We start from the raw sequence: 116,274 nt of genomic DNA on the forward strand, positions 1-116,274 counted from the left end.
GTGTGTGAGAGAGAAGTTGAAGCGCCATTCTTCACAGCAATTGTAGTTCCCAATTTCACATTTTAGTCCTACCTAAAAAATAGGAAAAGACGGAAGAGAAGAAGATACCGGGCAACCTTTTCTCTCGGTTTACACCCTAATAAATCTCGACCGTTTGTTATATCCTGCGGCTGGGCTCTTCTAGTGCGTCGCGACGCAGGAGAAACGGCCTCATTATGAAAATGCAGGACGGATAATGGCATTTTTGATTGGTGAGAGGCCAACTACGTAGTGCAGGGCGGACCATCCATACTCTCTCTGTCTCTGCATTTAGCATCGATTTGCACCGCCAAAAGAAAACTAAGTTATGGGGACGAAAAAGTGACGCTTTTGAGGTTTTCAGGCATTTTAGTTACTTCACCCTCACAAATCAAATCTCTCTTCCTATAAGATTACAACCCATTTCAATTCGCAACGTAGAGAGAGAGGATCATATATGGCGCTACGGTTTTCAGTTCCGTCGCTCAGGAACCGACCCCAACCGCACGCTTTACCAATCTACCCCCCATCTTCCAACAAATTCCAACTCTTCTTCTCCGGCTCCAGCTTCCTCCCTCAATGGCAAAGAGCCATGGATTCCTCCCATCAACGGAACACAACTGCCTCTTGTCTGAAACAACAACAAAAACCTGAAATCGACACAGACTGGGGAAAGGTTTCTGCTGTTCTCTTCGACATGGACGGAGTCCTCTGCAACAGTGAAGAACTCTCGCGACAGGCCGCAGTCGACCTCTTTGCGGAGATGGGTGTCTCTGTCACGGCCCACGATTTCTTGCCTTTCATGGGAATGGGTATGCCCGATTTCACCCTATTTTCACTTCTGCTTTCTGGCTTCATTGATTCTTGATAAAAGCACTACTTCGTCTATGATCTTTCTGTTAAATTGCAATGCTCTTACCATTCTTGTTTACTCATCGTGCTGCTCTTGAATTTATCCTTGTTGTCAGTTTTCATCGTTTTATCTGTAGAATTTTGTCATCTACCAACTGCTCAAAAACAATCTCTTTCCTATTCGCACCCTGTCAAACGCTATACGGAATATTATCTTATTATTATTATTCCTGAAAGACTTTATGTGGACAACCATTGATCTTTGATTGATAGTCTAGATTGAAGAGTGGGATTGACTGTGATATTACTGGATTTTCCCGCCGACTAAGGCCCTGTTCATTTCATATTGTGGCAACCGATTGTCACCCCCAACCCGATTGTTGGATCCAAAATTAATGGTCCAATATTGGCGCAGCTGGAAGCCGAAGAACGAGTCGGGGGTTGATTGCTGTCGACCTCCGATCGGATAAACCTTTGAATCCATGAAGGGCGTTCTACAAATCCACCAACAACAAGTAAAAATTGCGATTCAAGAAGCAAAAGAAATCCTATTTCATAAAAACCAAGTGTAAAAAACCTCCTTGTTTATTCACGTTACTCTTTTTTGTAGAGAGAACTCCTGCTACTCTTAGACATTAAAGGAAAAAGTAGCAAGCTAAAGAAAAAGGCAACAAGCCCTGTTTAGCTAAAACAAGCTAATAGTAAGAAATAAAAAAAAGAAACGAACTCCTACTATAAGAAAGAAACTAATAAAGTAAATAAAGGAACTCTACTGAGCAAAATCTAATTAGGAAACACAAAAAGCAACTAAACCCAAAACGTATGGTCTCTTGGGGAAATTTCCAATTCAGTATGCCAAGCACCGATTTCAAAAGGAATACGACAACGTTCAATTACCTTCGTTTTGTTACCCTTTGAAATCCAACCAAGCTTGTAGGGAGTAGGGTGCTTCTCTGTACTTAACTTGAATTTCATCACCATGTCCTTTGATGCGTAATTCTCCATGCTACCTCCATCAACGATGACGTTGCAAACTCTTTCTTTGACCACGCACTTGCACCTGAAGAGATTGTTGCATTGCATGAACTCCTCTACCTTTGATGTGCACATAACACGATGCATCATCAATGATCGCCCATGATCACAAGTAGAAGGAATGGGATCTTCTGTATTTTGTTTCTCTTCATGTTCTTCTTAATCTTCTTCATATTCGTCACTAATGACTAGATTTGTAGTATGCCGACCGCGTTTGGGACACCCGTTGGATTTGTGACCCAATTGGTTGCACTTGTAGCATACGATCCGCTGCTCGAACTGCGACTCGTAGGATCACGCCCTGGAACTGGAGCTGTTGTCGAAGTAGATGGAATATCCCCACCTCCTCTTCCTCGTGTCGGGAATGCTTGGACTTGTTTGTTTTCCTCAACATGAGAATTGAGAACCTCCTTCTCTTGTGCCGTCGGAATCGCCGTTTGTGGTGTCTCTACCACATCTTGGCTTACGTAAGAAGTCCTTTGGGCCGGATGGTTGAGCATGGTCTCCACTCGCTCGGCCATCTTCATGGCTTCAGATAGTGTCCAAACTGGATGAAGAGCTACTTGGTCATAGATTTCCCGATGAAGACCGTCAATGTAGCGTGCTACGCGTTGTGTCTCTGTCTCTGCAATATCATTTCTAGACGATAGTCTGTAGATCTCCTCCGTGTATTCCCGCACTAATATACTTCATTGTCGGCAATTTTGGTACTGCTGGAAGACATATGATCATAAGGAATGGCTAGAAACCTCTCGCGAAGGACTTGACGCATCCGTGGCCATGTCCGTATTGGTCGCCTCCCCATCTTTGTACAGGAAAGTTGAAGTTGTTCCCACAATGCCGAAGCTCCTCCTTTGAACTTGATGGCCATGAGTTTTGTTTTCTTATCTTCGGGAACCTCTATGTAGTTGAAAAATCTCTCGACCGCCGCAAGCCAATCAAGAAAATCCTCGATGTGGAGTTGGCCATTAAAATCGGGGAAATCCACCTGAATACGATAATCGTGATCATGAGCTGCGGCTTGCGGAATGTGACCACGGGCATACCTGGATGGATGATGTTTTCAAATTCCTCCTCGCTAGAGTAATCATCATCGGGAAAATATGTAACTCTAGGGCCGGAGCGCGGAACTGACATAGAGCTTGAGCGTCCCGTCATCGATCATCGTCGTCGATATGGGCTTGCTTGCGCTCAATAAGATTCAACCGTGCCAATTGCTCCGCTATTTTATTAACGGTAGCCTGAAGAGTGTTGAACATCTCTACCGTCATGGTTTCTTGATTTTCCCGTTCTCCGTGGGAAGCCATGTAATGTACCAGGGCTCTGATACCACATGGCGTAGTCAGAAGTGTGAAGAATGAGTCGGGGGTTGATTGTCATCGACCTCCGATCGGATAAACCTTCGAATCCACGAAGAACAAGTAAAAATTGCTATTCAGGAAGCAAAATAAATTCTATTTCATAAACCAAGTGTAAAAAACCTCCTTGTACATTTACATTAATTTAATTTTATTAATTTTATTATTTTTTAGTCTTGCTTAAGTTGGTTTGGACATATCCAACATAGGCCTTTGGATGCCCCAGTGAGAAGAATTGACTCGTGCCAAGTTGATAGAGTAAAAAGAGGTAGGGGTAGACCGAAAACCACTTGGGTAGAAACAGTGAGGTAAGACTTGAGGGCTAGGAACATAACAGAGAACATGACCTTGGATAGGATAGAATGGAAGAAAATGATCCATGTAGATGAACCCAACTAGTGTCAGGATTAGACTTAGTTAATTTGAGCCGGGTAGATCCTTTCACCTTCTTCATGAAAATTTTCTTAAGGATTCATCAGCCGACCCCAACTAGTTTGGGACAAAGGCTTAGTTGAGAACTCCTACTACGCTTAGACATTAAAGGAAAAATGCAACAAGCTAAAAAAAAGGCAACAAGCATTGTTGGGCTAATACAAGCTAATAGTAAGAAATACAAAAAAGAAACTAACTCCTACTACAAGAAGGAAACAAATAAAGTAAATAAAGGAACTCTACTTAGCAAACTCTAACTAGGAAACACAAAAAACAACTAAACCCAAAATGTATGGACCCTTAGGGAAATTTCCAATTCAGTATGCCTTGCAGCCCGCGCGTCAAATAATCACATGTGTGTGGGGGGGGGCAGTTGGTTGTCATGATAGCATTAGTGGTTAGTAAAGGATATAAGGGTAATCAGTGTATCTTAGCATCCTAATGTGACATGGATGTTTTAGTGCAGCCCTAAGTTAATTGTTTTGGTAGAACCCTAAGGGGCTGTTTGGATACCTGTTTGAAAGCCATGGCAGTCCTCCCGCACTCTTAGGGGCTGTTTGGATATGTGGATTTTAGAATCCAGGTTTTAGTTTGAAAGCGGTGTAAAATTCTGGATTTTACAATCCATTATCCTGGATTTTAAGTAAGAAATCCAGGCTTTAGAAATCTCTCCCCCGTCCTGAGATGTCTAAAACCTGGAAACACAGGATGATCTCCTACTCTTTCACTCGACGGAAAGAAGGGCGAGAAATCTGAAAACGACGGACGATATCCTTCTTCTCTCGTCTCCCGTCCAGGATTCTGAGGCAATCCAGGATTCCAAAATTTGCGTATCCAAACGGCCCCTTAGTCTCGCTTCTCTTTAGAATCCTGGATTTTAAGTAAGAAATCCAGGTTTAAAATATCTCTCCTCCATCCTGAAATTTCTAAAACCTGGAAACACGGGACGATCTCCTACTGTCTTGCTCGACGGAAAGAAGGGCAAGAAATCAGAAAACGACGGATGGTCTCCTTCTTCTCTCGTCTCCAATCTAGGATTTTAGGCAATCCAATATTCTAAAATCCGCGTATCCAAACGTCCCCTAATAGTTATTTTTCTACAAATAAGAGGAGTTTGTCTCCACTGCCATCTAACTGATCATCAGGAGATCTATCCCATTTGAGATATGATCATCCAAGGAGGTATTAGAAGACCCAGCCCAGATTGATCATCTGCCATGTCCGATCAATGTAAGCTTCTGATATCTTTTTGCATTCTAGATTAATTGCACAGTTAAGATTAAAGTAATTCCAATAGACCTCCAAGATTGACACAAATAGATTATTGTATGTGATATAACATTTTAATTCTATGAAATAATAGATTTAGTAGGTGATTGAATGCCCTGATCCTATTTCTACAATTGGTATCGGAGCCCAACAAGCAAATTTAGGATTGAATAGCAAGATGATTAAGAGCAAAAAAATATGTATTACTTTGTTGTTGCCAATGCTGCACTAGAAACTGCGGATTGTGTTGGTCATGAAATCACATCTAGGGGCCACGTTCGTCATCTGTGTGTGGTGGTTGGCTGACCCAACGCTATCCAAGGACAATTGTTCTGGGTGGCCGCCAACCCAAGAGTCGTAAGGGATGAGGAGAAGGGATCATAAAATCCCGGCGTTGGCCCAATAAAGCAAAAACCTAATAAAAAAGGTCTTGATGACCGGAACAAGAAAACAATTGTGGCTTTTGGAGACAGAATACTACACTTTTTGAGTTTGGATGTCTTTTCTTCTCATAATCTTCCATGAATTATTTTATACATAGAAACCAGTTTGGTAATGGACCCAAGTTCTTATTGTCTGTAAGGGTACAATCATGATGGTTCTAAAAGAACCAGAACTTTGCTAAATATGCAATATTGAAATTTTTTTCCTTAACATTTATTTTGCCGCCAACTTTGGCCCGCTATTAGCTGGTTTTCCGCTGCCAACTTTGGCCGACGCTAATTAGTTTTCTGTCCCTTGTTTTTGGTCGACTTGATGCCGCCTTGGCAATTGATGAGGGTGCATCTCGCCAGAACACGAATATCAAAGGCCAAGACTATAAGATCCCTGATCGGACTGCCTGAAACCGTCGGATCAGCAATCCAACAATCCAGATCGTCGATCAATTCAATGCTATTAAAAGACCAGGAGATCGCAACGCCGACCAGATCAATGGCCCCTGTTGATCACAATGCTTAAGATTCTTTGATTTATTAGAGTTTACTTTTTATTTGTTGGAAATTTTCTAATTTCCTATTGGTTTATTAAAAGTCCTAGTTTTAGTAGTATAATTTTTGCTCTGTGTTTTAGTTTGAGTAGAATGAGGAAGTCTGAGTTTGACTAGGATTGGTAATCAAAACTTTATAAATAGACTTATTGTAAACAAATTTCAAAAAGCTTTTAATTAAACAAGCCATCTGCTGCTTGTTGTTGCCCTTTCACGCAAGTCACCTGCTGCTTGCCGTTACCGTCGAAGCCCCCTTGAGTTTGCCCGAGTTACAAAGAAGTCGCAGATCACCATTGTTGGACCTCTGGAGGTAAGTCTCCTCCCTCTATGTTTGTTCTCATTCAAATAGCCGTCAACAGATCGTCAATCACCCTTCACAAACACCCAAAGATTCAACCGATTCTCAGCCTCCTCCTTCCTCCACCCTAAAGTCACCCTCTTTTTCCCTCTCTTTAATATAGCCGATCAACACCCTTAAACTCTCACTATCATTGAGTCAAAGCCCTTCCCAAGCACACCTTACCCTTCTCCTAAAACCTACATGCAGCCCCAGGCCATAGACACGCAAATCAGTCCCCAAAAGCTTCCTATGATCTGGTGCAATTTCTGTTCCACCTTATTTTTTACCATCCAAAATGTTTTCCTTCTTTTAGTGGATCAATACTTTCATTCTTTCACAGCATAATCTGGTGGTTCGTTTCAATTATGTGGTTCTTTTTATGCAAGCAATGATAGAATGATGAATCCCATCTAAAACGTAGCTCTTGCTTCTCCTTAGGTAAACACTTTCCTACTTTTGACATTGATGTTATCTTTTGGAATTTTCTGTGAAATTAACAGGCTTATGATGGACGAGACTTCTTGCTATTCTTATTTTAAGTTTTTGCACGTAGCTAATGTGAGGGCATTCTCTTTTCTGCTATTATTGTGCTAGGTGAGGCAAACTTTTTAGGTGGTGTAGCGTCTGTGAAAGGAGTTAAGGAATTTGATCCTGAGGTGGCAAAGAAACACTTTTTTGAAATATATCTTAATAAGGTATTGATATATATACACTATAAATCTCTGTACGATAGACACGCCGACGGTAAAATTAATGGGTATTTCATTACTGTTTGGTTTTTGTTTTCGAATTGTTGTTAAACTGCAGAAATAATTCTCTCCTTCTTGCAGTATGCGAAACCAAACTCTGGCATTGGATTCCCAGGCGCCTTTGAACTCATTATGAAGGTTTTATTTATTTATTTTTGGTTTTTAATTTAATTGATTGCTGCAGAAATAAGTGATTTGACGGTGTTTTTGTACACCAGTGTAAAGGAAATGGTCTTAAAGTTGCCGTTGCATCCAGTGCCGATCGCATCAAGGTTGATGCAAATTTAGATGCTGCTGGTTTACCGTTGTCAATGTATGCTAAGGTCCTTCTTACTTTTCTTCCAATCACATGGTTATGCTTCTCCTCATCTTCAGATGATCTTAGATAGTTTTCAGTCTCCGGTTTCCTTTATTTTGTTATCCAAATGTCGCTGCATTGATGCATTCAAACTGTCCATTTCTTCTTTTAGTTTGTGTGCTCATCATACCTTTGCACGGACTCTTATGCAAAAAGTATGCATGGCAGAATTCCCTCAAAAATTAACCGCAGCTATTGCCCATATGCATAATGTCCTTCCTAAAAGGAAATTGCATGGCTCAGGAAAAGATTGAAGTTATGAACATCTCTTGGTTGACAACTTATCCACATTACATATTTTCTTGTAGATAATAGTTTCTTCATTGATTGGTTGCTTGCTTGAACAATGTTTTAAAATCCCAAAAGGTATTAGAAGACTAAGGGGAGAACTTTTAGGCTGGAAATTAATGATTAAAACATCCACTGATGTTAAAAGTAATGTCTTATCTATAAACTATGTCAATACCAACTCTTCTTTATTGTGAATATCAGTAAGTCAGTAATTGGTTCCTAATTTCATTATGGTTTTGGCTAGCTAATGAATTTATGATTGATTTATTCATCAAGCTGTTGTCATCTGCCTTGTTGGTTGTGAAGTCAAGCTCTTATGTCACAATGTTGGATTGTCAGGGCCCTTGCTTGGTGGTTTAATAAATCTGCAGGTTTCCCAGTGCTTTTTTAGGTATGTTGACTAGTGAAAATGGTTGTTTCCTTGTGGAATCTATGAAGTTGTAGACCCAAACAATAGAGAATTGACAATTTTAAATATACATGTATGTATCTCTTAAGTTCTAGTTGGCTCAAGATTAGATCTGAAAGTTGGAACGCTCAAGTTTACATGAACTGAAATAGTAAAAATCTACAACCATATCTGATAGTGTTTACATGTCTAGTTGAGAGGGTTCCTACCCATATCCCATGATGATCTTGCTTTCCGTGCCAGCCTTTGTTGAGAAATACTTTTTGGTAATAGAATGAAACGAGGTCTAGCTAGTTAGTCTAGGGATTCAAATTGATACATTTTCCTGTATGTCACTTCTACATTCTAGTAGTATTAAGGGAGGGGGGTGGGGGTGGGCGTGGGGGTGGAGCTATTTTTGCTATTGGGTATGGATATATTGTATGTGGCCACCTATTTACATCTTTCCATACTTGGAAATGATTTGAGCGGCCTTGCATGTAGAAGGGTAATCCCTGTGTAGGAGGCTTATATCTGGCTTAACGATGTCAGATATGCTATGCATCTAGCCTTTTATAGTGACATGGTCCATGGCAAGGACACTTTCATATTTTACGTTTTGTTCTTTTCAGTGTATTGGTGTCAACTGTCGTTGGCTTTATACTGCAGAGGTAATGTTGTAATGCAATGCTTTAAAGACACTTGATTTCTTCTTGATGGCATTGATCCAAAATTGAAAAATGCAAAATATACTAGTTTCTACCTGCCAAAAGAAAAAAGAAGAAAATGTGTATCTTTTTTTCTCTCACCTAATTCGCAACGTTTATAAAATTCTATTTCTTTTTGTTTTGAATGGTTATAAAAGTTCTTGTATAAGCATTCCCATGAGAGTTATGGTTGCGATCAACGTTTCAAAATGCGGATGCGGGTCAAAATGCGGCCAAGAAAAATCCTTGCCGACTCGACGTGGACGCTGCCAAGAACGCGGCTGACGCGGCTGAGTACTTAGTTGACGCGGTCATAACTTGGGACAGTTAAATGAGTTTTTATTAACACTGCAGAACAAAACGCGGAACGCGGCCAAGGCAAATGGGAGTTGACTCGGGGGAGTCCACGATGATGTGGGGGAGGGTTTTTTTTTTTTTTTTTTGAATGGTAATGCGGGGGAGTTTTAAAACTATGGTTGTGATGAATCTGGATATATCGCTTCCCCAAAAAGTGACACTGTCCCTAGAAAGTATTTGCTTGACATCCAGGGATCTTGGTGGTGAAGCTTGAATTGGTGAAGGGTTATAGAAAGTTAGATGATGGTGTTTTATGCGTGCCTTAGAAAGGATGAGTCTTGTGGGGTAATGTGTTTTAAAACTCAACATTCAAACTCCAAAAATTGCCTGAGTTGCTCAGCTTGGTTGAGAACCGGGTGCCGGCTTAAAATAACTTGATGGGTTTCAAATTTTGTGAAATATTTGGCACAATTGGCTATTAACTTGGTCAATTTTGACAGGGTTGTATGGAGCCCGGCTTTTAGAAGAAACTTCTTCGAACGGGAACTTCCTTCTGTGGCTAGGCTTCTTGAGTTACTTGAGGGGTGTTACATCAAGTGGTCTAGGGTGGATAAAAGAGTATGGATCTGGGATTTTACTGGCGTTCTTACTGTCAAATCGTTCTACATTCAGCTTGTGCCTTGCCTTCAAGCCTCTCCTAGAGTTTGCATTCTTGGCTGGGTGGCATCCTGAGGTCGCATTTAGATGATAGACTTCCTTCAGACTCGTGGGGTATGAATAATTGATCATTGTGCACTGTGCATACCTGTGGGGGAGATGGTTGATCATATTTTCATTCATTGCAAAGTTGCCAGAGAGGTGTGGAGTAGTATCCTCCAAAGGTTTGGATTGTCTTGGGTCTTTCCCTCCAAGCTTTTGGATTTACTGGATGGTTGGGCGACGGTGCCATGGAAGAAAAAAGGTAAAATTCTCTGGAACGTTTCCCTCCTTGCAACTAAGGTTTTAAATTTCAGGATTCATCGAAACCGAAATTTTAGCCGAAAGCCCGAAATTTCGGTAGATCAAATCGAAACGAAGGATTTTTCTCCCGAAATTTTGGACGAAATTACCGAAATTTCGGTTGAAATTCCGTAAAGGAATAAAATAACGATATATTATTGAAATTTCGACCAAAATCTGGTACTTTTCGGAAATTTCGGTTTCAGAACATCTCGGTTTCGGTGTTGACCGAAATTTCGGATTTCGGTCGAAATTTAAAACCTTGCTTGCAACCCTATTGGTCCTTTGGAAGGAGAGAAATTCTAGAGTTTTTGATGGTGTGGCCAAGTCTCCCACCAAAGTAATTGCTCTAACTATTGCTTGAGTGAAGTACCTTCCCTCCTTTCTGTTTGTATCAGCCTTCGATCTATGGGAGGGATAGAAGGAGATCTGCTTTAGTTGTGAGCGCCGCTCCCCTATAGTGCATGCTCGGATCCCCCACCTTATGGGATGTTAAAGCTTAACTTTGATGGCTCTAGCATGGGTAACCCTGGCCCGGCCGGAATTGTTGGTGTCCTAAGAGATTCTAGGGGTGAGGTCCTATGGGCTTTTTCTATGCCTATTGCCAGTGAGGCGGAGGTTCGTGCTGCACACCATGGTTTAAAATGTTTGGATAGGGTTCTTTTGGACATGGTGATGGTGGAGGGAGACTCCCTCGATGTTATTCGGTGACTTAGAGGCTCTCCCATTCCCCTGTGGAGATTTGTTCATTTTTTTGATGACATCCTAGATAAAGTGGAAGGGTCGTCAATCTTATTCGACCCCGTTAGAAGATCCGCCAACAAGGAGGCCGATAGACTAGCTAGGGATGGGATTGGGAGATTGGGGTTGGAGGTGTTTGATTTCCTCCCTCCTTGAGATGATATTCTGTCCTCTTGTATTGTTTCTTATGTTTTCCTTTTGTTTTTTCTTTGTACTTTGGGTTGACTATCTTAGTCTTCCCTTTGTTTTTGAATGAAATCTGCCACAATTCCAAAAAAACAAGGAACTGTTCATGAAATTCTTTAATCAGAACTAAACTGGTTAAGTACAAGCTGATTAAGTTACTGAGTTTGCAACAATTCTTAGTGATTTTTCTCCATCTTTCAGCCCACAAAGACCCAACTTCTTCAACTTAGAAAGTCTGTCCAGTTGCTCCTTGTTACTACGCTTCTTTGTTTACTGAGTTTGCAACAATTCTTAGTGATTTTTCTTCACCTTTCAACCCACAGATACCCAACCTCTTCAACTTGGAAAGATTGTTCAAATGCTCCTTGTTACTACACTTCTTTGCTTTTGTGTTTTCACCTCGAGGGAGAAAATAAAAAATATACGAATCCTTTTATCTATGCTTTAAACTTTTGGGGAATATAACTTAGAAGCATTGATTTTTTTTTTTTTAAATGTATTTAAAACAAGCTGCCAAATGCCTTTTTTTACCAAGCTGCCAAGTGCCTTAATCAAATATCATAGTTGCAACAGGATAAAATCACTCATTTTACCGAAGGAATCTAAATGGATAGTCACCTGGCCGTTGCAGAAACATGAATTATTGACCTGTTTATGTGTTTGCAATATTCCTTCCCTCGTGTTATCATTTGTGGCATTAGTCTTTAATTTATACTCCTCTCAAAAAAGTTAGCATGCCAAGCCTACAATGTCTTTTCTGTCCACACAGTTCCTGAGTTTCACCTGAAAACGTATGGAACCACGCAGTAGGAGTAGGATCCATTGATAAATTAATTACAATGATTGATGTATTTACTTGCTATGAGAAATTGAGGGATTCCACTTCTAGTATAAATCCAAGCAATTTTATTTTTATTTTTTAAATCCAAGCAATTCATAATTAGGAATCCACAACCACAACAGATGGAGTTATAAAGATAGTACTGCTATATTTCTTTCCTTGACATGCCCAATGAGAATTTTGGTTCTTTATCACCTCTATTTTTTTTTTCTGTCAATATTTCTTGAGTCTGATGATGCTGTGGTTTCCTTCTATGTGTCAGATTTGATGCGATTGTGTCAGCAGATGCATTTGAGAATTTGAAACCTGCTCCAGATATTTTTTTAGCTGCATCGAAGATCTTGAATGTACCGCCTCGTGAGGTATAATAGCTAACAGACTATGTAATAAGTTTTTCGTAAAGCGTTGTTCCTCCGCGTGAGGAATGTTCTTCTCTTCGCGTCTCTCTTCTCTCTGAACTGTACTTTGATTAAAAATCCTTTGTTGAATTTCAATCAGTGTGTTGTGATTGAAGATGCTCTTGCTGGAGTTCAAGCTGCCAAAGCTGCACAGATGAGGTACGTGTATTACTGTTATATTATTTACATATCATACTGTTACACATTAATGTCCCTGAATATAATACACATTCAATGTTTTAAATCAAGATCAGAGTGCATGAATGCCTTGATACATGATTCCAATTTTCTTTCCTTCTCCAGATAATCGTGTATGTTGGTGTACACACATGCTTGATTTCTGGTTGTACCTATAGTACGCTGTATTCATGTAGACTTGAGAGTTTGGAAACTAAAATGTTTCCTGTGTGGAACAAAAATACAATGGTTGGGATATCATGGATAGGTCGGACAACTGTATCTAATTAACACCAGGATGCAGGCATGCAGCCTGTAATGTAGTAGAATGTGCCTCAAACTGCTGAAATGGATGTACTCTTGTTTTTATACTTCATTGCTGCTTTGGATACCTGTCTTGGAAATGATGTTTTGTTGGCATTTGATCATTTTAGGACAGGTGTCAAAATCACTGATGGAGCATGATTTTTCTCTATAATTGATCTGTCCCAATCGCACTTCTTTAACAAAAGATTGTTTTCAAGGATCATCAAATGAAAAAGTCAAGCAATTAGGAAATCAGACTGCATGCAAACTGTCCAAACATCTCGAATGCCAAAGCAGAAATGGAGAAAAAAATCATGTGCAACTAAACAATACCAGGCTGCTGAGATGATGTATTACGATAAGCCTCACAAGTACATTTTTTTCTTTTTTCTGTTGCTTATATAATGTATAAAATGGATCGTGGGGTACACAATCCCCTTCTCCCCAACTCTCTGTTCTTTCTTTTCTCTATTCTTGTCTTCCCTTTTCTACCTCCTCTCATTCATTCTCATTATCTTCTACATAGTATCAGAGCAGCAGTCCAATGACCAATGGTCCCTTGCAATTTTTTTTTCCGACCATACAGCTGATGTATACAGCTATACGGTCAGATGTCTCAACCCTTACAGGGTGTATACGAAGTGGAAGAGGATAATTTAAGGGATTTACTCGGTTTTTTCCTAGTGTTTTTGATAACCTTGATCAGGTATGATCAGATCTTTTTTTTATTCTGAAAAATTCCTGGAAAAATTGGATTGGTGAAATCTGGAATTCGTATGGCAAAAAATCTGTCTGTAGTTTAGTTGAATGGAATGATATACTTCCATTCAATTTTCTGGAGAGCCTAGAAGTGATTGCCTTGGAGTCCGGGAAGATTCAAGCATGTAAAGGGGTTTCTCCTTATTTTTACCAACCCTAACCTTTTTTTTCCCTTGATCTATTCCAATTCCAGACTTGTGGGATGGGCTTGAAATACTTTTTGGGTTTGAAAATACGATTGCTACTACCATTCAAAAAAAATAAAATAAAATACAATTGCTACTCATGTTGGACTATTTTATGTGTCACTACTACATTCATTCATCATCTATGCTTAGTTTTTTGAAGAGTATTCTCCTAAGTGGACCCTCTCTGGGGTTCTGATGAGGGTTATTGAGGTCGTACGGATGTTTGTAACCAGTCATTGCATGGATACATTTGCAGTTAAAAGTAACAGTGGTGGATCAGTTATGGGTGCCCATCGTTATAATCAAAGTCTACAGATCACTATTGTAAAGTTGGATGGGATCAATTATTTAGAGTTGGCTCTATCCATTAAGTTGTATATTGCTGGTCACAGTAAGATGGGATAGATCACTGACATAGTTACACAACCAAACAGTTCAGACGTGTTGTATGATAAGTGGGAGTCAGAGAACTCCATTGTTATGGCCAGGTTATTACTGCATTCTAGTCAACCTTACATCAATAGGGGCTCCTTGTTCTCAGAACAAATTTGAGATTATGTTTCTCAAATGTATTCACAGTAAAAAAACATTGCTTGCCTTTATCAACTTTAACAAACGAGATCCCATTGCCATTCAAAAAAAAATAAGTCTACCATTTGACTCAGGGGGAGAAGACGCTTGTTGAATATTTTTCTGCCCTACGAAGCATGTGGGAGGAATTATACCATTATCAGCCATTTGAGGAGAAAATGCTAATGATACTGCACAGTTCTAGAGGCATGTTGAACAACAACGTATATTTCAATGTTTGGCAAGACTGATATCTGAGTGAGCTCAGAGATGATGTTCCTCTGGTGTACGAATATCCAAAGTGAAGTGAGTTGTAGAAGTGCTGCTGAAGAGTATCATGCTAGTCACGATAGGGCTGCTATGGCTATTAATAAACCACAGGTGGTCAGCTTGGAGTGAAGAAACAATTCATGGGAAACAAGATGGCGGATGACAAAGACAAGCTCAAGTGTGATTATTGCGGGGGAACCAGATTACCAGACACTCATAATACATGTTGGGATTTGGTGGGTCGGAAAAAGAAGTTTAATCGAGGTAAAATTCTTGCTGCACAATGTTAGTGATATGTTCTCCAACACCACCACTGACTCTCATATTGGTCATCGATCTCAGGAAGTAGAGGTAAAATTCTTGCTGCACAATGTTAGTGATATGTTCTCCAACACCACCACTGACTCTCATATTAGTCACCGATCTCAGGAAGTAGTGTCCGTACCATTGGAGGATATTTAGAAAATTTGACGCTTTATGTCTCAGTTAGAGGGTCCTCCTATCACCTTTACTTCCACCTTTGCTAATTCAAGTACTTACACATCAGCTCACAACGTCATCTCCACTGAACCTCATCCTTCCAATCCTTCCAGGAGCTTCAGATGGTATGATCGGTATGTCTTCTTTGTTCTAATCATATTCCATTTGTCCTGGTCGAGATAATGACTGAGAGTCCTCCTATCACCTTTACTTCCACCTTTGCTAATTCAAGTACTTACACATCAGCTCACAATGTCAACTCCACTGAACCTCAGCCTTCCAATGGTATGATCGGTACGTCTTCTTTGTTCTTGTTGGAATATGTAACCTGCCTAAGGGCATCTAGGACTTTGTACATTCCTTTATGTTTTAGTATAAAGATATGAGTCAGGGGGAGATTACCCTAATTCATTTAATTCTCTCTCTAAACTCTCGGTTAACATGGTATCAGAGCCTTAGGGTTTTCTGATCCCTAGGGTTCTCTTGCAGCCTCCACCTTCTCCGCCATCCTCACATAGCCGAACCCCCCTTCCCTCTCGTCGCGAAACCCTAACCCCAACTCCGGGCAAACTTTCATCAGAGGCACACCAATACGCTGTCTTTTTCCTGTCGAGAAGGAGTCGTCTCCATCGACCCGACGGTATCAGCCCTCCCTCGCCTATCTTCTCCTTCCCCGCACATACCCCCCTGGTTCTCCCTTTGCCCCGCACCTCCTGGCAGGAAAATTTTTTCCAGGAACGAGGAACTGCACCCCCCCAAAAATTTCCTGGAAAATATTTTCCGCCCGCCCAGACTGGGAAATTTTTTTTCCAGGAACGAGGATTTGCACCCCCCCAAAATTTTCTAGAAAATAGTTTCCACGCCCCTGAATTTTTTTTTTCCAGTCCCCAATTCTTAGGTTTGCAGGTAAGCCCCCCACCCCAAGTTTTTCCACCCACATCATTTTTCGTCCTCTTCCTCTCATCCCTCGGTAAAGCCTAAAACTCTTTTCTCCCTCTTACTATGTGTTAGATCTTCATCTCCTATCCTACTTTGATTCTTGTTTGTCTTTGCGACTCCTCTGTGTGCCCCATGTCTTCCCTCTTGTCAAGCTTCGTCGATGACCATCATTCTTGGAGCCGCATCTAGCTTTCTTGGCGTGTCCTAGTTTGCCCACCTATTCAGTTATCTACTGTTATTCGTCTTGATTTGGCTTGTCTGTTTCTTTCTTGCTTGTTATGGAGGAGGTGCTTGACAATCCTTCCACAGGCGTGGCTCCTGGTGTTCGTCCCACACCCTCTTTGGCGTCTTCTTCGTCATCATCTCTCTCTGTGGATGGATCATTCCCACAGATCACTACTGTTAAGTTGGATGGGGCAAACTACGTTACTTGGAAAGCAGCCGTCGAGAAGTATCTTATTGCCCGTGGGAAAGCCCACGTCATTCGTCGTGATCCTCCTCCTACGACGGATCCCACCTTTGATCGATGGGAACAGGAGGATGCTCTTGTTTGTACCCTTCTGTGGCAGAGTATGGCCCCTCACGTCTCTGGGCCATTGATGCTTCTGCCTACTGCGAAACGGATCTGGGATTAGGTTACTCTTCTTTACTCTGGCGTGGTAAACATTAGTCGGATCTGCTCTACCTATTCTGAGTGGGTGCGTTTCCGCCGTGGTGATCTCCCTCTTGCCACCCATTACAGCCACTTCGTTGGCCTATGTTAGCAGCTTGATGTTTACATGCCGCTTACCACGGATCTCACAGAGGCTGCCCGTCGGAGGAATCAGATCCGTGTTGTGCAGTACCTTGAGAGTTTGGGTCCAGAGTACATGCATCTTCGTCAGCAGATTATTGGTTCTGGCGATATTCCTTCCCTTACTGCGGTTTACTCCTGCGTCCAGCAGTGCTCTCCTGGTGATCCAGTGATATCTGTTCCTATTGATGGTTCTGCTCTCGCGACTTATGATGGCAGTACTTGTCCGCCTCGTGGTGGGGCCTTCTCTGGTCGTGGCCGTGCCGGCTGTGGTGGTGGTTGTTCTGGTGCTGGCCGTGGCCGTTCTTTTTGCACTCACTGTCAGCGCGAGGGACATTATATTGACCATTGCTATACCCTGCATCCTGAGCTTCGTCAGGTACGCTCGGCTCACATGGGTGCTACTACTGCTTCTGCTTCAGATTCCGCTCCCTCTGCTTCTGTTCCTGCACCAGCGGATATCGCCTATACATTATCCCGTGCCGATTATGAGGAGTTCCAGCGTCTGAGGCTCAGCTCTCGTCCTCCCTCTGCAGGTTTCGCCCAGCTAGGTAGTTCACCCACTACCCTTCTATCTAGCTCAGGGTCATGGATCATTGACTCTGGCGCATCTAACCACATGACTGGTAACTTTTCTCAGCTTCATTCTTTTCGCTCTTTCTCGTCTCCTTCTCAGTCTATCACCCTTGCTGATGGGTCCACTACACCTATCACTGGTGTTAGTCATATCTCCCCTCATCCTGCTCTTACCTTATCTTCTGTTTTATGTGTACCAAAATCACCATTTAGTTTACTTTCAGTTAGCCAAATTACTAAATCTCTTCACTGTTCTGTCTCATTTTCCCCCTCTTACTGCTTGTTTCAAGATCTCTCGACTGGGAAGACGATTGGAACGGGTCGTGAGGTAGATGGACTCTATCATCTTGACTACCGGCTTCCTACTGTCTTACATAGCTCTGTGGATACATTTCAGTGGCATTGTCGCCTGGGGCATCCTTCACTTCAGCGGCTGCAGCAGACTTCTCTGGTTCCCAGACCTTTTTCTAGTTTTCAGTGCGAGTTCTGTGAACTCGGAAAACACCGTCGTGTGTCGTTCCGTCCCGGGTCATTAGTCGAGTGTCTAGTTCATTTGAATTAGTCCATTCTGATGTATGGGAACCCTCTAGGGTCGCGTCTAGTACTGACTTTCGGTATTTTATTGTGTTTATTGATAACTTCTCACGCATGACCTGGTTATATTTACTGAAGAGTAGATCTGACGTGTTCTTTGCTTTTTGCACATTTCATTTTGAAATTAAGAATCAATATAATTGCAATATTAAATGTCTTCGTACTGACAATGCTAGAGAATACTTTTCTGATACTAATGGCTTTCAATCCTATCTCTCCCAACATGGGATTCTACATCAGTCTTCATGTGCGTACACCTCTCAACAGAATGGTGTTGCTGAGAGGAAACTTCGTCATTTGCTTGAAGTAGGTCGTTCTTTTTCAGATGAGTGTTCTTAAGGCATACTGGAGTGATGCCCTTCTCACGGCGTGTTTCTTAGCAAATCGCCTTCCTTCCTCCGTCTTAGAGGGTGCTTATTCTTTCGAGATTTTATCTCCTGGTAAGGAACAGTTTCCTCTGACACCTCGTGTATTTGGATGCGTTTGTTTTGTTCATCACCTTGGACCTGGCCCGTGACAAACTCGATCCCCGGTGTGAGCGTTGTGTCTTTCTGGAGTATTTTCTTACCCAGAAAGGGTATCGTTGCTATAGCCCTCGTCTGCGTCGCTGGTTTGTCTCAGCCGATGTTATGTTCTTTGAGGCTAAAGCATTTTTCCAACATGGCGTGGTATCTTTCATCCCTTCTCTCGAGTCCGAGGTCTCGCTTCCCTTACCATATCTATCTGCTTCTCTTCCGTCATCTCCTGTTTTCGTGCAGCCAGCTTCTGCAGATTCTACTTCCTCTGCCACGTTGGAGAAGCCAGCTCCACCTAAAATTACACAGCAGTATCAACGGCGCCAAGTTACAGATAAGTCTCGTCTACCTCCTCTCGCACAATCATCTTCTAAGCCGATTATCCCTCTCTCCCGCTCTCAGGAATCTTCTCTTCCGTCTTCTTCTGTTGTTTCTGATTCTCCTATTGCATCTCGTACGAGATTCCGTTCCACTGCACATCCTATTTCGAATTTTGTTTCTTATGATAAGCTCACCAGTACCTTCCAGAGCTTTGTTTCCTCCTTGTCTTCTATGTCTTTACCACAGTCAGTGGCTGAGGCTCTTGAACATCCTGGCTGGCGTGATGCTATGCACCTCGAAATGAGTGCTCTTCATAGTAATGATACATGGGATTTGGTTTCCCTACCCCTGGTGCCCGTCCTGTTAGTTGTCGGTGGGTTTTCTCCATCAAATACCTCCCTGATGGTACTGTCGAGCGCTTAAAAGCACGGTTAGTCGCGAAATGATACACTCAGACTTTTGGTGTTGACTACATAGAGACCTTCAGTCCAGTTGCGAAAATTCCCTCTGTACGTGTGCTCCTGTCTCTTGCTGTTAATCATAGCTGGGCCCTTCATCAGCTGGATGTGAAGAATGCCTTCCTCCATGGCGACCTGACTGAGGAGGTGTATATGGAGCAACCACCAGGGTTTGGTGCTCAGGGGGAGACTTCCTCCTACATGTGTCGCCTACGCAAGTCACTCTATGGCCTCAAACAATCTCTGCGTGCGTGGTTTGGGAGATTCAGTGAGGCAGTCATGCGCTTTGGCCTGAAACAATGCGCAGTAGATCACTCAGTCTTCAGTTATCACTCTTCAGCTGGGTGTATTTTGTTGATAGTTTATGTGGATGACATAATCATCACAGGGAGCAATTCACACGGTATACAGCGTTTGAAAACCTTCTTGCAAAAGGAATTCTCTACTAAGGATTTGGGTCATCTCAGGTATTTCTTGGGGATAGGGGTTGCTCGTTCTTCTAGAGGCTTGTTCCTATCACAGAGAAAGTATGTCTTGGACTTGCTAAATGAAACAGGCAATCTTGGAGTTAAACCAGCTTCTGCACCCATGGATCCTAATGTGAAACTCGTTCCAGAAGAAGGAGAGTTGTTGGAGGATCCTGGCAGGTATCTCAGGCTTGTCGGTAAACTTATATATTTCACGATTACTCGGCCAGATATTTCATATGCTGTTGGAGTTGTCAGTCAGTATATGAGCTCTCCACATACTTCTCACTGGGCTGCGGTGATACAGATTCTCAAGTATTTGAAAGGGGCTCCAGGGAAGGGATTGATGTTCAAAAGACATGGCCATATGAAAGTTGAAGGCTTCTCTGATGCAGATTGGGCTGGATCCCCAGCAGATAGACGGTCCACTACTGGGTATTGTACATTTGTAGGTGGCAATCTTGTTTCATGGAAGAGTAAGAAGCAGGATGCTATAGCTAAGTCCAGTGCAGAGGCTAAATACAGGGCAATGGCACAGACAAGCACGAAACTTATTTGGCTACGTTCACTTCTCTCTGAAATTGGCTTCATTTCATCTTCTCCTTCGCAGCTTTATTGTGATAACAAAGCTGCAATATACATTGCCAACAATCCAGTCTTCCATGAGCGCACCAAACATATTGAAGTGGATTGTCATTTTATCCGTCAAAGAATCCAGAAAAGAGAGATTTGTACTGTGTTTACTCGATCAGGGGACCAATTAGCTGATATGTTTACAAAGTCCTTAAATAAGTCAAAATTGAATGATATATGTAACAAGCTAGGAATGTATGATATCTACATTCTAGCTTGAGGGGGAGTGTTGGAATATGTAACCTGCCTAAGGGCATTTAGGACTTTGTACATTCCTTTATGTTTTAGTATAAAGATATGAGTCAGGGGGAGATTACCCTAACTCATTTAATTCTCTCTCTAAACTCTCGGTTAACAGTTCTAATCATATTCCATTTGTCCTGGTCGAGATAATGTTAAACTTGATGATTCTCCTGTTGGATAATATGTATTAGGGTAGATTAGACATTACTTGGAGTATTGTAGTCATTGTACATTGTTGCCCTAGTTTGGGCCTATATATTCATCATATCCATGAGGAGCTCCCTAGTGGAGACTCTCTATATCTCTACTCTTCTTCTTCTTCCTCTCTTCTAACCCTTATTCCATTCCTAACATGGTATCAGAGCAAAGATCCAAGGAAGAAAAGAAGAAGAGTACACATCTCTCTCGCCATTTCCATCCACGCCATTTACGGCATATATTTCTTTTTTTTTTCCTCTGCATTTGCTCATTTAGCCCCCATCCATTCGCATTTGCGCAAAGGTCTCTCTCTCTCTCTCTCTCTCGGCAAACCCATTTTGGGTTGCCGAAAATCCCAAACAATAAAAGAAAGAAAGAAAGAAAGAAAAACAACTTTTTCCCTCTTGTAAACCCATTTTTTGGTTCTCCTCCAACCCAAATCTTTCATTTCTTTCTCTTTTGAATTCACTTGGGAAGAAATCTTCTTCCCAAATCCCGTTTGGCCTTCCACCCACAACCCTAAATCTTTCCTTTATCCTTCTCTTTTGTAGATCTACTTCCCAAAATTATTTTTCATTTCCAAATCTCCACTTCAAATCTCTTTATTTTATCTTTTATATATATTTTTGGTCTTTATGGCCTTTGGGTTTGTATAATTCTTTCCATTGCCTTCCATGGCCTTTGTGTTCTTATTCAAGGCGCCCACCAAGTGTTCGATGAAATGTCCTAAAGAGATTTGGTTCCTTGGACGCCTTCTTATTTCCATTGTCTAGTGTTGTCTTCTATGTCTTTTGTGTTGATGTCAATGGTGCACATAAAGTGTTTGATAAAATGTCTAAGAGAGGTGTAGTGCCTTGTTTGTCTTCTTTTCGTTTCAAATTGAAGGTATTCGACCTTCAACTTGAGGGGGAGTGTTGTCATTGTCTTTTCCTTCGTATTGTCTTGGGGTTGTCCGTTTCGTGGTGTGTCTTCTTTATGTTCTCTTCTTGAGGGAGTGTTGTTATGTTATTATTTTTCTTGTTGTCCTCTTAGTTGTCATCTTGGGGGAGTGTTGGTGTTGTTCTTTGTATTTTCTTTTTGAGGGAGTGTTGTCTTCATGTCTTATTTTCTTATTGTCTTCTCTTGTTGATGTCTTGTAGTCTCCAAGCTTATGTAGTTTCGCTCGAGGGGGAGTGTTGTTGTGCTCCCTAGTCAGTCTTTGTCTTCTCGATTTTATGCCTTATCCCCTCTTTTTTCGGGCGATGGCTTCCATATACATCGTTGGTTAGCTCTCTTACAGGCGACAATCTTTTTCTGTCGACCTCTCTTTTCCAGGCGATGGTGTCCTCATCAATGGTCGTCTCTTTTTTAGGTGACAATGTTCATGTTGTCGACCTTGTCTCCAAACGATGGTTTCCCCATCGTTGGTTTGTTATCTTCTCCCTCATTTTCCGGGCGATGGCTTCCATATCCATTGTTGGTCGGCTCTCTTACAGGCGACTGTCTTTTTCGGTTGGCCTCTCTTTTCCGGGCGATGGTGTCCCCATCGTTTGTCGGCTCCTTTTCAAGCGACGATGTTCATCTTGTTTCTAGACGATGGTGTCCCCCATGTTTGGTTGGTTTATCTTCTCCCTCCTTCCCTTCCCATCTTCAGGCGACGATGTTCATGCCGTCGACCTTGTCACTAGACGATGGTTTCCCCATCGTTGATTGGTTATCATCATTCTCTTCTTCTTATCTTTAGGTGTCGGTTTTCCCGTCGACCCTATCTCCGATGGTTTCCCCATCAGTGGTTATCTTCTATTGGCGTGGTGCTGCGTAGCTAGTGTTCTTGCTCTTGGTGCTTCGCCATTTCCCATGTGTGCGCCCTTGGTGTGCCTATTTTGCTCGCTGGACCGTTGCTGGCTCCTGCCATGGCGCCTCCATTGCTCATTGATATGTGGATCTGTTCTCCGTGCTCTCATTCAGAGTGGAGGCCTTGTTTGATCGCTCTCGCCGTAGTGCTACTTCAAGGGAGGTGCTCTTTTTATGGCCATTGATCTTGATGCTGTTTACTGTGTCCGCTGTTGTCCTTTTTAGTATTATGCTTTCATTATGTATTCACCACACTAGCTTGAGGAGTGTTATACCAAGCTGGATCTGTGTATGGGCTCATTGTACTTTTTTGATGTATGGTCCTTTTTGTTGTATTTTTTAGTTGTTGTAGTTCTATGTAGCAAGCTAGAGTTCATAGTATATACACTCCAGCTTGAGGGGGAGTGTTGAATAATATGTATTAGGGTAGATTAGAGTGACATTACTTGTAGTAGTTAGGAGTATTGTAGTCATTGTACATTGTTGCCCTAGTTTGGGCCTATATATACATCATGTTCATGAGGAGCTCCTTAGTAGAGACTCTCTATATCTCTACTCGTCTTCTTCCTCTCTTCTAACCCTAATTCCATTCCTAACACCTCCATTGCTCGTAAATGAACTTTTTATGTTGCCTTTCTTCTTTCTCTTTCCAATGTCTTTCATGTTCCTGTTCTTGCTACTAATTTAGCTTCTGTTAGTATAAAGAATTTGAATTGTAGCCTTGCCATTTTTCCAAATAGATGTGTGTCTCAAGATTTGGTGATGAGGCAGATGATTGGCAGTGGTCGTGACTTGTGAAGAGGATGGCATGTACCTCTTGGATACAACTTTGAATCATTTGAACACCCTCACATCTAGTTGTAATCATAGTGATGTTAAAAAATCTCGGATAATGCAATGGAACATCTGGTTGGGTCATGCTTCTTTACAATACTTAAATCATTTGTTTCCATCTTTATTTAAGTTTCATTCCATTTCTGAATTGAATTGTGACGTCTGGCACTTGGAAAAATATTGTCATTCTTTTTTCCTTCTAGTGATCATGATAAAATTTCTAGTCCTTTTACCCTTGTGCACTCTTATGTGGGAAGTCCTAGTCCTAATGGAACTTGGGAACTAAAACCTCTGCCTAACTTTGTCTCATATTAATACTTGTCTCTCTCTTATATTTCCTTTACAGCTGCCTTGTCCTCTATCTTAATTCCATCAAGTGCTGCAGAAGTTGTAAGTCATCCAAATTGGTGGGGGGCTATGAAAGAAGAGATGAAGGTGTTGTAGAAAAATGGAACTTGGTAACTAAAACCTCTGCCTAAGGGAAAGAAACCAGTGAGATTTAAGTGGGTGTTTGTAATGTAGCACAAGGCTGATAGAACAATGGTAGGGTACAGGCCAGATTGGTTGCTAATCGACACACAGACATATACTATTGGTTATCAAGATACATTTTCCCTGGTTGCTAAACTGAGCTCCATCAGAGTGATCATCTCTCTTGGAGTAGAAGTCGTGAGAACTACATTTGATATATATAAAAAATGCATTTCTTCCTAGAGACCCGCAATAAGAAGTTTCAAAAAATGCATTTCTTCATAGAGACTTGCAATAAGATGTTTACATGGTGATGCCACCAGGGATTAAATTCTCATGTGTATACTGTCAAGTCTGTAGATTGAAAAGGGCTCTCTATGGTCTAAAACAATCTCTTAGAGCCTGGTTTCAACTGTTTAGTTATGTTATGATGAAAGTGAGGAATGTTCAAAATCAGACTGATCACACACTGTTTTTGAATGGCTAATGAAACTATATTACGAAAAAAGGCCCACGACCAAGATGGTCAAGGCTACAAGGAGAAGGAAAATAACAATAAAAGAATTACAATAAAGATGACACTACAGCTACTATTCTTGTTGTGTACATTGATGATATAGTCACTTTGTTGAAATACTTTTTTGGGATTTGAAGTGGCAACATCAAAAGGTGTCTTCATTTCACAACGGAAATACATCTTGGATCTTCTCAAGAAAGCACGAAAGTTGGTTGTATAACAGCTGATACACCTTTGAACAAAATCACCGATTTGATGTTAAGGATGGGGAACACCTTATCGATGTGGAAAGATATCAGAGTTTGGTTAGCAAGTTAATATAGTTATCTCTTACAGGACCTGATATAGCATATGCTTTGAGCATTGCGAGGCAGTTTATGCTTGCTCTAATAACAATTCATTTGGAGGCACCACTCAGAATACTCAGGAGTCTCATGGTGTGTCTCAGAAGAGGATTACTATTCAAAGTACATGGTCACATGAGAGTGGAATCTTGGACTGATGCAGATTGTGCATGCTTAGTATCTGATAGGTGGTCTACTTAAAGCTACTGTCCTTTGATGGGAGGAAATTTAGTAAATTGGCGAAGCAAGAAACAATCCGTTGTGGCAAGGTCTAGTTTAAAAGCAAAGTTTCAATCCATAGCTCATGGTGTATGTGAGCTACCGTGGTTAAGACAATTGTTACAGTTGTGGTGTCTAGTTCACGTTCCTATGAACTCGTGTTGTGACAACGAAGCCACTATTCATGATAGGGCCAAACATATTGAAGTGGAAAGACACTTCATAAGTGAGAAGCTGGCCTCTAGAGTGATTTGTACTCCTTACGCTACACACATCAATAACTGACAGATATCTCAACTAAGTTGAGTAGAGTGGTACCTACTTACCAACTTCATGGCAGTGTTGAGATGATACATAATCGTAATAAGCTCATTAGGCATACAGGCATTTTTGTCTATTTGTCTCATATATATAACACATAATAGTGATCATGGGACACACAAGAATCCCCTTTTCCCAGCTCTTTCTTCTTTTCTCTCGTCTCTTCTTTCTTCTTCTCTTTGTTTCTTCTCTTCCCTTCTCTACCCCCTCTCTATTCGTTCTTATTATTTTCTACTCAGGAAGCTAGGAAAAGGATACATTAAAGTTTATTCATGAGTTCCATGTCAACATGATTCCATCCTAGTGATTCTGACGTGCCTATCTGGCATCTTAAAAAAAAAATTAAGCATCTTTGGTGCATCATGTCATTCTGTGATAGTTACTCTATTGGTTATGCGTTCAGGATGATGTATATTTGCTTATTTTTTTAAATGATTGTATTTGCTTAAATGGTTTCCATAATGTGCTGCTTGCAGATGTATTGCAGTAACAACTACATTATCAGTGACGACTCTTCAACAGGCTGGTCCATCACTTATCAGAAAGGAAATAGGAAATGTTTCACTTCCCGACATTCTTTCTGGCGGTAGTTCTGGTCCCCATGGTATGTAGTTCTGAGAAATCACTGCAAAAATCCTTTTGCGTCCATTAAGAGAGTGATATCGGCTGTGAAACTACAGTTTCTGCAAATTTTTACGGAACTGTCAGTAAGACTTGTTTTGTGATTAACTTGTAATGGAATTCATAATTTTTTTTTATCACGAAGTATTTCTTTCAGTCAAGATGAACTATTATACATCATTTCTAATGATTGAATCATTCCCATTTTTCTAGCTTAAGAGGGTTGCACCATGCCCATAATGACACTTTAGTTTTCTGCTGACTTTTCTTTGTTTGTAAAAAAGACAAGGGCATTTATTTTTCTTACAATGAGGTCAAATGAAGAGAAACTGTTGCAGATGAGAAGATGCAGGGGACCCACACCATTTCTTCTTTGACACAAAGCCCTTTGGAGCTTCTCAATGAAAAAACAAATGGTGTATCAAATCAAGACATGCACTCCAATGAAAGGTTCCAGCTTGCTGGAGGGTAAGATGGGTTCTACTAGAAAAACTTTGAAAGTATTGTGTATATGCTATGCTGCTATTGTAAATACTTCCTCTTATTACTATCCATAGCCCATGAATGGGAGACTTTTGTACGATTATCCTTCTTCTTAGTTTTGTCTGGATCATATATCTTGGCTGAAGGATAACTCATGCCACTTATTATTATTATCATTTCTCCACGGTCATGCTTTATTGTCTGGACTCTGGAGAGCTCTTTTCTTTAAATGGGGAACTTTAAATAAGTATGAACAGTTTAAACAGAAAGTAGAAGCTTGGAATCAAAGAATTAGATTGTTATTAAGCAAACAGTAATCCTTATATTTTACAGATAAACCTTTATTTTTCTCTTGTACATGAATATATTTGACATATAAATCTTTATTTTTAACCACACGAATCATTGTGGATCAATACCACTTCCTCCCGCATTCATGCAGCTTCTCTACTCTTCTCCTCCATTCAGTCATTAATTCATCATGGAATATAGATTTAACAAGAAGTCTGTAATTAAATTTTGTACCCTGTTAAAAACAATTCTGTAGAGAAGAAAAGCTGACGACAAGTATGCCTATCAAGTGTTTTGAACATGCTGTATGAGTTCTTATCAACTTACACAAGGGAGTACATCAATTTCCACCCACTTGGGTTGTTGCAAATATTCTCAATGACCAGACATTTGTTCTGGATGCGAGGAGAGGTAATAAAACATGAATTAAAATCATGGTTAATGCTGGGACGTATTACCCAGTGTGACTCGTTTTTTTTCAGTTTGAAGATACGGAAACAGAGTCCCTATCAGTCAGTACAATGCATTACTGAATTTGAGGTGCCCATTATGTACTGGAAATCCGATAATTTGAACCGTGTTGCAAACTAATTTGATTTCAAGCCATCTTCATCCATCTTTGACAACCTATACTCAAATTTATATCTTCACCTCTAGAAAAGAAAACATTGGTTTTGTTTTGATAGGTTGAATTGTTGTGCCTCCTAAAGTTTTAGTTGCTTTTGCCAGATTTTTTATCACCAAAAAGAAAACTTCCTAGTACTCATCCTAGAGTGCCATTCAAACTCAACAAGTATGGCTTTCTTGTTGGCTTATCCAATTGATAGCGGCACACTGGCACCACCAACTACATGGTTGGCCATGCTGAAATTGGACCTTCCTGAAATAGTTGGTAAGTTTAGTAGGATATTTGTTTTATACAAGGTTTTAAATGTCAGTTTCTGTATTCATGTTGATCATCATGAAAATGTATATATGTCGATTTCAATGAAAATCCTGTCAAACTATAGAAGTATATGGAAATACATATAAATGATAGGAATTTCAGATGACACTTAAGGAAATGCTAGAATATGCAAAAACATACTTAAAAACCATTGTGTAAGCATGACAACCATCCATGATGATTTAACAGGATCAAACGCCTAATAATATGGATCAAATCTTACGGATTTTGATATGGATCCCATGATTGAATCTTAATTTTATAAATCTTGCGATTTTTTTATTGAATCTTATGATTCGATCTTAAATCGTACGATTCATACGATTTATGTGATTTATCCTTCGAAAGTTTTGTATAAAAGAAAATAGGTCAGTCTTTCGAAAGACCTCACTCCCTCCTACATTAGAAGAAGCCTTCGAGAACTCACTCATTAGAAGGAACAAAACAAAGGAGGAATTGAACCAGTAAAGAACAATGTTTGTGCTTGAGGGCATTACGTATATCAAGGACGATGACGATTATAACGAGGACAACACCAATGAGTCCAGTTGTTTATGATTGATTTTTGTCATTTGATGTTTAAGAGTTTGAGAATTGATATGATCTTGTGTTCTTTATTATTTTTAAGAATATTATCCAATATGCATCATTTTGGATGAGAAATAAATAATTAATATGTGTCATGTTTGTGAGCAAACATTCACCATTAAAAAGAGTTTATTAGTGTTGAATAATGTATTAGGGGTAGTTTAGTCATTACCAATAGATTAGGGGTACTCTAGTCATTATACATCACTTGCCCTATTTGGGCATACATCATTTCATGAGGAGCTCCCTAGTGGAGACTCTTCATCCTTCACTCCTCTTTTTCTTCCTCTCCTCTTACCCTAATCTCATTTCTAATATGGTATCAGAGCCAATGGGCTGATCCTCAAGAAGAAAAGAAGAAGAGTCTATCTCCCTACATGTCATTCATGCCTTCACGGCATTTTTTTTTGTTCTCTCTATCTCACATCTCTCTATCTTTTTTGCGTATTGTGCGAACCAAATCCCTTGTTTTTCTTCCTCAAATCTCAAATCCCTCAAATATCTCTCTCTTTCCTTGTCTTTAAAACCTATTTTTTTCTTTGAAGAAAAACTCTCTCTCGCTCGTTTCCTTTTTGCCTAGACCCCAAACTCTCCCTAAAATCTCACTCTTTCTCCTCTCATTTCGTCAAACCCATTTCGTATTTAACCCATTTTCCCTCTATCTTACATCTAAAAAAAAAAAAATCATGTCTGTGTTACTTGTGTAAACCCATTTTGGATTCTCCTCCACTCCAAAGCTCTCTTTATTTTCTCTTCTCTAGAGCTTTTTTTTTTTGCCTATGGCTTTTGTCTTTCTCATCTCACCTTCAAGGTGCACCCCAGGTGTTTATGAAATGTCTCAAAGGGGTTTTGTGCCCTGAAAGTCTTCTTTTCGTACCTTTGGCCTCAACTTGAGGGGGAGTGTTGTCTTGTATTGTTTCTTGTTGTTCTTTTGTGCTTGTCTTGTTGCCGTCTTCTTGTCATCTCCTTCTTTCTATTGTCTTCTATGTCTTTTATGTAGTTCTTCAAGGCGCGCACCAAGTGTTTGATAAAATGTCTAAGAGAGGTGTGGTGCCTTGTTTGTCGTCGTTCCTTTGTCTTCTTCTCCATGGTGCACACCAAGTGTCTGATCAAATGTCCAAAAGAGGTGTAGTTCCTTGTTTTTCTTCTTTTCGTTGAAAGTTGAAGGTAATTGACCTTCAACTTGAGGGAGAGTGTTATCATGTAGTTCTTCTGTAACGACCTGGTCCGAAGGGGTCGCTACGAGCAGATACGAACCTGATGAAACTTATCATGAAAAAGTTTATTTTCTTAAAACATAATCCTTCTAACTACTAATATAACCATCTAAAGATCTTATTCCATAGTTTAAAAGATAAATCCCATTACAATTATTCAACTTTAAATATCTAAAATAAAGGAATAACCAAAAGTCCATCAACTACACATTTCTCCAACTAATCTAAGCTAAAGAGATTGGCGTGACTCGTCATCTCCTCTTTATTTGACTCCGATGCCCTTCCCACGAACTAAATATCCTCGTTTGCAAACGCACTTAGACTCATGTCTTTTAGTCTTGTGGAAAAACTGGATTAGAAGCAGGTTGACAGAAAACCATCTTACACAAAATCCAAATACAAAATAACGGATCTAGGAAAAAGACAAATAGCAAAAGATGTATAGAACGGGTGAAGAATTTTTTTTTTTCAGGATATACTAAGTGGAGACAGAATTCAAAGTACAAGGAAACATGAATCCAAATACGGATAACTACATAATAGGCAAAGTCGTTTCGGTTTTCTCAAATTTTCTGATTTTCTTTTCCTACCTTTTACACTTTGGCTATCTTTCAAGCTTTTTCGTGTATCGGCTCTTCCTACCCTTACACTTAGGCTATCTTTCAAGCCCTTTTGTATTTGGCTCTCTAATCACTGACCGTCCCTTCTTCTAGACTTTAGCTATCTTTCAAGCTATTTCGTACCTCAGAAGGACGTAACATTTTATTAATCGTGTAATATTATGTTCCGAAGATTTAACAAATATGGAAGCAACATGGTTTTATAATTCAACAAGAAATTAATGCTCAAAAGCGTAACGAAACACAGAAATTGGATATACAATGTGAGAAACAACTGTCAATTTAGTAACAAAAATTTTACCTTCACCATCATGTGTACTGAAAATCATGTAATCAAGTTAGCTATCACCTGCCTTATCAAACCTTAGGTGTAGAATTTGGGATTGCCTCTAGGTGAGAGTGTGAGGGAACTGACTTGAATCTGGAGTCATTCATACATTCTATGTTAAGTTGGTTCCAGTATATGTCTCACATTAACATACTAATACGGTGAATGTTTCACTTTGTAAATGATAGAATCGTAAAATATTGTAAACATGAATAATTGCGTAGTTATAGTCTATGCCCAAATCCCAGCGGAGATGGCTGGAAAATCCCATTTTCCGATCATAGACAGAAATTCAGATTTTGTTTATGAAAACTGAAATCTTAGTGTTTGACTAACACTCTATCCATTTAGAACTGGACTTTGCACAAGACATAAAAGTTGTTGTAAAAACCATTCTTAAGATCTTTCATGTTTGGACCTCAGGCCAAATCTCATTATAGATGGCCGGAAAAACTGATTCTTTTATATAGGAGGGTTTCAAGGTTTAAATGCTAAACTGAAATTTTACATTCAACATATCTCTTTATATACTCAAAACTACAGAAAGGTCTAAACATCAAATGTGTTCCAAATATTATTACCAAAACTTTTATGTTGACACCATTAACTAAATCTTGCTCTAGATGGTTGAAAAATTGAGAAATCACCAATTTCTTTCTTTAAAACAGCAGAATGTATTTTGACCATAACTCTTTCAAATCTTCACCAAAATGAATAAATTTTATATCAAAAAGTATGTACTCAACCTGATCTACAACTTTTATGAAGAAGGTTTTGGCTAAATCTTGCTGAAAGTTTCTGGAAAATAAGGAAATGTCATCTTTTGGCTGAAATCTTAAACTGGGCATAACTTGTTCAAAACACAACCATATAAAATATTTTTTATATCAAAATGATAGGAACATACCTGGTCTACAACTTTCAAGAAGAGTTTTCCTGCTAGATTTCACCAGAGAAGCACGAAAAACGAGGAACTATAAAATTCCAGCAAATAAGAGTGATTTCCCCACTCTCTTCTATTTCTCCTCTCTATCTCTCTTTCCTCCACCTTCTATTTGTTCTGTTTCCAATCTCTAACAAAAACCTAGTTTTTAACCACAGCCAAAGTGGGCGTGCAACTGTGGGAAGGGCTATATATATACCCTCATAAAGAAAAACGTGAATAGTGTTTTTGATAATTAAAAATAGCTGGTTGAGATATTATCTCAACTAAAAGTTAAAGGGTAGAGTTTTAGTTGATCTTATCTATAAGGTAAGTTAGCTATCTTTTGGGTTAGGGTTGTTTCATAAGATTACCATGGATAAATTCAGATTTCCTTTTTGTTTTTTTTTATAACAAAAATTTAATAAAAAGTGGGCCCACACTTCGTATGGAGGTGTGCACGAATTTCCAAGAAGGGGAAATCGTGGATCTCCCTCAAAAAGTGTATTTTCCATCTTTTAAGTGAAATATTCAATGGAATAAATTTTTGAGGAAAGTTTTCTAACTACACTAATAACCCTTGATTTGAAGATTAGAGAATCTAAGTAGTTTAACACTAACACATGGTAATTTCCCAAAATCGAGGGTTGATCTAGATGATCTCAACCCTTGATCAAAGGATCAATGATCCAATGGTCCAAAATGAAAGTTTTTCAAAGGGAAGAAAATTTCAGTCATTACATCTTCTTTTGTTGTCTTTTCTTGAGAGGGGCTGCTAATGTTGTCTCAGTATTGTCTTCTTGAAGGAGTGTGGTCTTGTTTTCATGTTGTCCGGTTTTATGCCTTATCTCTTCGTATTGTCTTGGGGTTGTCCTTTTCGTGGTGTGTCTTCTTTTTGTTGTCTTCTTGAGAGAGTGTTGTTATGTTGTTCTTTTTCTTGTTGCTGTCCTCTTAGTTGTTTTCTTGGAGGAGTGCTGGTGTTGTTCTTCGTATTGTCTTCATGAGGGAGTTTTGTCTAGTGTTGTCTTCATCTCTTGTTTTCTTATTGTCTTCTCTTGTTGATGTCTTGTGTTTTCTTGTAGTCTCCGGGCTCATGTAGTTTCGCTCGAGGGGGAGTGATGTTGTGCTCTCTAGTCAGTCTTTGTCTTCTCGGCTTTATGCCTTATCTCCTCTTTTTTGGGAGATGGCTTCCATATCCATCGTTGGTCGGCTCTCTTATAGGCAACTGTCTTTTTCCATCGACCTCTCTTTTCCGGGCAATAGTGTCTCCATCATTGGTCGGCTCCTTTTCAGGCGACAATGTTCATGCCGTCGACCTTGTCTCCAGATGATGGTTTCCCCATCGTTGGTTGGTTTATCTTCTCCCAAATTTTTCGGGCGATGGCTTCCTTATCCATCGTTGGTCGGCTTTCTTACAGGCGACAATCTTTTCCCGTCAACCTCTCTTTTCCGGGCGATGGTGTCCCCATCGTTGGGTGGCTCCTTTTCAGCCGACGATGTTCATGCCGTCGACCTTATCTCGAGACAATGGTTTCCCCATCGTTGGTTGGTTATCTTCTCCCTCATTTTTCGGGCGATGGCTTCTATATCCATCGTTGGTCGGCTCTCTTACAAGCGATGATCTTTTCCCGTCGACCTCTCTTTTCTGGGCGATGGTGTCCTCATCATTGGTCGGCTCCTTTTTCAGGCGACGATGTTCATGCCGTAAGGTGATCCAATGGAGCTGATTTTTGGTGGACACCCTATCCATGAAAGGCCCCATCAAATGAATGCTTTGGATCCCACCAAAAAATGTGCCCCCCGCCCCTGTTTCTGTGCTCGAGCGCAAATAAGCTTATCTGCGCTCGAGCGCAGAAACCCTTTCCTATATATATATATATATATATATATATATATATATATAGAAATGAATGAATGAATCTTACAGTTTACAATCTGATATGATTCGACCCCTATTATGATTCGACTCCGATTTTCAAAACATTGGTAAGGTCCATTTTAAACTGAAAATGCATACAACACACACATATAGGCCATTGATATCCGCATGGCCATGTTTCGATAATGGGAGAGCTCACTTTGTTTTCCATTTCACTGATTGGCTGCAGACAGTTTTTTTTTGGAATTGTAATAGCCTTTAATAGTTGTAATAGCCTTTAATACGTAGACACACACACACACACACACACACACACACACACACACATATATATATATATATATATATATATGCATCGAAGAAACACAAAATGTAGCAAAAAAGCCACAAAAAGCCACCACATTGTAATATATGGAGTACATTATAATGATGCAAATTTAAGTGATTTTATAATTAAAAATATTAAATAAGTACTTACCTGGCAAAAATGTAAAGAACTGATTTCTCTATGGCCCTGTTTGGATTGCAAGATAAAAAAAATTCTGATGGAAAAAAATTTCTTGAGAATTTTTTTATTCCCACTATTTAGAGGAAATGTTATGATCAAGGTTTTAAATTTCGACCGAAATCCGAAATTTCAGGTTTCGGTGGAGAATGAAACCGAAATCGTGTAAACTCGAAACGTTACAAAATTTCGACCTAAATTTCGTTTTCTCGAAATTTCGGTCCGAAATTTAAGGAAAATCCCAAAAAAATTCTTGGGAATTTTTTTATTCCCACTATTTAGAGGAAATGTTATGATCAAGGTTTTAAATTTCGACCGAAATCCGAAATTTCGGGTTTCGGTGGAGAATGAAACCGAAATCGTATAAACTCGAAACGTTACAAAATGTCGGCCATTTCATGACAGATTTGGTCGACATTTAGAACCATGGTTTTATATTGCTTATGCTGATTCTTGGTTGTTGAATGTGTCCTGTGCCCTTCTGTCTTCCAGCAATACTCTGCATTAATTGCTGCTGGTTCTTAGTTCTTCCCAACCGCATTGATATTTGCAGCAGTATCTCAAGAAATTTAGGCAAGTAGGCAAATCCGTAGTTGGATTGCAGAAATAATTTATTGACAGGTTGCAGGGTTCTCGAAGAGATATTTTGAGATATGGAAGTTTGGGCGTTGCGATCTCCTGTTTCCTTTTCACAGTCACCAATTGGAAGGTATAACTGATAGAATGGTGGAAAACAAACTTAGAACTATACATTTGATGTATCTCAATTGAATCTTATGTAATCTTGTGATGGATCATATGCCCATATAAATATAAAATCTTGGAAGCATATTTACTTACTTCGAACCTTTGATAAAACATTTTAATATTAGATTCACTATTTGGGTACTAGTTGAACTTGGAAGTCGATATGGTTCTGCAGGCAATGCAATATGTGTCTCCAAAGGGTTTCCTGCATATGCTACTTGGAGTCACCCAGCCTGTCCTTGAACAAAAGGATGGTATGGTATATTTTTGCAGGAACTTCGCTTTTCTTATTTCTATTTATTATTTTGAAGGGTGGTGGATGGTTGCAATGTTACTTTTCAAGTTCTCCCTCCATACACTCTCACATAATTCATGTTTTATAGGAAATCCTATTTGACACCGTGCAATTATGCAATTGAAACGGAAATCCTAACTAAGTTATAGGAAATCTAATTCAAGTTTTATAAATGCTGTGGAAACATCATGACATCACATCATAGGATTCTGTAGGAAGTAACAATCATTTGTTAAATCATGAAGACAATTTTTGGAAGAGTTTGCCCTTCTAACCGGTTGACCATGAAGCAAACTGACATCTTATTGGAATCTCTATGTCCACAATGTTAACTGGGTGTTGTTTAAGTAATGGCAAAAACGCTCAAGCTCGGAGTGGAAAGGTAAAATTGTGCTGCTTAATTACATTCTTACTCTTCCTTTGATGTAGATCAGCATTTATTCATTTTCTTTACATGCTATGTGCTAATTTAAGTAAGTATTAGTTGCATCTAAAATCAAAGAGTTGATAGCTGCGAGACTAAGTTTCCTTACATCCATCTTTGGGCAGTTACTCATGTAGTTCACTGAAGTGTTAGTGGTGTAAACCTCGGGGTAAGAGACCTCCATGTTGCTAACATTGGTCTGGTCTTTGTCAAGAGTAAGGGTAGCAAAGTTTCAAATCTTCATAGATGAATTTTGGCGTTTACAAACTTGCTTGTTACTAGTTGATCATGATGAACTGCACCTATAAAATCCAATTACTTACAGCATTAGCCAAGCAACTTAAACAAGTTGGTTCCAGTGATTATTCTGAAACGCAGTGGGTAATTATGGTTCAGAGTTTTTGAGAGTATTCTTTCCCTATTCATTACCCGGTTCTGACGTATGGCATCATTACGGTGCTTCTTCCTTGAATTAATCATAATCATTAAATTAATCTATGCTGAAATGGGACCAAGCAAAGGTCTGTTTTTTGGCTTGTTTAAGAGGCACAACAACAGTAGGCTGCTGCTGCTGGAAAGATGGTTAGTGTTTATGTTTTTTACTACATCCTGCAGGTTTAATCAATGTCATTTATCTTTAAAAAAAAATATAACAATAACCTAACATAAAGGAACCCAGCTGGTTAAGTATATCCTGATGACTGTCCTCCCGGAAACCGGGAAAAAAAATACCAAAAAGAATACGAATACGTATAACAATTAGCAGAAATATGAACCACAACTCTCAATGTTGGATCCTCAATAAGGTGCTTGATTTCAGTTAAAACTTGTATCTCTAACTCTATTAGTGGAATGCTTGAAATGTAATAATGTCAAATGTTAAGAGTCTCAACTCATTGTTTTTTGCTGGTGATAGGAGAGTCACAGTCTGCAAGAATCCAACAATTTGTGAACTATATATCTGATATTGAGGCCAGGTATCTGACAGATTGTTGTTATTGCAGATTTTCTGCTGGAGTTTAACGTTTATTTTCTATTATTAATTTCTCTTGCCACTACTGGGTTTTTAATTGTTCATCCTTCATTCTTCTTTAAGGGGGACTGCTCCTACCGTGCCAGAGTTTCCTTCTAAACTTAATTGGCTGAATACTGCTCCACTTCAATGGCGCAGGGTATTTCTCAGACCTGTTACTGTCAATAAATTGTTGCCTTTCTTTTATCAATTTACTTTCAGAGTCTTTTATCTATTCAGTTAAACTCCTTTTGGCTGATGCTTATCACAAATATTATGTCGGATGGTTAATAGCACATAGTGGCCCGTAACTGGCTTTGTCAACAATCATGTTACTTCTGACTGTTATTGTCTCAGCAAGAAATTTGTAACATAAGCTGGGTTCATGTTTTCTTGTTTACATTTTGTCTCGACTTTCCCCTTTTTCTGATTACAACCGACCTATGCCTCACTGACTCCTTTTTCTCAGTAGATTCCCCACATAAAGGTGGGTCATTATTGTGTCTTGTAGCACATGCTGGGACAGGAATACAGGATTCAGAAATTACAGTACATTGTCTCTGCAACTTATTCTGTGCTCCTGTTTCCAAAGGCATGGCACATTTGAGTGCTCATCTATGCTCGTGGGAGTAGCACCTGTGAGTTCATGCATGTTTGGGTAGCTACAGAGGCAGTTTATCTAGAAATTTCAGTTCTCAGTTTGTGGCATGTTGGTGCAAACCTGGAGGTTCGCGGGTGATTCCTGAGAACCTTAGGAGTTAGGAGCTTGATGGGTAAAACTTTGCAATTAAAGTGGTTCAAACCATACCAAAAAAGAAAATCAGATTAAAACATTTGGAAATAATCAACCAGCCAAGTATGCCTACTTTATATTAGTGGTTAAGATAGCACAACAAAGGTACTTGTAGACTACTCTCCAACAAACTTTGATAATAACAGTTATCATTAATAGGATTTCGATGTATATAAACAACTACAATAAAAAAAAGGGTCTGAATGCAATCTGATAATGCGAAAGAAAATATAGTCAGGCCCAAAAGTCACCACCTATGTAAGGAAATGGGCGTCAAGGAGTAAGGGGGTGTAGGAATGGACAGATTTGTGAAAGTTTATACCCATCCATTTTAACCTCCACAAATCGAAGGGTTGGGATGATCCTATGGAGCTGATTTTTTGGGCACACCCTATCTATATTAGGGCCCATCGAATGAATGCTTTGGATCACCCAAACAGTGTGGGCCCTCACTGTATTTTTGGCCAATGGAGTAGATAACTTATCTGGAGCTGATTTTTTGGGCACACCCTATCTTTATCAGGGCCAATCGAATGAATGCTTTGGATCACCCAAACAAGGTGGGCCCCCACTGTATTTTTGGCCGATGGAGTAGATAACTTATCTACTTATAGAGTAGACACTCTTCTCTCTCTCTCTCTCTCTATATATATATATATATATATTTATATTTATTTATTTATTTATTTATAGAGGGCGAGCCTTGGTGCAACGGTAAGGTTGCTCCATTGTGATCTGGTGGTCACGGGTTCGAGTCACGGAAATAGCCTCTCTGCAAAGCAGGGGTAAGGCTGCGTACATATAGCCCTCCCCAGACCCCGCAATGGCGGTAGCCTAGTTCATTGAGCCGCCCTTTATTTATTTATTTATTTATTTATTTATACACACACACGCAATGAGGCCATTAGGGAACCCTTGGGCCCTATCAGGGATTACAAGCCTTTTCCTTTGTGCTACACTATTTCCTTTACATTTTCTTTCCAAAACACTGAACAAACACTACAAACACTAAAACAAGCTCCACAGAAGCCAGGTGTAACTCCCCTGATAGGAATCCAGGTCGTTCCTATTCTTCATGGAGAATGATCGTAACACTTGCATCTCCCTTCACCATGAGCAAACTTCATCCAAGTCCTTCCAAGAAACCTTCAACCTGGATAAGGCCAGCCGCTTTACCAGTTCCCTAACATCAGTACCCAGAACTATGAGCAATCCAGCTCAAAACGGACTAGCATCCTAAGTTTTAAGGATTCTTAATCTCATATCAGATCCTTGCCGCACCCCTATTCTGAAATTTGGGGTTTATGGGTTCTTTGCACCCTGTTCCTTACTGTATCGTATATTCATATTCATATTAGGTAAAATAGTCCCGTGTATCGACATCTGCAATCTTTTCCTTCAAAGTTTACATACATACCTACTAGATTTATGGAATGAAATGATAGATTCTGTAATATTGGCAGGATGTTAGTCCATGTGACAAAATATGCTCCCTAATGCACGTGAGCTGGCATCCACAACATCAAACGCCTTAATCTGATTTTCACTTTATGGTTATCCGTTGATTCTTCTGGATGGACACTGATGAGTAACCGCTATACAGTTGAATGATTTTAAAATTTTAAAACGATACCATCACTAAGCACTTTGTTCATCTGTTTTGAATTGCTGTCTTCTGTAAAATGAGGTTTGCTATCATTATGTCAATAACAGAAAGCTAGATTTTTTTTTGCACGATTTGTTCTGTAGCATCACCTAAACTCAGAACAGTATATTAGGTCTACCTTCAGTTCTAAGTTTCTTTATTGTGCTAACAGGATTTGAAAGGAAAGGTGGTTCTATTGGACTTTTGGACTTATTGCTGTATAAACTGTATGCATGTGTTGCCAGATCTGGAATTCTTGGAGAAAAAATATAGTGATAAACCGGTAAAAACCCTTCTTTGTATAGTTTCTTGTCAGTTGTTTATCTAAGGTTCAAAAGCTTGGCTTCTTTTATTTGTTATTGGACAATATTAATATTCTTAGAAGTGTTTACTCTTTTCAGTTTCTGGGACCTCAGTACATCCCTTTTTCATCCTCTAAAACTGTTCCATCGCATCCATTCATCTCTTAAATCCCCTGAATTAGTAGTAATTCAACACAGTCATAATTTTATTACCAAACCAACACAATGCAAATAGCATAGTTAACTGAAGATATTTGGCAGTGACATGCAATGGACAGTGCACGATAACTACCTATCCTGTGGTTTTAGAACTCTTCATAATAATTCCATCTTGACTTAGAAGTGTTTTAAAGATTAGTAAACTGAATACTCCATGTGACTGTTTTGTTTTGAAGAACATAGGACATTTGTAGAGCCTAACTTAAAAAGTCTTGTACTGCTTTTTTTTTTAATAACACTTGACATTTTTTCTTGTTTATCAAAACGGAGAATAAAACGAAGTTCGTTCTTTCTTTATAGAATTCAAACCCTACAGCTTTTTATTTTGTTCTCCTGATTTCCGAATCTATGAACTTTCTCAAAATTGCCAACACCCTGAATCAGTTTCATGCCATATGGTCCCTGTGGCTCGAGTGAAGGGGTCGTCTATATGGAAGTGCGAGAATGCCAAAGTTGCAATTTTACTTTTATTATCATATTTAATTGTCATAGAGATGTTTATGTTTGTGCAGTTCACTGTTGTTGGAGTGCATTCTGCGAAGTTCGATAACGAGAAAGACCTTGAAGCCATACGCAATGCAGTGTTACGCTATGAAATCACCCACCCAGTAAGTAAATTCTAAATAAATTTCATATCAGACAAATGAAATTATCATGATATTGTAAATTTGTAATAGCTATTATTTTGGAAATGGGTGCAACCGTGCAACAAAGACCAACACTTGCCAGTTGGAGAATGTTGTCTCTTCTTGAGGCTTTGTTTCATACATGTTGATTATCTGGATCCGCATGCATCTGTCGATTTATTATTTCTTAAGTTTCTGCATCCCTTTGATTTAAATATAGTATTAATTATTGGCATGTGAACTTATGCTTCTTCTGGGCAGAATTCTTTCATCATTAAAAATTTGAAACTATTGGTGTTGTTTATATTCTTTTACCCTGTCTAAATGCGTCTATTATAATAGGTTGTAAATGATGAGGATATGTATCTATGGAAAGCCCTGGGTATAAATTCATGGCCTACATTTGCTATTGTTGGTCCCAATGGTAGACTCCTAGCGCAAATATCAGGCGAAGGCCATCGAAAGGTATTGTTATCCTCCCCAATTTTGTTTTCTAATAATTAACGTCATAGATTTTAATATACATGTTTCATGGATATTCATGTATGGGAAACCCTTTTGGTTTCTTCAAGGAAATGACACTCTTATCAATGTCAATTGCGATTCAACTGATTATAATAGGTTGATTTGATCTTTAAAACTGAGATTTAAGAATGATAGGACTGAAAGAGGTAGGAAATTCTCAAATGCACTTTGTGTTAACATGGAAAAACAATTGAACTACAGAAAATGTAGCAGGAATTCCAAGGACTAATCGAATGTATAACATGACAGAAAATTGAAACAGAAATTTCTGGAACTGAATTGAAATTGAAGAAACAAGAAAGATTACATTCAATGATAGAAAAAGGAGACTATGGAAGAATCTTACTGCAGAGAATTTTCCATCACTCTACCTCGGAGGGGAAAGCTTCCTCCTTTAGCTCTCTGGTTCGTTACAAGACTCAAACTCCCCCACAAATCTTAAAATTCTTGACTGCCTTGAAATTAAAGCACCCTTGCGTATTTATAGGCATCATGGGAAGCTTCTAGAATGTGGCCAACTGGTGCCACCTCTTGGAAAGCTGTTATGTGATGATGTAGCATTAAGACAGCTCACTTACAGGTGCTATGCCAGTTGTAGCATGGGTGATGTGGCACACCACTCACAATGCACAATTTCGGCACACACTCACCTACACTAACGGACATATTACAGTCAAACACGTGTGGGGCTATGTCCATGCTGATGCAGCACCATGAAGAGAAATTGAGGAAAGGGGAGAGAAATAGACGAAAGGGGATAGAATTAGAAGAAGAGAAGAGAGAGAAGAATAGGGGAAGAAAAGAAGAGAAGAAGGAGAATAGAAGAAAATATGAATGGCGGAAGAAGAGAGTAGAAGAAGAAGAATAGAAGAGAAGACGAAGGGAAGAAGAGAATAGAAGAAGATAGAAAAGAAGAGATGAAATTAGAGGGAGGAGAGGAAACCTTTAGGGGGAGAAGCCAATCAATCTTTATTAATCATCAAAGTTACAAAATAAGCTGTAAAGAGGCCTATAAATAGGCAAACAACAACCTAGGAAATAGTAACCTACTAAACACGAACTCTTACAGAAGCCTACTAAAATAAGAACTCTAAATAACTAAATGACTAAAATACCCCTAATAAAATACTAATTGGCAATTATGCCACTTATTTAGGCCTAATATTTGCATCACATGCTCAAGCCAAGCCAAGATTCCCCACGTCATTAGAGCTTTTGAGAACATTCTCTTCCTCTACTTTATTCTATGGACAAACATTGCCAACCTTCTACTCTACTATCTATGCGTCGCCCAAACTTCCTTGGCAGTGGTCCATCTCCACATCAATTAAGGCCGTTCTCTAGCTGTATATTTATTGCTTCCCATGTCCTACCATATGACTCGGGGTCAACCCATCTGCCTATGTAGAACTGCCCTAGTATCATTGGTTCTGTCAAGAGTCTTGATTTCTACATTATTCTTACTTGATCATATTGGAAATTTTTTTTTTTTGGCGAAATAACCAGTGGAAACTTATTCTTTACTAGAATATGGTTTGTTGAAATTGTTTCAAATTCCACTATTTTTACTCATCTAGTACCATAGCAAGCCTTTTGTGCTAAGTTTCAATGTTATTTCATTTTATTTTACAGCTGGCATTCTCACATTCAAGTTGCTCAGTTTTTTTTGATACAGTTGTTTTTCTGGTTATTTTGAGTTTGTTGTTTTTTCAGGATCTAGATGATTTGGTAGAGGCAGCTCTTCAGTTTTATGATGAAAAGAAGCTCCTGGGCAATACTCCTATCCCCTTGGCTTTAGAGAAGGATATTGATCAGCGTTTACTGACATCACCATTGAAATTTCCTGGAAAGCTTTCAATTGATGTTCTAAACAATAGACTCTTTATTTCAGACAGTAACCATAACCGTATTGTGCGCCCTCTCCCTTGTTATTTTTTTCAATTTAACTAAAAGGAGTAATATAACTTTCCAGTCATGGGAAGAACATGCTTTCCTCAGAATAAATCCTGGAGCATGTAAATTACCTTGTAATTCTGTTTTAGACGCTAAGAACTGGGACTTTTTTTTACTGAAATTATAGTGATTGATATCTTTCCCTCCTTGGAAGCTAGGTGGTAACAGATCTAGAAGGAAATTTCATTCTCCAAATTGGGAGTACTGGAGAGGAGGGTCTACGTGATGGTACCTTTGACAATGCCTCCTTCAATCGGCCTCAAGTAAGGATATTAGTCAAATAATCAAATCTATTATATCAATTTGAGTGCCAATATGCAGTGGATTTTATTTAGTTTCTTTCTGGATTCATATCATCTTAAAACAAATTGCATAAGAAAAGGAATTTAGCTGTGAATAATAAGTGCACATTATTATGGTCTATGGTATATTTGCAGTTTACATTTTTTTATCTCATCAGCGAGGTCTGTAATTGGAGAATTTGTATCAATTTGGTAGTTACCTAGGTTCAAACTACCGCTATCGGTCAGCATTTGGCTGGAGGCCAAAACTATAAGTATCAGTCATATCGGCAATACACCTGTGACTCGGGTGATATAATTTCTCATGGTCCTGAAAACCGAGGGATATGCAATATTTTGACCATACTTTTTTGGTGTACTTTGGATTGCATGTTGGCTGGAGGCCAAAACTATAAGTATCAGTCATATCGGCAATACACCCGTGACTCAGGTGATATAATTTCTCATGGTCCTGAAAACCGAGGGACATGCAATATTTTGACCACACTTTTTTTTGGTGTACTTTGGATTTTAATGATTTTTGTCATTTTTTCAAAAAAAAACTATGACTTGATGCCATTCAAAAAAAAAAAAAAAAACTATGATTTGATAACTTAAAGTTGATTTATTAGATTTGTATTGTGTTAGCGAGCATATCAACCACCTATTTAACTAAAGAAATAAAATAACTATTAACCAAGGTAAATCACAAACATAACTAAAAAAATAATAAAAAAGGTAAAACACTAACATAACTGCATAAGTACTAATAGGTCCCACTGTTTGAAAACAGTCAGAAAAAATTAGTAAATGAAGAATAAGCATACACATAGATGTAGGTCAAAATTTTTAAAATATCAAACAGAAAAGAAAGTTAATTATTAAAATTTTAGTAGGGAAAAAATACAAAAAAAAAACATAAAGATTTCATAAAAATTGGAACATAATTGTTACGTACATGAATCATGCTCATAATATGTATATCTAGCTCTATAACAATTGAAAAATAGCACATGTTAAATAAAAACCTTCATTAAATTGAAGGGAAAAAACCCAAAAGTATGCCTAACTTTATAGATCTAGTCTAATAGATATGTAATACAATCAAGCAATACATTGCATATATAAATCTGGGCTACTAATATTGGCACAGCCATGTTTTGATAATGGACCTTGTTGTTTCTTTTTTAATTGCCGAACTCCCCAAAAATTGTTATAATGCTCGGAATATGGAGAAATTATATGAGGGGTGACCGTGCAAACACGTGATTTGTGAAAAGTACGGTACGGCCCACTCCATACGATGATCCAAACCGTCCATTTGTTGGGCCACAACGTAAATAGGTTGTGCCCCCAAAATCATTTCCATAGCATGATCCTAACTCTTCCATCTATAGAAGATTTCGTAAATGATTTTTGGGGCAGTACCTACATAGATCGGATGGCTAGGATCATCCTATGGAAATGATTTTTGGGGCACAACCTATTTACGTTGTGGCCCAACAAATGGACAGTTTGGATCATAGTATGGAGTGGGCCGTACCTTGCTTTTCAAAAATCACGTGTTTGCATGGCCACCCATCATATAATTTCTCAGTAATATGTATATTTAGCCAGCTGTGAAAAGTTGTTACAATTCCCAAAAGGCTCTCAGAAGCCAATTTAAAAAGAACCGACAAGGTGAGTTCGGCACATTATCAAAACATGGTTGTGCCAATATCGGTAGCCTAATCTATCATTAAAAGATGAAATATTATCACATAAATAACACTCAAATCTTGTCGCACACATGCATATCCAATGATTCGTGCATTTTTATGTATTACATAATTACAACCAGTCCATCAAAACAAAAAGAAGAAAGAGGGATTGCATCTTGAATTAAAAATCCCAAATTTTTAAATCCAATTTTGATTCTTCGATTTGCACTTCAAATCGTGTTTTTTCTTTCTTTTTTTTGTGGTCGAATCTGGTACATGTATGTTGATTTAGGTAATACAATGTTAAATAAAGTAAAAACCTTATGAAAATTGCAAAAGAAATTAAAAAAAATGAACTTTAGGGAATTCACGTCACGTGAACATGGCACTGTACAGACCATGTATCGACCATATATCAGTTATATTGACCCCATATTGGATGTGTCATTATACTTGACCCCACTGATACAGATACATATCGACCTATATATCGATTAATGGGAGTTTCATTGTAGTTTACCGAGGTCTATGTTTTCTTGGTTTTGTAATGCAATACATGCACAACCTTAGCTTTGTATGTTATTTGTAGGGCCTGGCATACAACCCAAAGAAAAACCTGCTGTATGTGGCTGATACTGAAAATCATGCTTTGAGGTATGCTACACAACTCATACTTTAATGGTTTTGAATGTTTATAGTTGGCTAAATTTTGTGCAATCAATCTCATTAGTAAGGATTATAGATAAATTAATTCTTTTTTGAATTGATTTGTTGTAGCCATTATCTAATAAGATCTTCTGAGTGTTTTTGTTCTTTACTATTGCTGAGATGATTTTAATTGGATCCCTAGGTTCTAGTACAGTGAAATGCTTCTTAAACTCAAATTAGCAACATATATGTATGTGTTTGAAATAACTAGGACTTTAATGCAAGCAAACTTCTAGGAATCACAAAAATGTAAAAACTTGCTAGAGAATTGATCACACGAACACACCAATTGATCTTCAAAGTCAAAGCTTGAGAATGATAAAATGGCCATAAAATTTGATCAGTCACTCAAAATCTTCACTATAAAATCTGTGACTATTGATTACTAGACAAAAAAACTATGGAATCCCTAGGTTCTAATACTTTAATGCTTCTTAAACTCAAATCAGCATTATATGCCTATATGTTTGAAATAAATTAGGACTTGTTAATGCAAGTAAATCACTGAATCGACGAAATTGTAGAAAACTTGCTAGAGAATTGATCATGCAAACACACCAACTGTTCTTAAAACAATGCTAAAGTAAGATATAATGACCATAAAATTTGATCAGTCACTCAAAAGCTTGGCAATAAAATCTATAACTATTGATTAACTACATCATGTTATAATGATAATACAGTTTGACCAGTCACTCAAAAGCTTCACAATAAAATCCGTAACTATTGATTTACTAGACAAAAACATTACGGAAACCATATACATACATACTCGTTTATACTATTTTGGAGTATTCCTAACAATTGTTTTGGTCGCAATAGTTTTGATATTTTCAACATTTAATTTGTTACACTTAGCACTTGAGTTCGTTACCAAGATATTGAATCATATTGAGCAGACCCCATGATGGTTTACATTAATTTTGAACAGTTAAAATTCTTGGCTATTCCATGTTGCAGGACCACTTTTGGTCCCATTTGGATTCTTGAATATGGGTTTGGTGTGTGTGTGTGGGGGGGGGGGGGGGGGGGGGGGAGAAGAATTTAAAGCTTTCTCGTTAATTTCCATGACAATTAGGGGATTTCATTTTCCCACTTTTTCAAACTTTCCTTCTTATTTCAAACATTTTCTTGAAGCAAATCTGAAGTGGTTATATTTTTTCATGAATAGATCATATCAGCATTATTTTGTAGTTCATTTTAATGCCCACGATTGAGTTGTTTTCTCATGTTATTTTCTATAATAAGTTACGTTTTTATTGTATTCTGCCATGAATCCCGTTCATTTGAAGCTGAAGCATGCCAACATTCTAATGTTGACCTTAGTATCAACTCTCATCCTACCATGTGTTTAGCGTTAAAACTTGAGCAACTTCTATATGGAACCGTTAAACAGGAAAGAAAGAATTACCTCAACATTGATGCCTAGAGAAAACTGTTTACGCATATTTTCGTATTGCTTATGTCAGTTTGAAAATTTGGCAACATTTACTTCAACATTAATGCCTAGAGAAAACTGCTTATATATATATATATATATATATATATATATATATATATATATATATATATAGAGAGAGAGAGAGAGAGAGAGAGAGAGAGAAAACGGTTCCTACACATATGTGTAGAGAGTTCTCTACACACTAGCTTAAAATACAGTGGGGGCCCACATTGTTTGGGTGATCCAAGCCATCCATTTTAAAGGCCCTCACATAGATAGGGTGTCTACAAAAAATCAGATCCATAGGATCATCCCAACCCTACAATTTGTGGAGGTAAAATGGATGTCTTTAAACCTTCACAAATTAGTCCATTTTTTGCCTCCACAGTTCGAATGGTTAGGATGATCCTATGGATCTGATTTTTTGTGGACACCCTATCTATGTGAGGGCCTTAAAAATGAATGGTTTGGATCACCCAAATAATGTGGCCCCCATTGTATTTTAAGCTAGTGTGTAGATAACTTATGTGCACAAGTGTGTAGGAACCGTTTTCTCATATATATATATATATATATATATATATATATATATATATATATATACACACACACACTAGCTTAAAATACAGTGGGGGCCCACATTGTTTGGGTGATCCAAAGCATTCATTTGATGGGCCCTCACATAGATAGGGTGTCCTCAAAAAATCAGCTTCATAGGATCATCCTAACCCTTCAAACCGTGGAGGCAAAAAATGGACAGATTTGTGAAGGTTTATACACGTCCATTTTACCTCCACAGATCGTAGGGTTGGGATGATCCTATGGAGCTGATTTTTTGTGGACACCCTATCTATGTGAGGGCCAATGAAATGAATGGTTTGGATCACTCAAACAATATACCCTCTACTGTATTTTAAGGTAGTGTGTAGGTAAGTTATCTACACACTACCTTAAAATACAGCGGGGGCCACATTGTTTGGGTGATCCAAAGCATTCATTTGATGGCCCCTCACTTAGATAGGGTGTGCCCAAAAAATCAGCTCCATAGGATCATCCCAACCCTACGCTCTGTGGAGGTAAAATGGACGTGTATAAACCTTCACAAATCAGCCCATTTTTTGCCTCCACGGTTCGAATGGTTAGAATGATCCTATGGAGCTGATTTTTTTGGCACACCCTTTCTATGTGAGGGCCCATCAAATGAATGCTTTGGATCACCCAAACAATTTGGTCCCCGCTATATTTTAAGGTAGTGTGTAGATAACTTATCTGCACTAGTGTGTAGAAAACGTTTTCTCATATATATATGAGGAATGATAGATACAAGGGAGCCCTTGCATAAAGAGCCAAAAAAAGGGCTTTTGATTGGATCCACCTCATCAAATGTAACTGATTTTACTTTTTCAACTAATTTTAAAATGTAACTGAAAATGACGCGGATCCAATGAAGAGCCCTTTTGTGGCTCTTTATGCAAGGGCTCCCTTGTGTGTGTGTATATATATATATATATGAGGAATAAGATTGTACGCTCGACCGTACCTAAAGTTAGGTACGGTAGAGTGCCAAATCACATGGGTCCCCCATTTTTGGTGGACATCTAAACCATTCATTTGCAAGGCCCCATCATAGATAGGGTGCATACCAAAAATCAGCACCATTGAATCATCCTAACCCCTCCAAAACTGGAGGCCAAAATGGGCAGATTTGTGGACAAACACTGTCTGTCCATTTTGGCCTCCACAAATGGATGGGTTAGGATCATCCTATGGAGCTGATTTTTGGTATGCACCCTATCTATGATGGGGCCTTGCAAATGAATAGTTTAGATGCTCACCAAAAATGTGGGACCCATGTGATTTGGCACTCTACCGTACCTAACTTTAGGTACGGTCGAGCGTACAATCCTTTTCCTCTATATATATATATATATATATATATATATATATATATATATATATATATATATAGGGAAAAAGGTTTATGAGATATATATTTCCGTATTACTAGTCAGTTTGAAAATTTGGCAATTTTCGGATGAACTTTTCTCAACTTGATCTCATAGTAGGTGGATTGAAAACTTAAAACTGCTTCTGGGATTTGAATAGGGAAGGTTTTCCCTAGCATGTCATGATTCTTTCCTGCTTTGTAACATTTGTAAGAACAAATTGGAAGAAATTGAATTTTCTGGAGTAAATCGACCTAGGAATAAGACTAATTCAATCCACTGAGTTTTAAGCATTTACCGGTTTCCTTCCAGATATTTAATATTCAATTTTGTATTATGTTTCCAGGGAGATTGATTTTGTGAATGAGACAGTGCAGACTCTTGCTGGAAATGGGACTAAAGGTTCCGACTACAAAGGGGGTGGAAAAGGAACCTCTCAGGCAAGATAGAATGAACACGACCTCTTGCATTTTCTTTTCATTGCATGTAACTGCCATAGTTTTTTGAAAAGTTAGCATTAATTTATGTCTGTATCTTTTAGCGCTTGTTTGGATCTAGGGAAAAGAAATATTTGGTTTTTTTTCTGGATTTTTTCTTTTTACTGTGTGTTCACAACTATCAAATTGTTGGAATCTTAAATTCTATTGTTTGGGCCCAATCATCGTCTCCGAAGCCATCCTGTTGCTGCTCCTCTCCTAAGCGGTCATGTTGATCGACATCATCCCGAACCTTCAACCCTGTTGATGCTCCTCTCTAAAGTGATAGACATCATTTGATTTCCCAAAAGTCAACAGAAAAGGACTAAAAGAAAAGAAATGAAATGAACATGATCCCTTTACTTTCTCCTGCCACAATGCTGAAAAGGAAGGGAAATGAAATCGGTTTCTTACCTCCTCCTGCAATCAGTTTGATAAAGAGGTCTTTACTTTTTCAATTCTTTCAGTCTGCTGCAATCAAGACTGAAAAACAATGAAATGAACTAATAACTTTACTTTCTCGATTCTTACCTCCTCCCGCAATCAGATTGATAAAGCAAATATCAGGAGGTAAGAATTGAGAAATGGGTTACTCGATGTTCCCGAGCCAAGCAACAACCTAAAGAAATGGTTTCTATATCGAGTGTTAACTTACCAACTTCTCCAAAAGCTTAAGCTGTTGGAGAAAGGCGTTATTTATCTTTTATACTTTAACACTCCCCCGCACGTGTGGCCCACTGGGCAAACATGTGGCACATGTGGTCCCACTTTGGGCTGACCATCGCATGTGGATTTTTGCTATCCGGGAGGTTTGAACTCGAGACCTTTGCCTCTGATACCATGTTAACTTACCAACTTCTCCAAAAGCTTAAGCTGTTGGAGAAAGGCATTATTTACCTTTTATACTTTAACATCGAGCAACCCCAAAGGTCTGTAGGGTGATAGATCTGAACCCGTCTAACTCTACTAGTCTGTCAAATTATCTCCCATTTACTTTTATAGGCGCATACACTATCTTGAAAGACTGAGCTGCAGATGCGAAATAGAATTTAGACATTTGATGGGTTTTAATGGAAGTTATGGATTTGCTGTGCAAACACCGAGAAGACGAACCCAGCAACCTAGACTTCTGAAACCCAGATTTTTGAAGGACCTAGCGCGAAAGAACTTGATCGATAAAGGGCGCGGCTTTGCGGAGGCCATGTCAACAGCCAGATGCTCGCTAAAAAGATCATTCGACAAGGATCTTACTGGCCAACCATGGGTCAAGATTGTCATAAATTCGTCAGGGGATGCATGAAGTGTCAAATTCACGCCATTTGCTCTAACCAAGAAGACGAAGCCCGCAAATCGAAGCAAACACACACACACACACACACACACACACACACACACACACACACACACACACACAAAGATGAGAAAGTAAATCGAAGCAAACGGAATAGGTCTCCGTCTAACACCACCAGTCTCTCGGACTTTGCCACCGCAGGGCCTTGAGACCCCACCTGAGGACCTTGATCTGCTCAATTCCCTTAAACGCATTCGGAAGCAAACAGAATAGATCTGTCCCTCCTCTAACAATATACTCATCTTGCCTTGCAAGAGTGACTTTTTCCTTGAAGACAGAAGTATCGAAATTGAGAGACATCGAAGGTTTGTTAGCGGGCATGGAGACCATACCTAGGAGGAGCTTAGCTGAAACCTTCAATAGCAGCAGCAACTGCGAGCCTTCCACAACTGCTCGGACAGAAACCAATTGCAACAACGGTTGCCAAGGAAACTAAACCCCCGAAAAATGAGAACTTTAGTTTCCAAGGAAAATAAAATTATAGGTCTCCCTAGGTTTTCCTCTTTCCTGGTTTTTTGCATAAAGTTTATTCCAAGAATCACAGAAATCCGTGTTTAATGAGTTCTCCCATCCTTGGAAAACTCAATTTTTAAGAAGAGTTTTTTTCTGAGAAAAGAGAATGCCTACATCCAAACATGCCCTTAGTTCCTCTAATTCAGTGCATTTCATGTAATTTACACTTTACTAAATTTTCATTTCAGAATCTTTCACAATTGATATTATTCATTTCTCAGAAATAAATGTCATTATTTATGTCTCATCTTCACCCAAGTTCGCTTATTCGTAAGTTAGTATTTCTCGCTTAGGTCCTCAATTCTCCATGGGATGTCTGCTTTGATCCCACCAATGAGATTGTCTATATTGCAATGGCTGGGCAGCATCAAATTTGGGAGCACAGTACACTAGACGGAATTACTAGAGCTTTTAGTGGTGACGGTTTTGAACGAAACTTGAATGGTTCAAGGTAATGAATGTCAGCCATGTAGGTATTTTGTTGTGAATGATGTTCTAATCACGCAGTATGACCAACCATTTTACTTTTCCTCTGTTGGTTTCATTTTTATTCTTTGTAAATTTATGCAATGAGGACTGGCATTGTAGTATGCAAACAAGTTATGTTCTTGTTATTATTATTTCTGCTATTGACATTGTTGATCATCTGTTCTTATCATCATTGTAATTGTTATTATTTTTATCTACGCATTGAAACCATTGTAGTGCCAAGATTGCTATAGAGGGTAGTATTGCATTGGTCCATCGAGTTTAAACCAACATTCAAAAACTTAGAACCGAATTCACACTTGTTAGGGGCAACACTTAATGTAGAACGTATTGAATTTAGGGTCTAGGTTTCTTATATAGTTAGTTCCTTTCTTTTTGTTTGGCTAGATTTAGGTAATTGAAGGAGAAAAACAGTAAAAGCAGATTGGTGCTAGACTTTACTTTTTGAGTCCGATTTCAATTTTTAAGATAACAAAGAAGTAGGCTGAACCCATTAAAAAAAAGAACAAGAAAAAGAAATAGTAGGCTGGAACATGAAATCTCAGAGTTCTAGTTCTACTCGAGTTTATTAAAATAACTATGATATCTGGGTCGTCAAAACACTGGAAAAAGAAATAGTAGGCTGGAACATGAAATCTCAGCGTTCTAGTTCTACTTGAGTTTATTAAAATAACTATGATACCTGGGTCGTCAAAATACTGGAGTATCAAGGTTCCAATAATTGTAATCGTATCAGGATACTTCCATCAGTTCCTTCCAAAGAAAAAAAATATATTATGGGAAGGATAAATTTAGTGGTTACTTGTACCCTAGTGTTGCTGTATAGATGCCTATATCTGCATCCAGGTGACATAACCCAATAGAGTGTCTATCAGGTTAAATTTAGAGGTTACTTGTACCCAGGCGTTGTTCTATTAAATGCCTATATCTGCATCTAGGTAACGTATCCCAATAGAATGTCTATCAGGTTTTCAGAAAGTGGCTACAATTCAGCTAGAGGTCCTATGAAGTCAACCCATCCAAGTTTTTGAGAACTTTATCGAGTTTTCAAGTCATGTTTTTGTTAGAGAGAACATTTTTAGTGACTAAATGCATTATTGTAAGTGCACATGTCATTGATATATATTCTGTAATGTTTTGAAATCATAATTAAATGAGTGGTCTCTCCTATCGCTCTTTTGTTCCTCCATCATCATCATCATCATCATCATCTGTCTCTCTCTCTCTCTCTCTCTCTCTCTCTCAAATTATGGCAGCAATTTTCATCACCATCAACAGATACTTGGTGGGTAGAAATTAGGGCAAAACGATGATTTGAGTCCATTAGAGGAGGTAAGAAGATGGGAATCAAAGAAGAGGGTCCTGCTACACAAATTTTTTTGGAGAGGAAGTGGTGGCTATATCCAAGCCAGAGAAGAAGAAAAAGAGAACAATGAAAATCAGGATTATTGTTTGGGCCTTTGGGTCGTCGCTCAACAGGATTATTGTTTGGGGTCATCGTTCATCAGGATTACTATTTGGGGTCGCTCTGGGAACGACCCCGAGTTCTTCCAAAGTGAGAGATGACCTCGAGTCAGACCAGAATGACCTCGAGTCAGACCGAGATGACCTCGAATTGATTCTTCTTTTTTCCCTTCTTCCTTTTTTCCATTTCTTCCGATGCATTCCATTTTTTTTTGGCATCGATTATTCTTTTTTCCTTCGTCCTCTTCTTTTTCTTTTCTGACGCCTTCCATTTTTTCGGCATTGATTCCTCTTTTTACTTCTTCTTCATCCTCTCTTCCTCTTCATCTTCTTCTTCCTCTTCCTCTTCCTCATCTTTGGAGTTGCAGAGATGAAAAAACAGGGAAAAAATGAGAAAATGTTTTCCGTGCTTTATTTGCACTTAAGGGTAAAATTGTCTTTTGGACTGTACGACGCCACAGTCCAATGATTCCAATCACCTTGATTTTTGGTGCCATTCGCCGAAAATTTCAAAATTTTTACACAATGTCACTGTTTTATCCTAACATTTATAGATTTTATATTTTTCTAATGGATTAAGCTCTTCTTTAGCGATTGGTTTTATCTCTACTGTATTGGGCAGTCTGTTACTGTGCCCCTATTATAGTAGCTATTTATTAGTATATATTTGTTATACATCCAACAAGAAACAAAGACTCAAGTTTTAGAAGTCATGTTATTCTTTACAGTAGCTTTTGCTTAGCTACATTGACATTGATTCCCATAAAAATCATAATGGTGAAAATCCGCTCCTATTTCTCTATCCTTGAACTCAGACATCAGTTTCTTACACATGCCATTTAACCTCAAGATTAGGGGTGGGTTTTCTTAAAGTCATTCATTTCCTCCTAATAGAACAACTACTTTTTCATTTGCATTGTGCTATCAATAAGTCGTATTTATTGGTTGTTTCCGTAGTTTTAAATTTCCAACAAAACTGACACGAAACGATCAAAATGTTTTTGTTTCCATCCCTTTCAAAACACAGACCAAAACCGAATCTCAGAACAAAACTAAAATAGTAAGTCTATTAGTCGTATACTATCGTTGTATGTGTTACATAATTATATTTATATGGATTACAGGTGAAGTGCAGTGTATGTATCATGTATAAATATTTATATGAATTAAATGTGAAATGTGGTATGTACTGAATTGTTAGACACACGCTATAGCATATCACTAGGTGTTTGATGTTGTTAAACCATCATGGTTGTTGTTTTTTTTTTTGGGCTTATATGATGGCTTTTATGCGTGTATTTATATTCAAGCACTTCTTGAAGTTTTATCTTAAGTCTCCACCATTTGCACATGTTTCCATATGTGTATGTAATTATACGGGATTTATACCAAAATTTCCTCTATTTCATGGTCTTTGTTTGGAAATTGAATTTACAAGTAGCTTCTGCCTCACAAAACTTATTGCAAGTATCTAAATTCCACATCAATCTTTTCTAGGCATTTTTTGACACAGAGGATGACTGTTACTAAACATCTCATTTTTCTTTGTTGTGATAGCTCTACAAGCACATCGTTTGCACAACCTTCTGGAATATCGTTATTTCCTGGTAATGTATTATTGTTATTTATTGACTTTTATGTCGTTCTGTAATTATCACTAAAATGTTAATTCAAACTATATATCACAGATTTGAAGGAGATATATGTAGCTGATAGTGAGAGTAGTTCGATCAGGGCTCTTGATCTGAAAACAGGAGGATCGAGATTGCTTGCTGGGGGTGATCCAATTATTCCGGAAAATTTGTTTAGGGTACTCCTGATTATTATCATCTATAGTGATCGTTTCATCTTATTTAACATTTAGACATAACAACTTTAATTTGGACCACATGAAAGCAGACACTAATGGAAACATCTTCAAGCATAACTGTTAGTTAATTTCATTTATCAGTTCCATGCCGTAAATCCCTCCTAATGATGTTGACTTCCATGCTTTGCACAGTTTGGGGATCATGATGGAATAGGATTGGATGCTCTTCTCCAACATCCTTTAGGCATATTCTGTGGGAAGGATGGTCAAATTTATATTGCAGATTCTTATAATCACAAGGTACTGTTCAATTAACCTGAACTTGGTAAATGTTAGAAACGCCAAGTTGCTAACAATAATAAGTTGCGCCATATTCTCATTTGGCACCAATTTTCTATAAATGTTAGCATACAAACATTGTTGGATAATTAGTTCCTAAGATATAACATTTCCTCTTTTCTTCATATATGTGCAAATTAGTGTGAGCTTAACTTTCATGTGTTGTTAGCTCAGTTGGAGGTTGAAGGTGTTAATTTTTCTAATACAAATCTGTGTGGTAGTATAATGCAATTTGATTAACTTCATGCGTTGCTCCTGCCTTGGATGCCATGGTCGATTCTTCTCTTTAGGTGCTCCTGCCTTAAATGCCAATTCTTTTTTCTGAAGGATGATGAACCAATAATGGAAGGATGATGATGCTGAAGCCAGTGCTCCCGTCATGGATGCCATGGGCGATTCTTTTCTTCTTTCCAGTCTATTGTATAGAGGTGTTGAGGTGTTGCGGAGGGAGGGAGGGAGAATCAAGAATACCACCTCATGGGCGGGTAACGTGATCCACGCAAAATTCCTCTCTGGAAATCCCATTTCGCGAACTTTTTGGAACCAAACGCCAGAATCACGGTAAATGGATCGAGTTCCGATTCTAATTCCCTATTCCTGTGATTCAAACACGCCCTAAATGTTGTAACATGGCCATAGGGGAATCATCCCATCCCATGGAGATTTTTCAGTTGTTTGACGAGATCAAGAAGAAATTGGAGGGATCACCTATCTCTTTTCACCATGTTAGAAGGTCGGCCAATAGTGAGGCGGATACGCTAGCAAGAGATGGAGCCACAAGGGAATTCCCCTTGAGGGTTTTTTGTATTCTTCCTTTGCATTTTTTCGATTTCTGTTTTTTCTCTTTCCCCTTTGTATTGACCACCTCAATCGTGATTCTGGATCCTCTTATGGGAGATCTTGAAGATGTAAGAAAATTCATCTCTAGGCTTCGTAAGTTATATCAAGTGTCTCAAAAAATCATCAAAGAAGGAAACAAAGTAGCCAAAAACCAAACATAGAAATAATTGGGGATGCTCCCCTTACATCAAAATGCATTTTGTGAGAACTCGAATTAAACTTTTATTGCTACTGGGAGTAAACGTGGTTCAACAATATTTTGAGAACTGATGTCTCGCACTGGAGATCCATTACATATTTGGAATTTATAAAACTAGCAAACAAAATACCTAGACTCGATAAATAAATGTGACTAAGATGAGTGTGACAATATCATCTCGCCTTTATTATTGGCTGAGTCTGAATGGCGAGCAATTGGAGTAGGATGGTCAACATGATCCGCGAGGTACAAGCCTCCTCTTCCATGACCGCTGCCAATCTTCCTCGTGTTCAGGTCTTGAAAAACACTGTACAAAGAGGAAAAGGTTACAATATAGTTAAGTTCTTTGGTTAGACTACTTTTTTTTTAAATGGTTTCGTTAGACTAAGATTAACAAATTTGAAGAAAAAGATGAAAGATGGAATATGAGGGAGAAACCTTAAGGCTTCCCTTCTAGACACAAGAGTAACTGAATCATCATCTACATTAATATGATCTTTACTAGGGAGGGAAAGTACAGAAAGAAAACCATCAACCTTACCAGAATGTGTTTCAAAGCTATCTAGGAGGAGGAGACGACAAGGAAGCATGAATACCTGAGAACAACATAATGGTCCTAGAGCTCAAAGATATCTCTAGCAGAACATGTCCCTTATGAAGATCATCAATGACTTGATCCTTGAGATCCATGGAAGATTTACATGTGGCTTATTATGGAGATGCATCCTGACTCCTGAGTACTCGTATCAACATATATGGTAGTCTTCCTCCCAGCCATAGCTGCACAAGAACTAAGTCCTCTGAATCTCTGATTAGGTGATAGTGAAGATCCCATCACATCTCTCTCGTATGCCTAAGATGGTAATGTTGAGGAATTGATGAAGATGTATTGTGACAACTAGAGGACAATTGATATAGTGAGCAATTTATTATTTCATGAGAAGACTAAACATATTGAAGTTGATTGTCACTTTATTCGGGAGAAGATCTCAAGTAAACCTATCATTTTTTTTCTCATTTACCATTTAAAAAAAAAGAAAGAAAGAAAAAAGATCTCAAGTAAACATATTTTACTCCATATGTGAAGTCCAAGGACAATTAGCAGACATCCAATCTTTACCGAAGCACTTGGTCGTGATAATTTTCATATTATATATTTCAAGTTGGGCATGTATTATTACTATTCAAAAAAAAGTTGGGCATGTATTATATCGATGCTCTAGCATGAGCGAGAGTATTAAGATGTAGTAGTTTTTATATGTTATTCATGTGGTTAGGATGGGCCCTATCTGATGTAGTTCGAGCCGTGTGGCTTTTGGATGGGACCACTTTTCTTCTCAAATGTGTGCTTTATGATTCAGGCTGCATCACTATCGTACTTATGATTGTAATGGAATTCTTGTAGTATTCCTATTTGAGCATATAGATAAAGTCTTTTATCTATGACAGGCCTCCTCCATGTTTTCTTTTTTATTTTACATTGACATAGATATCCATAATGTGTTGTAGTAAGTAAAAAAGAAACCGAGTTATGTATTTTGCCAAAAAGCATCAACGATTTTAGGGGTATTAGCCTTTTTATTAAAAAAAATAATTGAAATGTCACAATGAAATTGCTTAGCAACTGAAAAGGACATCTATTTTGGATTGTGTACATTGTGGCCATTGTGTCTTAGACGTGCCTGTAGTTAATATGTATCAGACACAAACTTTCCATTTAAAGTTTGAAAATCTCGCGGGGTTGGAAAGGAATTGCGAGCAGTCAAGCACAAACACTATTTAATGTAGGCTTCAAATATAGAATAGGCACTGTAACTTGCGAAAGATGGAAGTACAAAACCTCAATTCCTTCAGAAATGAAACATTTCGATTATTGATCTTCATCTTCAGTTGTGATGTATCCGGGATTTTTTTGCCATTGCTTTTGTTCACTCTGTCCTTGGAGATTCCTGATTCGCTGTACTTATCACAGTAAAGCTCTGCAAGCATGTATTTGTAATCTTTTTTACTTCCTTTCCGTGAGTAATTTCTGAGATGGATTCTTAGTAAGTTTTATTCATACTTCATTGGATATTCCAAGAATTAGGGCTATCTGAATGCTTCTTTGTCAGTTTTTAATCAAGGTCATATTCAAACACTCCATAAACATTAGTTGCAGGCCCCATTAATTTTTCTTTTGAGATGTGCTTTTAAAGCCATGGTTATTATATTTAATGATTTGATGCTTCTTTCCATTTATTAACTTATGCCTCCAAAATGACAGATCAAGAAACTAGACCCAGTTAGTAAGAGAGTCGTAACATTAGCGGGGACTGGGACTGCCGGTTTCAAGGATGGATCAGCGCTATCAGCTCAGGTCTGGAATTCATTTTATATTCTATGATTTCTCATTGATGTTCGAAAATTTATGTCTCAAGACCCATAAATATTATGACCATCTCTGTTTCAAGGTAAAAACGTTCAAACAGCATATAGATGCTTGAATTGTTATATGATTGTACCCAGTATTGGAGGTTAACATATTTGTAATATTTGCCTTAAGGCAAATGAAGAGGAGAGTGTATAACTGGAGAATGGATTGTCATAATCAATTCAGTCCTGGAAATCAAGCCTGATCATAAAAGCCCTAAGGGTGGATTTCTTGATGGAATTATACATTGTAAAGAGGAATCCTCTGGTACAACTTTTCTGCATTGTCATGTATTGGACACAATGATGTCCGATTATTGATCTGGACCATCTACCTGCGTTCCAACCTTTGATTAAACATGCAAAACTTACAACTGATCAAACCATCCACGTGTGTTCCCACCATACAAACTGTAACAAAATATAATTAGAAAATTTGTAAAAATATGATAGAGACAAGAACTACATTTGAACGATCTGCATCAAATAAAATATTTGACATTCCATCTAGCGTTGGACAATGTAGGACACCTAAACTCAATCTGACTATGTTACATTGTGTTTCATCTTTTCTTTGTTTGTCGGTTTTTCTTTTTCTTTTTCCCTTTCGAGAAGTAACCAGATATATTATTAAAAAGAAAGGGAGATATAAAAACACAGCAAACAAACAATTGGTTTAGCAGAAGGAAGCCTGCAATATGAAGGGTCCTCCCACTTAGTTCCCTCTTGGCTAAATCATCCGCCAATTGGTGCTCCTAGGGATATGAGTATATGTTTAGATTACCTTTCTATTCAAATCATGAATATCAAGATTTATTTACCAAATCTCCAAAGTCCCAACTTTTGCTTCAGTACCCCACAGAGTGACAACAGATGAGTGTTCTTCAACCCATAATTCTTACATCAAAAGAGTCTTCTTCAACCCATAACCTTTTAAGAGTGCTTTCACTTCTGCATGCTCAGAATCTCCAATAGCAATCAGCCTGGAGGAAGTTCCTCTTCCGTCTCATTTCTAAAAATACCACCAATGTTGACAGTCTCTTCCCTTTAGAGCTACCATCAAAGTTAAACTTTAGAAGCTAGGAGATGTGGAATATCTAGCCACAACTTCATTTCTATATGGAAAACTTCTCACTACTTCGCTCCAATTCTGGTAAGGGTCCCCCACTGACTCCTCCCAAACTCCTTCCTCCCAATGACCCATTGAATGATATAAAACTTTGTATTCCTTGCTTGTCGCTAAGGAGAGTAGAGTTTTTCCTCAAAGATCGTCCACTTTTTTCATTCCATTATCCCCACAACATCATAGGTGGTGATCTTGCAATCCTTCATTCCCAACGGCCCCAAAGGACTGTCAGAAAAAGTGATCCAAAATAGGGTCCATAAACACTGAAGAGATACCAAAGCTTTTAAGTAGAAACAAAGATACTTCTCCACTATCTTGCAACAAATGAATATATGATGCTGATAAGATTAAATTGACTTCATAATTATTAGCAGACGTTGAACTCCATTCCATTATGTTTTTTCTCCCTGGAAGAATCGAGTCAATCGACTCAAAAATAAAAATCGATTCAGCGACAGCCAGTGACTCACCAAAAATCGACTCCATTCCATTAACAGCCAGTGAGTCACTAAAAATCTTTCAAAATAGAGGCATTCCATTGTTTATAGAATATGGCATTTAATTTGAATATATACTTATATGTAATTTAATATGAATATATACTTATATTTTTAGATCTAGAAGGCTTAACTGAAATCCCGTTGCACCATTCAATATTAATTACAACATAATTAAATTTCTAAGAAAGTCTACAACTGAACTCAACTAAGCCTTTGTCCCAAACTAGTTGGGGTCGGCTAATGAATCCTTTAGAAAATTTTCATGAAGAAGGTGAAAGAATCTACCCGGCTCACATTGACTAAGTCTAATCCTCACACTAGTTGGGTTCGTCTACATGGATCATTTTCTTCCGTACTCTCCTATCCAAGGTCATGTTCTCTGTTATGTTCCTAGCCATCAAGTCTTTCTTCACTGTTTCTACCCAAGTTGATTTTGGTCTGCCCCTTCCTCTTTTTACTCCATCAACTTGGCACGAGTCACTTCTTCTCACTGGAGCATCCAAAGGCCTACGTTGTATATGCCCAAGCCATCTTTAGCGGTGCTCTCTCATCTTCTCCTCAATTGGTGTCACCCCCACCTTTTTATGCATGTCTTCATTTTTAATTCTATCTAACCTTGTGCGGCTGCACATCCATCTAAGCATTCGCTTCTCCGCTTCACTCATCTTATGCACATGCTGCTTCTTGGTGGCCCAACATTCTGAGCCGTACAGCATGGTTGGCCTGACAACTGTCTTATAAAACTTTCCCTTCAACTTGGTAAGTATTTTACTTTCGCATAGAACTCTTGAAGCATGCTTCCACTTCAACCAACCTGCTTTTATTATGTGGTTAACGTCCTCTTCAATCTCTCTTTCCTTATGTAGGATTGAACCAAGATAGCGAAAGATATCCTTCATAGGTACCTCCTGTCCAATCATATTTACTACATCCTCGTCCCACCTCCTTACATTACTAAAGTTGCACTCCATATACTCTGTCTTAGTCCTACTTAGTCTAAAAACCTTTGGATTCCAAAGTAGTTCTCCATAACTCTAACTTAGCATTAACTCCTACTTTGGTTCCGTCAATTAATTCTATGTCATCTGCAAATAACATACACCAGGGCACCTCATCTTGGATACCCTCCTCCGTAAGTTCATCCATCCGTAGTTCTAACACTAGTTACTGCTCCATCGCACATATCCTTAATCACATCAACATATTTAGTAGGCACTTTTTTACTTTCAAGGACCCACCACATAACACTCATGGGAACCCTATCATACGCTTTCTCCAAATCAATGAAAACCATATGAAGGACCTTTTTTATTTTCTCTAAATCTCTCCATTAACCACCTGATTAAGAAGATAGCTTCCATAGGCGATCGTTCGGGCATGAAGCCAAACTGATTCTCTGACACCTTAGTCTCTTTTCTTAGTCTATGTTCAATCACCCTCTCCCAAAGCTTCATGGTGTGACTCATTAGCTTAATAATAAGTTTCTAAGAAAGTACCAAAGATTAATAATGAGTTACCATTTAATTGTTACCGTTGTGCTGAAGATGTTGTGTTGACACTTCTTGTGCTTGTAAGTATGCTTTTCTTGGTGAAAACTTTTGTTAGATATCTGCAACTTGGTTTCCAATTGGAATGCTAAACTGGCTATGGGAGTCTTGTTCTGCTACTAAACCATAGTTCTACTTCTACCTCACATGATTGACTTATATGTCTTGGCATTTACTTCTTCATTGCTCATTCATATGAAGTTGGAACATTACGAAAAGATTAACTAAATGATAGTGTTTAATTTTCTTACTATAGCCATCTAGATATTTTACTTTGAGTTGAGTCAATGAATACGCAACAAACCAATTTTTGAGGCATTTATTATGTTGGTGCAGCTTTCAGAGCCATCGGGAATTGTTGAAGCTGGAAATGGTGATGTTATCTTGTTATCTACATATGATAATTCAATAGCAATCATAAATGTGAATATGGTTTTCAAATCTTACAACTGGACCTTTCAAACCTTTCACTGGTTTTCATATCTATGTATCATATCTGCATATCCTGTATTCTCATGGCATGAAGTTTCATAATGTATATTATTCCAGCTAGTTTGAGGGGTTTGGCTCTTGGGCTACAGTTCTATGTAAGTGTAAACCTATTTAGTATTGTTGCTGAACCTAGATCTCCTAGGTTTCTTTTATAATTTAAAGTGTTTAATATTTCAAATCTGTCAATAAGGATTTTACGTTGGTAGAGATTGTTGGATACTTTTAGTATGGTTTTTTGTTGAAATCCAAAAAATAATAGTAAAAAAAATCTATAAGAATCAAGCTGTTACACCAAAAAAAATGACTTGCCAAGTGTTATTGATCAGGACATTCCACTTGCCATTGACAATGAGGAGTTATGGCTCATGGAAGTTAAAAGTGGTTAGGCTCATGAAAATAACCTACCACGTGTGATGAACAAGTCCATACTTCAAAAAAGATGATTTAGAGAAGAGGGTCATACAAGATCCTAAAGTTTGCTGGGGGGAAGAGGAGACATCATGCTAATTTCAATAGTGGGCACTACAAAACTCTTTTGGTCGTGAAAATTGGCTAACAATTATGAATCTTATGATAACTAGGCTCATGAAAATAAACAACCACATGTGATGTGAGCAAAGTTAAAGGACATGTCCATAATTAAAACAAAGATGGCCTAGAGAAGAGGGTCATACGAGACTCTAAAGTTGGCTGGAGGGGAGCATAGACATCATGCTAATTTTAATAGTGGATGCTACAAAGCTCTGTTGGTCGTGAGAATTGGCAAACAATTATGAATCTTATGATAACCTATAGGAAAATGATTTGAAGACACCAAAGGGTGGGACAAACTCTGCCTAGATGCCCTACATGGAGTCTGGTCCACGTGAAGGGCGCCCGTAGAGGTCGTCCGGCCTTGGCATCCTCCTGCTAGCATTTCTCTGATTTATTTGTTATTTATCTTTTTAGGCAAAAACATAACTAGGCTTTGGTGGGCCTTATATAATGAGAATAAGAATAATGCTTGTAGGACAAAATGAAATATACTTTATATTTTTATTTTGGGCTTCTCAAAAACAGAAATTAGGCTTTATTTAGGTTGATCAATAAAATTAGGCTTTATTAAATTGATCTAAGTGTTGAAAATTGATCATATCCAATGGTTAGGTAATACTAGGGTTTTGGTGTGTTTTGGGCTTGTATATATAGATTTTTGGTTTACCTTTAGGAGGACAATGAATGGTTACAAGTTTTCCCTTTTCAGTATAACCTTCTTTGATCATGTTTTGATTAAATCGGTTGCCATTTTATCTCTCTAATGCAGCTAAAAATGATCACACAAGTTGGATCTAAGAATTTTACTTGCAAACCACTAAAAACAATACAGGTGTACAAATGAAAATCAAGAAAGAGCACAGATGTCTCTCTTCAAGGTTTCATTCATGAAAATAAAGAAAAAAACCCTAACTACCCTACGCCAACTCTACACTGTGCATGCTTTTATAATAGCACCACTTACAATGTTTTAGAAACACTACAAAACTGAAAAGGAAACAGTAATAACTTGTTGAAACTAAAGTTTCTAGCAACAAAAATAGAAACATGAAAATTAAAGCCAGTTTCTTTTGTAGAACTCATGGACCCATCATGAGACACATTGGCCAATCGTAGGCTCCTCCTAAAGCCCTTGGTAGGCTTCTTCTTGGCTCGATCCAATCCATCCATAAATTCTTGTGTGATCTGGTCCACATTCGCATAACTCTCCCTAATATTGTTTGTGTAGATCTTTGAATTGTTCGTGTGATTGTTCAATTTCAAGCAAGTTTTCTACCCTTATGGATTCTTAGTAGTTTTCTTGCATCAAATTGGTATCAATGCCAGATGAGTTTGTGAAATCATTTGAGGATTCACGATAATGCCAAAGAAAGCTATTGATTAAGGGTGTCAATTTTGGCTCGGGCTCGGAGGCTCGCTCGAGCTCGGCTCGAATCCTTAACGAGCCGAGCCGAGCCGGCTCTCCAGGCTCGTTAAGCTTAACGAGCCGAACCCAATTTAGGCCAGGCTCGGCTCGGCTCGGCTCGTTAAGGCTCGTTAAGAATTTAATATATTTAAATATATATATTATATATTAATTTATGCATTAAAAGGGTTGTCCAGGGAGTGAAAAGGGGGGGGGGGGGCAAAATATGTCACTTCATTTTTGGAACCCCATTTGTTACTAGGACCACGCCCCAAGTGTAAAAAAAGTAGTCAAATTACACTAATAGGGCTGTCCAGGGAAGATGAGGGGTGTGAACATAATATAACCCGAGCTCGGTAAGGCTCGCGAGCCTGACCGAGCCGAGCCGAGCCCGAGCCTGGTTCGAGCCCGAGCCGAGCTTTTGAGCTTAACGAGCCGAGCCGAGCCTGGCCAAGCTCGGCTCGGCTCGGCTCGTTTACACCCCTACTATCGAACCATATGAAATGATTGATCTGTTGGAGCAAATTCTCCAAAAGGGTGTTGCAAAGGCTAGATCTACGTCACGTTGGTTGCGGATTCATTGTGTGGAGGGAATCGAGGAACGAGGATGATTTTTATCGATAGTTAGAGTGATGGAATGCCCCTTTCATCGACATGTGGCTCCGGCATGTGAAGTTCGAGGTCAAGATCGTTATAATCAAGATCAATGATGAAATTTTGTGGAGGATCAATTTGTTCGAGCTTAGGAACGTAATTGAGACCAAGGTTTTAAATTTCTACAGAAATCCGAAATTTCGGGTTTCGGTCGAGAACGAAATCGAAATTGAGAATACTCGAAATCGTCAATTATGTCAGCCGAAATTTCGTTTATGGTATTTCATCCAAAAAATCTGAACTTTGATAAATATTAAATATTTTCTCGAAATTTCGGTAATTTCAGTCGAAATTTTATAGGAGATAAAATAGGCGTAATTTTGTTTCAATGGATTTCGACCGAAATTTCGATTTCGGCTGAAATTTCGGTTTCGGAGAGGACCGAAGCGCATTCTAAAACCGAAATTTAAAACCTTGATTGAGACTCGTGAACCTTGAAATAACCTATAAAAATTTTCAAGCATGCAAACACCCGAGTACATTTTGGAATTTTAGAGTTGCATGCACGTGCTCTTATGTCATCAATTCTTTTTCTCAAGCCAAAAAATGATATTATAAGTTACCAACCTCTCCCCGCCTTATGATAGCATCTTGTAGACTTTGGTTGAGATAGAGAAGACGAGTAGCATCTTGTGTTATTTTTTAGTGGTGGGTAAAAAACTTAGGACTACACTCATTGATGGTCTGATCTCCACCCCCTCCCCCCAAACACACGCGCGCGCGCACACAAATGATAATCAGTTTTGTACATGTAAGAGAGAATCAATCAACTCTAAATTTTTATTTTTCATCATGTATCCTCGAAGACAACGTTTTTTTTTTTTTTCTTTTCCATTTTTGTTCCTCACATTCATGCTAGAGGAGCACCAAAGAGAATGGGGGCTGTCCTCACATGGTCAGACAAGTAGCATAATGCTCCTACAATATAAGTCTTTACTTTCATAGGTTTACCACGTACTTAAACTTAAACCAATGAGGTGGCTATCAGCACATCACTTTTCCTTGCAAATAGGAGGAGAAATACTACTCAACTCAACTCAACTCAACTCAACTATGCCTTTGTCGGCTAATGAATCCTTTAGAAAATTTTCATGAAGAAAGTGAACGGATCTACCCGGTTCCAATTGACCAAGTCTAATCTTGACACTAGTTGGGTTCGTCTACATGGATCATTTTCTTCCATTCTATTCTATCCAAGGTCATGTTCTCTGTTATGTTCCTAGCCCTCAAGTCTTTCCTCACTGTTTCTACCAAAGTTGTTTTCAGTCTACCCCTACCTCTTTTTACTCCATCAACTTGGCACGAGTCACTTCTTCTCAATCCCCGGCTGGTGCACAGGCGGAGATCAGCCAATGAAATGGCTGATATTTTAGCCAAGGAGGGTGTTGACGTTCCTGTAACTCGTGTTATTTCCTTCACTGAGAGTGTAATCGTTTTATTTCTGGGACATCTTGTCCCCTGATTGTATTTTATTCATATCAATAAATCTTTGTTACCTTTCAAAAAAAAAAAAACTTGGCACGAGTCACTTCTTCTCACTGGAGCATCCAAAGGCCTACGTTGTATATGCCAAACCATCTTAAGTGTTGCTCTCTCATCTTCTCCTCAATTTGTGCCACCCCCACCTTTTTACGGATGTCTTCATTTTTAATTCTATCTAACCTTGTGCGGCCGCACATCCATCTAAGCATTCACATCTCCGCTACACTCACCTTATGCACATGCTGCTTCTTGGTGGCCCAACATTTTGATCCGTACAACATGGCTGGCCTGACAACTGAAGCATGCTTCCACTTCAACCAACCTGCTCTTATTCTGTGGTTAACATCCTCTTCAATCTCTCCTTATGTAGGATTGAACCAAAATAGCGAAAGATATCCCTCTTAGGTACCTCCTGTCTAGTCATATTTACTACATCCTCGCCCCGCCTCCTTACATTACTAAGGTTGCACTCCATATACTCTGTCTTAGTCCTGCTCGGTCTAAAACCTTTGGATTCCAAAATAGTTCTCCATAACTCTAACTTAGCATTAACTCCTGCTTTGGTTTCATCAATTAATACTATGTCATCTGCAAATAACATACACCAAGGCACCTCATCCTGGATACCCTCCGTAAGTTCATCCATAACTAGAGTAAAAGGATGAGGGCTTAGAGCTGATCCTTGGTGCAATCTTATTGTAATTGGAAACTCACTAGACGTGCCATACGTAGTTCTGACACTAGTTACTGACAAAAATAAAACTGATCCATTCGATGATGAAGACTATGTAGCTTTCAAGCATGTGCCACCCATTATGTGTATTTTGATATGAAAGTGTCAAACGGATATTTAGGAAAATTTGATGGATAAGTTCAATACTCGCACTAGCCCTTGGAAGGTACCAATTCCAAGCTGCCCTTGTTTACAGTTACTACAATGTCCTCCATGCATCATAGAAAACTTTGGCATGCCGCCTGGGCATTTTTTTTTGTTGCAAATTGACATTTATTATTCCAAGGAGTGCCAAATAAGGGACAAGTTGTCCTCTAACAGGCTACAACAGTACCGGCCATTACATACAGTAGACCGCCTGGGCAATAGGAGCTCAATGTTTTCTACCCTGAAATTCAAAATTCTGTAGTTCATTTTTTTTGCATCATGAGGAAAATGATTTCAATGCAATACTAACCTGCTCTTCGTTCATAACTTGATACTTACTTGAACTAATTCCAATTAGTCCTTTGCTATCAAACTTATTTTTTCAGCAGGAAAATGAAGTACACATTACTTTTGAACCTTGAGATTTAGAATGAACAGCATAGATTTTTCCTGAAAAAGATAACATGCTTTCAATTTTCTCCATAGTTTTCACATTGCTGAGAGAATATAGATGTTAGACATCAAGATCTAATCTCTTGTGATTCAGATTTCATTGAATTTCACTTGCCTGTGAATTTGGCAGTTCATTCAGTTGCAATTTGTGTTCTATTTGGGGTAGGTGATGTCTTACTGTCATAGTGAATTTCTGGATGAGGTTAAGTTAAACCTAATTGTCTTGCATGTTTCGAGTACCACCGGGAAGCTTTTCTGAAAAATCCAGTTACATTTTTTTTATTTTGGATACCATTTCTTTGTAATCTGCTTATGCACATGTAGTTCACTATACTTTAGCACTTCCCAGATGCCCTCCCAAGAAATCGCAATACGTTGTGGGTAGTCCATCGTTTGGGTGCCCAGCCAAGATCAGCCCATCATTTGGGTCAATGATTCAGTATTTTTGGAGACATTGATGCAACTGAGAGATTGACTGGGTAACATAATAGTGAGTGTTGTATAAAATCTCGATCAAATTCCATTCTAATTTTTTTGAAAGAAAAATGCTCGGAGAAATTTATCCAAAGCTTCAAATACAAGAAACTTTATGGGTTGATTATAGAGGATTTCACATACCATGTTTCTAGGATCATACCTATGAAAGATAATGCTTACTAGCTAACCAGTGACATGACATATCTGTTGCATATCATTACATGCACAAATCTACTTAGATTTCATTCTTGAGTGCTTTGATTACTAACTCTATACATTTATTTCCTATTTTTACTTGAAGCTATTCAATGATCCCAAGAAACTGCTTGGAGATACACTTAATACTTGACTACATGTAGCGTCGAAGGCAGTGTTTCTTCAGTATTAATTATGCTCTTCAGGCGAGAATTAAGTAGTGTATTTGCACGCACCTTAGCTTGTTGGGCTGTAACTGAAATTGTTGCATGGTGTCTTGCAGGAAGACTTTTCATAGCAGATACAAATAATAGCATAATCAGATGTTTAGATCCGAATGAAAAAGAAGCGGCACTCCGTACGTTAGAGTTGAAGGGAGTCCGTCCACCATCACCAAAATCCAGACCATTGATACGCCTCAGAAAACGGCCATCTGCCGACACCCAAATCATAAGGACTGACAAGAGTTCCTCCATAGAAGGCAACCTGAATCTTAGAATATCAGTTCCAGAAGGATATCATTTATCCAAGGTCTTGTTCTCAATCATTAAATAATAAATGTGCCGTGTTTGCTACTGATCGCTTTTTCCCATAATCATTGTATTAACCGACACTTTTGACCTTCTCTATGCTTTGAGTTTGATAGTGAGGATAAAATTAAGGATCTAAAAGAAGATAGACATAAACATCTTAAAATAACAGAGATTCTTTGAAACCCAAATATTAGAACAATTGTGCAAGATTACCATCATAGATAGAAATTTCCATTTTTACTCCATTCAATCAAAATTATTGCTCACTTCCTGTTTATCTCTATTGGAGAGAAATCTATTTGTGGATTGTTTCATATCAACAGAAGATGGCGTGGGATATGACATTCATTGGTCCAAATTCTAACAGCTTTGAAACTGACAATTTCCCAGTTTTGTTTTGATAATTTGATGCTTATATACTGTGGTTAAAAGGAAACTAATCATTACTAAAGCAATACAGAGGAAGCTGAGCGCCTTTTGTTTTGATATCGGAACCTCTCTATTGGAAACTTCTCTCACTGGCTGTTTACAAAGAGAGAGGTGTGTATCAAAACAAATGGCTCCAAATATCAGTTTCCTATGTTATGTGCACTATTCTATTTATTTTGTGTGTGTGTGTGTGTAGGTAATCAGGAAATGCATTGTTAATCTTATCCATACAGATCATACCCTTTTGACATTATAGATTGATACCAACACTATGTTGCATCATTGTCACATTATGTACATCATGTCTTGGTTACAGATGTAATATTTTGTGATAATGGCAGCATTTTGTTTGTCATGTGCCATTTGGCTGCTTACTTTCTTAACCAGAGTGGTTACTCCCTAGAATATCAACTCTAAGCACCATCTAAAATTAGTAAAATTCTTTCTTAATTTGGGGCTTAGAAGTTCAAGTTGTTGAGTATTTATATATGATTTTTTCTTCCGTTCTCAAACTCAGGAGGCACGAAGCAAATTTGATGTGGAAATTGAGTCTGCAAATGCAGTTATTATTGAGCCAATGGATGGAACTCTCGGCCCAGAAGGGTCTGCGTCACTTCGTTTTAGGAGATCTTCCTCATCACCTGCCATGGGAAGAATAAACTGCAAGGTATGTTTCTCTCATCTAGAATCTTTCTGGGTTGTATTATTTTAAATTAGAAGAAAAGACTATAACCTCCTTGCCGGTTCTGTACTGAGTAATACATTCCTAGATCTCGGAAAATAGAAGTTACGAACCTACAACTTATATCCATGGCAAGGATTCACTTATCAGGATTTTTAAAATGGTGAAACTCCCAGTTGTTATGTGACTAGTCCTCTTAACAAGTCTGATTGGCTTGATTCTTGATCACCTAAGGACTGCCAAACTATCTGTGAGATTATTGAATGCTTGCAGAAATCAAGAAGCTTGGATTTGATAACGCAGACCAGTACCCATCCATGATACCTTCATAGAAATTAAGATACCATGTCATTCCATTGTTATATAGTGGGAACTTCATAATGCCACAGGTTGACTGGAGAGCAATGCTGCAAAATTTCTTCTTCGAAGTTCCATTACTACATTGCCAGCATGATGGGTTCATAACTTCTCTCGACCTAAAAAAAAAAATTGAAGAAGACCTAGGCGAAGAGTTTCACAAACTTGGTGCATAGCATCAAAGGATTTTTCTTTTATTATCTCAAAGAAAATGAGATATAAGATTCCACCTGCAAACATAAATACTATGCGAACATGGTACATGTGTGCCACTTGCACGAGATCTCGACTATTCATTCAATGGTCCCCATCCCTAAACTGAATGGACAATCCTTACTGGCAGATAAGTGGCCTTCCACATTCAACAGGCAGAATCTCTGGTCTGGTGGTTAGGTTCCTCTTATACAAAGTTTCTGTTTCTTCATCTATGACTTTTACACACTTTTAATCAGCTTTTTCATTGGATTCTGGTTCCTTTTCCATTATCACTCGATTAAGATATTGTCGATGCTCCTTTAGAGATGTTCTTATGGAAACCAATCTTTCCATAAGGTCGCTGATGTAACATATATATTTCTTGCAGCAGATTAATTTGTGTGCCTGGAGTTTCTGGGATGTTTTCAGAATGAGAGGACTAATTTCAATTTCAAATGACTTTTTTTTTTTTTTTTTATGGGTTCCCTTCCAGAACCTTCCATGGGTGAAGAGTCTGCCTTGCAATAGGCCACGATGATAGTGGTTGTTGCACCTTGAATTAGGAACATTTTGATAAGTCATTGTTCTCGAGTACAGAAGTGTTTCTTACTGAAGCACTGAAAACAATAGAAGACATTTTTGCAGACAAGTCTGAAATAGAAGAGTGTAAAAGTAGTGGCCTAGGGATTTCATGCTCTCCTGAGGTTTACTTGGAGGTCATTAAAAATGTCTTTCGTCAAAGTGTGCCATCTAGGCACATGAAGCAGGAGATACTTTATAACACGAAGCTGTACCATTGTGGGGACTGTTGTGTCGTCGTTAGAATTAGCAGAGTTTAAGAGATGTAAAACTCCTCTAAGCGTCTGCTGCATCTGTCAAAGGATTCATCTAGTCTCTGCTTACAGAGTGCAAACTATCATCTTATATAAAATAAATCAAGTTTTTGTATCACTAGGTTAAGATCATCATGCATGCGTATCTAAGGACCAGAAACATTCTATTCTTGTGTAATTGTGGACACTTTATACAGACAGTTCTTAGATTGTACTCTACATTCTGTCAAGCTCAAGTAACCGAAAGCTACTTTTTAACTGGATAAAAGGGTTGTTGATTGCTGATTCCACCATGCTTCTGGGTCTGGTATAAGCAGAATTTTCGAAGCCAGAGATCAATTTGGTCATTTGAAAATTGAAGTGATATGATGTGATTCAAAGGAAATTTTGGCCATTCTTAACGATACAATTTATCAAAAGAAAAATCCCCATGTTCAGTATTTGGTGTTCGTTTAATATTTCCACAATGTTGATGTATTTGGCAGGTTTACTACTGCAAGGAAGATGAGGTCTGCTTATACCAATCAGTGGCCTTTGAAGTACCTTTTGAAGAGATAGCATCAGAGTCTACAGAAGAAATCACACTCCCATTCACTGTGAAGCCCAGAGTGTCAACAGGTAGCCTACAGGTAACAGCTACCAATTAAGCCAAATCAACATGTATGTATTACAAAACTCCCTCTTCTCTCTTTCCTCGTGTTTTCTGTTTGCTAATTAAGCAACCATTATGATTAATATTGCGAGCTCATTTCAGTTAAAAGTAGAGAAGGTTAGCCTTTTTACGCATCAAAAGAAAGATGAAATGGAGCATGCCAGAAATTTATTTTACTACCACAAAACCACAGATAAAACTGTATGGTCATTGTTCAAAGCAGCTTGCTGGAGTGGATGAGAAAAGTTTCATGTTTCCAAATGATTAAGCAGTCCCAACATGGTAGTAAAAACCATGGGTTGAATTTATTGTTTCTAATGCGTCAAGAGTGGATTGCACAATTGTAAAATCTAATGCTTTACAATTGGATGATTAATTTGACTTTTGGGCCACAGGAGATCCAAAACCAAGGCCTGCCAAATAGACCCTTAGGAGCTAGGCGCAACCGTCACAACATTAAGGTCATGGATTCAATCCGACCTGTAAATGAATTAAGGCTTAATAATAAAGCAATATCTAATCATGATTAAGAACTTGGTGAGTCAACTTGTCTACAATCAACTTAAAGTATATCTAGCTCTACTAGCTCCCATGATCGAGTAGATGATTAGCTGTTGGAATTTGGTGTGGCTCGCATGGAGGGAACATCGACTGCGAATTGGATTGGTGTTGTTAATTACTTCACAATTAAGGTGACAAATAATTATCAGTGCCTAATATTATGCTATCACATATTTTCTTTTAGAGCTGGATGACGGCCGACAGAAGGGTATGTAGACACGAGTGGAGGACTAGGTGGATTTTGACTCAGCTTGTGCAAGAGAAAACATTAATTATGCATTGGATTAATGCCATTCATTAAAGCCAACTAATTATCATTTCTTACCATTAACACAAGAATACAATAGTTTCAATAGTATACTTGGCCCGTGCTGTGCATGGGAGTCAAATAATGGGCCCCACGCTATTAAAACATGAGGTGTAAAATGGTGGCCCACCCTATGCATGGATTTGGGTGGAGATGGTGGGCCCACCATATGCATGAGTTTGGGTAGAGATGGTGGGCCCTACTGTATAAAACATAAGGTGCAAATGATGGGTCCCACCCATGCTGTGGGTATAAAATGATGGGCCTCACCTTATCAAAACATGTGTCCGTAGAAAAAATTCTAGCACTAATTTTCCGTGTAAAAAAGTTCAATAAAAAAAAAATTTACGGAAAGAAAACAGATGACAAAGGAAAGAAACACATTTAGTATATAGTACGAGGGAAGTGATATATTAGCCCCCTTTTCTTCCCCAGACCAGCACCATCCAGTGTATTATTGACTGCCCTTTTACACTGCAATAGGGTGGTCCAAGGAAGTAAGAAGGGGTGAAAATATATCATTTCCTTTTATATATGTTGGGAATAATTCTACTCTGTTCATTTCTTGGATGTTGAGCCAAGAAATAATTAATGGTAAAGATCATGTGATTACATGTTCATAAATGGACGTGTCCATAGTTCAGATCCCTTGATCCTCCCCTCCTCTCCCTTATTTATTCTCAGCATGGGAAGACACATGTTTGTAAGGCTGCAGCTGCTAACATTCGTGGCCTAATTTCAACCAGGCAAGTTAGATTATGAATTGGGAACACCATTGAAGAAATACTGACATCTAATGGTTCATTGAATCTTAAAGGAGCAACCTCTCCCATAACCCAACATTAAGATCTAGATCTCCCTTCTTTTGTTGTATTAAACATTGACATTGACAAACATCTATTCCAAAGCATCTCATTCTTTATAAACTTCTCTTGGGTCCCCTGCAGGGGAAACATATAAGAAAACCACCTCACCCTCTAAATTCCTCTAGAACAGAGAATTGAGGGGTTTCTGACCCCGCTCCCCTTTTGATTGAGCTGGAATGTGGGAATTAATAACCTCATTTTACAGAAAATACATTGAATTTGGAAAGAGGAAGGAATAATACAGGGTGTTTTGATGGGAAAGGGATGGAACGTTGGCAAAGAGAGAAAGAGTAGTAGGTTGTGTGCTAAGGAATCATGTGGGTGCATGTGCTTTGAGTTGGAGAACATGCCCAAAGCTACAGGCAAATGCTTAGGAAAGACTCTGGTCTCCCACCCATGCCAAACACATAGGAAATAGGGTGTGGGCCAATTTTTGCCTGTCAAATGATTTCATATGTCCTCGACGGTCTCTATTCTTCTATTTTCAAGAACCTATAAAGAGCCCCCACCTCTACAGTCTAGGCAATTGGGTTTTGTTCCGAGCAACCAAAGGTGGGATTTTCAAGCTCTAAAGGGAAGTGGGTCTTGTTCAAAAGCCTGAAAAGACATGGGAATTCCTCTACCATCCCTCCTTCCTGACCTTGATTTGAAAGGCATGATGGCCCAAGACGGTAAAGGCATGTGTGAGTCTCCAAGTGGGTCTCTTTGGAGAGAGGCTTTAGAACATCAATCCGTGAGGAGGAGAAGGCGACAAAAGAAACAAAAGAAGCTGAGGGTAAAAAAGAATAGTGGAGTCATGGGTTGGAACAAAATGCCCAGGAATCTGATGAAGAGAAGAATACTTCTAGAAGGCACTGGAAGGCCTATTAGTGGGATTAGGAAAAGTGTGAAAGACCTCCATAACCTTGTTCCAAATGGGAAGTCAATCGAGTTGGATGGGCTTTTCAAGGTGACAGCGGATTATATTGTCCGTTTAGAAATGCAAGTGAAGCTTATGCAGACTATGCTTAAGGAATTATCGGATTCTAGTGAATAATATCCATGTAATTTTTCTAGCAATAAATCTATTTATTTTTATTGGTAGTATTTTCAATTATTTGCACTGCCTCAATATTTTTTGTATATTAATAAAAGGGATTTGCGAACGACCATTGATGGCCTGTTGCGTGAGAGAGCAGCCACTTGGACTCACTTTTCAGCAGATTTTATCTTTATTCATGAGGTGGCTGCTCCCTCGTGCAAAAGACCATCCGCGAAATGCCTTCTGCATCCCTAGCAAATCCTTAATAAATAAATAAATAACTTAAAAGCACACGGGAGGCCTTCTATTTGAAGAACTAAGGTGCTTTGAATGGATACTCTTCTTTGGTATGTCTATCCTGTATAAAATGCAAATTGTAGTAGGCATGACTACCTTTGGTTTTCCACAAAAATGAAACATTTTGATTGCATTGAAAGAGTTGTTATGTATCCATTAATGTGACTATTAGGACTCCCTTCCTTGGATAAGTTAATAAGCCTTGTATATTAATGTTGACGCACAGGGCACTGTGGTATTAACTTGCACAGGCTTTACTACATGTGATTTTCATACTCAGCTCAACTCAGCTAAGCCTTTGCCCCAAACTAGTTGAGGTCTGCTAATGAATCTTTTAGAAAAAATTCATGAAGAAGGTGAAAGGATTAACTAAGTCTAATCCTAACACTAGTTTGGTTCGTCTACATGGATCATTTTCTTCCATTCTCTTCTATCCAATGTCATGTTCTTTGTTATATTCCTAGTCTTCAAGTTTTTCCTCACTGTTTTTACCCAAGTTGTTTTCGGTCTGCCCCTACCTCTTTTTACTCCATCAACTTGGCACGGGTCAATTCTTTTTACTGGAGCATCCAAAGACCTACGTTGCATGCGATTTTCATATCATGAAAATTACCCTCACGATAAGCTTTTCAATGTGGACCTTTATTGTGATTGTAGGGCCCATATGAATAAACATGGGATTGAATTAGAGGCATAAATGTGATAGTGATAATAAAGAACTTATGAGATGTAGAGGGAATTTTTTAGCAATCTTTTGATGGGAGGTAATGAAGATGTTTTGTCAATAGATGAGAGACTAGCCGTTGGATCAGATCGGCGGTTACAAAGTTTCAACCCCGATGAAGTGTTTTTAACTAGAGAGTGAGAGAAAGACTTAAAACTCCTTCCAAGTCGCAGCGTAATTGTCTTCTTGCTTGCCCAATTAAGGAATAGGGTGTTTTCAGTAATTTCACCCGTCTTGAAGGAAAACATCCTGAAAACCTACTAAAGACTTGTTGGGAGAATCGAGAAAGCAGAAGAAGGTAGAAGGTAGAGAAGGTTGAAGAAGCAAAGTCTGTGATGATGGAGGCGGCCTCTTCTTCTTCTTCCATGGTGTCGGAAAGAAGAGGTATTCCGGCAGCTTCATTCGTAGAGGATGTACAAACTTATCTGACTCAATCAGGTCTCGATGTCACCTCTTCCCTCGCATTCCTTCAGGAAAGGTCATCTCCTATCTTTCCATTTTTTTTATTTGTAAATAAATCTGAAATTTCATCCTAGTTCTATGTTTTGATCCATCGTGTTTTCTTTGTATTTTGGTGATTGATTTTATTCTACTTCCTACTTGGATTTCTATTAGGTTAATCATGTGCTCATCTATTCAAACAATATGTGAGTCGTACAATCTTTTTTGTTGAAACCCTACTTCGCACAATTATTTTCAGATGCCATTATGTGAACTCATGAAAAGAGCGGCAGTATTGCTTTTGATATGGGAACTAATTTCTGAAAATTGATAGAAAGAGAGAAATAGGTTCATTATCTCCCCCCTCTAGACTTAGAGAAGCATTTCCTTCGTGAGCCATGCATATTTACCGAGTGCCTTAAAGGTTGCATGCAACTGGAAATACCACCATGACCATCCGTCCCCAAACCAGTCCTCTGCAACAGCTATGATTCCATTCAACTCAGTCGTTTTACCAAATCATACTCTAATACATTTCCATGAAATGGGCTATCCTAACAATCTCTATGGTTCCTTGGGATGCAACGACACATAATATGGTGACCCTGACAAAAATGTCTGATTACATGAAATCAAGTTCACTTTCATATTTTGGGGCGATAAAAATTTCACAGTAATTTTTGTATTGCATGATCCTGCAGATGCAATGGTAAGGTTGCTCCATTGTGACCCGGTGGTCACGGGTTCAAGTCACGGAAACAGCCTCTCTGCAAAGCAGGGGTAAGGCTGCGTAAATCTAGCCCTCCCCAGACTCCGCAATGGCTGGAGCCTCGTGTACTGGGCCGCCCATGATCCTGCTGATGGGGTGGAAATTCTTGTATTTGTCATTATAGCCAAGTCTTATGATTGTTACAATCAAGGTCTAGCATGAATTTTCAAAACTCGAGGTGGCACTTCATCATATTTGTTGGAATTTGAATTAAAAACATGACACTGACGAAGAGAATTTTTGGTTCTAATGATTTGGTAGGAACCTTATTGTAGACTTGATTGATATGGACTATATATATCTTGGGTAAACTGTCATCTCCCTTCACATATGATGTGATCCAACAACATTTTCTATATAATTAGCCAAACCCCTTAGATAATAACAGAAAACAAGAACCAGTTAAAAATGTCATCATTCATACTGTGATATAAGGTGTTCTACTCGTAGATAAGCAATCCAATTTGTTTTCTACTGTTGTGTTATTTAGCGTAGATTGTTTACCATCTTTTATGCTTCATTATGGTTTTGGAAAGGATGCATTGGGGGTGACTAGTTTATAATTTAAGGGTGGTGCACATGAATTCTATCTTTTCTAAATGGAGTTTCAGGGACTTGTTGAATGTAGTGTTCTCGTTTGAATATTTCCTTCGATCATTGTTTTTTTTTCCTTTTATTTTGATGCAAAATAGGCTTCTAAATTGTACTTCGCAATAAAAGAATTGCTGAAGAACATGCATACATGTTAAGATATGGTAGCAAGCTGATTGTTTCTTCCCCTCTTTTTCAACAACAATTGTCATAAATATATGTATAGAAAAAGTACAAGGTTGTGACTGAGATGGTCATTCAAAAGAAGTCCAAGAGCATAAAACAAAACTAAAGCTCCTACGATTGCATCAATGTGAAATCTCTCCAACTACTAATGTCTGACATCCTGCCCCTTTTTCTTTTTTTTTGAAAGATGACTTTATTAAAAAGGGTGTAATGGGAACAAGATGTCCCCCCAACCCCAGATTACAGCATACAAAGCATGATTCCCATAGTTAATTAGTAAGGGTAATACATTAAGACTCCCCAATATCTATCGCAGTATGACATCGTGCCCCTTCTTTACCAAGGAGTCAGCCTTCATGTTCAGCTCTCTCAAAACTAGGGAGAACGGAACCTCGTAAAACTTGCAAACATCAATAATCTCCTCAGTGTAGCAAGTTTCCGAGGAAAGGTCTCACCCATCTAGTGACGTTCAACGAATATACTTCCTCTTTGAGTGGAATTTCAGGAAGACTACTCAATAATGAATAATATCAAATCTTGGTGAAGTGGCAACACCTTCACCTAATTAGTCTCCAGCTTTAAGAGTTCCATGATAGCCCAATCTAATTCTACCTTCATGGTCTCTCACTATGTTCTCGATCCCCACCTTGCTCAGATTACCAAAGGATGAGCTGTGCAAAGTGGGCTTTGACGTGACATGACCTGCAGAAGGGGATTCTACTGTGCTGAACTGCTGACTTTTTCATGCTGAACACAACTCTTCACCATCTCATCCCATCATCTTATGAAGTCCTCATGTTAAAACCTTGGAATCTCTCCTTGCTTTTACCGAGGAAATAGTGAAGGCCTTTTTATCTTTTATTTTCATACTACAAGGTATGCCTTTTATTGCTCAAAATCATGTTGTTGTGTTCTTTTCATATTGAAACATAGTCCAATTATTATTCCCATGGAGGTGAGATGGTCTGCTGCCTATGCTTCCGGTAAAGCAAAAATTAACCCTGAAAATGGTCAGTGAACTGCCAATGGGGAGGGAATGAAAGCCCATAGCACAGAAGCTAGTGGGCAGAGGAGTCTGAGATGGTCTGCTGTATCCTTTGCATCATGACACATTATGCATCTGTAATGAATCCTCCACGCTTTTGAATAAGGGTGGTCCATGTTAATAATTTTACCCGAATCCACAATTGAACAAAAACAATCAGCCATGTGAGGGCCCAGGCTCCACACGACCTATGTGTGGGTGTGCATGACTCACTTGACCCTCACAAGCACCTATTAGAAGAACTTGTCGAGAAAGTATCCCATTAGGCAAGCACTCCAAACTCTCCTATTTGTATCTTCCCTACAGGGAGAGACATTATCCAACGGAGAAAGAAGCATACCACGAGACCTAACTTCATATTGTGTTAGCTCATTTCAAAATGGTCAATGTCATGAAACTCTCTCTCTCTGTGTGTGTGTGTGTGTGTGTGTGTGTGTGTGTGTGTGTGTCGTTGGACCATTGTGATGCCTATAATTGGTTGTTATTCTCAGTTGGTGAATGAGCCAGGAATCGTTTGAGCCTCATTGGTAGTAGTGGACAAGGTCAGGTTGGACAAATGGGTGGGAGTGGAACTTCTTCTATGATGTAGACAATTTATACACTTTGTTGCTTGAAGTACGTGGAGTTGAGTCAAAATTCTCGAGGGAAGCGTCCATTATATTGAAAACATTTTCATATTGGGGATACTCTTGTGTGCCTGCTCACTGTTCTAGTCAAGATGTGAAAGCTGAAGTTTCACGTCATTGCTGGTATCTTAGCAATACCCTATCTGCTTCCAATGTTAAATGTACTCTGTTGAGCACATGAAGAAAAGATTTATGTGAACTTAGTGACATCTATTAAGATTTTCATTTTTCGAATTCATTGCAAAGATTTCTCCTGCCTTCTATTTGACCACTTTGATCAGTGTCCTTGAAGCATTATTTACATATCCTTGTCATACTTCAATTCAATTTTTTTCCGTGGTTTCGATCGTTTGCAGACTTCAGCAATACAAGTTGGTCGAAATGAAACTTCTTGCTCAACAGAGGGATCTTCAGGTGCTTTATTATTTGTGGTGCTTACTTTCCTGGAATCCTTATATATGTGAATTCCCTGTTTCTGTCATACAACATGTTCTGCTGATGGCTTTTTCAATTCAATATTTTTAGTTTGGTTTTGCTGAATGAACTAGCATTCACTGAGTGCTGATTTGAGGAATACAGTTTTAGTTCATTTCATAGCAGCATCTATATAGTTCTTTAGTACTTGAAGTTGGAAAACTGGCCTGATTTTACAACTGAGTAGCTTCCTGTTCCTTGCAATTACCAGGCCAAAATCCCTGACATTGAGAAGTGCTTAGATATAGTCACCACTTTACAAGCTAAGAAGGGTACTGGTGAGGTTCGTTATTCATATATCAACTTCTATTTCTAAATACCTTTCTGTACCTTGGGTATTGCATGTTTTTTGTTGGTTCCCTTTCCTAAATGTTGAAGTAACATTCTCGAGTCGTGCTTGCTTATGTTTGATTTGGAGCAATGATCTGATGATCAGCAATTGAAGCATGCATTCAAACAAAAAAAATCAGCAATTGAGGCATGTAATAGATCTATATTCCTGCGATGCAAGTAGTTAACTATATTCCTGTGATGCAAGTAGTTAACTTGCACTCTATCATCTATTTAAAGAATGCACACAAATTACAGTGTTGAGATGGATCCTGCATAAAATTTGTCACTCGATTCTTATTTAGGAGCAGTTTTCTTGATCTTTGACTCATATATTGCTACAAAACATAGCATAATTTCATTTTATTTTATTTTTTTGTAATCTTAGCTTTGCAAAGAGATTTCGACCCCGTTTTATTTTAAAAAAAACTTCGAAAATGCTTCTGAATAGGGGGTCCTTATAAAATTTCTGTTTTTATTCTTATTTTCAAAATGTCTTTTGAAAGGGTCAATTTGCCCAAGTTCCTTCGACATGGTTATCTCAAGTGCCCTAGTATACTGTCTTGTTCACCTGTGTCGAATTGTGGTACTGTCAGCTCACCACGGGAACCATGTCATGTTCGAACAGGTCTAGAAAAACAGGTAGAGTCTGGCTTTCTTTGTCCTTCAGGTGTACGACATCTGTCTTTGCTGTAGCCTCTTTGCCTACCTTAGCATGTGCCCCATTGGCCAATCACTAAGAGACTTGATGGACTCAAAAGTGAAGGACCTACTTCTAAAAAGTGAAGGACTTGCAAAAATTGAAGGACACAAAATAATTCCCCGTATTTTTTTGAATGATGACAAAGCAATTCCTTTAGTTTCCAGTGAGGATAAATATGGGAGAGTAATCCATTTTGGGGTAAACCATTTCAGAGGAATCTACTTTCTCTGCATTGGTTTACCCTTGAACTAATTTATGTTGTTCCAATGTGCAAATTTTACTAACAAGATGGAAGGGAAGCTAATTGAATGTGATCGATCTAATGTAGTGTCTTGGGCTAATGGTAATCGTAGTCGGACATGGAAGCTAGTGAAGTTCATTGTTGCCGTTAGAGGGGCGTGTACGGGGAAGGAAATCACCTTTCTTCATGTTCCTAGAAGTGGACTGTCTAGCTAAAATTTGAACTATTAGAGATCTCTTGTTTTCCAGGAAATCCTTGTCCAGTGACATGCACCTGTATTCCTTGTTCTTATAGTAAACTTGTATTTCCTAAAAAACTGAAGTCTTGGAGAGAGGTTTGATGTTAGTCTAACCCCACGACTCATAAAATACCATATATGAAAAGGGGGAAAGTTGCAAGAATGACAACACCAAGTAAAAAGCAAAGAAAAAGACTAATATAGTCCTACACACATATACAATAGTAACAAATGAACTCTAGCATAGCTAAAAAAGAATTAAACTTGCATGATGTTCAGATAGAATTAGTGCAAAATGCCTTGAGAAATTTCTTTTTCCCCACTTCGTTTCGCATCTAAACTCAGGTAATATAGCTACCCATTTTAAAATGTTGGATGATGTGCGTATTCTTGTTTGAATCTTCCTTGGGTGAATCAATTTTTACTGTTCGATCTAGTTTCAATCATTTTCATTTCGTTGTAATGAATATGATCCAGGGAAGATTATGGTAGTGGGCTTTATTAAAACTTGGCTTTGATTCATACTTAGATGTTTTGCTTATTCAATTTTTAGATGACGATCCCTGATTCTACTCTTTAATTTTACTCTCAAGCCCAATGTGTCTGATTCTATGAAATTCTAGGATTTGAATAATGAAATTGAGTCTGTAGAATAAAAATGATTGCATTCAAGATACGTTATAGTGTATACATGTCATTTGTTTGTGCAGAAATAGCATTTCTTATCCTTGTGTTACATAATGAAAGTTCTGTCCATATGAGATGAGATAAGATGGAATACAAATACCAAAAGAGGATGCTCCAGTTATTGCTTGTGTCTCATGTTTTGATATCTCTATTGATAAATTGGTAATTATATGGCTTCTATCCTGTTCTTAAATTTTTTTTTGAGAAAGACTGTAGCAAGAGTATTTATCCTCTAGTATTGATGGAAAGGCATGTATATATACAGGTTTATGAATTGTCCATCCATAGGGGTTCCTGTTGGAAGCTGCTATGGATTTTGACATTGGATATTTAGATAGAGGGTCGGCATTTGGAATTTTCCTTTGCACCTTGTAGTTCTTGGGTAATAAAACTTAGTCGTTGACTTGTATCTTTGTAGCAATAATCATTTAGATTCATAATTTTTTTTTTTGGGGAAGGATAGTGGTTCTGATTGTTCTCTGTGTGAATGTAGTATTCTTTAGATTATGGGGTGTAGGATAATGTTTCTGTCATAATGTCTTGATTGTAAAAGCTTGTTTATTAAGAATAGTTGCAAATAACTAAACTATAAATCTTCTTCTAAGTTTTACTTGCTTTTCTCTATATTGGTCAGGCCATTTGATACATAGTAAAGGTAAGATCTTGTGAGTTGTATGGTAATCCTATCCTAAACAGTGTAAATCAAAATTGAATTTGTTAGCCTCTATTATACTCCTTTGGATCTCCCTTTTCATGTGAAGTTAATAAAAGAAAATCTTTGGCTGTGTATTTTGAGATGGTTCTGGGTGACATCTTGTCATGAAATTTTTCCAAAATTCTAGTTGTAGGTTTAATTATTTTCTTTCAGCTGATATCATAATGGTAGGATATTTGGCGCTAGCTAGTTGATTTTTGATAATTGTTTTATTTGTATTACAAATGCAAGTGGGTATATAATAACAGCAAGGTTCTCCTGAAACTATAGTATGGACAAAATTATTCGAAGATGAGCTTTAATTTCTTATATTAGAACAATTATTTTCAGAATTTTAGAAATGATGCCACAGTGGTTGGACCATGATTAAACACAAGCTATTTTAACTAGGCTTTGTTCTTGCATTTGGAAGTAAAGTTGGTTTAGTCAAGATTGGAACAGTTGTATTAGAATTGGGACATGAAAATGCTAGTTTGCACTCCTCTTGTGAAATAATTAACAAATGCCCTTTAGCATCTGCAATAGCCATTTAAGTAAGAGCAGTGGAAGCATTATTTTGTTGTAATTGTTTATGGTCTTATGTTCATATGAAAAGGTGATTTCTGCCCTCTGTTGAAAAATTTATTTTGTATATTTTCACAAAATAATTCTTCTTCTGTGAGTATTATGATAGGTCAAGGCCCTCTTTCAAGAGGTGATCAGCACAATTATGATTTATCATGCGTATAGTTCTGATATGGCTTTGTTTATTTAGAGGCAAACTCATGTTCTAGATAGCTGTATTAATGATAAAGGGGAGCTTGTTAGGAAGCAAAATAGTTAAAAGTAAGCGCATAGATATGATTGTGCATGTTGTCTTGGTGGGATCATTCCTTGAGGCGGTATAGGAAGATTGGCTTTCGTATTGTCTTGCTTCGGCAAAAGCTTTATCATGTGCTAATACAAAATAAAGTCAAAATTGTTGGTATCGGAATGTAAAAGAGTAGGTATTGGTTGTAAATCTAGATAACAGTACGAGCATGCTTGGAAATTGAATAGGTTCGGTTTACTAATATAAGGTCACCCTCATTTGAAAGCAAACCTTATCATTTATCATTTAAAGCCTCCCCCTTAGGGAGTATACCTTGGGTTTTGTAGAGAGTTAGCTCATAGGAGGCATGCCTTGCCTCATTTCTAGATCCTCTCCAAGTTGTACCCCAATTTGTACCCCCCTACTAGTTGAAGACCAACTCGGTCTAGTAGTTACTTTAACCCTTTTTATCATTGCTAGGGCGATGATAGGGATGCTTGGAGCCCGCCTTTGTGCATAGGAGGCATGCCCTGCCTCATTTATAGAGCCCTTATTTGGAGACAAGCCTGGTCTCATTTAGAGAGTTTCCTCTTTAGGAGGCTTACCTAGCCTCATGTTAGAGCCCCCCCTTTTTTCTAGTGAGTCTTTGACTCATTTGCCCCTCATTTTGGTGGCGTTATTAAAGAGTCATTGACTCATTCGCACCCCTTCTTTAGTGTTGTTAGCTAGGAGTTTCTCCTTTAAAGTTGTCGTTCTTCTTTGTTAGAGACTAGCATAGTCTCATTAAGAGCTTTGCTTGCTTGGGGTTTTGGATTGTTTTTACTATTTAACACTTTTGTTTCACCCACTCTCTTACCCTCTGACTTGAAACACATTACACAGTTTTCAATACCTTTTCCTCAATGTCATGCGGTAAACAACATCCAAGTCATACCACAGTCACAAACTCACACACTCTTTCCTAGATCTACGTCTTCCATTTCCACTCCCTCACCATCTACTCTACACACTACTCCGCCTACTCCTCTTCTTCCAGACAATCTTTAAGTAAATCGAATTACGAACACACATCAAACACATTTTGTCTACTCATTTGAACCATTCACATGTCAACCAAAAACATCTTCCATCCACCTCCACGCAAGCTTCAAAAGCAAAACTTTCACAAAGAACCAACTCCAAACCTCTTAAAACTGCCACTCAAAATACTCACAACAATCAACACACCCCAAAAAGATATGGCTACAACTACACTCCCACAGGCTATCACGTCCCAAATTTTATTCCTCCACATTATTGGTCTCACTTCTCCTTTCCACCATCCCATATTTCCTATCCGTTTTCATTTCCTCACTTTCCGTGTCACTCACTCACTCTATATGCAACCACCATATTACATGAGTCATCCCTATGCTCATCCTCTACGGCCATAGTAGTATATTTCTTGAGACTTTCCTCTGTTTGCTTTTATATAACTTGTCCACCACATGACAAATAATTTCCATTCCTTGCCCCTACTGGATTATACACTATAATCCAGCCTTGGAAACAACGTTGCCTCGGTTATACAGTCGCCTTGAATAAAATGTTGCCTCGGTTATACAGTCGCCTCGAATAAATGTTGCCTCGGTTATACAGTCGCCTCGAATAACATGTTGCCTCGATAAACAGTTCAGGGGATCCTTAAAACCTCCACTTATAATCTGGAATGACTCCAAACTACCATGTATATAGTCTTGTGCGACTCTAATGCACACCATGTCCTGCGGAATAGTTGCCTTCGACTATTATGTTGCCTCGATTATCATGACTTCCAAAACCTTGCATTTACATCATTTACTTTATTTCTCAAATTTTCAACTAGGGCAACCCATTGCTTTACACATGAGCACCAGGCATCTTAAGAACCGCTCAATGTCTGCATTCTTGTCCATCATGGAGAACTCCATGTCCTCAACAGTTGTAGGGGATGTTCACAGTACATTCTTAGCCTTAAATACGCTGTGTCTTGGTATGTATTTAGCCCCTGAGCAACATTCAACAACCTTGGCAATGTGGGGATGCATTATGTCCTTGGGGTTGTGGGGAATGATGCTCTTCATTCTTCATTTATGGGAAAGGGGAAGTTTTGTGTCATAGGTATTCTACGAGATCCTTGTTGCCCCTAGCTGTAGAGATGCTCCGCAACCTCATTGTTGTCAGTGAAGCTCCATATCGTAAAGCATTGGATGTTCCATGTCATTGGCACTTTAGAATATTCTTCACATAAAAAAGGGCGGCCCGCTGCACGAAGCTCCCCACCATTGCGGGTCTGGGGAGGGCTAGATGTATGCAGCCTTACCCATGCTTTGCAGAGAGGACGAGCCTTGGCGCAACAGTAAGGTTGCTCCATTGTGACCTGGTGGTCACGGGTTTGAGTCACGGAAATAGCCTCTCTGCAAAGCAGTGGTAAGGCTGCGTACATTTAGCCCTCCCCAGACCCCACAATGGCGGGAGCCTCGTGCATTGCGCCGCCGTTTTTTTTTTTTTTTTTTGAAAGATGACTTTTATTAATGTATCAAAAGGAGTAGGAGGGGGACAAGATGTCCCCCAGGCCTACGTAATACAAGCGACCATAACATTTCCACATAACCATGAAGGGCGGCCCAGTGGTTATATTGCACCGGGCCGCCCTTCACAGCCCTATTCAGAACATGGGTGATGTTGCTGAATACTTTAATGGGAGGTGATAATGATGGGTCTAGCATTTGTCTGTGACTCAGGTGTTGAAGTGTGAAGTGACACCTCGATGTGCTTTTAATGAGGTAGACCTTGGCTTCTATATCATGTGTTATCTCGATATCTCTTGATGGGTGTTAAGTGTGACAGTCAGCCCCCATTTCATGAAGAGATGGGTTATCGTTTTCAAAGGCAATGTTTAAAAATTCATTCTCGGATGAGAACATAGTCATGGTCAAAAGAAGCTGACTTGAACTTGGTAATGATCGACGCGGTCAAATTTTCTTTCATTGGATCAAGCGAGTCAGAGGAGTTTTGATTGAATGGGTAGTGCAAAACTCGGAATTGGGCAAGAACTTGATCAAGAGTCGACTCGAGCGAGTCAATGATAGGCTTGGGGAGTTTTAAACAGTGGTCATTTTTTGTTGGTATGCCAAAGGGGGCACCCACTCTTCAATGTAGCTCCTTATGCTCTTCATATAAATGTAGATTGTGCCATTAGCATGAAGGCAAAGACCCTATTGCTGTAACCACTTATTATTGGAAAAGGATCTTTGGATGCTATTTCTAAGAGTTGTGGTTGTGAATATGGAAAATCCACAGGAAGGCACCCCTTTGGTCTGCCTGTGTTCAATTGCTACGGTGGATATCTGTTGTCAATTTGTTGAGACGTTTTGCAGATTTGGCATGTGTGGATGCGCTTGGGTACCTAGAAACTAAAGGAGGTGGAGATGGTTCTGAAGCAGCCGGTTATAAGTTGGATGGAATGTCCAGGTTGTCCTTATTCCTTAATGACTTGGGCGCCTTTTAAGGTACTGTACTCATAATTTAAGGGTAATATGGTCCTTGGGTGTAGAAATGTTAGACCAGCAGGGCTCATCTTGATGTTGTTGAGACTTTGATGGATCAAAGCCCATGAGGAGATCAGTGGCTGAGGCATCACGAACTTGTACAAATTAACAGTCGGGCCAGTAATGTCGTTAGTGGCTTTGGTACTACAAACGGGAAACGGTGTCTGGGAGGTGATTGGGATAGGAGTAAATCAGTAAATGCATTGTAAAGAAAATTTAATCTCTAGGGCATCCCGTGTACTAGAAGAATTTCTCAGTGCCTGTCAAATAGCTTGAAATGAACCACCATTCATAAGCGTATTTAACCCCAACATTTGCACATTTTTGTCCAACAAGAACCAAAAATGAGGAAAACTAGCCTTTGGGTTTCAGCCATAGGGTAATCAGCTTCCCTTTGCGAAGCTCTTCTATATCCTTGTACGTCAGGGTCATTTGTGTTGCAATTTGAGACAGACAAATTTCCTTCCTCATGCACTATGCTCCACCAAAACAATGGCCTTGAGCCAATTACTGCTTACCAGTCCTTCACTGTTGAGTCCACTGCATAACAAACTCGACTAAAGAAATCATTTATGCTTTCATGCTGACCAGAATAAAAAAACAGTTAACATTTTCAGAAATTGATAACACACCAAATTACTTTGTGGGTAATACTTCTAGTAAAATAAAAAAGAAACTTTGTTGGTAATTGTATTATTAAAGCAATTTCTGATCCAAAATAATAGTTATTGATATCCAATAAAAACTGAGTCAACCATATATGTGCTCTAGGCCCTGTTTGGTTGCAAAAAAAGTGGACGACGGCTAGGCATTTCCTGGAATATGGAACGCCTGATATTGTTTGGTTGCCAAATTTGAGCTCAAATTCCATTTGACTACAAGACATGGAGGGGACATCATTATTAGCTTTTTTCCTAGGTGGCGCCTACGTGGCGGAATTGTCCCCCCTACTAATCTTCCAATGGAAAACCTCCATTTTGGTGGATTTTAGAAGGGAGAAGCGTAGAATGTCTTGTCTTGTGTAATCATTACATCTTTCACTCTTTCTCTCTCTTCTACTATCTATTTTGGTAATGACACCCATACATTTTCCACATGGTTTGACGCCCAACCAAACACACTACCACTCTTCCCCTATTCTCCTCTAGGCAACTCTACACATCTCCCATCCTTGTCACCTCCTTGTTGACTACTACTTCCACAGTTCCACTACTCTCCCAGGGAACCAAACAGGGCAGGGAATCTTACGGGCATCCGATTGACGACTGCTCTTGATGTTCCTGACAAATTTCGTGTTTGAGTACAGCTAGAAACCGTAAATGCATGGAATGTAAACTTTTTGCTATTTTTCTCCCATTGAAACATTTCACGGTGATGACTTGGAGGGTCTTTTGGTTCAAATAATTTGTCTGCTTTTAAAGTTAATTATTTGTCAAGAGTGATCAGTTTACATCTTTTGTGAAATATTAAACACAGGCATTGATTGCTGATTTTGAGGTCTCGGAGGGTATATATTCACGGGCTCAGATTGAGGACACCGACTCAGTGTGTCTATGGTTAGGTGCAAATGTCATGTTGGAGTATTCTTGTGAAGAGGTTAGTCCTTCTAGCTTCTATTGATGCAGACATTGAATATAGGGTTTTGCCAACGAGTGCCCTAAGGGCAGCCGTTAGGGTGCATTGGGAAAGAAATTTTTAATCATTTTACACATACTTTCATACTATTACACCTATTTTGAGATTTCTTTTTAAAAACATGTGTAAAATTTCTTTCCCAATGCACCCTAACGGCTGCCCTAAGCAAAACCCTTAAATATATTAGGGCTTTGGATATCTAGGACAGAAGCATCTGATGTTATTTTCATCTGGATTTATTTTTCCAGGCTAACAGCCTTCTACAAAAGAATTTGGAAAATGCTAAAGCCAGTTTAGAGGTCCTTGTTGCTGATCTGCAATTCTTGAGGGATCAAGTGACAATAACTCAGGTGCATCCACTTTGTTCTTGTTTCATTTTTATTATGAACCATAGAGAATTAAATGTATACGCAATTGGATTATTTATTATTTAAGAATTCCCTCTGATCAGGTTACAATTGCCCGGGTATACAATTGGGATGTCCATCAGCGGAGAAGTAGGCAAGCTGCAAAAGATACTTGAGTTTCTAATGGCCAGGAGATAAAAACAGGCTTTTAGATGAGTATGTTATTTAATTGCTTTTCTGTTTTCGTTGCTATTTAGTGGTGTCTCTTATCCTTTCATGAAATCAATGGGGTCAGTGTTGTTTGATTTGCTGCTCCCCCATGTATTGTAGCGATTGGGTTCTTTCTTTTAAGGGGATTTAGTGATTGTAATTGCGAGTTTTAGACGTATGCTGTTTCATACCATTTTGTGCTTTAATGTTTCTGTCAATCATTGGCGTTTGGGTTCTTTCTTTTAAGGGGATTTAGTGATTGTAATTGCGAGTTTTAGACGTATGCTGTTTCATACCATTTTGTGCTTTAATGTTTCTGTCAATCATTGCTTATCGCTGTCCTAAGATAAAATCCTGGGAGACCGGCCATGTAACAGTTATCACCATGTCACCCACACATCATATCAATATCAAGCTAGCAATGTGCCCATGACCATCGCCATGCATATGTGTAACTCTTTAGACTGACTACTGATTACCAATGATTCAAGTTACCTTGTTCTTCATTGCTTTACTATTATATCCTTTCCAAAACATCTCACACAATCAATATCACCTTTTTTTAATGCAGCGATGTTTTATGTTGTTGTTGCAAGCCAGCCATCATCGCCATTGTCTCCCACAGAAAATTTTCCTATTTTGCGTATTATTCTCTGTGAAATGTTGCTTTGCTGTTGCTCCTGGTCTCTAATGTCTACCTTTCCCAGTGACCTTAGATAAGTGATTGGGGGATAAACTATATAAGAGTAATTGGAGAGTCCGGATCCTCAGTTTTTTATTACACCCGTAGTAGGGTGTCTCTGGGTTTCACAGCCTGGACGTTGAGTCCTCTTCGGGCAAGTCAATGATCAACTCATGGGTCAGATTTTCAGGGCAACCTAGGATGGGATCCTTCTTATTTGCTGGCCTCACAGTCGTTGACTGGAGTCTAGTTAATAATCCGCTGTTTTCTTGGAATTCATTGGTGGGCCTTGTTGGAATTCAATTCAAATGAGAGCAATCATTTCAGGCCTTATCTTCTAGTCGGCCAACTGCTTCCAGCTGCTGCTTTTGATGGATCCTCTGTACTTACAGGACATCGGCAGCGGCTGCTCTTTGTCTAAGCCGAGCTATGCACCTGGCCGCCCATTTTCCATTGTCAAAGTGTTACCCACTCGAGTCAACACAAATGAAGAGCTTCGGCTCGGGCATGGCTCAGTGGATGGGTGCAGAGTTTTGGATGTGGGTATGAGGTGGACACTATCGACACCCTCATAGAACCTTCCTCATAATCGCCTAGTTTCTGTTTGCGACACATTGTCGTGCAATTGTCTGTCTTCCTGGCTTCGGATTAGCTGATGGAAGCAACCAGATTACTGTTGATCTTTTATATAATTAAAACTGAAACATCGCCCATTGTCTCGTCTTGATGCCAGCTTTTAGATAACAAAAGGCGGTGACTGGGCCACACCACCAGAAAGCAGATCCCATTAATAGCAAAACTAATAATTACAAAGAAGTTAAGAGGCTATTGTAATATTAAATATGTGTAATCTAAAGAATTTTAAATATTGTATTGTCATTGACAAACTAGCAGATATGATCCCCTAAAATCTGCCCGATTGTATAATCTTTGACATTAAGATATTCTTATTTTGACCAAGTTGCGGCATGTTTTATTATTAACCCTTTTCGTGCCCCAATTCATGCCGCAATTGGAACGATATCAAGGTTGCTTGGTTCGGAGCTTACCTACTTAAACAGTCGAAATGCAGTAGAATTATAGTGTACAATTATCTGGGTTTTGGTTTAACTGTGTCTGGAGAATCCCAAATGTAGATTTAGGGTGTGTTTGGCAACCATTCTCTGCAGGGCTTCTTTCATTTTTTTTCCTCGTGTATAATTAGAGAGGATGAAAAATCGGGGAGATTCCTGTTGGGCAAGCAATTCCGTTTCTGCCCATTTCTCCAGACCCGGACAACAATCATGCGAGAGATTTGAGTTTTTGCCCAATTTTTCAAAGCCATACAGATTTGATTCGGGAGATTCCCATTCTGCCGATTGATTCTGGTAGTTTTATGGGCCTTCCCAGTCGGAGGAGAATGCTTGCAGAACATGCCCAGCTGGAGTTGCAGGTGAAAGTTACTCGAAAATTGAAACAAGATTGTGTTAGGCACCCTACCGATACGCCAAAAGCTCCAGAGCTGATGGAACGCGTTAGGCAAGGCCCTTTAAACCTGCCCAATACCAGGCTAGGTCCCACCCAGTCCCATACCTAGGCAAGCCCCCACTCAGGACTGTAACATTCCACCCTGCTTCCTCATCCACCGTCCTTGGCGGTCCACTCTGTGACGGCTTTCACTCTGGTCTTTTTTCAGGTAGCCATTTTCATAGGTCGTCGCCTCATATGTGACTTGAACACGGGACGTAGTGGTTGCTTTGATACCAAATGTTACGTAACTTACCAATATGCCAAAAGCTCCTGATAGAACGTGTTAGGCAAGGCCCTTTAAACCTGCCCCATACCAGGTTGGATCCCACCAAGTCCCATACCTAGGTGGCCCCCCACTCAAGACAGTAACATAGTGCCAAGATATCAGCAAAAGGTTAGGATGGAAACGATGGTACATCCGAACCATAACCTCCACCTTTATAGTGCAAAATTTGCAGTTTGGGTGTGAATAAGAAGAAGAAAAAAGGGAAGGAAGAATTAGAATGCAACATCAGTGGACAGCAATTGTCCAATCAACAACTTGCTCTTAGAAGAAACACCCAATTCCAATTCAGCAAGTTTGTAAGCTAAATCGTTGGCTCTTTCTTTGAAAGTAAGAAAAACCAATCTCCCTACGCTAAAAATTCATCACCTCATCCATGAAAGACTAAGAGCAAACTTTCATATATGTTCAGTAATCTTGCCATTATCATGAATTATTTTTTCAACATTTAGACTAAAGACATGTCTCCCCTACCCTTGTACAAATTCATCACCTCATCGAAGAAAGGCTAAACCTAACTTTAATGATCACTAATCTTGCCATTTTCATGAAATTTTTTTCAACATTTTGACTAAAACCATGTACTTTCTTGTTGCTAATAATTCACGTGACCTCATCGGCGTAACTCTTACGGTGTATGATGCAGAAAGGCCATATGTGGTCCACCATGCACGCGTTAAGGTGGAGGAAAGTGAAAATTTAATTCAATTAGAATTTTTTATTTTTTGATCTTGAATGAGATCTCCTATAATTCTGCAGGTGAGGGTTTATTTGTTGGATTAATAATATCCTTTAATAACTGTTTAATTTTATATAATAAAAGTAAAAGATAGAAACAACACTGAATCTGCAATAGGGCAGTTGAGAAGAGATCCACCCACCATCCATTTAGATTCTTTATCGATCGAACCTGGCCACCTGGGTCACAATTCATTTTGAAATAAACTGTGGATGAGTTATGGCTTAGGGTTAGGAGAGGGAGATAGAAGAAAGCCCAGAGAGAAAATTGTTATCAATCATCAAAGTAAAAATGGGAAAAATGAAATGTTCCCCTATGTTTTTAACTAGGTTTTTAAGAATTACAATAACACCTCTCATGAATACATGGAAATATGAAGGGTTTTTTCATACATCAACACCTTCCATTCCGAGAGGCTCTATTAGATTTTATGACTATGTTAGGGCCAAGATCCGAAATAATTTCGGACCTTAGGATCCATCGGGCCGTCTGGGTCCATTCAGTCCCTTATGCACGCCGTAGAGTGGAGTCAGATGGGAGGATGGAACCTTACATCCTTTTGTACCATACCATTCAACGCTCCATGCCCCTCACATTCTAAGTACCATAGCTACCTATGAAATGCTCTTCATTGCTATCGTACAAACAATGCATGCAGTCCATTTCCCTTTTGATTGAAGGGATTGGCCTTCTTGGAAATTGGAATCAATACTTTCTCGCGTACTACTCTGGGTTTAGTTCCATTGGACCCACCTCTCTCTCTCTCTCTCTCTCACACACACACACACATTCACATTGATCCTAATAGTATATGAATTTGTTGATTAAGGGAGGGAATAAGATAAAGAGTCCTTGGATTATTACCCTCTCTCTCTGGACCCATTCCAACTGCATGAATGCTCTGCTCGCCTCGGATCCATTTCTCGTCAACAACATTACACACTCAGAAAAATATCCCACCTTTGATTTCTTCTTTTATCTTCTTCTATCAAGTGAAAGAAGAGCATTCTCTACTCTATCCTCCCCTCCGTATATAATATGTGACTGTAACAGAGGAAGCCCAGAACCCGATTCTGATTTTGTCTTTACCGATACCAATTATGTTTCAAGTGACCCCCTCCCTCCTTCCTATTGACTCTCAAATCTTTCCTTCCACTAATCAGTACTTCTCACCCAAACATCTTGACTTTGACTTCTTGGCATTTGAATAATTATGACTAGAGTGCCGCAATTATCTCGCCATTCTTATTCCATTATGACTCTTTTCGCTCTTTCTCTATCTTTCTACCCTCCCACTCCGATACTGATGAGAACGTTCGTTACCGACATTTCCTGACTGTTGATCTGAATGCTTACTTTTGATCTTGACCCGTTGATGAAATGCTTTTCTTGATAATATTGTCATTGATACGTTTAACATCTGACCATCGGAGAGAGGTTCATCCAAGTTTCAGTAATTAAAAAAGGGTCTGATTGGGGCCCTAGCCTCCATGGCATCATTCCAACTGTCGATTGTGGCTTAGGATAGTAAAAGAAATGATGGGCAATGGTCCTTATTTAAGTTCTCTCTAATCAAATGGTTAGTTAGGAATACCGACGGTACAAAAAATAGTTGGTGGGCCATTGATCTTCTACACCATCATCCTGGTCTTGGTCCCATTCCAAACAGACATCAACAGTTTAGATTTTCTCGGCAGAAACCTAAACAAGGCATATGGGTCGATGGCCTAGGATTATCAGTCCAAACTGATCTCTAACGGCAATTTGCCTGATTAGCAATCGCCGATCCGATCAACGGATACACATGAAATCTTGACTGGTAAAAAAAAAACCTGTAATCTCAATCAATTGCCTGAGTGCAACATGGAAGAATTTGAATTAGATTTAGACAAAAGCTGACCTTCACATCTCGGGTTCGATTCTATTCCACCAACCAAAATATAAAATAAACAGAAACTTCCAAAACCATCTCTCTATCTGAGACCCCTACGCCTAGCTAGAAGATCACGTCTACTTGCTCCTTTTTTTTTTTTTTTTTTTGGGGCGGGGGGGGGGTTTTAAAATGTAGACGGTGTTAGGTCAAACTTACGTTCACCCTTCTTCTCGTCAACTTCTTGTTTAAAAATTAAAATCTGGGTCGACCTTATCGGCCTCCACTTGTGGGTCCCACCTCTGGTTAATCTGAACCCTTCTTAGGTCGCACTCTCGAAATATTGGGTTTCCATACGACCCGATATTTTAAAAAATTGCAGTTGGAAAAGACCGCGGATACATCTATAGCAGAGAGACTCATGACCACGGTCAAAACTCTGGTTTTTTCCCTCGACTTGACTCTGAATATTAAAAAAAATATATTATTATTATTATTCTTATTCAAATGTACTTCTGTCTTATTTGCTGCACCCAAACTTACTCAGGAAGTAATTAATGGAGTCAACAGCAACAGTTCCAAAGAAACATGATAAATAATAATAAATAATAAATAATAAAAAGGAGGTAAAATCTGGAGACCGTGTAAAGCAAGCAACCGCGGAATATACCAAAACCGCGTAAAACTCTCACGTGTTTCGAAATCCGACAAAAGATTTGATAAAATCGACGGTTACCGAGAGAGATTATTGAGTGGAGTGAATGAGATGTTTACACGTGTGCGGTTTCGGCGGACGTGATGGTCGGGCTTCGAATTCCGCACCGATGGCGACACGGGCCGCGTATCGTGATGAGTTAGACATTGTTAGAGGGTCCCTCCCACCATCTTCTTCTTTTGATTGACTATTAACTCCCTAATCTTTTCTGTACTGACCTAAATATTATTACCTTCCGAACCCCCAATGGATGTGTTTCTTTCTTGAATAGGAAAGGGACCTATTACTATCTATGGAAACAAGACAAAAAAAGGACTTATCTGTCAATATAAAGGAAGACAGGGGTGGGTTCCATACAAAAAGTTTGTTGCCTGATTTGTTATAGCTTTTGGAATAAAATTTGGAACAAAATCAGTGGAGGCGGTGGAAGCTAGCGACGATAACGCGGAAATCGTGTCAGAAAGCAAATGCCCCCCCCCCCTTCCCCCGTACAATAAGAGAGAGGGAGAGGATACTTGCGCGAACCAGTTTCACACGCTCAATATGTTCCGGTTTTTACACGGCATCACCGACTGAGAACCTCGTCACACGTGCCGCAACCTTGGCGTGTTTTTTATTTTCTTTTTCATTCTGACTGTTAGTTGAGAAACTCCATCCCAAAGCAACCCTTCAAAATTACTAAAATCTCCCGGCCAAAATCATAAATACTTCTTTCTACGTCCGTTTCTAATCACTCAATCCCTCCCTCTACTTTGCATAGCGGGGAGACCCTGTATGCCATAGTAGGCAGTGGGCACGCCACAATGAGGTCGCCATTACTAAAACATTCGACGTATTGTACAGAATACTGCATTGATCAGATGAATCGTACCCTTCCAATTGTAGGACTTTTTGAGGATTATAGATAGATTATTTGAAAAAGTAATAGATGGGTCGTCTGGATCCACCTATTATGTCTCTACTTTGTTCCTAATTGGATCAAATCCTATTTCACTACTATTTCAGGAATTATGCACCTGTCTACTGCAACAACTGAATATTACATATTGTTACAAAAGATTACAAAATTATTCTTATAATTTATTTGAAATCATGTTATAATGATATTGGTAAATACCCTTGTAATTCATACTAATCCTCAATCATGTGTGGCCGTCCAAAGATGAAAGCCTTAATTGGATTAAGATGCCTCCGTTGATTTTGATCATTTTTCACCAGGGATACACTGTTCATTTTCCATGACATAATTAGTACATTATCATTTTCCATTAAATATAGTTTTTCTTTCCTTCTCGTAGGGTATTTTTCATTTTCCATGAATAGGGGTATTTGGGTTTTTTAATGAGATATGGGTATTTTTGTCATGAGGCAAGATTATTTTCTATGTCATATGGGTACCTGGTCATTTTCCACCATGCATGTCTATTTTCTTGGGAGACCATTTCTTAGCTACGAGGCAAAATATAAAGTTTCTTAAAAGGAACCCTGTACACACTTGGAGAACTCTCGACTAAGAGTTTTCCCAAAAACTCATAAACTTATGACTTAACTCCTTAAATCCAAACAAGGTAGAACAAATTCCGGGCGACTAAACCCTGTAGCACTTTTTCTTTTTTTTCTTTTTTTGGGTAGGTAAGCTGGAGTTTGGCAGAAACCTCTACCGGTTTATTAGATAAAGAGGAAGATGATACATTCATGGGTACAAAACACCATCCCTAACTGGGAGCACATGAGAGAGGGAGATCCAAAACTCCGGATTGACAAAAAACATAGCACTAATAAGCTTAAGAGTTCAAACTGCTCAATACTCTTGAGTTACATATCGGCTAATTAACTTGATGGGAGCATGTTAGGATCTTTGAAAGCGTCTTAGACAAGAAATGCAGGGGTATTCCTTCTTTGGAACCATCCGCCATGGTTCACCTTCAAAGTTTGTTTCTAAAGGTGTTTGAGAATCACTTTTTGATTTTACTTGGTCCTGTTTGGTGTGGGTTGGGTCTTACATGACAAAGACTTCTTCTTCCAAGTGCTCAAGGACTGAAAAATTGCTTACCAGTTCGGTCTTTTGGCGAGGGTCTACATGAAGCACATCGGTACTTCCCTTCTCCTTGTTTTTCCCTTCGATTGCAATATTTGCTTCCTTTTGCCTTCTTTCTAATGTGGCTGGAATGGGTCATCTACCATGGAGAGTTTTTCTTTTTTCTTTTTTGGTTCACTGGCCTCCATTCTTGAATAGGATTTTTTTTCCTAGGTTGAGTGAGTCAAAGCAACATTAATAAGTGGAAAAACTAATATTTTGAACTCACTCCACTAAACCCAATAGACTAGAAATACCTTAATCACTGTTAAAGTATAAAAGATTAAATAACGCCATCTCCAACGGCTTAAGCTTTTGGAGCAATTGGTTGTTTCACATGGAATCAGAGAAAAGGTCATCGATTCGAAACTCTTGATATTAAAAATCCACATGTAATGGCCAACCCAAAAGAGAGGCCACATGTGCCATGTGTAGGCCAACTCCAAAAGGAGGAGGAGGGGAAGTTTTAAAATATAAAGGATTAAAGGGATTTGCTAGCATCCATCGCAGATGGTGTGTTGTATGTCAGATTACCCACCTCATGAATGAAGACAAAAGCTGCTGTAAAGTGAGCTTGTGTGGCTGGTCTGACCTGACCATCTGCAATGGACGCTATGCGATGGACGGTAGCAAATCCCAAGATTAAATAACGCCATCTCCAACGGCTTAAGCTTTTGGAGTAATTGGTTGTTTCACAATCACGACCAGATTGCAAAAATATAATTGATTAAGTTGGCAAGTTTATTCCTAAAATGATCACACTTATAGCATCAGTAATTCCCAGTCTTATCTTGTGAGCAAAAACCTAATAAGAAATAATAAAACCGATTAGATGGCTTAAACTCAGCCTTAGGAAATTGAAAAGAAGGAAGAAAGCATAGAATGGTAGAAGAGAAAGGTAGAAAGGGGGTTTCACCAAATAAAATGAAATAAAACTACCTATAATTTGGTTTAGAAATTCTCATGGCTGACGGATTTGAGCAAATTGGATTTCAAATACTGGGTTTGAGGAGGGTTCAATGTTATGAAATGAGAGAAAAATTCCTTTATAGAAGGTTCCACGCCCTGCGGGCCCCCACAGCTATATATTGGACAAAGGCTTAACTAACCCCAACTCTGAATAATAATACACTCTGCAAGGGTTTTTTTAATTCCATCGAAGGCTACATAGTCAAAGAAATTCAAAATGGAAGGACCTTCTTGTCAATTAAAATTTTTAAAATTCCAGCCCTCCTTGCCCCTTAAAAAGGAGCCGCAAGAAAGAAAGGAAAAAAAAAAAAGAAAAGAAAAGGAGAGCATTTTCCAAAGGAATCACATGCACACGAGCATGAAAGAGAGAAGAATTTATTTCTATCTTTCCGCCGTAAGCCCGCCACGTGTATGTAGGACGTTCACACCATCCGGTAACCAGTTAAATCTCCACGTCTGAAAGCGTGGACTTACAAAACAAACAGGCGTCCCGCAAGCATTAAATGCAATGCTCCTTTCTCCGCTTGACCTGTAATCGCCGGTCAAAATGCGGTGGACGATCTGTCTGAGACCTGTTCTCCAGTCCCCTCCCTCATAAATTAAAAATCAAGCAACCACTACTACTCTCTTTTTTCTCAACTAAAAAATAAATAAACAAAGAGAGTGAGAGAGAGATGAGAGAGAGAGAGAGAGGGTGATGATATGAAGGATTTCTTATTGGATTTGAACTCATGAATCCGATGGAGAAGACTGAAGCGATGGAGACAGATAAATCAGGACGAATTTCATCATTTACAGGTCAGATCTCAACCAGTTTTCCCTTGTCCAGCAATAGCATATTCGATCTGGATGGGGATGTGGGGAAAAGCTCCATAGGTTTCATGGAGTTGCTTGGATTTCAAGACCTGACTTCCTCCATATTCGACTTTCCGTTGTTGCCGGTGCCGGCACAGCCTCCAGCCTTAGCTGAATCTTCCGACACACCCAATTTCCCCGCGACCCCCAACTCTTCGTCCTTCTCCTCATCATCTTCCGAAGCCGCAAACGATGAGCCGCCGCCCGTGAAAGCCACCGCAGAAGAGGAAGACCGGGAGGAGCCCAAGAAACTGTGGGTTTTAAATTTAACATGTCATAGATCTATATTCCTCCTTCATCAGATCAGATCTCTGCAATTTCATTTTTCTGGGAGTTTTGAGTCTAACTTGTTTTCCTTTTCATTTTAGTCCCAAACTCAAAAAGAAGAATCAAAAGAGGGAGAGAGAGCCTAGATTTGCCTTTATGACCAAGACCGAGGTGGATCACCTAGAGGATGGGTATCGATGGAGGAAGTACGGACAGAAAGCAGTGAAAAACAGTCCTTTCCCCAGGTATGAAATTAGTAATTCTCTTAAATATGTATTTGGATGGAATAGTTTCTTGCATAGATCCATCGATATATAGATGGTAAGATGTGATGTTAAAGTTGTTGATTGATTCAGGAGCTACTATCGTTGCACCAGTGCAATGTGTGGTGTTAAAAAGCGTGTGGAAAGATCATGTGATGATCCAACCATCGTAGTGACGACCTACGAAGGGAAACACACCCATCTGAGCCCCGTCGCGCCCCGGGGAACCTCCATAGGAATTCCACAGGATTCTGGTGGATTTGGTGCCACCGGTTTTACTCTGCCGGTGCAACTGCCAAGATCTCATCAACAACAGCACCAATACCACCCTTATTTTCCTAACTTACCACCTATTTTGAATTTTAGCTCTGCTCCTTCCTCTTCTTTACTTCAAGAGCAACGTTTTTGCACTTCAACAGCTTCTTTCATTAGAGATCATGGGCTTCTACAGGACATACTCCCATCTGATGTAAGGAAGGAAAAGTAAGAACTGGGTATGTACAACTACTGCTACTTCTCTTTGTTATCCTTCTGGGAGTCGATTTAGAGAAGAACCCGTTTCACGTATACCAAAAAAACTGCTGATTTTAGCTCTTAACTGACTTTATTTAATGAAGAAGGTGTTGTTTTTGTTAATTGGGTTCTTTATATTATTATTATTATCAATTTATTTCGTCTTCCTCTTGTCATCTGCAGCCCTTTTGTTTTGTTTTGTTTTGTTTTGGTTTGGTTGTTCCTTATCTTTGTTTCATAGCTGAAGGAATATGCATTGATTTCATGGAAGAGGGATTGTAGCTAGGGTTTTGCAGGGGAGGGTAGCTAGGGTTTCCTTCTACTGCAAGTTGGAAGGATTCTTTCACCTCTTTTTCTTGTATGGGAATTCTCAGGACCCATTTATGGAAACTGAAAACAGTAGGATGATCTTGGGAACTTGATGTGCTACTATTTAGGGAAGGTGAGAAGAAATTAAGGCATGGACGATTATGGGAAATTGATGTGGAGTAAATGCGGATATCTTGAAATGTAAATGTAGAGTGCAACACGAAAGAGTTAGCGACTGCCACTATTCTACTTTTATGTTACGGAAGTTATGGCCTTTCGTTGTGATATCAGCCCATATGCTAGATTCATTGAATGGTGTGGAGAGAACTCATGGTGGGAATAATGAGGTATTTCTTTGATGCATATAATGGCGTAGAAATCTTGGTGGAGATATGGGCCTTTACGTGTTGTTGATGAATTGTATGGTTTTATGCATTTTTAGGGTTCTAGTTCCTTACCTATGTCATCTTTCTTTGCTGCCACTTATAGCTGGACATGAATTGCCCCCCAAATCAATGTACACAAGCAACCTTACGGGAATGGCAAAGTGAAAACACTAAGGTAGGTGTACAAGAGAGCAAGTACGTATGTAATATTATGTATATAAAATCATGAGTAATGCTAAATTGAAGGGAGGCTTTGCAAAAACGCAGCCCCAAGGGCACCCCATAGATTACATATTGTGAGCCAAAACACTCTTTACTCTCCTATAATGGTCATATTTTTCTTCTCAACACACACGCGCATGCATGGACGCACGCACGCACAACCCTAACACCACTACCACTGTCATGCACCAAGAAATTTGCAGATTCTAAGATTAAGATGCATGTGGAATCTGTCAATATATTTTGTCTAATATCCGTTAATTTCTTATGTTCCTTTTTTCTTTTCTTTTTTTTTTTAAACTGGAATTTATTTAGGAACCTATAATTGGTTGCATCTAACAGCTCATCTAGGGTTCTTGGGGAGAGTAGCCCAATCCCAAAAAACTGCATCACCATTGTTCCAAGAAAATATGAAAAATAACAAAATCCATAGCAGCTAATGTGTTCCTTATGTTCTTGTTCTCCATTTGTATTATGTTGCTCTCGTTTCTTTTGTTCTTGTTCTCCATTTGTATTATGTTGCTCTCTCTCTCTCTCTCTCTCTCTCTCTCTCTCTTACACACACACATTCTGTAAACTTGTTTCCCATCAAATGTACGTACACACGTACATATCTATAGGGAATTGATACTGGTACCCTTGTTTCAATAATTTACAGCAGTCCATTATTTACTTCACTGTTTTATAAACACTTCTAATTTACCTTTAAAAGCTCTTAAGAGTACCCAATAACAACCAATAAAGAGAGTAGTTAAAAAGGTATGGAGTGCTATATATTAACAAAACAAGGGGATGTGGCTATGAACTTTGTCTTCGTTGTGAAATGGATTGCAGTATCATGCGTATAAATCGTCCAACAAATTGCCCTTTGCCCACAATAAAGATAGGAAATATAGAGCAGGAAGAGAAACCATATAGAAGCTGTCATGACCGCCGCTAATAACTTATGCCTGAAAAAAATTATTTAATAAGATTTTTCATGCTTTTGGCTTTTGTTAATAATACACGGACGGTTGATTTAGGATCGCCTGTAATTTACCGTATGTAGCTGCGGTTTTACTGACCACCTGTATGAACTGTTTTTTCTTGTAGTGCCTAGTCTTTGCATGATACCGTAGTTTACCTTCTAATTACTTTTTTGCAAGTAAGGTATGTTTAGGGGAGTGATAAATTGACTCCCCATGTGTCTTTCTCTCTCCTCTAGGTTAGAGCGAGAAAGAGGAGAGAGATAGACACATGGGGAGTCGATATATCACTGCCCTATATTTATTTCTTTTATATTTAATCACTTCTAGCTCCCGATCTTAGACACCCCGAACAGGTCTCAATCCATACGGACTTGGCGTAAAATAATTCGATCATACTGCATATGTTTCACCATGTGTTCGTTTTTTAGACCTTCTTTTTTTATCTTTTTACTCTTTCCATTCTACATTACATCCTCTTGAATGGTTTACTTCCAATTATGGAGGCTAATGCGTGCAAGCTTATGAGCATCACAATAATTCTTACTTTTCTTCCTAAAACTATGTATTTTCAATTGTTATCCATCATAACTCTCCTTAATTCATGAAGAATACGCTGCATGGATGGTTGAAAAATATTGTAAGGCGCGCTCGTAGATGTTGTTGCATTTCGGCCTCTATATATGAACTCCTTGGCTTCAAAGCTATGAGCCTTCCTCAGCAAGGATGACACCCTTGTCCGCAGATCTATAGGATTCTCTGTGATATACCTGACCCATTTGGTCGATATCTTCGAATCTTGTTGGACTGACCTCAGAAGGCACACAAACACATGGAAATGCACGACATTCTTTCAATATGGAGACAAAACCACTTATGGTTATTTAATTATAATTCTAATCTCTGACAAGCATTTGCACTCTAGAGTCCCAAAAAAATGTTCATTAGAAAACTTAGCATATATACAGATTTTTAACCTTGAAAACTAAAATAAACAATAAAACAAATAAATAAACATCAAAACAAATACATATTAGTTAGACTAGTTAAGCATGGAAAATCATCTACAGATTTTTTTTTCAACTATCTTTTATTTGCATAAATATTTCACTATTTTAGCCATATTTCTTAATTTTGTGAACATATATAATAAGGGAATTGATATTTTTGCTCCCCTTTCAAACCGGAAATATCAACTCCCCTATGCGTTGGATATTTTCACTCCGAGTTGGAGTGGATTAGTCTAAAAGTGGAGCGGAAATATGAGCTCCCAATAATAATATCTTTGAAATATACATATGACTTGGGTGCGATCGGAACGGCACAGCTTTTTCGCCGTGATGTGATAGGGTTTCCACGAATATAGTTGGCCAGAACAAAATCAGCCTGTTGCCTTTGGCCCTCTCATCCGATGATTTTATGCCAATCTTTAGGACCACTAGATCGCCTTATGATGGCACATTGTGTCAAACGGTCCGGATCTGATTGTCTTGCTCAGATCATGACAAGAATGAAAAAATGGAAATTTTCATCAACTCTGTTTTAAAAAATAATTAAACCCCTCACTTTTACTCTTTCTTATGGACCATCTCAGAGTGAGCTCCATCCGAAGACATGTTTTACAACATGCTTGATCAGAGGTCTAGACTCTAGAGTTGTCCAAATGAGGATAGAAATGAAGGGCATTAGGCCAAGGGCAGCAGTGGGTCCTTGGCATACATGGCCGTTTTCGTTAACAAAAAGGATGTCGTACACGGTCTTCACAGATATACAGATTGTGAAAAACAGTAACGACCAATTAAGGGAAGTGTAATCAAATATAGTAGTGCCATTATTAAAATTGAGAGAATATTTTTTTTCCGAAACACAAAAACTAACAATAGGCTCTAACTAAAGAGTGATGAGAAAACCTGTCGCCATTCCAATAGAACGTTTGGATCTAAGAAAAAGAAAATTGTGAACAAATAAATAAATTTTCAGGGTTCAGTAGGTTTGTAATTTTCTTTGAAGTAGAACAATAAAAATAATGAAAATTTTTTCAAACCCTAAAATGATTTACATATGGAATCTTCACATTTGAGTGAATTTTGCAACCCTAACCAAACTACCCACCATGCCCAATGATATGTTTTGAATCAAGAGTGTGGGAATATCAGCTCTACTACATATACTAGCATTCTTGGCCCATGCTATGCACTAGTTTTTTTTTTTTTTTTTTTTTTTTTTTTTTTTTTTTTAAAAGGGCGTACCTCAGGTGGAGATCACAGGACCTGCCCCATTAAAACAATGAGGTTAAATGGTGGGCCCCACCTGATCATGGGTTTGAGTTGACATCCTCTCAAAACATGTCACTGAAAATCAAGGGTATTTTGTTCTTTTTAAAAGGTAATTTGTCTTTTCACATATAAGGACATTTTGGTCTCCCTTAGGCTCTATTCACTTCTTTTCCCTGATGTTGTTTTCCCTGGAAAACAGCCTTTTTTTTTTTCCCTGATAAGACCTTGACAAGACAGAATTTCTGTGTTCACTTCTTTTCTAAGGAAAACTATTATCAGACGTGGAATTTTTTATTTAAAAGCTAAAAATGACGTGGAAATTGACTTTTTCCCTGTTACTTGAGATTTGCTTTCCGATTAAATATATCGAAAAGAGGCTTTTTGCTCTTCATTCCTTTCCCTTCTGCCATGTCACCTGGAAAGGAAAGGAAAGGAACCTTTCCTTTCCTTTCTGGGAAAAAAGAAGTGAACAGAGCCTTATGAGAAAATATACATACCATAGGTATTTTGGTTACAAATTGATGGCATGGCATTTGCAAAATGCACTAAAATGTGAAGACGGGCACATTTGGCTACCATGTGCGGAGGGAGTCCAAGATAGCGATATGTTTTTCTAGAATATGAGAGGGATTCTGGTGAGGAGAGGGCAAGAAAAGCCTGGAAAATCAGGAAACAAAAAGACCCACTCCAAATGTGAACAGATTTTTTCTTGACTTTTTAGCCACTCACCCTCAACTCCTGTCCTCTCAAATCTCTCCACCCACCTGCCCTACCCCTCTGACACTGATTTATCATGAAAAAAAGGTTTTGCCTTTTCTTGATTGAGGCTTGATGGAGGCTTTGCTAAAATGGTATTGAGATCATCTTGATCGGAACATAAACCATAAACGGTGAGTCAAATGGCATTGAGATCACCTTGACCAGGTGATCCTAAGCCCTTCAGCACCAAGTCCCTCATCAAGCCTCGTATACTCCATTTTCTTATGCATGGGATGTCCCAATCTACACCATGCTACTAAGGTCAAGATCAAAGTCTTCAGGGGCGTCAACCGATCAGACTCATTCACAACTTTGCGCCAAAAAATGAATTGCCCAAATCCAGATCCTATCCGATTTACGAGATAAATTTTGTATCCAATTGGCCGTGGTTCTGGCCCATGGACACCCCGAGATCTAACAGTATACTACCACAGATGATGAATGCGACGGAAACCATTGAGACATCTTCACAGAAGTTTTACACATGGCTGGCCCTGGACCGACTTGCAAGGTAGCAATATGAATAAAACAACATTAGATCATCCAATATACCAGCATGCTCTCAAATTCATAACCAGTGAGCTTATTGAGTTAATGAGTTAAGACAGGTGCAGAATGGAGTTGCTACAACATTTTCTTAGAAGGATCCAGTTTTAAAACCTGACAGACATACAGAGGAAGAAGCACTTGAGACGCTCTGCCCCCAATTCACAAATCGTCGTCCTCACCTGCAAAAATAGGATGACAATTTGAAGATTCGTGAATGCCATAGCAACCATAAAATCATTGTTGGATTTATTAATCCATGAGCGAAGCGTTCGAGGACGTACAACAGCTCTACAGATATTGAGGATTATCTATTCTCTGTTTGGTATTTCCATCTTTCTCTAAGATCATACTATTGCAGTTTTCACTTTATAATTTCCCTATTTGCACCAACAATCATATACTATCAAATGTTTTCTCATTGTCAAGAAAAGAGGAATGGATAAGAAATAGAAAAGCAAATCAGTGGTGAATAACAAGCAGGAATGGGAGCCTCTTGGCCTCCCACATGGAGATGAATCCGTCTGATTTTATTTATTTATTTTGAAATGGTGACATTTTATTAAAGGAATGGAGGGGCCCCAAGACCAAGAAGGTCAAGGAGGCAAGGAGAACATGAGGAAGAAAGATAAAATAGAAATAGCAATCAAGGCAGTAATAAGAAATCAAATATCTCAAGTGTTGGGTGATCCATTCCATCACGAGCTAGCCGGCCCACCTCTCCATTAGCTTACCTCCGAACATGCTGATATCGAACCGGACGCACCTCCACACAGCCCAAAATCTCCTCTATCATCTCAGACACTATCCAAGGGTGAGGGTGTCAACCATCTAGCCACTTACACCATTGAGGGAATCACCCTCCACAATAAGGTTATGCAAATCTTCTGTAGCTGCTAATTGTATGCCCTGAAGAATGGCTCTAACTTCTGTCTCGTTGGAATCCTTGATTCAAATAGGACCTGAAAACACCCATTTAGTTGACTTGTCTCTGAGGAGACCTCCAATGCTCGCACAAATCTCCCTCCCTCAACACCTGATATTAGTAGCCGAATACATCTTGAAGCAAGGGTTGATCCTTGCCCAAGATATCACATAAGATAAGACTTTTGAAAAAGACGAGACATTTCTGATTACATTCTTGAAGGTTCGGGTGTTTCTTTCTTTCCATAAGACCCAAATAATGGCCAGTAGCACATGCTTCCAAAGGATCATACCCTCTTTGGGCCACAACGCAAAAAAAACAGGAGTCAAGGAGGTCAAATAAATGGGCCAGAATGACCCATGACATCCCAAACATTTGGAAAATTTTGGTCGAGACAGATCTAGAGAACCTGCAGTGACTGACATTATCAGCATTGGAGAAAGAGGATTTGCTTGACTGTATACCCAATTCGAAATTTATAGGAACCGTCGAGGCATCGGGCTTGAGACCGAACACTTGGAGCCCACTTTCCGAACCATTAACTACTGTGTACAAAAAGTTTGTCTCACGCCAATTTTTAACCACTAGGGCAAGAGGTTTAGCAACGAATGCCCCTGAACAAGTGGTCTGTGGCATGGAGAATTAACTGCTGAAATTCGATTAGGCATAAATCTGGTCATGGAAATTGTAGTATATGTGATGTGTAAATCAAGAAATTTAAAAAAAATCATGATACATACTTATTGTGGAAAAAGGATAAGGGTTGAAGAAGAAGAAGAACTACTGCCCTTCCCTTTGTTTTCTTTGCTTCCTTTCTCTATTTCTCTCTCTCTCTGCCCAATCTCGTACCTCCATGTTACTAAACATGGAGACTTCAGAGATTGTCGGCAACACAGTCCTTCTTTCAAACGCAACAAACGGCTCCAAAAAAGTGAAAGGGAAAGGGAAGAGAGAGTTACGGTCTATTTATTAACAGGGAGATATAGAGTTAAACATCCACAGCTCTCTCATTTCAAGTCTAAATCAAATGAAATCTGATCTGCATCCTCATGATCCGATTTACCATCGTCCTCAATGTTGGAATCATCCACGGGCTCGATCATTAGCAATAGCTTTTGTCTACAATGATGACCCATGTGCCACTTCTCATCACAATGCTAACATAGCCCTTTCGACGTCCGATCCTTGAGTTCTTCTTCTGTCAATCGTTTCACCGGGAGGTTACGACCCATAGATTTGACAGGACCATCTTGAGGCCCCGAGTGAAGTAACCAATTTCTCAACCATCAACTAACTGTATAGAAAAAAAATTCCCCTTTGAATGACTACTGTGTTAAAAAGATTCTAAAGAATTTCAATCCTTCTTTGCCATGAGTGAAGTAAACCATACATTGTAATAAGTACCAATTTTCGCCATAGGTAAACAAAGGTAAGGACAAGGATCTCTAAGCTGAACAATATGTGACTACATCTAGACCACACCATAATACTCACTATCTAACATGTGTAGGCAGGTTCATAAGGCCACTATTGTTATCTCCATCATCCTTACAAATGCCATGCCATATTTCCAAATGAGAGAGACCTATATCAGATCAGGCTGTACATATTTTTCATTTCGATTACCCAAGGATGATACCTTGAAAGAACTATAAACATAAAATGTACTTATTTCAAGAATTTTATCCGATGCCCACTAAAAAATTTCTACAAGGATAAGAGCATGCAGTAGACAAGAAAAAATTGATGATCCATTAAAAAATTTTGAAGATCAAAAAATTGAACTAAGATCTGAGTGAAGACCTACAGACACCCGCACACCTCCCCCACGCACGCGAGCGTGAACACACAAGCACAAAAAAATGAAAAAAGTATCAGAGAATACCCATAATTTTCGAAGACCATAATCCACATTTAATGGCTAAGTGAAATCTCATATGTAAGTTTTTCAATGAATAGACCCTCGTGAGCCCCAAATACAGCTTCTGGGACAGATTTCTCCTTCTCCTCGCCTGCATGTTTCTCCTGCAATGCCTGCCCACATCGGCCATGCCAAAGGGTTACCTTCATAGAGAGACCATCAGGGACACATTGTGGCAACATTGAATGCTTTCTTCCCATTGCTTCCTGCAAGCCTCAGAAGAGACAACCCATGGGTCCTCAGTATCCTCCTAGGGTCAAGAAGGATGCTTTCATCAGCTGCAGTGGGTAACAGGTGTTTCACCACAAAAGTTGGCCAACAAACTCTGCAGCTCCCTCCAACCATGTGCCTCATTTCGTCATCTTGTTTCCTCTCTGCTTCCCTTTCAAGGCCCAGGAACCATTGTCACTGGCCAAAGTCTCACACAGATGTAACACTTGCATCAAACAGCCTGTGAACATCGAGCAAGGCCCCCACTTGTGTGTGTGGCTTTTTCTGACAGGCCCGTAAACACATTATTGATTAATGTTCAAGTATCATCCAATCACAATTAGATCAACGGAAATCAGCTCACTCATGGTTGCCCACCAGATCTGAAAATCAGATTACGTACACATGACATGAATAAGAGCCTAGAGCCTCCTTTTTTTTTATTTGCATACAGATTGCCTTTAGTTTAATTGTTTTTTTTTAAGAAGAGGTGACAATTTATTAAAAGCCAAAAAGGCAGTCAGTACAAGGGGACAAGATGTCCCCCAAATACATCAGAGACCAAACATAAGGTCAAGTACCATTACATATCCAGAGAGCCTTGAACAGTAACTATAACAGATTCACGATCCACCCCTTCCCACGCAAGATTGTCCACCAGGTCGTTTGCCGTTCGATGCCGGTGTTGTAGTTTAGGACGGATCAGAGAAATCAGGTCCCTGATCTCATCAATTTTGTCAGCAATACGCCACGGACCACCAGAATTATTGGAAGCCCATGCAATTGTATTGGAGGAATCACTTTCGACAATCACGGGGTCAGATTTGTGCTTCGCATACCATTGTAGACCGAACAAAAGAGCTGATACCTCAGCCTCATTCGCACCACAAATCCCAGCTGAGCCGGAAAATGACATGAGCGTAATCCCCCGGTGATTGCATAACAATCCACCAATTCCCGCTCTCCCCGGATTCCCACGAGAGCTCCCGTCAAAATTTAATTTCAGCCAATCTTCGGGAGGAGGTAGCCATTGAGGGGCTATGGTTTTCTTATGTTTCCTCTCCCCTACAACTTTAGCCCAATGACGAAGAATGTCACCCACCGGATAGGGAATGCCACTTTTATCTTTGGCCCATTTGATGATGGCTAATTTAATGTCAAGGGTGACCTTCGCTGGGCAACTTTCTTTGCCCGCAAAAATCCGATTATTACGTTCCGCCCATATATGCCATACAATGGCATAAGGAACTGATGACCACATGTCTTCGCCAGAACAGCCAACGAAAGCACCACTCCAGTTGAAGATGGGCTTGCGTATGCTTCGTGGTATAACCCACGAGTAGCCAAAGGCTTTAAATATTGCCATCCACACCTGGAACGAGAAGGGGCATAGTAAAAACAAATGGTTCAGGGATTCGGCTGAGTTCTTGCATAGAACACATCGATTGGCTAAACTCAATCCTCGCCTCATTAGCCTGTCAATAGTGTTGATACCTCTATGAAGAAGAGTCCACGAGAAAGCCGAAACACGAGGAGGGGCAATTGGTTTCCATACTTTTGGCGTATCTGGAACTGTTAGCCTGATCATCATTCAGCTTACGGAAGAAAGACTTGATAGAAAATCCCCCTTGGGAATCCGGAGTCCATATCAAACATCTTCTTTATTCACAGAAAGATATATGGAAGATAGTTGACCCAAGAGATTTTCGAGCAGGGCGATTTCCGAATCTTTTAAATTTCGTCTTAATCGGATGTCCCAAACAATTTGGCCGTTGTCACTGCTCCTATTGACATAGTCCGCAATAGTTGCTTCGGGGACAGATGCAATCCGATAAAGCTCCGGGAAAGCTTCTGCCAGTGTTGAATGCCCAAACCAAACGTCAGCCCAGAAACGAACCACATTCCCACGTCCGGGTCTGAATCGTTTTCTATATAAAATACCATTTACATAGGTTTTAAATGACCTCCTTTTGTTATATGAAGTATTTAATATGAGGTTAACATTTATAATGTTTTACATAACCTAGAGGCATTTTTTACCAAAAAAAAACATAACCTAGAGGCATGCACATTACAACTACCTCATATATAGTATAGAGAAGTTATTTGGTAATGTTATAAATAGTGTGTGGACACGTAAATGAAACCCTGTGTTTTCCCATTATATATGGTATAGATTGGTGGCAAGACTAGCCTCTATTTGTTGCAATAAGTGTTGTTAAGGTTGGGCACTTCATTAAATCACAGCATACATTGATGGCTAATCTGTGATTTCTTTTTTCTTTTTAAATGATGAAGTTTTTATTGATGAACAAGACCGAAATGGTCATAACAGAGCAAAGAATTACAAATGCAAAAGCATGGACAAAACAAAAATGAGCACGGAAACAAATGGGGAAATCGGAGCTCAAGGGGGGAGAAAGTCAAAAACTTCCACACTTTCCTTGGGACCCCCCCCCCCCCCCCCCCCCTCTCCCTGGCAAGATGGTCAGCCCTGGCATTAGCGGACCTCCTGACATGATGAAACAAAATCGTAGAAGACCCCACCATGTCTTCAACCTCATCCAAAAGATGCGCAAATCTCCAAGGACAATGCAGTGAGCCTTGTAGCCATTTAATTATGTTTAAAGAGTCTCCTTCCACCACCACCCTGTCTAACCATTCCTCTTTTAGTAGCTTAATTCCTTGGTGAGCCGCATTCACCTCCACCTCGCTAGCAGCGAATACCCCAATGGGGCCAGAAAACGACCAAATCACCTCCCCCTCATCATTTCTAAAAATGCCACCAATACCCCTAGGACCCCGGTTACCCATACTCGAGCCATCAAAATTAAGCTTTAGAAAACCCTCACTAGGACGCATCCATTCCTAACATATCACATCTCTCCTCTCAACACTATTCATACTTCTCTCCACCATTCCGTAGGTAAAATGTTGACACAAACTTGAATCGAGGCAATGACTTTACCTATGACATGGATAAAGCTATCACCTTAAAGAAAAGTAAATATGGGTTCTTAGAGAGGCCATCAAAGATTTTTCCATTCCGTTGCTTCCATACCACCCATATAATAGCCAGGAAATATACATTTCATAAAATCCTCCCTTTCTTTTTCCAAGCTACGGATTGCCATCCCTCCAGGACCTCTATTAGACTCCTGGGCCCAATCTGTGATTTCTCACTTTGGTTTTCGGAAGATGTAGCATTAATCAAGGTTTTAAATTTCCGTTTCAGTTTCGATCGCCACGAAAACAGAAACGTTTCAATTTCAATTAGAAATTTACGTAGAAATTTTATAACATCACAATGTGTGGAAACACATATGCAAATGATAGATTTTTTTATTTTATTTTTTTTGAAATTATAGGAAATACTAGAATGAGCACAAATACACACTTAGAAACATTCAAATAAGCAACAGAGCAATCCGTAATGTTTTGGGGTAGGGTTGGTGGGCTCTGGATCTTTGCTACTTATTTTTTGCTTGGGAGGGATGCCTCGTCTCCTGTAATATAATTCATGTTCAGCTTTTGATAAAATTGATACTTCTTAAGAAAATTATTGAAAGCAAGACAATGAACATTATAGCCTTAGTAGTGAAGTTTCTCAATCAACAATCAAAACAACAATTTTTTTTTTTTGAAATGGCAAATTGAATTCATTAAAAGATAAAGGGGCCGAGATGGACCCCCACAAATAATACAAGAGAAAGAACAAATACAAAGAAAGCAAGTAAACTCTCAAGGAGGAAGAAAATCAAACCACTCCAATTCCAAACGGCTAACCCCACCCCTAGCCAGAGAGTCTGCTTCCCCATTACCAGATCTCCTTACTTGATTGAAAGAAATAAAAGAACCCGAGATTAGATCGTCTATTTCATAAAAAATAGAAGAAAATTTCCATGGCGGCAACACCGATCCACGCAACCACCTAATCACATTTAGTGAATCACCCTCCGCAATAGTACAATCCATACTCCCTCTATCAATCCTTTTAATACCTTGATATGCTGCTTTCACCTCTGCCTCCGAGCCATCACATACCCCAAGAGGGCCGGAGTAAGCCCAAGTAACATTGCTGCAAGCATCACGGCAAAGACCACCCACTCCGGCAGGGCCCAGGTTAACAAGACTCGACCCATCGAAATTCACTTTGAGCATCCCATTAGACGGAGCCTCCCATTACTGCACTACCATAAGCCGATCCTCCCTACTAAAACATACTTCCCTCCAACCCTCCCATAAGTCAAAGGCCGATACAAAACGGAAAGCCGAAAGGCTTCTAGCCCAAGATATAGAGAGAGCAATAATTTTCACATATAGCCAATACGGAGATTTGGCTATCCTCTCAAATACTCTAGAATTTCTCTAGAGTATTTGAGGGGATTCAAGATATAGAGAGAGCAACCAAAACAACATATTCCATGATAAGTCTTCGGCGGATTCAATGCATAAATGATGTGGTCGGAGAAGCTAAAAGAAACAGGTTCCAGTGTGTTGATTTTCATAGGGCATTAGGGCTCATATTGAAATCACGGAGGGAGGGGGCAGCATTGGTGTATAAATGAGATAGAATTCAAGACATAAATGTAACATTCATTCAGGGATAAAACAATAGTACAGAGAGAAATGGCCGAGATGGTCATAAAGAAACATAATTAGCAACATCAGTTAAGAAAAGATCATCCTCTTGCCCTTCCTTAATAAGAGGAAACTGATCACTAGTAACCTACAATGTCCATCTCATTCCCCTTGCCAATGAGTAAGCTTTTCAATTTTCTCCCCCCTCTACATTGTGGAAAGAACCTGCTTTGATTTGAAATCAAATCAAACTCTCTTGAATTAGGTTATCAAACATCCAAGGGCACTCGTCATACAAATGCATCTACTTAATAACAACTTACGAGTCACTATATACTAAAAATGGACTTTTCAAAAGAGAAAACAACAACCTTATGTGTTAACTAAAAATTATAATCTCCACTTCATAGAAATATGTTTTCAGTAACGCTTGCAAACACTAATCTTATCAACAATGCCACCAATGCATACTAGACCTGGACTACTCGGGATTGACTCGTCCAAATTCAACTTTAATGTACCAAACAAGAAGAGGGGAGCAAAGAGCCCCTGGCCTTGAACAAAACACATGCTAGAGACATAATAATCCCAGAATCTTTGTGATTCCAAAGCAGATATCCTCTAGATTTTCTTGTTCATGCCAACCCAACAAATAATTCCATTGAACAATAATTACTTGATTGCATTGAAATTTGCTAAGGAAAACAAAAGCATTGCGCTACTTCTCAAAATACCAAGACATACTATGCATTCTTGTTATTTTCTAGAGATCCAGATTTTGCACATTCACCAGGAGGGAAACTCACAAATTTTGGAGTTGGATCATTACTTAGTGAAGTGAAACTACAGCTCCAAAACTGTTAAGCAAGAGATAAGTATTAAAGCATCAAAACATGCCAAGTAGGCTCCCTCTTTAAAGCTTCTAGAAAAGCTTCAATGACAACCTAACTCAATTTCTCAAAAAGACAACACATAGAACGGAGGAACTGAACGATATTATCACGATCAGAGAACAAAAATAATACCAATCTGTTAGATTTCATAGTATCTTAGCAAGGGGTAATAGGATACTGAAAACCAAGAGATGAACCGAGTCAAACTGGCAATGAGTTTTTAGAGGGGGGGAAAAAGAGAGGGAAGTAGAAGACACAACAAAGGCATGTAAGAAGGAAATGAAAAAGAAAAGAAACAGACCGATGTATCTGCGCTCGTTAGCGGCTTCGGCCTCGAGGAGCATCTTGTCAAGGTCTTCCTGAAGCTTTTTGTCCCATTTCACCAGCTGGGTCGTGAAGATCACTCCCAGTCCCATGCCCACAATGTGCTCCCAAGGATCTGAACAAAAAATTCCTTTATTAAAGTGGAAGAAGAAGAAGCAATAAATAAAGAAAGACTTACGCCTCATGTAAGGGAGTTTCCGAAGGGCATTAGAATACATCTGGGTGCCCAACCCCAACAGAGCTCCTACCAAAGTAGCTGTCGCCGGCATCTTTCTCTTCCCCTCTTCTTCCTCCTCTCTTCTACCCTATCGCTTTCTTGATCCATTGTGTGATTTCAATTCACCCAGCTCGCTTACACCATAATCCAGTGTATATATAATCCGACGACTCTCGTGTACAATGAATCTAAGCCACGATTAGATCTCGAGCATTCCAGTGGTGGGTCCAGCTTTCTATAGTGGCGGGTCCACCTGCACTAACTTATGTCAGGTAGGAGAGGTATACGTAGGAGAGGGAGTGGGTGAGGGGAGCGCAAGAAAAGTTGACAAAACCAGGAAACAAAAAACTCTGAAAAAATATCATGGTTATCTCCCATGATGGTATCCTTTAACACCCTCCCTTAAATGGATTGAGCGAACAACATTTATCCATCTGCAACTTGATCGGGACTGTGAATAAGTTGATTATGAAATGCACCGTGAGCAAATCCTTTCACCTACCAGATGGTAGTTGACTTCAACATGCTTTGTTCTTACATGAAAAACTAGATCTAACACAAGTTGCATCGCGCAGACATTGCCATAGAGAAGTTTCATGACAGTGAGTCATGGAAGTCGTAGATCCAAAGTAAGGGCCTAGACCTAACTTATGTCAATAGTTGTGGTGGCAAGAATGCAATACTTTGCCTCAGGGCTAGAGTATACCAAAATGGGTTGCTTCTTATATGCGGAAACATACCTCTGGCCATGGCGATTAGAACTTGAAGCTGCGAATTCTCACGATTCGCCCAACGAGTTTGTTGGCTTGATTGATGGAATCACAGGCACTCTTTTCTTCTAAGATTAGGGACCCCTTTAGATGGAAACTGAATCTATAATATTTGTGTATCCTCCCATCATGCTTACCCAGATATTTATAGAGTTTGGGAATTTGGAATTTCAATCCCACCACACTTTTTTTGGTAGGTAAGTTACGATTGAACCTGCGACCTCTAGGTTGAGATACACCCCACCACACTTGTGATACATTAACTATCTTTAATTAAAAATACTTTTGGATTTATCTCTAAAACTCCTTTTGCAAATACAACTCAAAGTGGCCCTAGAAGATATTGTGCGTCCACCAATGTGGGGGTATACTTTAAAAACGCCAACAGTGATTTCTATAATTTTTTCACTAGATCCAATTATTGTATCCTAAGGCATATATCAAATAAATGGTGTGGGTCAATCTGCAATGAGGGTGACACATTGCATTACAAAGAAGTTGCTGAGGTCATACCTTTTAGTAAGTCATACTTCTATGTTCACTGTTCGGAAAGCTAGCAAAACTGTCTTCGACTTTACAACAAGGTAGGCCATGTCCTAAAAATTGCCACTGCTAGTTGAGACAGTGCCTTAACCGACAAGGACTTTCACTACCTTAAGAATGTTATAGTTACGGCCTCCGTTCACCGGGGCTTCGGTTGCTGGCTCCCCTGTCATCAGGTCACCAACTTCTTTGACCTGGCACTAGAACCCCATAGTCTTACAACTTTACGGAGACCTGTTTATTTTTTTTGGTAAACAGTCGTCCCGGTCTGGTCACTGTGACCCCCTCTGTGAGGAGGCACCTCTTCTGTTGAAGTTAGTGGCTATTTTGTCAAGTTCCTTGAGAGAGAGTTGTCTCGTGCCCTTGGTACGCTCTCACTTAGACTAGTTATATTTTCTTTTTACACCACGGCCGCTACTGTCACAAATCACTGGATTAGGATAATCCAACCGGAGAACTTTATACACCATGGTCCCTGCTGTCCCCACCTAAACTCTCACTGCTTGGGATCCACACGAGGGATGATCCCAACCATTCATCTGTTGGTGTCTGGATGGCACACCCCTCAACGTCTCCTCTTAACACAATTTCTATAGTTCCCATAGAATACAATTATTGAGCCGACTCACATGGTGTAGCATGACCGAAACTGGTTGTTTGATGATTCATGCCACATTTGAAATCAAAATCATTTGATCATTCAAAG

General features: G+C 39.0%; 5 protein-coding genes across 8 annotated transcripts; 4 read left to right on the top strand and 1 right to left on the bottom strand.

Annotated features, from left to right (window-relative positions):
• Positions 1 to 213: 213 nt before the first annotated feature.
• Positions 214 to 71,998, top strand: LOC143852688 (haloacid dehalogenase-like hydrolase family protein). Of its 3 annotated transcripts, none has more exons than XM_077362226.1 (28): positions 220 to 830; positions 6,887 to 6,987; positions 7,123 to 7,179; positions 7,260 to 7,354; positions 12,112 to 12,211; positions 12,348 to 12,406; positions 25,750 to 25,877; positions 26,233 to 26,362; positions 34,295 to 34,382; positions 34,596 to 34,674; positions 36,056 to 36,116; positions 36,236 to 36,311; positions 38,762 to 38,872; positions 39,623 to 39,718; positions 40,079 to 40,201; positions 41,975 to 42,172; positions 42,373 to 42,477; positions 44,785 to 44,849; positions 48,637 to 48,730; positions 50,996 to 51,081; positions 54,141 to 54,190; positions 54,272 to 54,393; positions 54,586 to 54,693; positions 58,035 to 58,127; positions 61,690 to 61,726; positions 68,209 to 68,456; positions 69,405 to 69,554; positions 71,440 to 71,998. In XM_077362226.1, the coding sequence occupies exons 1-28, from the start codon at positions 476 to 478 to the stop codon at positions 71,599 to 71,601; spliced, it is 3,177 nt and encodes a 1,058-aa protein (XP_077218341.1). In that variant the 5' UTR covers positions 220 to 475; the 3' UTR covers positions 71,602 to 71,998. The 3 variants fall into 3 exon arrangements, with proteins under 3 accessions (XP_077218342.1, XP_077218341.1, XP_077218340.1); XM_077362225.1 differs by having other exon boundaries at positions 221 to 830; positions 50,924 to 51,081; XM_077362227.1 differs by lacking the exons at positions 61,690 to 61,726; positions 69,405 to 69,554; positions 71,440 to 71,998 and having other exon boundaries at positions 214 to 830; positions 50,924 to 51,081; positions 68,209 to 68,372.
• A 1,949-nt stretch (positions 71,999 to 73,947) lies between these two features.
• On the top strand, positions 73,948 to 74,376 carry LOC143853160 (uncharacterized). Its single transcript, XM_077362895.1, has one exon. The coding sequence runs from the start codon at positions 73,948 to 73,950 to the stop codon at positions 74,374 to 74,376; it is 429 nt and encodes a 142-aa protein (XP_077219010.1).
• A 1,271-nt stretch (positions 74,377 to 75,647) lies between these two features.
• Positions 75,648 to 89,197, top strand: PFD3 (prefoldin 3). The gene is made up of 6 exons (XM_077362221.1): positions 75,648 to 75,860; positions 79,397 to 79,454; positions 79,726 to 79,797; positions 88,264 to 88,383; positions 88,671 to 88,772; positions 88,874 to 89,197. The coding sequence occupies exons 1-6, from the start codon at positions 75,718 to 75,720 to the stop codon at positions 88,943 to 88,945; spliced, it is 567 nt and encodes a 188-aa protein (XP_077218336.1). The 5' UTR covers positions 75,648 to 75,717; the 3' UTR covers positions 88,946 to 89,197.
• Positions 89,198 to 98,422: 9,225 nt separating this feature from the next.
• LOC143853437 (putative WRKY transcription factor 48) lies at positions 98,423 to 99,844 on the top strand. Its single transcript, XM_077363199.1, has 3 exons — positions 98,423 to 98,931; positions 99,047 to 99,190; positions 99,302 to 99,844. The coding sequence occupies exons 1-3, from the start codon at positions 98,555 to 98,557 to the stop codon at positions 99,693 to 99,695; spliced, it is 915 nt and encodes a 304-aa protein (XP_077219314.1). The 5' UTR covers positions 98,423 to 98,554; the 3' UTR covers positions 99,696 to 99,844.
• Positions 99,845 to 105,078: 5,234 nt separating this feature from the next.
• LOC143852551 (uncharacterized) lies at positions 105,079 to 114,376 on the bottom strand. 2 transcript variants are annotated; one of them, XM_077361972.1, is made up of 3 exons: positions 114,217 to 114,376; positions 114,016 to 114,153; positions 105,079 to 105,366 (listed from the first exon to the last, which is right to left on the bottom strand). In XM_077361972.1, the coding sequence occupies exons 1-3, from the start codon at positions 114,305 to 114,307 to the stop codon at positions 105,347 to 105,349; spliced, it is 249 nt and encodes an 82-aa protein (XP_077218087.1). In that variant the 5' UTR covers positions 114,308 to 114,376; the 3' UTR covers positions 105,079 to 105,346. The 2 variants fall into 2 exon arrangements, with proteins under 2 accessions (XP_077218087.1, XP_077218086.1); XM_077361971.1 differs by lacking the exon at positions 105,079 to 105,366 and adding an exon at positions 107,839 to 113,046.
• Between the last annotated feature and the right edge of the window lie 1,898 nt (positions 114,377 to 116,274).

Source organism: Tasmannia lanceolata, unplaced genomic scaffold, assembly GCF_043159265.1.
Source record: "Tasmannia lanceolata isolate RefF3 unplaced genomic scaffold, GAP_Taslan_0.1 ptg000019l, whole genome shotgun sequence".
Taxonomy (NCBI): Eukaryota; Viridiplantae; Streptophyta; class Magnoliopsida; order Canellales; family Winteraceae; genus Tasmannia; species Tasmannia lanceolata.

Coding starts and splice junctions, on each gene's coding strand:
- LOC143852688 (XM_077362225.1), top strand. CDS start 476: ATGGCGCTACGGTTTTCAGTTCCGTCGCTCAGGAACCGACCCCAACCG. Junction 831..6,886: donor CTTGCCTTTCATGGGAATGG/GTATGCCCGATT, acceptor TTATTGTGCTAG/GTGAGGCAAACTTTTTAGGT. Junction 40,202..41,974: donor CAGGCGAAGGCCATCGAAAG/GTATTGTTATCC, acceptor TTGTTTTTTCAG/GATCTAGATGATTTGGTAGA.
- LOC143853437 (XM_077363199.1), top strand. CDS start 98,555: ATGAATCCGATGGAGAAGACTGAAGCGATGGAGACAGATAAATCAGGA. Junction 98,932..99,046: donor CGGGAGGAGCCCAAGAAACT/GTGGGTTTTAAA, acceptor TTTTCATTTTAG/TCCCAAACTCAAAAAGAAGA. Junction 99,191..99,301: donor AAAAACAGTCCTTTCCCCAG/GTATGAAATTAG, acceptor TGATTGATTCAG/GAGCTACTATCGTTGCACCA.
- PFD3 (XM_077362221.1), top strand. CDS start 75,718: ATGATGGAGGCGGCCTCTTCTTCTTCTTCCATGGTGTCGGAAAGAAGA. Junction 75,861..79,396: donor CTCGCATTCCTTCAGGAAAG/GTCATCTCCTAT, acceptor GATCGTTTGCAG/ACTTCAGCAATACAAGTTGG. Junction 79,455..79,725: donor CTCAACAGAGGGATCTTCAG/GTGCTTTATTAT, acceptor TGCAATTACCAG/GCCAAAATCCCTGACATTGA.
- LOC143853160 (XM_077362895.1), top strand. CDS start 73,948: ATGGGAATTCCTCTACCATCCCTCCTTCCTGACCTTGATTTGAAAGGC.
- LOC143852551 (XM_077361971.1), bottom strand. CDS start 114,307: ATGCCGGCGACAGCTACTTTGGTAGGAGCTCTGTTGGGGTTGGGCACC. Junction 114,154..114,216: donor GAAACTCCCTTACATGAGGC/GTAAGTCTTTCT, acceptor TTTTTTGTTCAG/ATCCTTGGGAGCACATTGTG. Junction 113,047..114,015: donor TAACGAGCGCAGATACATCG/GTCTGTTTCTTT, acceptor AAATCAAAGCAG/GTTCTTTCCACAATGTAGAG.